The sequence below is a fragment of the Hakea prostrata genome, chromosome 3 (assembly GCF_041222555.1).
Source record: "Hakea prostrata isolate BN-2017 chromosome 3, UWA_Hpros_2, whole genome shotgun sequence".
NCBI classification, from domain to species: domain Eukaryota; kingdom Viridiplantae; phylum Streptophyta; class Magnoliopsida; order Proteales; family Proteaceae; genus Hakea; species Hakea prostrata.
Window position 1 is genome coordinate 31686814 of NC_142602.1, and position 144179 is coordinate 31830992.

At 38.8% G+C, this 144179-nt stretch overlaps 5 protein-coding genes across 8 annotated transcripts in view; 3 read left to right on the forward strand and 2 right to left on the reverse strand.

Moving 5' to 3' along the window:
• The window catches only part of OEP37 (chloroplast outer envelope protein 37), an 11815-nt gene extending 10602 nt beyond the window's left edge, over nucleotides 1-1213 (reverse strand). The window contains exon 1 of the mRNA XM_089150260.1: nucleotides 595-1213. Within this exon, the coding sequence (XP_089006386.1) occupies nucleotides 595-1011 (417 nt within the window). The 5' untranslated portion in view covers nucleotides 1012-1213. The remainder of the gene's footprint in view (nucleotides 1-594) is intronic.
• Nucleotides 1214-25136: 23923 nt separating this feature from the next.
• Nucleotides 25137-65819, forward strand: DEG10 (DegP protease 10). The gene is made up of 8 exons (XM_089150263.1): nucleotides 25137-25615; nucleotides 31386-31631; nucleotides 37729-37924; nucleotides 41467-41726; nucleotides 50521-50648; nucleotides 63537-63740; nucleotides 64488-64538; nucleotides 64877-65819. Exons 1-8 carry the CDS (start codon nucleotides 25198-25200, stop codon nucleotides 65120-65122), a joined length of 1749 nt encoding a protein of 582 aa, XP_089006389.1. The 5' UTR covers nucleotides 25137-25197; the 3' UTR covers nucleotides 65123-65819.
• Nucleotides 65820-65879: 60 nt separating this feature from the next.
• LOC149022086 (GPI-anchored adhesin-like protein) lies at nucleotides 65880-73264 on the reverse strand. The gene is made up of 2 exons (XM_089150262.1): nucleotides 71143-73264; nucleotides 65880-66574 (listed from the first exon to the last, which is right to left on the reverse strand). The coding sequence occupies exons 1-2, from the start codon at nucleotides 73210-73212 to the stop codon at nucleotides 66569-66571; spliced, it is 2076 nt and encodes a 691-aa protein (XP_089006388.1). The 5' UTR covers nucleotides 73213-73264; the 3' UTR covers nucleotides 65880-66568.
• A 275-nt stretch (nucleotides 73265-73539) lies between these two features.
• LOC149022087 (uncharacterized) lies at nucleotides 73540-81393 on the forward strand. Of its 3 annotated transcripts, XR_016172399.1 has the most exons (5): nucleotides 73540-74426; nucleotides 74556-74675; nucleotides 75854-76186; nucleotides 76325-79081; nucleotides 79215-81392. XR_016172399.1 is itself a non-coding variant. In XM_089150264.1 (4 exons), exons 3-4 carry the CDS (start codon nucleotides 75854-75856, stop codon nucleotides 77027-77029), a joined length of 1038 nt encoding a protein of 345 aa, XP_089006390.1. In that variant the 5' UTR covers nucleotides 73540-74426; nucleotides 74556-74675; the 3' UTR covers nucleotides 77030-81393. The 3 variants fall into 3 exon arrangements, 2 of the variants coding, with proteins under 2 accessions (XP_089006390.1, XP_089006391.1); XM_089150264.1 differs by having other exon boundaries at nucleotides 76325-81393; XM_089150265.1 differs by lacking the exon at nucleotides 74556-74675 and having other exon boundaries at nucleotides 76325-81393.
• Nucleotides 81394-139363: 57970 nt separating this feature from the next.
• Nucleotides 139364-143982, forward strand: LOC149022088 (basic helix-loop-helix (bHLH) DNA-binding superfamily protein). 2 transcript variants are annotated; one of them, XM_089150266.1, is made up of 6 exons: nucleotides 139364-140018; nucleotides 141396-141518; nucleotides 141995-142060; nucleotides 142355-142420; nucleotides 143111-143161; nucleotides 143288-143982. In XM_089150266.1, exons 2-6 carry the CDS (start codon nucleotides 141420-141422, stop codon nucleotides 143420-143422), a joined length of 417 nt encoding a protein of 138 aa, XP_089006392.1. In that variant the 5' UTR covers nucleotides 139364-140018; nucleotides 141396-141419; the 3' UTR covers nucleotides 143423-143982. The 2 variants fall into 2 exon arrangements, with proteins under 2 accessions (XP_089006392.1, XP_089006393.1); XM_089150267.1 differs by having other exon boundaries at nucleotides 143294-143982.
• The last annotated feature ends 197 nt before the right edge of the window (nucleotides 143983-144179 follow it).

Genomic DNA, 144179 nt, shown 5'->3' on the forward strand with positions numbered 1-144179 from the left:
TTTGGCTCCACAAGCTAAAACTCTGTAACATGACATTATCTTTATGTACTGACTTCACATGTTAACTATCCCACAATTGGAAAGATGCAAAAACTAAGAAATCTTATGACCTACCCAGAAAGACAAGATGGAAAGGAAGATACCGATAAAATAAGAAACATGGACTATCTTTCAACATTGAGGGTAGCTTTGCACTTCCCCTTTCTACATGTAAAAGGTAGGTATATTACTTATAATTATATGCTGATAAATATGTTAAAATATTTCGTATATCCAAATATTATCTTCTGCTTTTCTTTTACTAAATTATACTCCAACAGTTCAACCTTATTCATTCCAAGAAGGCAAACAGTAGATTGGTAACCACAACAAGACAACGATTCAGTCTTTATAATAAGATCATGCAATCACAAACAAATTAGAAAAATAATGTTTAAGATTGTTATATTGTCCATTATACAGTTCTAACTTCTAAGTAGACATCACACCACCACACCAACATCCAGAATAAAGAGCAGCCCTTCAAGAAAACAAACAAATAAATATACGAAGTCGATAGAAACCAATGATATGGTCTTGGGGCAGAGGCAAAACCTTGACATCATGAACAGCTTTAAACTGCATTCTGCCACCGGCACTGAAAGAACCCTTGACCAGTGCATTGTGCTCTTCAAGATCGTAATCAACAGAGAGGTACTTGGTTACCAAATGCAGCTGAGGATCGGACACTTCACCCTTGTGGTTATTCTGGAAGGAAAGCTTGAGCTTGGCGAGATTATCGAAGAGCTTGCATGTCACCTTGTGAAGGAAGATGGAACTATCACTGTCGAACTCAGAAGTCAGTCTTAAGGCCGGCCGTGGGAAAGAGAATCGAGGGCTTGAGCTTTGGGGTTGTGGTGGAGGTGGTACTAAGGGTGGTGTTGATGATGGTGATGGTAAACCTGCTGGTGCTTCTGGTTGTACCAATGGTTGTTGTAAGGAATTAGGGTTTGGAGCTGAAGATTCCACCATTTGTCTCTGCTATTCAGGCTCAGTGGAGATGAAAGAGACAAAAAAAAAAATTTGAGATGAGCCTTCCTGGATGGGAGATTTGAAATTTGGGGCCGAAATTTTTTGAAATGGTCTGCAAATATACGGTAGAGGAAGGATTACGATATGTTACCACAAAACAAAGGAGGATTACGATATATAACAGACGGAACAGAAAATTTAATCAGAGTTGAAAGTGTGAAACAGAGGAACTTTTTAAATACCAAAAATAGACAAAGTAATTGTTAGATTTATTTCAAAATAAAATTTAATTTATATTAAGTCTCAAAATTATTTTTTTTTTTTTAATTGAATTGCTTGTGTTCAAGCCTTCAAGGCCAACAAATTAAGGAGCATAATTACATATACCGAAAAAAAGAAGAAAAAAAATGGCATAATTGGATCCCTCGTGACCTTGATTATGGGTTGTAAGATGACTATGAATGTCAATTGAAATTGATATGGGAATACTAAAAACATTGTCATGGTGCTGTGATGGCTTATTTATTAGATAGAATTTATTCAAATTCAAGTATTGTTACTAATGACCCTAAATTTTTATTGGCACATTTATGACTATTCATAATCATTATCACGAGTGGAGTTAAAGCAATTGAATGGATTAACTTCAATTCATAACCATGGGGTGAGTACAACAACAACAACAACAACAACAACAATAAGCATTGTCCCAACTAAATGGGGTCGGCTACATGGATTCTTGCCCTCCAATCAGTTCTGTTAGAGGACATGCTAGATACAAGGCATAAGCTATACATATCCTTTCTCACCACTTTTCCTAAGGTTATCTTAGGTTTACCCCTAGCTCTTCTAGTTCCTTCAATATAGATTATATCACTTCTCCGTACAGGAGCATTTATAGGTCTCCGTTAAACATGGCCGTGCCACCTCAAACGACTTTCTCTAAGTTTTATCACTTATGGGAGCAACTCCCTAACCAACTCTAATATGATCTTTTCTTATCTTATCCATCTTAGTTTTGCCACTCATCCATCTTAGCATCATCATTTCTTCTTCACTGAGTTTATCTATATGATTCTTTTTAACAACTCAACACTCTGCACCGTACATCATAGCTGGTTGAACAACGGTTCTATAAAATTTTCCTTTAAGCTTTAATGGAATACGCCGAATCACATAAGACCCCGGACGCACCTCTCCACTTCATCCACCCTATTTTAATTATTTGGGAAACCTCATCTTCTAAATCACCTCTTTTACTTATGATTGAGAACTACTATCATGAATATTAGGTTAGAAAAGACACAACGAGAGAGCACTTCCTGCAAACCCTCCTTCTTCCCTAATTATACCTAGGGTTCGCTCTATCTTTATCGTCTCTATTATTTTTTCCTCCTTCCTCTTATTCAATTATTGACTTGGGTTGTGCATTGGTTTGTTGATCTCGAGTGATTAGTTTATTCATCTCTCAAGTTTCAAATCATCACTATAGCATGTATGGAATCTTATAGCTTTTGCTCTTTATGGTAGAAACGATGTCTTGTGCATACTATCTAGACTAGGCTAGGGTTTCCGGCTCTAGTTTATAAGTACCTTTTGGTTTTCCCGTATTGGCTCTTAAGGTTGCATTTGTTTGCAAAAGTGAGGTGGAAAAAAAAAACATGTGGGCCCCATGTGTAATGGGATGAAGGAGAATGAAGGGATTTTGTAGAAAAATGTTAATTGTTTGTCTCATATTTAATTTTTTTTCACACTTTTTCACAAAGTCACACATTTTATGGAGTTTTGAAAAAAAAAAAAAATTTTGGTAAACATCACTTCATTCAGATAACTAAAAAAATACAAACACACCCCACGGGAACTGCATGAGTACACAAGGTTCGAAACGAACCAAAGAGGGAAAAAGACCAAAATGTCGTACATACAGAGAGAAGCGGAGAGGGGAGGCGGGGTCAGAGACCGGGGAGGCGAGGTGGAGATGGGAGAAGGGTTGGGTCAAGCCCAAAATGGATCACGTCCACAAAACCCTTAGAACAAAGGTAAGGGGTTCTTCTTATCTCTCTCATGGTTTGACTTCTTTATAAATCTATATGAGGTCTATTGTCTAGCTTCACAAGTTGTATTGGTCTATAGGAGTAGAGTTCACTATGGTTCATCCCAGATTCACTACGTTATGTGATGTCGCGGCTCGTGTCCATGGCTATATACCCATCCTCTGCTCGTCAATCTTCTTCTTCAAACCACCCTCCTTGCAGATGAACCTCTTTCTAAGGAATTTGCATCCAAACTTGATCTTCTTGTGTGCCCGGCAAAAACTATTGTCATATCTAATGGTAAACTTAAAGACCTCTGAGATAGCATCAAATATTCTCTTTTAGGTTGGGTTCCTAATCGGGTGGCAATTAATCAATCTGAGCTTTAAACGAAGGGGTGCAAGTTTGGCCCTCGACTCTGACCCCCAAGCCTGAACAGGGCATGGGCTCAAGATTTCGTCTCTGAAACAGGTTAGGGCTAAAATATTTTGGCCCTGAACCAAGGCCAAGGGTGGGCCTAAGATTACTATTCGTCCTACATAGGCATTCCAACTCATTCCTGATTTTTTGCGCTTTATCCTGATCTTGACCCTAATTTTGGCTATATATTTGGTCTTGATCCTAACCTAATTTTGATGTTGATTTTGGCCTTGATCCTGATCCTGATTTTGTCCTTAATTTTGGCCATAATCTTGACGCTAATCTTTACCATAATTTTGTCCTTAATCTTAACCCTGGTCTTCATATTAACCTTGATATAAGCTTTGATTTGAATCATTTTGGCCATATTAGACTATGAGCCCACTTTTTATACTATTTCTAGAGTAATTTCATTTTTAGTTCCCAAAAATGCTGATGTCTTTCATTTGCCTCCTATGTAGTATCCCAAAAAACTTGTGAAGGTAAGATAGTTTTGTTTGTAACTAAAATACCTATTTTTTTCTATTAAATACCTTTTTTTTTTTTTTTTTTTTTTTCCCCCCCCCCCCCGCCCGCGCCCCTCCCCCCCCCAACCCGCCGCCCCCCCCGGGCGGGGGGCGGCCGCCGCGGGCCGCGCTTCTTCCCCCCGCCCCCGACTGGCGCCCCCCCCCCCGCCCCCACCCCCCCCCCCCCCCCCCCCACCCCCCCCCCCCTTTTTTTTTGTTGTAATTAAATACCCTTTTATTAGAAGACCAAAATACTTTTGATTTACTTTTTAACATTATTTTCAATAGGGATTTTAACTTATCGGATTATCCAACAATTGTGAATGAAATACTGAAACATACTTATATATGGCTTAACTTTTGAGTATAAAGTTTTTATTTTATCAAATCCTTTCTAATTTTTTTGAATTTATGAAAAGAGCTATCGGGTGACCATCACTTGGATTTCCAAATCTATCCAAATTTAATTTCAATTCTACTCTCTACCTATTCTCTTTCATGAACGACCTCAACTCTTCACTCGAGAAGATCAAAGAAGTGAGACAGAAGATAGAGAGGGAGAGAGAACATTTGAAATTGAGAATCGAGAACATTTTTTCCCCTCTCGAAACTTACATATAATAACCTTAATTTTCGTCAAATAGCAAATTAGAAAACCCTAGATAAGAGGGATTTCACTATTTCGGAGAAGATGATGAACCAGAGACAGCCGAAGAAATGAGAACGCACAAGAACTTCAAACAGAGCTTAATAGCCAATACCAGAGCTGCCATTGAAAATAGAAGCAGGGTTAGTTTTTATTCACAAGTCACAACGAATAGCAAAGAAAGGGGTTGGGTTTTGGAGTTAGAATAGGAGGGGTTTAAAGAATCATTGCCCTAGCAACATCAAATGGTATGACAAATTTGAAATATTTTGCCCAAATCTCTGTCTTATTTTTTTTTTTCTTTTCTCCTTGTTTTTGAATATCTCTAGGTTCATTTGTTCTAGTTTTGAGGTGATTTCAGTTTCTACATGTTTCAGAAAACCCAAACTGGAGCCAAAACAATTAATTTTCATAATTGGTTTTTTTTAGCTGTTTTGCTGTTTTGGCTAAAAGGAAGTTGGAAGACCATGTCAAGTAAAAGCATCTATTGGTAAGTATTCTCATTTGATATGTGTTGTCTCTCTCTCTCTTCTTTGATATCTCTCTGGCGAAGGATTGCAATTGTTCATGAGTAAACTTGAAAATTGAAGAGTTGGAATGAAATTTGGATAGATTGGAAAATCAAGTCTATTACTGAAAATGTCGCACAAGGAGTTCATTTTGTAAATTTGAAAACATCAAGAGGGGTTTGACAAAATAATCCTAGTAACTACATGACAAAATTAAAATCTCTATTCTTTTTTTTTCCCCCTTTTTTTTGTCAAAAGCAAACTCCTAAAGTTTCCATTTACTATGTTGGATTAGTTTTTCTATACCTCACATAATCTTGGTGAATACATAACAAAATTAAAATCCCTAATCAAAATCTTCTAAAAAAGAATCAAGTGTATTTTAATCATAAAAATAATTACATGTTCTTAATTGTTATAAATAATATTGATTGTGGGTATCCATCACCTGCAAAGAGATGATACCAAAATATGTAACTTCAAATAAAGATCTAAGCCACCTTAGCATGCAATCTTGGGATCTACATTCTCGTATTAACTGAAGATCACTACAATTTATCATTTCATATCAAGAACATTTTATTGTATCCAATAATCATATACTGTATTTTATAGTAAACTTTGATATTTTCATATCAGGTATTAGAGAAGATGTTACTTTTACTATAAATATATAATGCATTCAACTCAATGAGATAGTTCAATTCATCTTGTCCTAATTTTCTTCATTGTCTCTAATATATTTTATCTATTTTATAACACATTATTAGCACCACTCCGCTTGAAGTAATTGTGTTTTTAGATAAATCTTCTCTCCTAATTCATATTAGATTTTATGTTAAAATGTTCTTCAATATTATAACATGCATGTATTACTTAATGTTTACATGAAAATATATTTCAATTTTTTATTCTTATTTTATATTAGTTTACATCATGTCAAATCTTACTAAATTGGAATTTGCAACCGTCAATATAACGGGCAAAAATTATTTGTCATGGATCCTTTATGCTAAAGGTCTTGAAAATATAATTATGAAAAAAAAAGAGAAAGAAAAAAGTCATCCAATCAAGATAAACCAAAGACTATGATTTTCCTTTGCCTTCATCTCCATAAAGGATTAAAAATAGAATATCTGATTGTGAAAGATCCACTTGAATTATGGATTAATTTAAAAGAAATGTATGACCATCAAATGATGATAATCATACATAAAGCTTGGTATGAATGGATGCGTCTGAGGTTGAAGGATTTTAAAACTATAAGCAAGTACAATTTTGCAGTTTTTTAAATTTAGTTTTTGATTGAAATGATATGGATAAAATATTATTGATGATGACTTATTGGAAAAAAAAAAAAAACATTTTCAACTTTTCATACTTTAAATGTGCTATTACAACAACAACATCGTGAAAAAGGTTTTACGAAGTACTCTAAATTGATCTCATGTCTTTTTGTGGCTGAGCAAAATAATGAATTATTAATGGAAAATTATGAAGCTAGCTCATTCTGTTGGTTCTGCTCTATTCCCTGAAGTGAATGCAGCAATTCATGATAAGTATGAAATAAGACAAAATTTTAATCGTGGCCGTGGATGTGGACTTAGAAGTGGAAACAAATGTGGACAAGGAAAAAAATAGACTAATTGTCGTTCTCATTATGGAATAAACAAGAAAAAAAAAAGATTCTCAATGTAACTTTTCAAATAATAAAGATAATGTTTGTTATTGATATGAAATGAAAGCTTATTGGTTATGTATCTACAATACTTCAAAACATTTTGTTAAGCTTTATCAAGCTTCAATCGAAAAAAAGAAAAATAATGTGGAGACAAATTTGACTTTCTAGGACTGTTTGGTTACATGAGTCTAAAGATTTCAAATATCTAGAAATTTCAAATCTATGGAGTCATAATTCATAAAATTAACTGTTTGGTTAACTGAACATGAGGATGAAATATGTTGATTCATTTGTAATTTTTGTGAATACAAAAATATTTAGCATTTTTATAGTAGGGATGAGATCTCTGGATTCATGTAACCAAATAGGCCCTAAAATAATGGTATTGAATAAAACTTTGCCTATAAAGAGAATGATTTTAATGGCTTTACAAACATTTTATATCTAGATGCTATTGATTTTTTTAAAGATAATATTTGATGATTTGATTATGTTATTTGGATTCTTTTTGTAATTTGAGTTTAAATAAAACTGATATTATGTTTTCAATTAGTTTGTTTGTTTGTTTGTTTGTTTGTTTGTTTGTTTGTTTTTTTGGGTAGTTTTATTTATTTCTCACTATATAAACACAAAATTATGGCAATATTATTTTTTAAGGAAGTATAGCGTCATTTGTAATAAATGTCATCTGTGGCGCTGAAATGATAGTATAGATATGATAGTTTTATTTATTTCTCACTATATAAACACAAAATTATGACAATATTATTTTTTATGGAAGTATAGCGTCATTTGTAATAAATGTCATCTTTGATGTACATGTAACGACATTTAACAAAAATGATGGTATAGATATGATAATTGGAGGTATTTATACGGAAGAGCCTCCATAAGTGGCATAAAGTTCTAATAATTGATCATAAAATGTCATGCTAATCAGGAACAACATTTTATCAATCAATTAGTTAAACTCTTCAAATGTAATTAATTAATGCTTTGTAAAAAAAAAAACTTGTATAATAAGATGTCCTCATAAAAGTCAATCTCATGCATGTCGGTTATGTATTACAAATTTTTTTTTTCTTTACCAAACACTAGGTTGGTTCTAATTGACTTTGGTATCTAGCATATATAGATCCCTAGATGTATTAATAAGGAAGATTATGGTTAGGATTCTTATTGTATGTTATAATTGTCTTGGAAAGTGATTTGTTTAGCACTATTGTGTGTAGAAGTAAAAAACGAGACAAAATAATCAAGTAGTTGTTCACTGTAACTCATTTGGGTGTTGATTTTTTAAAATAAAAAATAGTCCACTTTAAAATTTGAAAATTGTTGTTTAATAAGTAGTTAATTATTTGGTTTTTTTTTTAAAGCAAATAACTATAAAATATAAAATTTATATATGCATATATAAATATAAATGTTAATTTTTTTTAATATCACACCCACACACATATTAATTTGATTCAATCTAGCAATCTAAGGTTTTTATTTATGTATTTATTTTTTAATAATGATCTAAGGGCCTATTTGGTTACATGAGTCTGGAGATTTCAAATTTATGGAGTTACAATTTATAAAATTAGATGTTTGTTTGTGGAATGAAATTTGTGGATTCATCCTAAAAAAACTATTTGATCTACGTGATTTTTGTGAATGTGAAAATGTATAGCTTTTTTGAAATCTCTGGATTTCACCCCTTATCCATAAATCTAGAGATTCACCTTTTTACAATAAATCTACAGATTCACGTTTTTAGGTAAAAATGTGAATCTCTAGGTTTTTACAACCAAACGGTGAAACGGGTATAATTCTTAGATTCATGAAGATTTGAAATCTCTGGATTCATATAACCAAACAGGCCATAAGTTAACGTCAAGAGTGTGGAGTCTGTGGACCTTATTAATATGATTATAAGGAGTACATTTGTGGAGTCTGTGGACCTTATCAATATGATTATAAGGAGTACGTGCTTTTTTAATACTGGAAATTTAATGTTGTTTGTAAGGGTCGAATCCATGACCTCTCTACTAAGAAGTATGGATCTTTACCACTCAACTAACCCTGAATTGACAACTAATATTGATTTATTATGTCTAAGTATTTATGTAAGCAATAATTGTTCTCATATGATCCTTTAATTATTGGTTGATGTGCCGCTCTCAATCTTGCGACATGTGCCATTTTTTCAAAGCTACCAGATTATAGTGGTTAAATCTAGCGCACATCGCAATTGGAGAGCTGAATTTATAGAAGATGCCATGTGGCAGAAAACATAAAATCCCATATTAAGTTTGAAAAATCTTTTACCAAAAATAAAAAAAAATAAAAAACCGTACACCTTTTATGTTTTGTAAAGAGTTCAAATCCTTGTACCAAAAAAAAAAAAAAATCAAAATCCATAAGGTAGATTTATGAAAATTTTAAGTATATCTCTTGCTTTCCTTAATTTAAAAAAATGGAAAAAAGAAGAATTATATCGTTTGCATTGATTTGATAAAATTCCCTGCATATCAACGAGGTTAGAAACCTATAATTGAGTTCGTGAAAGAAGGAGAAATAGTCACAGAGACTTACTTGACTAAAGAGTTGGTGAACTCTTCGTCAGGGGTAGCATCAAGGGTCTTTCGCTCTGCAAGCATCTGAGCATTGACATCCCAATCGATTGCCTTGTTTAGGTTCGTGAAGACACGATCATACACCGAAAGCCTCCAAGAAGGTACATAAGCATCCTCAACTCTCCTCTTCTTGGAGACAACATCGTCGAGGAGATCATGCTTCCTCTTTGTTAATACAACGTCATCGTGAGTGAACTCTGCGACGTCAATCATGGCTTTCCTTTTTTTGGTGGGGGTGTGGTGAACCTTTAGTACCGCCTTCAGGGTTGAGAGAGGAGCTTTCAGGGATGGTTGGGTAGGTTCGACATCTTTTCTCTTGGCATGAACAGCCCTATCTTCAGCTGCTTTAAGACCCTCATAGACCTTGGCTTTAACCACTTTTGGGTTGTGTCGAGGAGGCACTACAAAAAACAATGAGACAAAAGTTAGAACAATGATTAGAAGAAAAAGAAGATTTGAAAACATCAAACAAAAAGAAGTTTGAGGTATGATTAAGAATCTCACCAGGGGCTAAACCCCACATTTGGAGTACGGCCTCGTATTCCGCAGCGAGTCCGTGGATCTCTTGACATGCCCAAATTGACTTACCTCACCAACACTGATTCTAGGGTTTTCTCTCCTGGAGACTTTGGTTCTCCCCTGACACACTCCTTCCTTGCTATTTCCTCTTACCCTTGAATCTGGCGCGCACGTGAATAGCATATGGATCTTGGCAACCCACCTTTGGGTGGGGGTCTCTCTCTCTCTTCTTACATGTCGGCACCACATCAACTTCTCTTAGGGTTAAGGGTTGCAGAGCTCGATTTTTTCATTTTTAGTTCTCATACGGTTTCTACCCTTCACCTATCCAACAGCTTTAGTCCACGTCAACCTTCTTCTTCTCATTTTCAGCACCTTCGAATATGGGTTTTCTGGTTGTTGCTTCCTCACCGTCGATGGTTCTTCTCCCACCTTTTATGCACTACTAGTAAATCAAGCGGTGCCTTGGTTACCCAACGACACGCATCTAATTCTCGGACAACTGGTTCTTCATCCTCTTTACAAGCAAGGCGAGTTTCAGTATGCATGCTAGTCGGTTATAAGCTCCCTAGACCTAGACCTATAGCTTGGGTTATTCATCTCTGGTTTCTCTTGGATTCTGGTACACGTCGAGCGGGTTGCTATGTGTGTCGCCGAGATTATGCACAGCCTACTTGGAGCCATGCTCACTCCTTCGGTTCCTCTTTATATACGGCCTTCCTCCTTTCTGCTAAGGCCTTCACAACAACTGGTTTGGTTTGGTGGAATAGAACTCTGCGTGTTCTCAGAGTGTCCTGGTCCAGAGTCCTCTAATCACAGCTTGGTGCAAACCTTAGCATGGCTTCTTCTCAACTACCTTTAGCTTCTCCTCGCATGGTTCCTCCGGCAGATAATCTGGCTTCTGAGCTTGCACAAAAGTTGAAGCTTCCTATTTGATCTCCATCAACTCTTGATATAACACCCAACAAACTTGCTGACCTTCACCTTGCTTTTCGGTATTCTATTATTGGATGGATCCCTGATGTCTCAACTATCAACACCTCTGACCTGCAGCAGATGGCAAGAATATGGAAAACTGAAGCCATCAAAGTTGAAGGCTATTTCATCATAGAAGGAGCTCCTGATAGATTCATCTTGAAGCTGAATTCCGCAAGAGATGTGCACTGCCTTCTGTTCTCTCAGCCGTGGTACTACAAGAGTCAATTCATTATTTTCATGCAACCATGGGATCCAACTTATCCGGCAGCCACATTCCCATTTCCATACGGTATTATGTGGGTGCAGATTATGAACCTGAACTGGATGTTTTTTGATCATGAGATCTTGCAGTCTATATTCTCTCAGGTGGGGTACGTGCTCAAAGTTGAATGCCCTACTGGTACACTAATTGGTTATTCCCCTGCGGCTCGATTGGCGGTGGATCTCCGCTTGGACCTCCCTACCTCAATTCAGATTGTAGCGGCTCCTAATCCACCGGTTATCATCCATTATGCCTATGAATTCCGCCCAGCCACTATATGCCCCTACTGTTTCGTATTGGGCACCGGGGGATGCATTGCCCCTTACAGGAGACTTCTAATTATGCATAGGTCATTGCTGCTATGGCTTACCATGAAGCAGCCGATCCTTCATATCTTCCCAAGCTTGCTATGCCAGCCCAAAGGAAAGGCGCTTTACATGATGTTACTCGTTTGTATAAAGATGTTTTCTTTAAAGGCCTCACTCCTGAACATATCGCCTCTTCTTCCACATCATCACAGCAGAGGGACATGGAACTTATCAAAAGTTTCTTTTAGCTCGCTCATCTGTTCCAGCTTCACATTCCGAGAGAATTGGAAGAGCATTACCTCCCTTAGGCCAGCATGATGAAACACAATAGCTCAAGTATGGGGGAGGACGATCATTTGGATAGAAAGAGCACCTTCGGGATGGCTGGCGTGGATATGCAAGAAGATTCCAATTCATATCATCCCTCCCCACATGCTACCTCTCAATTAGTACCATCCAACAATGACTCTCAGCTGGTGGAGCCACTTCCACCTTTATCCCGCCCTCCATCCGTCTCCTCCGCCCAGATGGTTATTGAAAGGTATCAAGAGCTCTTACTTTCGTCCATTGCTATACACCTTGCACACACTATTGATCCTGTTCAAGAGCCTCTCTCTCCGCCATCAATGCTGCCGAACCTTCATAATATTCTTCCTTGCAAGCGCAAATTGATCCTCACGGAAACTGGACAATGTGGAGCTTAGATGTATTGAATCATTGCATGACATCGCATTTAAAAAGCAAAGGGTGGACGCACAGGATGTGTCGGGACTGCCTTCTGAGGCTGAGATGGCTGGCCAATTTCAGCCATCACACACACCATGATTCAGTTCAGCCTTAATTGTCGAGGACTTGGTCATCCCTTGACTCAAATAGAGCTTCAACGTTTTATTCACAAATTTCGACCATCGTTGTTGTTTTTGTGTGAAGTCAAGTCATCCAGAGTCCAACCCCAACTTTTGTGTAAAAAATGGGGTTTTTCTAGCTTTTTGTTCTCCCCCCCTCAGGGTCGAGCAAGTGGTTTGCTTTTGTTGTGGGACTCATCAGTGTCTATTGATGTTGTATGGCAGTCTGGTTGGTGTTTGCATGTCATTGTAACTAGATCATCAAAGCAATGGCAACAAACTTTTGTCTATTTGAACTCCTCCCAAGCACAGCAACGCCACCAGTGGGACACGCTACATCAATTAGGGTCTTTTGCAAACATGTCTTGGCTACTCACAGGGGATTGGAATTGTTACTCCTCAATCATTGATAGGCAAGGAGGCCTCCCGCTAACGAGGAAAGCTGTGGAACCCTTTTCTAACTTCATTTCTTCTTTCAACCTTCACAAGCTCCCTACACAAGGACTGAAACTTACATGGTCAAATAAATAAAGCGGTCAACAATGAGTTGAAGGAATCCTAGACCAAATGATTTCAATAAACGATTGGTTAGGTATGTACCCGGAAGCAAGTGTTGTTCATATCCCTTTTGCGCAATCGGATCATGCTCTTCTAGTTCTCCACTCCGACCCTCCACTACATACAGGGCAGCGGCCCTTTCATTTTGAGAATTTTTGGCTTTAGGAACAATCATATCCAAATTTGATTGATATGCATTGGCATTCAACTATGGATCCCAGAGCGGCTCATCAAGTAATCACCAACCTTTCTACTTTAAAGCCTGTCCTTATTCGTTGGAACAAACAGGTGGTTCAACACTTAGAATCTCGCAAACAACATTTGCACCTCGCTTTACAGAGACACTACAACATACCGATTTTAGCAAGACCGCTTGCTTGGTACTCTACAAAGACACAGTTCCTTGATTCACTCAACCAAGTTTCATATCAAATCTTTTTGAAGTGGGCCCAAAAGTCTCGTATTCAGTGGAACATGAGTGGCGACCAAAATACTCATTTCTTCCATCTCTCTACCTTAAAGTGGCGAGCACGAAACCGAGTAAGAACCCTGGATCATCAAGGTTTACATTTGACTGATCCTCAGCTTATTGCCCAGGCTTTCCAGCAACACTACCAACATCTATATTCTTCAAGCCACTCGACGTGTCTGGCCAACTATTTTTTGTCGGTAAAAGGCCGTGTTACCTCAGAGGATTAGAAGTTCTTGCTTCATCCAGTCACTGATGCAAAAATTAAGGAGGCAATTTTTGGAGCTAAAGGGCTTAAATCCCTTGGTCCAAGATGGCTTTCCGGCATATTCTATCAACATTCGTGGGAGGCTATATCACCAGAGATCTGCAAAATGGTAAAGGAATTTTTTTCTACTGGGTACCTTCATTCTGACATGAATCCTACTTTTCTTGTGTTGATTCCGAAAGTGGATACCCCAGCTAATTTGAGTGACTTTCGCCCAATCAGTCTGTGCAATATAATGTACAAAATCATCTAAAAAATTCTAGTAAATAGACTGAAACATGTGATGCCTAGGCTTATTTCCTTTCAACAGAATGGGTTTGTCAAAGGTAGACACATCCAAGATAATGTTCTTATAGCTCATGAGATGATGCACAAAATTCAGTCCCACAAGAATCGAAAGAAAGGGAGAATCGGAAGAAAGGGATTATGGTTGTGAAGCTTGATATGAGCAAAGCCTATGACCGACTTGAATGGAGTTTTCTGGAACAAGCTCTTGTCAGCTACGGCTTCCCCCCCGGATGGATAGAATGGATCATGCAGTGCATTTCCACCACTCAGCTCTCAGTGCTTGTTAATGGGTCTCCCCAGTCACCCTTTCACTCGTCAAGAGGACTACGCCAAGGAGACCCTCTATCTTCTTATTTATTTGTTCTCTGCGGAACTCTTAACATCTCACCTTGATAGAGCCATGCAAACCAAGAAGCTTAAAGGCCTCCAGCTCTCTGTCACATCCCGCCCAAAATCCACCGAGGGGGTACCCTATCTGGGTTATTCGGGAGTGATCCACAGCCCAACAGATCCAGTTTAGGAATGATCATATCCACTTAGCTTAATAATATAATCAAAAGCAAGAAAAAATTATGGTATTCAAGTAATCTAATAATAAAAGTTAAGAAATAATCATAAATAACATCAGAGTGCGGGATAACACATACCAAATCAAAAGACAACTATAGAGTATAGCGGAAATATACTCTACAAACGTGTGCAGAAGGTAGATCGAAATAAGGTAAAGGTTACAACCAGATCTCCAAAGAAGGGAAATAAAAAGGTAAGCAACTAAGTTACAGTTTCTTCTAACTTATACAATGTCTCCTCAATAACATAATCATAAGAAACTGAGCCAGGCCGGATCAACTCCTGACAAATATGAGTCTTGAACTGATAGCCTTCACCGATGTAGTCACCGTAGCCAAAGTGGTATGAGTCACCAACTTTGTCCTCAAAGTGTTGACCGTCACCGTCAACAGTAGTAGTACCTGCAGAAAAGTCTAACAAAATATGTTGCAAAAAGGAGTGAGTTCAAAAGAACTTAGCAAGGAAACTTATTCCATAATAACATAAATCATATGATGCACAACATAGCGTGATGCAATATGATATGAGAGATATGATGCAAACATGAATCTAACTCTAAGTATGCTGGTCTCTATGGTAGACATGCTTTAAGTCATAGCACCATACTTCTTTAGGTAGTCTCAATCACTCATCCCCGGGGGGAATTGGGTCCTGCATCCCTCGGGACAATCCATGGCTGGGGTTTCGGTCACCGCTCTCTCACATCACCATTTGGTCTAAGTATTGGCGCATGCCAAGGTAAAACCTAGCCTAATGCAAGTCATCTACTTAGTCATATTATTTCAGATCCGGATACGTCCATTCCTCGTCCCTGATGATCATTTCCGGTATCCTTCACACTAGAGTCCTAATAGTCCCTGACTATGGACTCATCAACCCTATTGGTCATCCACATATAGTAAACGGGAAGCTCATATTTCCTCTCACGGGTCATTTCACCGGTCTTGAGTGACCATGAGCCCAAGTCTTTCCATATGCAACCCTACCAATAAATGGCCCCTTTCGGGTATCCGTAGTATGGTTTATGTCCTCTCACGGAGTGGCTACCGGTCTTGAGCGCCCATCAACCATACCCTACCATGGGTCGTTCGGTCTCAATGCCCTTCCGATTCGGGTCTGATATGACGGGGACATCCTAGCCAAACACCACTAGACAAGTCCTATGTATGTCATTCAATGATCTAGGAAATCGTCGATGGGCATCTTCGGAGAACATCCCATACTATTCCCTCCGATGTCCAAGGACAGAAGTACCAGTAGGGCACTCCCCAATCCCAAATCATACCTAAGCAATCACATGCTTATTTCCATCAATTACACATCAACAATACATTATCATATTGAAAACATGTCATAACATCTCATAATACAGTGTATAAATAAATGACAAGAATAAATAAACATGATAAACCAAGTAATTAAGCATGGTGCTACTGTCATAAGGTAACTACAGTAGTCATATGATGTCTAAAATCAACTAATAAGTTAATTCTACTAAGTTACCAACAACAGTGTAAAAGTCATACAGTCTATGTTATATGGCAATAACCGTCCTTACCTCAAATTGTGAAGAAGATGATCCGAAGTCACAAGAGAATGGTCCAATTATAGTCTTAAAGCCCTAAACAAACATACATGAAGGATTAGAGAAGAAATCAAAACAATCGGAGATCGAATGGATCAAAACTGGGCAAAAGTTGCTGACAGCAACCTTGTTGGTCGATACATTGGGTCGATGGTATCGACCAAGAGGTATCGACCCAAAGTGTCTCGGACAGCAAGTTGGATTTTTGGGTTTTGGCTCAAATCGGTCTTCCGGGTCTCGGATCGATATGAAACTTGGGGAATAGTTCAAACACAATATAGTGACATTAATTATCAAGGAATTAACATGATCCAATGGTCAATTTAGAAAACCCCAAATTGACATATCAAGTTGAAGAGTTGGAATTCATGGTCTTCGATGGAATCAATTGCAAATGCAAGAGGGCTTAGGAATTTAGTCAATAGAATGATGAACAGTAGAATATAGACAATTACTAACATATAATCAGACCTCATTGCTAAAGAAAATCAGATTAAGAAAATGAACTCATGTTGCCATGAAGAGGAATCAAAGTAAGAGAGCAAGAACATCAAGTTTCATAATGAAATCAATGCAATTGCAAGGGAGATTAGGGATTCAATCAAGAGAATGATAAGCAATAGATTAGGAATGATTATTAACATATAATCAGACTTAGCATACTATAGGGATCAGTTTAGGAGATGAAATCATGTTGCTATGGAGGAATTTCATAAAAAAGACAAGGTTAAGAATCGATATGAGATACATAGCATTGATAGAATGAATGGGGGTTTATAGAAATCACAAGAGACATTAGAAGAGGTGGTTGCAAGGTTGCAACACCTCCTTCATAGCCCCAACAACAAGAATAAGGTGAGGTAGAAGTAGATTAGAGAGAGAGTGAGAGATTACATACCTTGTAGAAGAGATTAGAGAAGAGAGACAAAGGATTCTTGAAGAAGATCAACACCCAAGCCAAGGAGGAGGCTTAAAGGAGCTTTCCCACGTTCTTAGATGTTGAAATGAGTGAAATAATGTTTTAGGTTCGAGGTTTCACTTAAAAGGAGGAAGGAATATCCAAAAAGCACCTTTTTATTCGAATCTAGGCTTGTTGGGTCGATGCTCTTGGTTGATGGTATCGACCAACAATATCGACCCAAGGTAGTTTCAACAGAATTTTCAGAAATAGTTCAGCAACTTCGGATGTGGATTCGGAGGGCTATACAAGGTCAAATTGAGTGCGATTTTCTCCTACAAGTCAATAAAGAAGTCTAGTTTCAGAAAATATCTTCGGATTGGGCATGGGAGTTCATTAGGTCCACAAAATAAGCTTACCTTCATCGCTGCGCAGATTCTCACAGCACATTGACAATGCTTCCAAGTATGGAGCACCATCATCAAAATCCATGGGTTTCGGGTCAAACACCATGTCTTCCATAAAGAGGGCCCAGAAGGACTTCTCCCACCACTTTGGGTCATTGGATCTACCGACAATACAAATTCCGGGCCGGGTCAGGGTAAGGATAAGGCCGGATTTCACAGGATCTACCCTAAGGAAAAGGTCGGACATGGCCTCCTAAGGCTTTAAAGGATAACAACATTGAAATCAAGGTCCGACTTCAAGGTCTAACATTAAACAAGTCTTTCTTTATCCCAAAACAAATAGGGTGCTCTGGCTAGGTTTGGGCCGGATTTCACACTCTCACAGGGCGTGGAGCGCATCTCACATCTAGCTTTTGCAGATGATTTAATCTTGTTTGGCCAAGCTACCAAGGCAGAAGCCATAATTTTTCATCATATCATTCAGGAATATTGTTCTCACTCCGGACAACAATTGAATTTTCAAAAGACTAGAGCTCATTATAGCCCAAGCACCTCATCGTCGCTAAAGAGGTCTCTTTCATCACACTTTCACATCACCCCTACGTCAGAGCTAGACATTTATTTAGGGATACCCCTAATTCCAGGCAAACTCAAAAAGAAACATTGTGAAAGTCTTCTCAATCGTGTACACACAAGACTTCAACATTGGCGGGCCAAGCATCTATCTTACGCTAGGAAGAAGGTACTTATTCAATCCACACTTGCCGCAATGCCTACTCATTTCATGTCATGCTTCCTACTTCCAATCGTAGTCACAAACTCGCTAGATAAACTAGCTCGAGACTTCCTCCGAGGTAATGGTAGCCAGCGGCATATCCACACTGTTTCATGGGACACAATCTGTAGCTCTACACGCACAGGCGGTCTTAACCTCCAAAAAACCGCGGTTTTTAACCTCGCCCTTCTGACTAGGAAGGCATGGCAACTCCTCAGCCCAACGACTTCTCTATGGGGACGCTTAATGAAATAGAAATACTTCAAAAACTGTTCCTTTTTGGATTCCCAACCACCAATCGGATATTGGTTGTTACCAGCAGCACACTCTACCATGAACATGTCTGAATTCATCCACTCAGAGACAGCTTCGTGGGACCGGGATAAAGTGTTTGCCTGGTGGCCTATGGAAGTAGCACTCGAGATCATTGGTATTCCCCTCCCTCTCCGACCGACAGCTGATCGTTGCATTTGGACATATCATTCCTCAGGTATGTTCACTGTGAGTTCAGCTTACCGTATGGCATCCACCCCCCTTAACCCTGTTCCCACTTTCAATTGGTTATGTTTATGGCATACTCCCCTTCCACCTCGGGTATTGTTTTTCATCTGAAAGGCCATCCATGGCAAGTTGCCCATTGCCGATCTGTTGATAGAGTGGGTGTGTAGTGTACCCCCTCAGTGTCACATGTGTGGTTATGCCACTACATCGGCACAACACCTCTTTCTCTCTTGCCCTTTTACTCTTCACCTCTGGCATACTCTGCAATTGATCTAGGGGGATACATCCCAATCTTTCAGTTCCCATCTGCAATCATTGGTCGCTCAGTCCACATCTACCTCCTCTTCCAATCAGCACGCCCATCACACCCTGTTAGCATGCTGGAGTTTGTGGGGCTATTATAATCATATCACCCATTCCTCTCTTGAACCAGCAATTCCGGCAGCCATACAACGACTCCAACATGCTATGGTCCTTCTCTCCCCCACATTCCCTTCCACACAAGCCCACAAAACCCCACGATTAATTAGGTGGGAACCCCCGGCACCAGGACATTTCAAACTGAATGTGGACGGTTCCTTTTTCGCTGACAAACATAGATCTAGCATCGGCGGGATAATCCGGAATAGTAACCACCAAATGGTTTTAGCTTTTAGCCATGGTACTGGTTGTCAAGACTCTCTTATATCGGAAGCTCTTGCCATTCGCTGTGGTCTTACTATTGCACGCGATTTCAACTTATCTCAAGTATGTGTGGAAAGCGACAACCAAGCGCTTGTACTTTCTTTACAACGCCCGACGCCCCACAACAGCTAGAAACTCTATCATCTACTCTCTGACATCCGGCAGTTAGCTTCTTCTTTCATAGAGTGCACCTTCTCGTATATTCCCAGAGAAGCTAACTTCATGGCCGACACATTGGCGAAGAATGCAACAATCTCTCAAGATCGATGTGTATATATACATTCCCTACCCCCCTTTTTATCCTAGGTCCTTCTCTTTGACTCTCTTATGTGTAAACTTTCTAGAGGTTTTCTGTTAAATCAATAAACTTTCTTTATTACCAAAAAAAAAGAAAAAGGAAAGACCTCACCTTTTGACTCGTTACTTCGATAAAAAAAAAAAGACTTTATCTTTCGAATGGCGTTGTCTTCGTCGGGAGGTAGGGCCAAGGGGTGATTCTCCCAAGTGTATGAATCTTGATGATTCCAAACGATTGGGAAATTCAAATCCTTGGGGGATGCTTGGCAAATCGGAAACCGATGGGTTAGAAGGAAAGGTGCCTTCGGCAAGAACACTACCCGACCACCCTAACCCCTGCTTAGGGCGCTTGGAAAATAAAACCCAACTGGGAGGTTGGATTTTCTCAAATAGAAAAAATGGGAGAACAAAGGGAGAGGAGTAATTCTAACTCAAAGCAAAGGCCTAGAAGGCCAATGATGAGGCACCAACTATTTGCCTTAGCATATCTCTCAGTGATTGAGAATCTTAGAGAATAGAGGAGAGAAAAAAGGAAACTGAACCCCCACTCTTTAAGGTATCAATATAAATGGAGAATTCATCAGGAGGGTCAGAGTTAACCCTCCCATTCGAATTCAGGACTTGAAGCATGTAGGAGAAAGGAATTACAAACTGGACGGAGAGGGGTTCTATCTCCTCAAGATGAACATGCGAAACAAAAAAGCTAGGGTCATGAGAAGGCCTTTTTGATGGTCGGGAGCCTCCTACCACAGCCTGTGGTGAGGCCTTTTGCTTTTCGGTAAATTGGTGGAGAGACCATTTTCCTACTCACCATCACATTCCATGTAGGCTCCCTTGGGACAGAAGGAATGGAGGCCAACCAGCGGTCAATAATCCTCTCATTCCTATCACTCGACAGTTCAATTGAAACTGGAGGGTTGGCCTAGTTTGCAGAATCTTCTCCATCGATCATACGATCGATAGAATCATCATCTGAAGTCCTACCACTAATCATTGGGAGATGAAGGACTAACTAAGGAAGAATTTTATGGAAATGGAGAAATTGGGCCCTACGTGAGCTACAGGAGGAATCTCGGACGCTAATAGAAGAGAGAAAGAGAAAAAGAATGGAAAAGAGAGAGAGAGAGAGAGAGAGGAGAATAGGAAGATTAGCTAAGGAGAGGACACTTACTTGTGATGGAACAAAGGAAGAATCTCTTTAGCACTTGGAGCTTGAAGAAGTAAGGTCTTGCGGGCGAAGGCAAAACTCACGAAGGTAGCAATAGTTTGCAGAAATAGTAAAGTGAAGAAGTGAAATGAGGAAGGAAGGTTTAAATAAACCCCATAGAAGATTTGGACGAACGAGATTGATTTGATCAATGCACGAGGACGAGTGACGATTCATGTTTCGCATCTGACGAACAAGACCTGTTCAGAATCAATAGCCAGGGATTCAAGACGGTTCGTGCATAAGATTGTAATGATAACACTTGCGCATTCGTGCCACATGGCTTTGGCAGCGCGAGTCACGAAAAGCTGAGGCAGCTCGATCAACGTACCATTACGCAATAAAGCAATCAATGCGACGTTTTAGGAACGAAGGAACATTTAGCCTTCTGACCATTATATCCAGTGATTGTGTTGGGGTAATTGTATTACAAATTCTACAAAATACAAAAAATGAAATTGCAACACAATTGAGAGATGAAGATCTTTAGCAAATCCGTAGAGCTTGAAGTTGCAACCGAACGAACCACCGATCGATGAGGTTGAGTCACACCTTGAGTGCTATCTTTAAGGTAATTGATGCATCCTACTACCAAGGGTTCTTCGCACCACCACCTCCAAGATAAAGCAACCTCCAACTAGAAGATGAGGTAGTTCTTCTAGTCCCTTCAAGGAGCCAAAACCTAGAGCACAACACTTAGACAAATTCAAAGAAAGAAATTAACTTTGTAACACAAATTATGCAAGTGTGAGGAATGTCTCAATTGCACCCTACATGCAAGGAAGGGTTGGATTTATATAGGCCCAAACCTCAACTCCACTTATGGTAATGGCCATGAATGGTCATGAAGTTGAAATGAGAATTGTTGGTCAAGAGTTAGAATTTAAGTAAATTCCTACCCTTTAAGTAACCCCACCACACCACCATGATCAAGACCTTTAAGACCCAAGACCAATGTTATGAAGAGCCCCATGACCAAGGTCATGAAAGGCCTCCTTTACTCATGATGCCTCATTACCACCCTTACCTCATGGGTCCCACACACTAACAAAATAATTAAATAAAAGAAATGCAAAAACTAATTTTTGAAACTTAATATATAAATAATATAGATTTTAATAAAAAACCTAACATTGTGATCTGGAAAAACAAGCCAAGCCATCGGTTGGGGGCTTCTCTTGATCGCTTGGCCGGGGGGCTCAAGATACAAATAAAATAATCATGAATTGGGTTTGACCACGATTTGGATTGGCACGGTGACTGAACCATCGTGAGGTAGAAGAAACATGAACATTTATAGAAGGAGACGTGATCACTTGAAATTCGGGATAGACAATCGTGTCGAGTATGGAAACAATAACTAACTCCGAAAGAAGGGCAAAACCCTACAATCAGGCGGCTACAAAGGGAAGTTACAAGTTGATCCAATGATGGAGAATAACTGGTAAATCCTATATAAGCTAAGCCTTACATCCAACAAAGGTATCTAAATCGTTTTCCCGTCATTAACTTTATTCAATTAAGCCCCCCAATTCAGCGCACTGGTGATCTATTGACTTAACCTTCGTAGGTGGCTTCCTGACCGCACGGTCGGTCCATGTCTAAACTTATTTTGCAAGTAAGCTTTAAGAAGTCCAAGGGTTAAGCAGTTTTCTGATGCATCACACCGGATTCCGAGTTCAGACGAGATAAATATGCCCAAAATACTCAAGGTGGAGAGGATTTGTGAGCAAGTAGGGGTGGGGTGGCCTAAGAGACCTTCATCATTGAAAGTTGAATCCATTTTATCAAGTTTTTGTTCCCTCGATAATACGTGTTCTGCAAAAGCCATTTATTCATACCATATTTCTCACTGATTTGCCTTTTTAAGAACAAAAGAATGATCTATTTCAACAAAAGCCTACGACCTATTCTATTCTCTAATAACAAAAGAACACCATATGTATTGATTATTTTACCCTCATCTTCCCCGCCAGTTCATAAAACGTGCTTAACCTTGGGGGGTCGAGGTACGTCTTCGACGAGCAAGTCAGTACTAAGGAGATATGGTCTCAATTACTTAATAAGAAACTCAAGTAACTGATCACATAGAATATGAATACCTACTTTCTTATGTCTGCTTGTGGTGTTTATATAGTTTAAGATGATAGAGTTAGACTCGGACTCCAATCATCGGAAGAGTTATTTACCTGTCTCCTTCTTCTAGATAGTTGATAAACAACATAAGACTACATTGATTGACATTTGGGATGGTTGGACCTACCCTTGATCAGATGGTCGAATCGGTCAAGAGATAATGATCATTCCGGTCATTAACAGTAACCAAATGCATAACATCATCAACTGTGATTCTTAATTTTGTGAAAACTTGACTATTTACTATATACCCTTATGCCCCATCCAACAAGATGACATGTGCACAATACCATCACAAATCTCTTGGATAAATGTTATTTTTCTTCATCAATGGTGGGCTAGGGTTTAGAAAATTTGAAGATGTTAACCTTGCTTTGCTACTTAACCAGAGGTGGAGACTTCCGACTCAACCTTCGTCCATTTGAGACCAAACTCTTAAAGCAAAATACTTCCCTAATTCTTCTATCTTTAATATTAAGGTGTTCAAGAAAAAGGGGTCTTGGACATGGAATAACTTATGTGAAATTTTACCTACACTTGCAAGATTGGTGTTCCGAATAGTGGGAAATGGTGCCGAGACTTCTTTCTGCCTTGACCCTTGCAACAGATTATCTCTAATCATGAAATTGGCGAGGTTGATTATAATTTTCGGCCATGGGGTGGCAGTGCTGTAGATGTGGTGGGAGATGGATCTAATTTGGCCTTAGAGACTTGCCCACCTCTTTTCCTAGTCATGTCTCTTAGTTTATTTTGTCTTTTAATCTTCAGCCCTCTCTTGATACTTGGGAATCTAGAATTTCTAGTACTTGGTTTCTTAAGACAAAACTAATTGGAAAGGCTTTGTTCAAAATGACTTATTTTCAGCAGTCTCTGTTAGTGCTTTTTCTCTAGATTTTTCACCTTTTTTCTGCTCTTCCTTCAGATTCTTGGTTGGAGTAAGTAAGTTTGCATATCTTAATAATGAATTTTTTTTGGGAAGTTACATCTTCATCCTAAATTCAAGTTTTTTTTTTGGGGGGGGTGTGTGCCTTCGATTCATGTAGGACTTTCGTTAATGCCATCTTATCTTAGTGGACTTCAATTCAATCTTCTTATGTTTCTTGTGGTGATTTTGTAGTGCCCATGGAACTTTTTTTCGTCGATATTTCGGCGAAATTCGCTAAAATTCAGTGATTTCGCCCCCTAGCGAACCGAAACCAAGGGGCGAAACGATATTCTATTATAATCGTCGGAAAATCGTCGATTTTCCGGCGAATCCAAGGAAAATAGCCGGAAAAGAAGAGGAAGAAAGAAAGAATAGCCGGAGAAGAAGAGGAAGAAAGAAAGAGAAAGAAACAGAAGAGAGAATGGAAGAAAGGTTCCGGTGACTAATACTTTGTCCTGCTCCGGCGAGTTGGCGAGAAACAATCGGCGACACTTGCAAGAAATCACCTGCAAAAAATACCGACGAAGATGAAGTGAGAACTGAGAAGATGAAGTTTTAAGTTTTAAATCTTTTTGATATTTGCAAATCAGTCACACGTGGTTCAAGGAGAACCATGGGATTATTAAAACAAAATATATATTTTATAAAGATAAAGCTGAATACTACTTGAGTGTGATATTTTCCTCCTTTTGCAGGTATTTCAAATCATCCTTATATTTATTTATGAATAGCAATGGTAGAACTGACCGATTGATGTTGACATTTATGATTTTTATTTTTTAAAATTTGAAATTTAAATGGCAACTTCGGCTCGGCCTTTCGCCCGGTTCGCTGAATCGTTCCATGGTAGCGCCCGTATAACACTTTCTTATTTCTCGTGATGGACTAAGGCTCTTTTTGGTATCAATTTTCATTTTCTATTATGCCTATTTAAAATAAATAAGTACAAAAATTCAGTCAAGAATGAAAAGACGAATTTTTTTTTTTTGGTTGGCAACTCCGGTTTCCAAGGGCTTTAATCCGATGTTCGACCCGGGTCGCACACGGGATTTTTTGCATCCAAAAGGTTTCGATACCGGAACCTTGCTTAAGCAAATCAAGCTGCTTACCACTTTGGACCAACCCCGTTGGTAATGAAGAACTTCTAAAAAAAAAAAAAAATAAAATTGCATGGAGCCCCATTTAAAAACCCAAATTTCATCTGCATCTCTCTGCTCCTTTCCCCTCCACTTCCCCTCCACGCACACAAGCACGACGAGCAGAGGCAAAGGCAAGGCCCAAAAAATCAAAATGCTTACGACCTCTGCCCGAACAGCCCGCAGGCTCTCTTGTATGCGCTCACTCATCTGCCATCTCCCCCACCCTTTCTCAAGCAAAGCTACCTCTAAGTCGTCCTCTCTATCTAGAGCTCTTCTTTGTTCTCGTTCCGCTACTGTTGCTGTTACTGTTTCTTCTTGTTCCTATTCCACTTCTTCTGTAATCAGTCCCTTGGTCCATGACAGCAAGAATGACAGCAAGAATAACAGCAAAAGGAGCATTACGTATTCAGTTTCTGATGGGGAAGAATTGGAAAGTCCTCGGTATACTGACGCGAATGCCGCAATAGAACTTGCGCTCGATTCTGTAGTGAAGGTCTTCACTGTGACGAGCTCCCCCAGCTACTTCCTTCCATGGCAGAACAAATCACAACGAGAAACTATGGGTTCCGGTAATGCTCTTGCCTTCATTGGTCTTTGCTTTTCGTATGTATTCTGTTTGTTGTGTGGTTTAAAGAATTCAGTTGGGTCAAAGGGAAAGAGTGAACCAAGATATAATAGGGACATGACTTTCAGTTCTCCAATTACATGTTGGTTTATTTTGGACTGTTGAAATACTACTACCATCAAATTTCGAAGGAGTCATGTACTCATTTGCTTCAAATCTGTTCGATATATAATACAAAGAAAGAATTTTTCCCCCACATTTCTACCGTGCCAAGAATTTTTTTTTCCCCACATTTCTGCCGTGTCCATTACATGTGCCTTTGGATTTGGAAGGATTAAGATGACGGAACTACACCCTTTTTTTTTGGGGTACATTACATGATGGACTATCTATTGGCTCAATTTTCGATAATTAATGTTCTTCCGTTGCTTTGATATTAGTAAGATAACAAGCTTCTGCATTTGCTTATCATGCTAGCATCTTTATGGGGTCCACGGTTCATTATCTTTCACTGTGATCATTTAAAGCTTTGACCTTGAACCTTTTTGGTTACGTAGTCTCTAAGTCTTTGTTTCTTCCTCCAATGTGCCTATGAAAGATGTCTAGCTACCTGCACTATTAAAACTAAATATTAGTAAATGAATGATGCACAAGTGACTATGTTGTTGTATGTAAGTGAAAGATGTTTATACCACACTGTTATGATTGTTATTTCTAGTTAGACGTGTTGATTTGTCTGATCACAGTATATAACTGGGTACAGGATCAAGATGATTTGATACATAGATTTGTGAGTGTATTACGTGGAATAATAAGTGCACTAATGCATAGGTGAATGTAGAACAAGGAACTTTGGAGCATGCTCCATAAGTTTCAGATTGGCACTAAACTCTTTCAGCTTTCCATGATCAAAGTCATGAGGCATAAGACCAAGGATTAATAAAGTATTATCTATAATGATTTTTTGAAATTTGGCAAAGATTCTATTTGCCATTGGCAGGGAGTTACCATCCCAATTTTTTTTCAAGCCAAACAAGAAGGGCTCATGTGGGATGACAATTTTACGCAAAGGATTCTTTATGGAGTGGGGAACCACCCAAGAATAAGACCTTACGGATTAGAGGCTATTTGGTGGTTTTTAAATGGATCAAGCTAAAACAACATTCACTTCAGAGTCTAATCATGCTCTCCTTTTATATTGCTGGACCAAAATTATAGGTAGATGACGAGTAGGGCTAGCAGTCTTTAAAAGAAAAATCATTTTACTTGGATATTGCCTTGCACAGGTTTTTTATGATTGATGAGTTTAAAGAAAGCACTTTTAGGTTGGCCAGATTGTGTATTGTAAGGAGGAAGATGAAACTTCAGCTTACTTAATTCAAAGCTGTGTAGCAGCTGAGATCATGCGGAAGTTCTGTTGGAGCACTTTGGGGATCACAAGAGAGATGGCTAGGTGGTTTTCCCTTGAAACAATGTTTTTTCTGGATCTAATGAAAGAAGGGTAAATGAAATGTACCCACTGATGTAACCCCAAATCAGGGGCCAGTCTTTAGAATCCTCTTGTGGAGAATCAGCAGTAAACTATGGTTTAGACCCTGCTGTTCTAGGCCAAATTACAGGTGGAGAGCAGCTAATGACGCCCAAATATGCCCTGTGGGCTGTGGCTAAGGTTTTAAAGGTTTTAGGATTCTTTGGGGAATGATGGAGTAAGGAAGTAGGGTTCGGTTAGGGTTGGGAAGTGAGGGAAAATAATTCTGGTTTAACAGAATTTACTTCAGAAGTAATTCCCAAAGCTTAGGTTTCCAAAATTAGGGTTTTATAATTTCTAGGGTTTTGAGGATACGGTTAGGGTTAGGGCTAGGGACGAGTGTAGGGTAGGGGGTAGGTGTGTGGAATCCAAAAGGGAATGGTTAAAGAGACGTGGATGTCTGCATGTTTTGGGTTACGGTTTGAGCTTTGAATGTGGAAAATAGGGCAGTGAAGGAACTAGGGCCAGAATAGGGTTTAGGATGGTCCAATTGGGGTGAAATTGGGAGAGAAGGTCACTAGGCTTAGGGGAATTATGTTCCTAAAGTTTGGGAAAGATCTAATGGTTAGATTGCTTTAGATCTGACGTTGAGAGTTGGACTCCTGAAATTAAGATGAAGCTAAAAGACCAAAACATGACTTAAGGGGGTTGTAAAATGACCAAATTGCACCTGGTCACATTCTGCCTTCCTGGAAGGCTGCAGGAGAAAAGGGCAGGGTCCTCCCTGAAACATTACCTCCCCTCTTAGTAGGCATAATGACACATCCCTCCCTTAATATGCAAATGACGCCAACCTCCTTGTTATTCAAAAAGCATGATTAATATTACCCATTTTCTTACATTGGGACATCAAGTGATTCAAAAGGCGTTTATATTTAAATGTAGACCCCAAAATTCACTCACTCATGACAATATTTAAACCCCAAAATGCGCTTTTGATATGTTATCCTCATTATTTTCCTAAAAATGACCTCCAGACCACCACATTATATTTTGTGGTTGCTGAAAGTCAAAAAGCTTATTACATGGAACCCCGTTTTCTTGAGCAAGTTAGGGGGTGGGCATTATTGGTGGAGAAGAAGCAATAAATTGGGGTATATGAGGACAAATGCTATGAGATTTTGGAATCCAATGGGATTTTTTGTAAGGTTGGTCATTAAGAATGTTATGATGAATGATCCACTAGCACAGCCCAAGCCACTGCCTCCCAAAGCTTCATACCATAAACATTAAAAAAAAAAAAAAAAACTGAACTCATACCATAAAAAGAACCAGCATTCCAGACCATAAAACAATTACATAAAACAATTGCATAAAACAATTGCAGAGTCCATGCATAAAAGAACTCCAAAACAGCAGATAAGTGTGAAATCTGAGACTAAATCCAAAAAATTCTCATCTTAGGGAAAGTTTAATGGTTCAAGTTCATACCTGATCTTTGTCTAATATCACCACTCAGAGAAACTTTTCATCTGGTAGAGAAATGTTCATGGCCTGATTCATATTGTGTACTAGAAGGGGTTAGGGTTAGTGTTAGGGTTCAGTTCTTTTTAGACAATGAGCTACCAACAGGCGGGGAGATGGATTACGATGCAAATGACTCCCAAGAATACTACGCAGACAGCAACTGGCCAACCCTATTTCCTCCTCCCTCAATCTCCGTTTCTCCACGCAAGCAAGTTTTGCTTGCCACAAGCACATGCCACAGCCTTGACCTGACATAACTACTGCCTACAGGGTATTGGAGTCTGAAATCTGGAAAATCAAGTTAGTGTAAAAAACTAAGTTTGTCCAATATCTTCTGTAGTTGTAGAGATTATTATGGGAAAGAAATGAAGAAGCCACCAGGAGATCAACTCATCCTGGTGTACTACCACGATCTGTTTGATTGTAAGGAATTGAGGATTATAAAGGATAACTGCTTTTTGGTCTGTTGTCCATAAATGCCCTGTTTCTTCAATATTTAATCTGGAATTCGAGATCCAAGAAGAGTGATGCAGATCATCCATGGCTTTGCTTCTAGGCTCTTTTGGCATGCCTAAAAGAGAGAACTTTGGATGCTTTTATAGTGTCATTGTACAGATTTTTATTTTATACCATAGGAGAGGAATAATGGATGAGGACTCACTTATGCTAACTTCCAGACCACAAAAGCAGATTGGCAGGGATTTGCTTATGGTTCATCACGTTTCCTCATGGCCTGATCATTTCGTTTTCCAACAGGGGTGAGGGTTCAGTTGTTCTCAGACAATGAGCCACCAACTGACGGGGACTGGGAAGGCAGATTATGATGCAGCCAGGGATGGGAACAGAAATGCAGGAAGAAAAATGAGGTGGATTTGCAGCTGCAGTGGAGCTTTAGTTAAGATAGAAGAAGAAGAGACAGAAGAGACAGTTTCTATTTTCTTGGGGCTAACAAATAGAAGGAATCTCATCTGATTAGTTTATTTGCAAAGGAGGTGGTGGTGGGGTTCTGGAAATTGATTTGGGGAAGATGGTGAGGTGTAAACAGTATTATTGTCTATTTAAAAAAGTGTAAGGGTACTATTGCCTTTTAGAAAAGGTTAATAATGAATTATTGAATCATTTATTGTCCCAATGTAACGAGTGGGTATAATTGTCATGTTTTTAAAAAAGGGGGAAGGCTAGTGTCATATGCACATTAAGAATAGGGGTGTGTCGTTATGCCTATTTGAGGGGAGGCACATATTATATAAATACCCTATAAAAAGGATGTTCTCATGGAAGCTGTTAATCCATCATTTCTTGGTTTGTCTGCTATACAATTTTTTGTAGTTTTCCTTTGGTAGACAATTGAAGGTTCTTAGATACCAATTCTTAGATTGGTATCTGTTACAAAGACAGTTTCTGTCCATTGTGTGTTAATTAGTGTACAATCCATTTCTCATATTTACCTGAGCCGATGGAGGAATAGGGAGTGAACAGCAGTCAATTACTGTCTAAGATATCTGGCAAGGATAAATGCTCGGGAGTGGGTTGATACACTGGTCCAGGGACCACACATAGCCTAGTAAGACAAGAGGCCTGCTATTTGCAAGACAGGGCCCAAGGTAGAGGTGTGTAAACTGGGCTGGGCTGTGTCAGGCAATGGAAGAATGCCATAAAAATGTTGATGTACCTTTTGGTTAACATTGGCTAGACAAGGCAAGACTCAGCTAGAAAATCCCTGGTGAGCTTACTGGTGCTTAGGGACATCTTTAATAGTTTAATATCATGTACAGGAAAATTCTTTCACAGTTTTTTGCATCTCATCATGTACCCCATTTAGTTGGGATAGGCTTTTGTTGTTGTTGTTGTTGTTGTTGTTGTTGTTGTTATAGTTTCTTGCATGTCATTGAAGTAGAGACTAGCATGGGTAGGAGGGAAACGAAGTCGGCAACAGATTGGAGAATTGACTTTATCATTGATTTTCTCCTCCTTGATAGGCTGCCCTTTGTATGTGATTTACTGTTTTTCATCTCTTGTGAATGGGATTTAACATCTTCTATTATGATGGTGCTTAGGGATCCCATATTCTCATTATAAGAGGAAGGATATGATCCACTCTATGCCTAATACAGCTTTGCAGGTTGCAGTTTTTAAGGCATCAAAAAAGGGTGTCACCTAGTGCACTAACTCCTGCCCTGGTGGTGTTTGGGGAGGATTATAAGTTGTTTTTTCACAAATCTAAGGCCACCACTCTGTTCATAACTCATAATTTATGCAGCTTTGCTCCTGCTTTTGCAACAAGGTGGTCTCCATACCTGAACCTGTGACCACTTGATCACAATGGAGCAACTTTACTATTGCAAAAGGCCCATACTCACAATTCTTTAAGCATCAACCATCCAAAATCAACTCTTGTTAGTTTTACATGTGACCTGCAGACAGACTTAAAATATGCAGGAGTCTAATTTTGCATAGTACAGATCTTTTTTTGTTTGTGATTCGAAATGTTATTTGTAATTTAAGTGTAGCATGTAACTTTGCAAATTTACACTTAATTTGGAAAGAATGGGAGAGCAATAGTAATGCAGAAGAAGTAAGTGTAAAGAGAGTGAAAGAGATCATTTGTTGATGGCTTCTTTCCTTTGCCCATTCATGATAATCATTTCCCATCCCTATAATCTGCTTGTACCACTTGACAATTACTCAATGCTTTTGCGGATTCAATCAAATATAGAAATATGGCGAATTTTTTTATTCCACTTTGAATAACTTCATTGTGGTTACGTTGTAATTGCAGGATTTGTTATCTCTGGAAGGAGAATTCTTACAAATGCTCATGTAGTAGCTGATCAAACCTTTGTACTTGTGAGAAAGCATGGATCCCCGACCAAATACAGGGCAGAGGTTCATGCTGTTGGACATGAATGTGATTTGGCTATCCTTGTTGTTGAAAATGAGGAATTCTGGGAGGGCATGAATCATTTGGAGCTTGGAGACATTCCATTTCTGCAAGAAGCAGTAGCTGTTGTTGGATATCCTCAAGGTTTGGCATTATGGACTCAAACAGTTATTGAATCACAATAATTTTAGATTGGCAGTAAGTCTGCTTAGGGGTGATGTAAACTCTAATTCTAGGGTTACTCCTTAGGATCAATTCAAGTGAATCAGCTGTAATTCTAGGGTTTTGTAACCCTATGGTTCTAGTATATTGCTGTCTTGAGGGGTTTTAGGGTTTAAAAATAGGGCCTATGGGGGTTGGGTAAGCTTAGGGTCCAGGGTTTATTGATTTCCGGATTTGAAGTTTGAACCTTGCTGTGAATTAAAATCCAGAACTGAATCTTACGTTTAAGGTTTAGGAAAATTAGGGTTTGATAAGCATTAGAAATGTAACCCCGAAATTTAGGGTTAGATTTTTAGGATCTTCTGAAGTAGGTCCTGCAGTCAGTTAGGGTTTCCAAGTGTCAAACTCAATTTAGTCTTCCTTCTTTACAAGCTAGTGGCTATATTTATAGCCTTACATGAGTGTACTTACATGAAGGCTCAACATTAGAAGGTGATTCAAACTAGGACTCTTACTGGACTTGGGACTCTTATCCTAACAAGGACTTTGACTTAGCTCATTCCTAGGCAAGGTAATTAGACCCATTTTAACTTTGTTATACCAAATTCATAAAAACAAAGGAGACATTTAGAACTGTAATAGCCTTAGAGTTATAAAGCTAATGAGTCATACGACGAGGTTACGGGAGGGTTATTGAAGGTTGCTAGACAAAGGAGACTATTAATTCACAAAACCAACTAGAATTTATGCGGGCAAAACTCAAAGTTTGGAAGATGCATTTTCACAAATGTAAATATGGATTTTATGCCAGACAACATTAAGATTTTCATTAAAATGCAACAACAAATATAAGTAGAATACAATATAGAAGTTATCCATATAGTCCATCACTAGCCTTCTATAGGTAGCATCATCAACATTAAGTAGATATCTTACCCTAGGGAATGTGTTGTATGACCCTAGGTTGTAACCTGGTCACATAATTGGCATAACTAGCTATGCTGGACTTACTGGATATCCAAAGATGGAGTCCACAAATGATACACTTGATCCATCTCCATACCTATATGCAGACATGCTATTGGAATCAGTAGATGAACCACCATATCCATTTCCATAGCCATAATTCTTGTATAGTACAATCCCTGGGAATTTTCAAAATTTCACCAATTATTTTTTGAGAATTCGGTGAAATTCCTAAATTTCGGCAAGATTTTGCCGAGATATTGAACTTTTTCATTTTGGGGGCCTGTTTTGTTTTGGTAATTACCAAGATGGCGAAATTTCATACTATGGTCCTAAGTAGGTTTCTTTATTTGTTGAGTCCTATGTAGGTTTCTTTATTTGTTGAGTTCTAGTTTGATTTCCTTCAATTTTCAAGGCTATAAATATAGCCACCACACAACATATAAAAACATTTTATGAATAATTGAATGAAAAGAGAATTGAAGGAAGACTTTGGAATTTATGCACTCCTAGGAGGAAGCCCACGGCCTTAGGGTTTCAATTTTCATCAATTCCAACCTTCTCTTGATGTAAACCCAGGTTTAGGGTTTGTTAACCAGGACCGTCTTTAATAAGAACCAGCATGGACTAGGGTCTCTAGGTGTTTAGGTTAGGGTTTTTATAAGTTCTGTGGGTTAACTCTGCTCAGGTATGCTGGGATTGAGGTCCAGATCTGAATTTATATGAGAGTTCGGGTTGAGACTTGAAGATCAGATCCTAGACCAAGTAGGACTTAGGTTTAGGGTTTCGGTTAGGTTAGGGTTGGCTAATACTTTGCTGTTCTGCTGCCCAGATTGGTCCTCAATGGAAGTCCTTTCAGTGAGGATGAATTCCCAATTGGTCAGACGTAACAAAATCTAAATTCTGGAAATTTAAATTTTCTGCAAATCTCAAGTTAGAAGATGACTTGCAGAATTTTCAAACTCACCAAAATACTTTGATTTGCAGAAACTAAAGGTAGGACTAGACTCACAAGCTTCCTGTGATTCTAATGAGGGGAAAGGGTGGGTGGAATGGGGCTGGGATTGATGATCTCCTAGAAGGAATTGGGCCTGCTGCCGCTGGAAGAAGAAGATGATGGGGAAGAACTAAGAGGGTCAGAGGAGGTGCGGGAATGGGCTGAAACTAAAGGGAAGGGGTGGGGAATGACTTGCGATTGGATTAGGGGGCAATTCTAGGTCTTAAAATGATGGGAGAGGAGCTAGGATGAAGGAGTCCTAGTTGGGGTGGGAGCTGAAAACGTGGGAAGAAGTAGGAGATGGGGAATGTGATGTAGGAGAAACCCTAGAAACTAGGGGACCTACAAAGTGGGCTACTAGACTCTTAGAATTAAACACCTATTCTTGACAGATAGTAAAGAAAGGAATTTGCAGCACTTGAATTTTGATTAATCATGCATGTAAGGCAGCTAAAGTAGAGAAATAAACACAATAAGTCCTACTGGTAAGCACAACTAAACAAGAATCAATAGGGAAACAAGGGGATGGGGATCTTGACACCATAACACTAAATTGAATGCAAGGGTATTAAGAAACTTAAAGAAAATAGAGCTGTCCTAATCAATATCAGATTTCTAACAAGGAAATCAACAATTAACAATGTAAAGGGAGTCTTAGGAAGTTTTTGTTTTAAACAAAACTACTGCCAAAGAATAAATGAAAGCCAGACGTCTATAGACGTCATGCCCTTTTGAATACAGCCCTGGTTGGAGACCACCCTGTAGTTTTCTTCGCTTGCTTTCCTTCTGTTCAGTAAGACTTCCAATCGCCTAGTGCATGTTGGAGGTGCAAAATCAATAGGATCGATCCGGAGCAGGAACTATTGCATCAGCTGGAGCGGCATTAGGCATTGGAAAGGTGCTGAGAAATATTTAGAGAGAGATAATGTTACTTGCTGATCCTAGCTGTAAAACTGGGGTTAGAAAGAATTTAAGAATAGAAATAAGAAAAAAAAAAAATAGTTTGAAGTAGTGGTGAATCCTAGGAAAGGAGAAAAAATATTTTGAAGTAATGGTGTATCCTAGGAAGGAGAGTAGGGTTAGAATGGAGAACCACAGCAAGACTGCTGTACTAGAGGTGATAAAAGAGAGGGAGAGAAAAAAAGAAATAAAAAGAAGGGAAGGGAGACTAACGAAAGAAAGAACAGAGACTGCCGTAGGGTAGGGAAATAAAAGGAAATAAGGGAAAGAGGGAAGAAAAAAAGAACAAAGATTTTTCTGCAAGAAAATAGAACAACTGTGGGGTTTGGGGAAGAAGAAGAAGATTTCCAGGAAAGAAACTAGGTCTTTTTCGAGAAAAAAAGAGTAGATCTTTTGTAGAGGAGAGCAAGGGGAATTTTTCTAGTGGGAAACAAGGGTGAATGGAAGAAAGAGAGGTTACTTGGAGAGAGAGAAGTGTTGGTTCCGCCAGGAGGGAGGGGAGAGAGAGAGAGAGAGAGAGAGAGAGAGAGAGAGAGAGAGAGAGAGAGAGAGAGAGAGAGAGAGAGAGAGTAGTGTGAGTTCTTCTTTTCTAATTTTCTAATTCTTTCATTCATTCATTGATTGCCAAAAACGAATTCAATACAAGGTTTAAATAAAAAAATTGATCCCTCACAACCTTACATGTTTAATTCCCAAAATAACCCCAACTTAAGTTGTAAATATAACCCAAACCCAAAATAATTCAAAATTGGGCCAAAATAGACTCTAGGCCCAGCCCATAAAGACTCAAACATGAAATTAAAATATTTCAATAGTAAACTACTACCCAACCCACTAAGATTAAGGAAAATAACATGACAAACTGCCTATGAGCAGTGTTTTCCATCGAACCATAGGATCTTGACAATCCGATAACCTCCAAACTCATCATCCATACACATAGATGCTGTCGTGGGATGATCTCTACGTCGGCGTCGCCGGTAAACTCGGAACTGCTCACTAATGTCTTCATTAGAATGGCTTCTAGGGTTTGGGATAGGGGCTGTAACTTACTTGTATGTTGAGAAAGGGAAGGCTGTGAATGTTGCTTGATTGCTGGAAGTAGAAGAAGAACTTAAAATTTCAGAAACAAGGCTCAAACCCAGCCGCAGGTCACCCTCCCAGAGATCCCACAATTATACCAGTCTTTCTCAAGACTCAATTCATTCAATCAATCAAATCTGAAAATAACTTACAATAGAAAGGCTATCTATAGCCTGAAACAAAGGACTCTGACTCATACTGGGATATCCTGACCATTAGGGTCCCATTACAGCTTAACTTGGACTCTGAGACACTTATCAAAAGGGAATCTAATTACTATGCGATCTCAGCCCTTGGATCTGAAATCTTACTTTAACCCTTTTAAGTCATCTTAAACACATGCTAATTAGATAACTTTAGATCTAAGCAAGCAATTTACAAACAAACTAGACTCTTCCAACATGACTTGACTCACAAGACTTTTAAATAAACAAACTAATTTACTGGATTTTGGTCTTCATATAGCTCAATCTTGGGGTAGGAATTTATCATTCTACCCCTGGGATGAATTTGGTCTCCCTGACTCACGGTTGGGTTTGGGCCCATTTTTGGGGGATCCAACCCAGGATACATCATCTCTCTTCCTCTACAAGCTTGCGGCAGCCATTGAAGACCTTCTATTTTGTGAATGACCACAACAGCCCCTTCCTTGTAAAAGTAAGTCCATCCCCAACCTCCACACAATTCTCTCCCCTCCCCTAACCATAGTTCTTCCCCCAAAGCCTTAATCTCCACATCCCTTTTATTTTTCTGGAATTTTTCGGACTTCACTACTGCAATCTGACTGTTAGATCTGTCCCAATCTTTATGGACCTCATCCCCTCAACCCTTGTGACCTTCCTTCCCAATTTCAGCCCAATTGGACCACCTAAATCGTAGTCTAAACCCGAGTTCCTTTGCTGCCCTAATTTCCCACATTGAAACCCTAACCCTAAACCTTTAGACATCCACACCTCTTCAACCCTTCATCTGAATCCAATTCCCTTTTGGATTCCACACCCCTATCCCCTACTCTACACTCAACCCTAACCCCAACCCTAACCCTAACCCTCTCCCTCTCCCCAAAACCCTTGAAATTTTAAAACACTAACTTTAGGAACTCTAACCTCGGTAAATAATTCTGAAATTTTAATTCTGTAAAATCAGAATTATTCCTTGCCAATCCTGATCTTTTTCCAGCCTGGCTGAACCCTAATTCCATACCCCTTAACCCTAGAAGACCTTCCACTTGTCTTCTACACTAAGTCCTAAACCTACGACTGAAATTGAATTAAAAATACTCAAAACAAATTCTGCAGTCTAGAACCATTACAGCCCTTTGGCTGAACATAATTCCCATATTCCCAGCCGTGAACACAGCCCAGACCCCAAACCCTAGCACCAAGGTTGGGTAGTCAAATACTCAACTGCAGGTCATAAATTGTCATGTACAACTGCTGCCCATTAAGAATTGACTGAGATTTGACATAGAACAGCGAGGTTAAAACCCTAATTACTGCTGGTTCTCTAAAAGAGGGACTGAAGACTGGCACCTAACCTGGGGTTATATCACCTTAAGGGAATTAAACTCCCTATCTTATGATTCTGCATATTGAGGACATATCCATGAACATTAATTTGTGTTGTGACAAAGTCACTATTCTCCTTGTGTGACTTTACAGTCCTTACATGGGCATCTATTGGACCTTCTAATTAGGAAGATATCTATTTGGCTTCCCGTGATTTCCACTTCTGTAGGTAACTGAGTGCTCCTTTCTTGTACAAACACAGGATAAATCATATGCCACATCAAAATCTGAAACTGAGATCCCCTCGTCTAAAACCATTAACTCAATGTACCCTTCATAAACTCTAAACTCTCTCACAAGTTCCAACATGTCTACTGAGATGAACCCCTATAATAATCTCTTAGTCTTGTCTAAAACTTTACACTAAACCATTCAGGAGTTCCAAAATTGTTACTATTTCCATCCATGGAACGGATTCTAGGTTGGAACTGCATGTCTGTTTGATCTCTATGGTACAATACGTGGTGGTGTTGCAAAATTATTTAGCTTCCTTCCTTGGCTGCAGGTGGGGACAACATCTCTGTTACCAAAGGCGTTGTATCTAGAGTTGAGCCAACACAATATGTCCATGGTGCAACCCAGCTGATTGCCATACAGATTGATGCAGCCATCAACCCAGGGAACAGTGGAGGCCCTGCGATCATGGGTGACAAGGTTGCTGGGGTTGCTTTTCAAAACCTTTCAGGTGCGGAAAACATTGGGTGAGTTTTAAGATGAGTAGATGTTGAGCCTGTATCTCTATGCTTTCTGTTTGTTGAGTTTATTACTTCATACTTACTAGATTCCCTGTATTGTTTTTTGTAGAAACATTATGTTTTTCTAAACTTTTTATGGATATGATTTCTCAATAAAGTTCTTCCTGTTCAATTTTTTTAGTATTTATTTTTCAAGAGATGTGCCAAATGCCTTTGTTTCATTGAGATGAATGATTAAACTGCTTGTGAGACAACGCAACTTTATTTATAGAAAGTGACATACAGACAAAATACATTAATGTCCCTATGTACAGTTTTACCTTTATACCCATATTACAGCACTCTCCCTCAAGTTGGTGCATAGATGTCAGACATGCTGAACTTGCACCCTATAGGATGAAACAACTTGCCAATTCACCCCTTGTAAAAGCATATGCAGATTGATCTCCAGATTTTATGACTCAGTCCTTATCTAACTTTTCTTTGATGAAACGGTGATCTATCACCACATGCTTTGTGTTACTCTGCCATACTGGATTATGAGCAATAGTGTCACTATAAAGCATCATAGGAATGGAAACGGATGATACAGAACTAGAGACCTTGAAGCTACATCAACTCACAGATGCCTTGAGACATGGCCCAGAATTCACCGTCAGTGATGGATCAAGCAATAACTCTCTAATTCTTGTTTCTTCAAGGGAACAAGGTTGCTGCTCAGGTGCCCATAAAAGTACCATAACCGGTGGTATATTGCTGATCATTGAGAGGGCTGGCCAATCAGCATTAGTAAAAGCCTCACTCGTAAATGACCTGAGAAGAGTAGAGGATTTCTTTTTCTATTGGAAACTTAAGGTATCACGAGGTCCAGAATGCAGCTTCTAGGTTTGACATATATATGGCTTACCATACTGAAAACAAAGGCAGTGTTAGGACAAGTGTGGGATTGGTAAATCAGTTTCGAACCAATCACTGATGCTGATACTGCCCCTTATCCACTGGATCACCACTCTTACTAGTCTGAGCATTTATTTCTAGAGGATTATCTGAAGGTCTACAAACCAACATTTCTGCTGCAGCTAAAAGATCCAGAATGTATTTCATTTGGGACAGGAAAATACCCTTGGTAGAGCAAGAAATCTCAATATCAAGAAAATAACACAAGTTACATGGCTCATCAATCTCAAATGCTCAAGGTAAACCTCCAGGTGAGAAATATACTATATGTCGCTCGACTCACTCCTACCAACAACATTGTCATCAATGCATACAATGAGAATTGCAATCCTGGAAGCAATTCACTTAATGAATAGTGTGCTTGTTGCTTTGAGTGTAGCCTCTAGACAACATCGGTTTGTGGGATTGCCCAAACCAGACATGAGGATACAGCTCACAGCCTCAAACCCATTCAGAGCATTGAGCTTGCAAACCTTCCCTTTGGTTTTTATACTGTAGAAATTAGGAGTGATTTCCATTCAAACTTCTTTTAGTTCTCTATAAAGAAATGCATTCTTGATGTCTAGTGGTTACAACTTACAAGGCCCACCCCGGATGCACAGTACAATAAAGAATCACATGGTTGGTATTAATTGTTGTAAGTGGTGCAAATTTCTCCTGGTAATCTAGATCATAAGTCTGAGTAGGTCCTTTTCCAAACATCCTGGCCTTGTACCGCTCCACTGCCCCATCTATATTTTTCTTTACAATGAAAAACCATGTGTAACATATCCTAGGTAGCATTCTTTTCCAGGGCTTACATTCTTAAATCTTGGCTTCGTTCCACTTTGATCCTGTGACAGCTTCCCACCAATGATGGGAATGGAAATAGATGACAAGGAAGACGCAAAGGCATTATATGAAGGAGAAGAGAGTTGTATCAAACTAACTTAGCAATGTGGTGATGATTTCATGATTTTTTTGTTCCCTTTTTAAACGGGTAATTGGTAAATCAAGAAATGGGTCTGAAATTATAGGAGAATCAGAGTGAGGATTTCCTGATGAAGTATTAAGCCTAGGATCAGGAGATGATAGCTGGCTAGGTGCTGTCTGTGTGCTACTCATGATGATGATGACATATACTTTCACGGGCAGACACACCTTGGACTAAAATGATCTTGAGATTGAGAATTGGACTAGTCAGAGGAACGTCTTCATCAGAGAGAGAAGTATCCCACATGAAGAGGTGCCAGAGAGTAGTAGGCAGCAGACTTATAGAACAGTGCGCATAAAACAAGGACCCATGAGAAGGGGATGGGAGGGTGTTGTGTAACAACATTTGGCTTATTATTACTCTCTGAACTGTAGGACCCAAATTTGGCCAGAGCAATACAAAAGTTGGCAAGATTTCAGTGATTTTTTGTTCATTTCGGTAGGACTGAAACACCTAAATGAAATGAAATTTTATTGTTGGTTCCCGGAAGATGCATACAAGCACTTGATTTTAGGCTGGAGACTTCTTGACCTTCAAACAACCAATAACGTATGCAAATAGGAACCTGTACCAAAATAATCTAAACTAGTATGTGTGGCTCTGCATTTAACTGAACAGAACAAGAAAGTAACGGTGATGCAGAATTGAAGGCATATACAAGAAAGAAAAAGCCCAATGGGTTAGGCCCATCAAAGGCCTAAGGATATGACCCAAATTACCATGACTTTCATGGGATGGGACTGTTTTAGTGGGTTAAAGTCAACCTACATGTTATGACTTTCATGGGCTAGACCTAAGCCCAAATCTAGTCCTTGAGATTTTCATCAAAGTCAATGAAGGGCTGTAGTTTGAAAATAAGGAACTCTTGTCAAAAAAAGTTTTCCTTTGTCAAGAGTTAGGTAGTGGTTGAGTCATTAATAGGTATGTGTTAGCTAGTGGTTAGATGTTGCACTTAATGTTTATGTCTCTTTAGAAAGGTTATATAAAGGGCTTATGTAAAAGTGTGGTATACACATTACACACTCATCATTTGAAATCAAAATAGCTTTCTTCCCTATTCTTCTCTGAGGAGAAACCTTGTGTTTGATTAAGGTAGGTTGGTGTTTGATCCAATCGATTCTTGTTGCGGTGTGAAGCCCAGGTGTTATTTTGCTGTCTTTGTTCTTACATTTCTACTATATCATTCCCCCATGTCTCCATCTAGCAATAAACTCATCTAGTTCATAATCTTCTATTTTGGTTACTACCCTTATGTTGAAGGACAAATCTGTCCATATTGTTCTGAAGTATCCAAGAGTTATCATTGTGATAGCACTCTAGATTTCATCTTTTCTTGACATCTGAGTTCTGTCCATCCTTAAGTCTGTTCAATCTGAATTTCCTTCCTGTGAAAAGATCCTATTTGGCTACTATTTTGATCAATTAAAGACAATACTACATTAAATGGATTCTAAAAGAAACATCCAATTGATGGAAGCCACATGTTTAGGGGCTATGGCTGCAACTAGGGATCAGGAAATGCTGAAGTACGTAATGCTTTGTATGTGTGCACATAATGTAATCACCTATACACCATGACTCTTAAGTTTTTGAGTTATTCATAGATTTGTTTTTACAGGTATATAATTCCAGTCCCTGTTATAAAACATTTCATTTCTGGTGTGGAGGAACGTGGAAGATATGTTGGATTTTGCTCTCTGGGTTTGTCATGCCAGCCTACTGAAAATGTACAATTGAGAGAGCACTTTCGTATGTGTCCTGAGATGACTGGGGTGCTCATCAGCAAAATTAATCCTCTCTCTGATGCATATAGGGTGCTGAAGAAAGATGACATTGTCCTTGCATTTGATGGTGTACCCATAGCAAATGATGGAACAGGTAAATAAATCATTATCTTAATGGGTGTGGGTTTTTGTTATTGTTTTTGACTTCTTTAAGAGAACACAAGGAGAAAAAGTTGAAATTCATTTGGCTTTATAGATGTTAAACAATCTGTCATTTATGAAAGCAGGATCACACAATAAAAGAATTAATGCTGAAGTAAGCACTAGAGATGCATAGAAAGCCTAAACCCTTGTTTGGGGTCCCTTCTGTATCTTGTTCCTCCTTACTGATGAACTTATTGTGGAGCCATTCAGGGAAACAAGGAAGTATCATGATAAATTGTCTACTCCATAAATGCCTGTAGGCAAAAGATCCTTTCTGAATCCTGAGGCAGAAAGAGTTTTTAGGGAAAGTGGGGAATTTTAGACATTACAATGTAGTTGTTGGAGCAATAACTAAGACATGGCTACAAGTAAGTATCATGATAAATTGTCTACTCCATAAATGCCTGTAGGCAAAAGATCCTTTCTGAATCCTGAGGCAGAAAGAGTTTTTAGGGAATTTTTTTCTTCTTATAAATGATTTTTCGTATTCAAGAGGGAAAGTATGGACAAGGCATTCTCCTAGGACCCCTTTGTAAAAGGGATCAGGAGAATCTAGACAAGGAAGGCATTTCCTCCTTACCAGTATCCGACATAGGAAATAATGAAAAAGAAAAGAAGAAGCCCCATTACAGTCTGTAATATGCATGTGCTTCTGCATCCTTCTGAGTCAAATCATCCAGGTCTTTAGGAAACTCTATAGGTTCCATCACACTTGTTGCGTTGGCTGAACACCTGTCATGTAATCTGCTGGCTGGTTCTGTTCTCCCCACGCATGCCTCAACTCCTTCACTTTAGCAAAGTTACCTCTTGCAAGATTCCTCCTACTGTATCTTGACACTTCCAAGGCCTGGATAGTCCTGTTAAGAATATCTACTCCCAGTTTAGATTTAGATCTGATGGAGACCTCAAATACCTTTCTTGAGTGCAAATTTGGTCCTTTTAAGTATCCACTCCGAGATTAGATTTAGATCTGATGGAGACCTCAAATACGCTTCTTAAGTGCAAATTTGGGTCCTTTTGAGTATGGCTTGCAATGCCATTGCCAAGACTGATAGTTCTTCCCCTCTACCTATGTATGCCATGGTTGAACTGCCTGGATTATTCCTTATCCCCCCATATGTAGCAATTGAATTAATTAGTGTTCCATCACAGTGCAATGAGATCTTTTTTATAGGTGGCCTTAACTAGGAACATGCTTGGCTATTCTATTTTTCCGAACTACTTGGATACTCCACTTCTTGGCTATATAAATAGCATGGGCAGTCTGCTCATTAGTAATGCACATTGCAGCACATTTTACCTTCACATTATCCATAATGGCTGCTACTAACTGCTCTTTTGTTCTGGTTTTGTCCTTGAAGACCCAATAATTTCTTTCAATGCAGAGGTGCTGAAGAGTTGCACCAAAGTGCCAACTCTGCGATTGCTCCTATTGATGGAACCTGGGTCTAGGTTTAGGGGTAATTTGGTAATTTCCCTAGACTTAGGGTTGGTGAAGGAACATCCAGCAAAAGGGGAAAGCAGAAACAGGTGGTTATGGGCTGTTCTGAGGCTCAAAACACTGCTGTAATTGGCAGTTTAGGTCTGAAAATTATTCAAACTTAGGGTTTATAAAATTCTGCAGAAATCTCAAAAGAAGATGACTTGCAGGATTTTCCAGGTTAGGGTAAATAGGGCTGATTGGACAACTAACTGTAGAAATAGGTTGTACAGCTTGGGGTGATCCTAAGGGAGTTGAAAGGGGGGGGGGGATAAGGGCTGGGAATCAAGGCAAACAAGGGGAGGGGTAGAAATTGGCTGAAACTGAAGGGGCAGGGGCAGGGGGTGTTTGCGATGGGGTTGGGATGGCTTTCTAGGTTGAGGCGATAGGGGGAGGGGCTGTACTTGTAAACTAACAAAGCTTGCTGGAACTATTGTTTGAATGCTTGAAGTAGAGGATGAAAAACTTAGGATCGAGAATCAATAGCACAAACCCAGCCGCAGGTCACCCCTAGGGATCCCACGATTCTCAGAGTCAATTCTTCAGTCAAATTTTATTCATCAAATCAAGCCAACTGATTACATTGATTCTAGGCTTTTTATAGCTTTAAAAAACCAAACTGACTCAAGTTAGGATTCCTTAACTGATGGGGATCCAACTACCTTGAGACTTATATTCTAAGTAAATAAAAGACTTATTAAATAAGGACTGAAATAACTAACTCCCAAATAGGAAACAACTAAAGATAAGATCCCGTTTGGATAAGGAATCTTGTCTTATCGCAACTAACTTCCTTCTAAGGACTTGGACACTTCAAGATTCAAAATTGACTAACTCAAATAAAAAAACACAAGTAGATCCATGACCCTTGGATTGAGGGAATTCTATCAATACCCACATTGAGCCCCAAAAGGGGTCTGGAAAATGACCAAAATGCCCCTGGTGTAATTCGGCAAGCTTTAGAAAGCTTCTTTGGGTCTGGTATTTGGGCCCAATTTTGGGGGGCCCACCCTTGTTACATCACCTATTCTCTCCTTTGCTTCCAAATTATGGTTCACCCAAACAGCAGTTACATTTATCCTTGTCATTGCTTTCCTTTCATTTGTTAACATTTTGAATATACATCTCCACACCAAAGAGCTAAGATTACACTGAAAGAAAAGCGGAACAGGTGGGCTCTACTTTCAACACCTTGCCAGCAAAAGCAGTGTTGCATCGAGGTACTTCTTTTCATCAAATTTTCTCTACTTTCTGGTCAGTAAGGCATCTTAAAACATTTCCAAGCTGTAAATGAGTGCCTAGAGATATTATCAAACAACACTACCTTCCACCGATCAACCTCTTGTGCTTTCTGAACTACCATGTCTGCCTTAATATGATCAAACCTTTCCATTGGTTTAAGGTCTCTCCATACTGCCATCAAATTCGTTGATCACCCTATGCAGGTTCTCCAACTTCCATCAATGAGAAACTTGTCCACCAACTCCATAAAGACCTTACATTTAGCTTGAATGTGTTTCCATATCTTTTGATCAAAACACCAGTCTGGTGTGAATTATCCAGAGTACCCTTTCCATCTCTAATCACATGTTTTTATAAGTGGTTTTGCCTTATCGTGCTTTAGAGCCTTTCCTGAGAAATCTCAACCTGTTTGAGACAAAACTTAATTGCGAAACCAAAATGACACAAAACTTGACCGAAATTTCATGATACCGAAATTTCAGTTGAAACCTCAAGAATTTTGGAAATTAAGTGTGGCTCCCACTCAAAGGGATGTACTGAATTGTTTTTTGTGAACGACATCTCCTACCCAACCCACAAGCTATGCATGCTTCCAGCAGCATGATATGACTAATCACAATGGATCAAGGGGTTCACCAAATTCAAGGGGTTCATGCACAATTTGGTGATCCACATCCTATAATAAGTTGTCCAGCAGCAATGCATATTAGTTCCATCAAATTTCCACGAAGTACTAAAAATTGTATTAAGACTTTAGGAGAGTATGATGTGATGATGTCCTTAAAAATTGTATACTTAATTATTATGAATATTTAACGATATATAATAAAGATTCACTTTATTACTTGTTTAAAATTCTAAATTCCTATCTGTTATGCTCTAGAGTACTTAACCAATGTATAAATGTGTAACTATATGTGAGGATTCATCAGCACACTGCCAATCAAGGCTTAATACGAAACTCCTATTGGGTAACTGATTTTGTAATACGATAATTTAAATGTATTAATACAGGCTAAAATAGGGTTCACATGAATGTGAATTTATACTTCAAGAATGTGGAGATGTGTGAAAATATTTGAGATTTGGCTGCATAGACACAAACAAGAGTGAGAATCCAAAAGACCTTGGTGGTTCCTTTTTAACCATAATAACCATGCATATGTGTTTATAGGCCCTAAAATAGGTTGTCCAAGAAGACCCAGACTAGGAAATGCATAAAACCCACCAAATATACCATTGAAACCTGGCGCAATTGGTACCAGGTTTCGGTGGGATTTGGCCAAAATCTTGGTATATCGGTGGTCTCTACCCCTCTGAGATAGCGAGACTAATCAAGATTTCAAACTATGGTTGGAAGTGCTCAACTATTTTCTGCTGTGGGTTTGATACTACTTGATGTAATCCTAGATGAATAGGAAATGAGCTAGTTCAATGAACATGCATGTTCAGACAAGCCAAAATGGGTTCTGGTTCTCCCTTTTATTTATTTATTTATTTTTGGGGTGGGGTGGTCAAATGGGGTTGGGGTTTAAGTTTTAACAATTGGATTACGTCAGTTGCATGAGGGGTAGGTGGATGAAGAATTGGTGCTGGAATTAAAGTATTAGCAACTTCGGGTTAGTTTTTGGGTTTTAAAGAAGTGACAAAGTTGGAAGTTCTAGGTTTTGGCTGATCAGAATTCAACCAAACTTAAACAGTTTTGTTAGGAGGGTAGTCAGCTAGGTTTATTGATAATTCTTGATGGTTGGTTTGGTTTGGTTTGGATGAAGTTTAGGGTTTTCCAGATACAACTGAGACGGAGTTTTCTGGTTTTTTTGGGATGAACGAACAATCTTTTTTGTGTTGAATCGAAAATATAAATAAAAACCACGAAGGGGATAGAAAGAGAAGATACAAACAAAAGGATGAAGGGAAAAGGGGGGGGGGGACACCAGAACTAAGCTATGCCTAAAAGGAATTAAAAGAAAATTACCCAAACCCTAGGCAACAGTAAATCAATAATGTTCTTGTTCCTTGGGGAGCCTACAAGAGATCCATGAGGGATTAGAGATTGCTTGGAGCTAACATCCTTGCAAATGGCCTTCCAAATCTGGTCTAATGAAATGGATTCAGTGTCCATCTGCAAAATTAGGTTCCATCTGAATATGTGAGGTACAAGCATTGAACATCAGCTTCTTAGTAGTATCAACAATTGAGGAACCCTTAAAGGATGAGGATAACTAAAGGCATTCAATGGCGAAGGGCTGGTTGTGTCTAGAAATGGCCCAAATGGAGGCAAGGGTAAGAAGCCGGATTGGCTTAGTGAATGGGTAGGCAAAGAAGAGGGGAGGGATATTTTCAACCTTAGGACAGAAGATACAAGAAGGGTGGGGGGGGGGGGGGAAGGGTTTTCAGATGGTTATCTAGCTAATGTGAAATGGGGAGGGGTGATCTATGATCCAAAGATTATGAAGGAAAGCGAGAAGAGAGTGGTAATCCAAGGTGAATCATGCTTGAGAAGTTAAGAATAGATCTTGTTGGCCTATATGGAATTTTCTTTGGAGGGGCTTCTCCAAATGAATTTGAGGAGTCTAATGATGGTTCTATAGATTCCTAGGCCTCCTTCCAATTTTCTGTAGGTCTTTTATTTTGCTTTTGTAGGAAATTTTCTTTAATTAATTGATGGAATTGCTCAATCCTAATTTTCTTGGCATCGTAGGAAATGAAGTACTATATTGAAGAAAGAAAGGCCATGAGAAATGGGAAGTAGACAGGGAACAAATTTTCAGAGTTTGTTGTAGAAATGTTGCAACAGTGCTATAGGATAATTTCCTAGATTTAGCTGACAAAGCATATGTGGCACACATCAAATGAGATCAGCAAAAGTGGCCAGCTGACTGTACACACCGTATGGGTCACTACCTAAAGGATCTCAGCATTGATTTAATAGGAAGATGTTCTAATCCTGTAGTTGACTTTTACCCTAGCACTTAAGGAAAGAAAAGAGGGCATCTTAGAGAAAGGGAGAGCACCAGAGGGGCAAAGTAGGTAGAACGTATAGAAGAAGACTGAGCCAGTAGGAGGAAGTGGTGGTTGGAGATGGTTGGATTATTGTGGAAACATCATCTAACTCTCCATTTGGTTTTATTTTCTGATTTTTATCTTTGCTATTTGTACTCCAAGTCTCCAACAATGGTTGGAATAATCTCTTTGTTATTGAAGTTGAGTAATGATTTCATTTTTATGTTGGGATCATAGAATACCTAATGAGTTTGAATGTTCAGTTTGCTGTAACTTTGCTGTAGTAAGGTTCGTTATCAGAGTGTTCAATATGTATGTTCTCGCTTATTTTCATTTATTGATTAGTCATCTTTGAACGATTATTGTGGTTTTAATTTGCTGAGAGGTTGATTGAAACTCGACTGATGTTGAACAATGCGTGTTGCCTAAATTCTCATGAGGATTGAGTTAATTAGCAAGTAGGATAGAAATGTCTACTTGCCTCACAAAACCTCCATTGGTTAACATGACATCCTTAGTTTAATTCTCCAAAGGAATATGGTTGATTTAAAGTGTGATGGATGCATAAGCACATTGGAAGACTCTTGTGCATGATTTTTTTCTTCTAAGTTCTCTAATTTGTGTTGCTGTATAGTGTTGCTGTGATCCGTAGCCCAAATTTAAGAGAAAGAAAATTGAAGTTCTTCTTATCGCGTGCCTTTAATTTTAGGATTGCTTGTTTATTTCAATTGTCTTTCCTTCAATTAGTTTAATCCAATCACTTTCATTAACTTTGATGTTACTAATATCCTCTTTTACATCGGTAATCAAAGATAGTTTTCTCTTGGGGAATGATACTCTTACTCACACTTTACTACTTGTCTACAACACTTGCACTTGAGTAGCGTCATAAATACCAACAAACTAGTTTTTGGCGTTACTTTATTAATGCTACACAAGTGCATGTGTCACAATCAAGTAACAAAGTGTGTGTAAGAGTATCACTTCCATGGAGAAAATTATCTTTGATTCTCACTGTAGAAGGGGTACTAATTATAGCACAATCTGACAAAATTATTATGAGGTTAACAAACTAATTAAGAAATGACAAATAAAGTAAACTAAAGATCTTAACTACTGAACTAGGGACTAAAATAGGCATTTTGATTATGAGATTTCAAGAGTGTCCTATGGGGAAAGATGCTGTACAAAGAAAGAAGAATGGTTGTTGTAGAAAAGAGGGAGATAGAAGATGATGCAAATCATGACACGGTGTCAAAGGATCCAATTCAGGCGCTAGTTGGGCCGGTTACAAGAGGTGGAGCAAAGAAATTTGATGGAGCACTTAATGGACTGATTCAAGCTAGTTGGGCTCAAGCCAGCTCGTGGAGGCCCATCTAAGGCGTTAACCATGTTTCTTAAGGATGGAATTCCATAATTCAAGCTTTGGAATAATTTATGGAATAATTTATGTGATATTCCCAGCAATATTTTTGTATATCACACAAATTATTCCAAGGCTTGAATTATGAAATTCCATCCTTGAGAAACATGGTCAACACCTTCGATGGCTTGAGCCCAAGCAGCTTGAATTAGTCCATTAAGTGCTTCTTTGAATTTCTTTGCTTGACCTCATATAACCGGCTCAACTGGCGCTTGAATTGGATCCTTTGACACTGTGTCATGATTTACATGAGAAGAGAGATTAGATTTGTTGAAGGGAGAGGCCTCTACCACACAGACACACTCTCGATTCAAATTTCTATGCCATAATTACAAGTAGGAGTTTGGTCCCACATTTATGGGGGAGGGGAAAAAACGAAAAAAAGTCTCTTGAAACCTATAACTCGTAGGCAGCTAGAGTTACCTTGATCATCAAGGAATTTAAAATATTTAACTAATTAGAATTTTTTAAGTGTAAATCTTCCAGATAAGTTTATTCTACTACTTAATAGACCACTCTACTACTTAAATATCTATCCTTTGAACATGCCTTTAGACCCCCTCTCTTGACAGAAAACCCTCCCCCCAACCCCCCCCCCACAACCCCAAAAGAAAAATAAAAAAATAAAAAAATTTGGGTCTTACAATTCAGTCATATGAATGAAATCTAAAGAATGAATTATTTGTTTTCAAATTATGTTAGAATGTGACTGATTCCTGGATGAGACCCGCGTTCAAATCATTGACCAGGATACTATTGTAGAGAGCCTAATTTGATTAACATTCTTATTTGCTTTTTGTGTAAATTATTTTATTATTATTATTATTATTATTTTGGGGTGGGGTTAGGGAGGAAAGGTGATCAAGAAGGGGGTTAGTTGCTCAAGGGAGTTGCTATTACAGTTTCAATCATATTAGTAACTCTTCAAAAGAGTTAAACAAAAAAAGAAAGGGGGGGGGGTCAATATCTGGTAGTGATTTAAGGATCTGTGGTTATCATGTAGAGCATTGTATACTGCATATTTTTTGGTGGAAGGTTTAGCTTTTGAACATGGTCAAGGAAATGATATGATGGTTAACTCCAACCTTCGATTTGTGATGAAGAACTCTGTATCTCTTTATCTTTCTTTTTAATCTATTTATAGTCTGTTCAGTCCATTACCAGTAGGTGAGATATCTGCCTGCATCATGACCCTTCATTGGTTGTCTATTCTTTGTTTCTGGTTTGTTTTGTCTTTTCTTTCAGCAGTTCTATTATTAGGTTTTATCATAAAGCCAACAGCAACGGACGCAAATCTACTAAATGCCCGGTGAAAATTAGTAAATACTAGATGGACCAGATGAAAAAAATTGCCATTTCACTATAGCATTATGCTAACAGGATCCAACTTTTGTAATTCAATAACTTCTTTATTGAAGTTTTCCCTTCTTGCAGTGTAATGCTCTTTGCCATAAAATAAAACTATACTTTCAATTAGCAACTTAGAGATGCAAATGAGGTTAAGAATGGAAAGATCCCCTTTTATGGAAATTATTGAATACTTCACTGTATCCCTTTTTTTTGGAGGATTTACTTATTTCCATATGATGTCTGCAGTTCCTTTCAGAAACAGGGAAAGAATAACCTTCGATCACCTAGTCTCTATGAAGAAACCTAATGAAACAGCAGAAGTTAGAGTACTAAGGGACGGTGTTGGGAAGGAATTCAGCATCACTCTTCGTCCTGTAAGCTTTTTCCTTCATTCCATTTAATTTGTATTCTGCGATACCAACTTTCTGCTGTCATTGTGAGGCTTTGTATCTTCTCCTATAGCTGGAATTGAAAATTCTCATTAGTGTAGGTCTCTCTCTCTCTCTCTCTCTCTGGAATTGGAATTTCTCATTAAGATAGGTCTCATTTAATTATTATTATAATTTATTTGTTAAATAATTTTTTTGGGGGTGGATGATATGCATCTGGGACTTATTGCCGCAAATGAGAGGAGTCTGCTGGTGCTGCCACTCAGATGTTCAACTCAACAAAAAATCTGTCAGATATACTAATAGAGTTTAGGCATAACAACTAACACTTAGTTGATAAAACAGTAAGTATTGTGTGGTACTTCTTTTTCAAAGATAACAAAGTGTGTCTCAACAAGGGTGAGGTATTGTGTATGACAGTTGTTTGGCTAGCGCAATACATTCTATTCTACAGGGAGAAATGACAGAAACTGTGTTCGTTATTTCAACATAATCTCAAACATATGATTGTAAGTCCCATTATGAGGCCAAGGTGGAAGAAATTTCTCAATCTCTTGCATTGCTGTTTGGCATGGAAAGAGGTTCAAGGCAGAATAAGAAATGAATCAAACACAGCCACACAGGGAATACCAATAGTTTTGAAAAAAATTCAAATATGAAAGAAACAATAAATACAGGAAGAAAGATGAATAGCAGATTAAGAAATGGGAATCCAAGGATGTTGAAAGGTTGTGCACAGGACTTATTATCTGATTATTAGTTGTTGACATTGATGAATAATGACCAAACTGATGGGTCATTTTGAAAGAGAACAAAAAATTTCTACTAATCGAGCAATATGACCTTGATTGTGAAGGAAGAATTACAAGAACACATGTGATGGCAATAGCAGTGGTAGAATCATGCATAACAGGAAGCAATCCATTTTGTTTTTCAAAGGTCCTGTAAGTTCACCAAGTCTAATGTTGAGAGATTCATGTAAGGGCTTCTATTTACTTCCCAAAAAGATAGAATAAGGAAAAGCAAATAATGCTCAATCTGCAGGCCACCTGGCCCACTCCAGAGCGCTTCTTGGCTTTATGAACCAGCTTATTGTATTAAAACACATTCAATAAAGTTTCCAAACCCAGTAAACACAACTGGGACCTGGCCAGATTGATCTTATTTTCCTTTGAGGGGTGGCCAGAAGAGCATTTTATTGTGTAACTGTGGAAACCTTGTTGTTGCTGGGTCCTGGAAGTGTGCGGAAAACAGTAATGTATTCTTTCATACGTAGGAACATAGCGTCATATGGCTTTCTCCAGTCAAATAACCAGTCATGCATGACCTCACAGAACCTCATGTTTCCTTTTTCTGGTTATTCTCACATAACTTATGCATCCTGATTGATTATTCTGTTCTTTCTGGATGATGAACCAGACAAGGACTCAATATGTATGATTCATTATTCTTTTGTTGGTAGGGAACCCCTTCTTTCTGATTCAGAAGGCAATGGTGCATATTTTTCTTCTTTTATGGGTAGGTAAACTCTCGACTCTGTTTTAAAAGGCAATGGTGCATATTTTTCATGCACACAGCCTTCAATTCTGAACTACCTAATGGTTTAGCACTACTTTCTCCTAATGTTGATCATTAGACCTTACCATATCTTGCATTAGTGGGAGCCTTATGCACCGGGTAGCTTTTCTTTTCCTCCTAATGTTGATGAGCATGGAGAATTTATTAATAGATTTTATCCCAGTTGTCTATAATTATGGGATTATGCTGTTAGAGAAGAAAGTTTACTCCTAGCAAAATAATTTGTTTGGCAGATCTCTTTTCAAGTCCCCTCCACTTATGATCTATACAAATACTAGGGGACGTATAACCCTTTCCCATTCAATAAATGATTGTGCATCAGGTCCTACAGACAACAGCCAGCATTGCCTTAGAATTTTCTACAAAAGTACCGTCTTCAGTTAGGGAATTAATGACAGTGAAGGTCTACCCATCCATCAAAGATTCCGTTTTCTCATTGTTTTTGAGATTGGAAATTTCTGCCAGTTCTCAACCGAAGCCCTGTTTGCTTTTCTATCTTTGTGTGAAAATTATTTTGTGACATTCAGTCTAGGTTTAAAGTATTGATATCTGGTATTGTAGCAGTTGGGTGATTTTAAGACTTATATCATATGAGATATGTATTAGGGTGTGCAAAAACACATGGAAATACAGTCTGGAACAAAAAACAACATAAACAAACCACTTATAACAGGTATCATGCCTAAACACTAAGATGAAGAATAATGTACAACCAAGCAAGTGCATTAAGTTGGTATTGTTATAAAAGATTAGGTTTCTTACATGTTGTGACATCTTATTTCCATGAAGAATATTGGATGATGTAAAGGAGGATGCTGTAATGTGTCTTGAAAACCCAAGGTTAAACGCAAGATTTTAGACTCTTGGTTGAAAGTTTATTTACCCATTAGTAAGAGCTGTAGTGAGTCAGTCAGTGCAACTATGTTCATTTTTTTATTTTTTATTTTTTTTTTTTTAATGGAATATATCTGCATGTATTGCTATGTATTGAGCCGTATCAACTGATGGTTATGGATGTGTATTACTAAGCCTACAGAACTCTGTACTGAATGTTCTAATAGATATCGGTCGTACCATGTTGTATCTCTTGGTATGTACCAGTTCATAGTGCTCCCATAAAACACTATACTAAATGTGTCAATGGTATAGAGATGTGTAAGGCACATTGTATCATATTGGTCAAAAAATTTTGATACGATATGATTCATGCCATTATTTTTTGGGTTAAAAAAGAGAAATTGATATGTATCATATGGGTAGCGGTATGTATAGGCCATGGTTGTCAAGGCGGCAAGGCAACTAAAGCGATTGGGTCAAAATTTTTCAATACAACTACTTTCTATAATAAGTTAAACAAACATTCAATAGTCACATTTGTGCAAAAAAAAAAAAAAAAAAAAAAGCATTCAAGAATCATAATTATGAAAAATTATCCAAAAAAGAACAAAAATATAAGTTCATCTCATATATTATATTCATATATGGTTTAGTGGAATTTTTAACCTGACTTTTTTTAAATAAACGAATAATTTTCGAATCAGAATCAGAATTGGATGTCCCTTTTTTCCACTTTTTTTCACTTTTTTTTACCCAACACGATAAATGAATAGATCACATTATTTCGATTTCCAAGTCATTGTCCATTTAATGATTCATTGATTCTCGATTCCGAAATGACTAATTATTAAATTTATATATGGCTTTGTAGAATAAATTTTGATTTAAAAAAATAAATTCAAGAAAAATATTATGTTCAAAATGTCAAAAAAGTGGTTGCTTTAGTATCTAGGTGGCAATAAGATGCACAATGTGACAAAGCAATAGTGCCTAGGTGAAAAGCGGTTAAAAAACTGCACGTCAACTAAGCAGTTCAAAATAAGGCAGTTTCTCTTGCCTCCTAGCCAGACGCTTTGGCAACCATGGTATAGGCCAAATACGATTTGATACTGATGGGGATACTTTAAACCCAAAAGCAATGTTCTAAATCTTGGTTTTGACCAGCCAGAATTTGAGTTTGTCTTGGTTACGACCATGTCTCAGTGGAAACTTGGGATTTCCTCTAGGCTAACGTGAACCTTGGTTTTGAGGCCTCAAATTTTTTTTTTGGTTGAATCTTGTTGTGGTAACTGATTTTGACATTTTGAAGCCAAACCATGCATTAGTTTCTCATAGAGATTGCTCAAATTAATACTTGTGGTTTTGACCTAAGTTTATATTGTTTTTGGACATGGTACCAGATAAGGTCTGACCCAAACATGACTTTCAGGATTTAGATCAGATTTAAGCAATTTTGGATTTTTTTTTGAAAGCCTTTCGGATTGTTATCCAACAAATCCAAGATCACTTAAATCTGATTTAAATGGAGGAGTTATGTTCTGATTTTAGTTTGGTACTTTGGTGTATGCGAATGCTATCAAAATCACTCTAAAAGAAATATTGTTTAGAACCTCGGGTTTAAATATTCCATCATATTAAAATTTATGCATTTTTTAGATTTGTTAAACTAGTATTAGAAAATTGAAAATAGCACCTACCGTCAAGAATCTGGTTTTTGTTCTTAAACTTGGGGTTGAGTTACTTTTCCTTTTAGAAGTTGTTTACTTAACTATTTTTATAGATTGATTTTTTTTTCGGGGGGGGGGGGGCGATACGTCAAACAAAATCATTTACTTAAATGATGTCAGGCATAAAGAAGTGTCTATGACTTAGGGGGACAACTGACACTTCTAGCCAAGTGTCCACCAGTTTCTATAGGGCTAGTCAAACATATATAGGTTTATATTGTTGAAACAATTGAATTCTGGTTGAAAGGATGTGGTTTTAAGGTACGCCCTAACTGGTTGCATGCATGCCCAAATTCATCTGTACCTTGAGTTCTTTTCTGAACAGTCAAATCCAATGAAATTCCTGCTAAAGCAGTTGCGTGAATGTCTCTCATGGAATGCTGTCTATACTTCTACTTCTGGATTATTGTTCTCTTTGAGACAAGTTGTAGGAAGGATCGAATGAGGACTTTAATGAAAATTAATTGTACATTGGCCTCACCATGCTCATCATTTTGGTACTTTCCATAGCTTGGTAGGTCCTACTATCAAAGAATTTAGTAACAATATTTTATATACTCTTGACTTATCTTTTTAGTTTAACAGGATTTTTAAAGAAGAAATTCCTCTAAAACTTTGGAATAAAACCCTTGTAATGCTACCACACACGCAGAAAGGGAATGTTTTTTCCATTATATCTTCAAGATGCAAGTTGATGATGATGATGATGATGATGATGATGATGATGATGATGATGTTGATGTTAAGTCTTCAGATTCCTTTGATATAGATGCAACAACTGATTAAACATGTTGAAGTATATACACTTGGGCTATTTACTGTTCACGACACTTTTCATGTGAACAGTAAAAAAATCTGTTTTACTGTTCATGGTACTGTTCACGTGAACAGTAAAATCTGTGTTACAGTTCACGTGAACCGTATATGGTAGTGATGCTACTCTACTTTCTATTTCTAAATGTTGGAGTCTTGCTACATAAGTTTTGGGAGTTTTTAGAAAGCATAGTTTCTATTTTGGTGGTAGTTTCTATTTTCAGAATTTTCTATTTTAGGAGCTAGGAAGTTACTAAAGTTGTAACTTTTTGTTTCCTTTTTCTAGAGGACAATTACTTGTCTCTCAAGTTGTATTAGATTCATTAGAAGCTATAAATAAAAGGGCTCTGTGATTCTAGACTCTTAAGCAAGAATCACATGCCTCTTCTACTTGTTCTTCATCTCTCTTCTCTTCTTCTTCTTCTTCTCTCTTTTCTTTGTTCTAGTTCAGCTGTTGTTTTAATTATTTAATGCTTGTTTTCTAACAAAACATTATCAGCGTTCCATCTGAAGATGTTAACAATATGTTCATTAATTTGATGAACATCAGTTTTGTTGGTGGACTTATAATGGATCTAGTGTCCAACTCTGGTTTGAAGGGCACATGGAAAATAAAGTCGTCCTTTTTGGCTCCACAATTGTTATGTTCTCTTCTTTCTGGTGCTATCCTCCACCTTGCACGTTCCTCCCTCCCTAGCTCTATTCCTTTAACATTCCCACTGCTCCTGATTATACCCTCCCATCTTCCCTCCCTAATCCCCATGCTAGAGTGGCTTGGGGTTTTCTTTTTGCTCCAGCAAGTGTGCCTTAGTGAAGGTATCTGTCTGCTTGGGCAAAAAAGAAAAAAAGAAAAAAGTTATCTGTTTGCACTACCGTATCTCATTTCCTTCTTGGGAACACTTAAGGATGCCCTCTCCCACCTTCTTTCTGGAAACGGAAGCAAGGAAATGACATAATGTTGTCGTTGGTCACTTCATTAAGAGTAGGCCTGCTTTCAACATTGTCAAAATCTCTCTCTATTCAAACAATGGAAGATGCTTGGATCAGTTGAAACCATGGTGCAAAATTTAGTTGAACCTAGGGATTTCACTCCTTGGCAAAACCACTGAAACCCCAAAATTTCTCCGAAATATCGGCAAAATTTGGGAATGTTTCGGTGGACGTTTCGCTCCCCAGTTTCAGGGGGTATTTGAGGTCATTTTGGGCTGGATTTTTGTTTCTAGCCTAATTTAAGGTCAATAAACACATTGGGAGTGTCATTTGGGCTTAAACCTACTCTAAAGTGGTGTTCTTGATCAGCACATGCTTGGCTGAATGCAGCAAAACTGAAAGTCTGGAACATGAATTTAACTAGTGTAAATATGCACATGATGCAAGAGAAGTGGAGAACCCAGGGATATTCATAAAATTGCAAGAAAAAAGACAACTGAGATTCATTATACAACTAACTATAGAATTAGTCAAATATATATCATGGACAACAAGCACAATTATATAGGGATACGATATGAATGAAGAATAACCTAAGCTATGCTGCTACCTGATGTGCTATGGTGGCTCCACCTCCATCATCTCAATACCAAGGATTGTGTTTTGTTGGATCCATACCCTCTTTGGGGACCAAGTGTGTCGAATTCATCCAATCAGTTTACATAGTCATCCCATGACATGTTTTGTTGATGGTTGTTGAGTTAGTGACAAATTGCACCCTTGTTGCCTACATCATCCATAAGTGCAAGAAAAGTTTAATTTTGAGGGAAATGAGAATAGGGATATGGAAGAGGCTCTGCTAGGTGTGGTGGTGGTAGATCCCATTTGAAGGAAGGACTCCACAACTTAGGATCTCCCCAAGGCCGAGCCCGACCCATAATCACTGAAACTGCCACCAAAAGTGATAGTCGCACCATAATGTCCATAACTGGGAGGGACACCATTAGGCCTATAGCCATAAGCCCTATAAGTAGATGTGGAACCTTTAGAGTCATCCAAGCTCATGGATCCATCATTGTGCCCATAGTGTGAACTCCTGGAAGACATACTTGTACCATCATGTCCATGAGCTGGAGGGGCACATGGGTAGCACTTCAAAAACACATACATAGATATTCCATAATTTTCAAAACCTTTTTACCTATTTTTCCATAATTATTTATATTTTTTTATAAAATATTTTAATAATTTTTGAAAAATAAAATAAAAATTTATTCCGTGGAAAAATATTTCTACTCTGTGAAATTGTAAATCGGCCCATGAAGTTTCATATATGTTTATTCCATTGCCATACAAGACACATCATGGAAAATTTGTGGCATTTCTAGTGTAGGAAAAAAAATTTTTTACACCCAAAAATAAATAAATAAATTACTTTGTGAAAAAAATTCCGACACTGTGAGTTCGTAAATTGGCCCATAGTGTTCAACATTAAATTCATACTCATCTGTTGAAGTATACGTAAATTTGGAGTTTACTGTTCACGTGAACAGTAAAAACAGATTATACTGTTCACGTGAACAGTAAAAACAGCTTTTACTGTTCACGTGAACAGTATTTTGCTGTTATTTTGATTATATTTTCTATTTCTAATGTGAAAATTTTGCTACATAAGTTTTGGGAGTTTTTTAGAAAGCATAGTTTCTATTTTGGTGGTAGTTTCTATTTTCAGAACTTTCTATTTTAGGAGTTAGGTTACTAAAGCTGTAATATTTTGTTTCCTTCTTCTAGAGGACAATTACTTGTCTCTCAAGTTGTATTAGATTCATTAGAAGCTATAAATAAAAGTGCTATGTGATTCTAGACTCTTTAGGTAAGAATCACAGGTCTTTTCTACTAGTTCTTCATCTCTCTTCTCTTCTTCTTCTTCTCTATTTTCTTTGTTCAAGTTCAACTGCTATTTTGATTGTTTAAAGCTTGTTTTCTAACACCATCCAACACCTTTATAACATTCATTTTGTGAAAACAACTTTGGAGAACAGTGGTTACCTGTGAGATGAAGTTATCCAAGAATCAAGCAAAGTGCCACTTGATCGACGTGATGCATGCAATTGCGGGCAAGAATGAAACAAGACCACCCGCACATGTCAAAGATCGATGGAAAGACAACAAGAATCAAAAAACCCAGGAGAGAGAATCTTTGGAAGCAACTCTTGAATTTTCGGCGAAATGAACCAAAAGTTCGCTGAAAACAGTCATATATAGGTGATAAATCGCCAATAAAATGAAGAATTCTCAAATTATCGTCCAACGGTCTGAATGTCAGCGATTTAGCAGCGACATTTGAGAGTGTCAGTTTCACCCCCTAGTTCCTGTCGCTACTTATTGAAACACCAAAATATCACCGAGTTTCGGTGATTTTTCTTACCATGGTTGAAACATACTCTCTTGATAATGTGGTCTTCAGTTTTAGTTTACTACAATGAAGAAGATAAAGCTTGTGCTCTTGAAGGAGGCCCCTGGTATGTTGGGCAGTAAAGCTATTGTTCCCCGTCAGTGGGATAAATTCCTACAACGTGATTGAGTTAGCCTTCGCTTCGTTACCCTTTGGATTTCCCCCTACAGCCACTGCTGCACTTTTGGTTTAAAGAATGCCTTAGCATCATTAGGTTATTTATTCGGAAGCCCCTCTTGTGACAAAATCAGCAAGATTGTGGACATATTTGCCTTTTGCTTGTATTTGTTTGAAGTTCCTGCAGATTCTTCATTCCTTTCCTCCATAACCGTGCTCAACTATGAAGGTTACTCTTTCAAACAGAAAAAATGCTATGATGGCTTCCTTTCCATTGTCTAACCTGTGAGATCCTTGGCATGCTTCCAATCTTCTTAGAAGGGCAACTTAAAGATATGCATAAACACCCCCCCCACACATGTGCCGGCCTTCTTAGTCATTGCATGTGACAGATACGGCTGCCTACACATGATGACGAGGTACAGTAATTGGGAAAATTCCATTCTGTACTCCATAGGAGTCAAACATTGGACCTTTTTGCTCTGATACTTTGTTAGCTACTATTTCACCTAAAAACTTGATTTGTCAGAGAAGAGTAGCTTAAAGGTATACATCAACACCTTGCCTACTCTTTCGGTCCTCAGTTGAAGTCAAACAAGTTTGCACTGTTTAGGATTTGGGCCTATTGCTGTGTAAAAATTCTCTCTTCAAACTTTTATCCATGATTGAAACCTACTGCCTTGTGTATCTCTGAGGTTTCCTAACAGGGGATAAGAGCACATTGTCAGAGAAATGTTGATCGCTTCCTTAAGCGTCTAATTGGTTCTCACTGAAGTCATGAGATAGTTGCTCCTTCTCTATCACTAGTCCATAGCCTTTCTTGGACTGTAGGTCACTACAGTTCTGCTGGCTTACTTGCAGATGAGGTTGCAGTCAATTCTCTTCTCCAAATGCATGGTGCTCTTGCCATCTCCTCAGAAGCTCCACATAGACTTCGATTAGGTGTTATCATCCCTTTCTTCATGTCCCTTCCCAACAACTCCTCTTTCCTCTGTTCCTCTGCACCTCTCACGTTGCCTTTTTCCTTCCTCTGAGGTTCACCTCTCACGTGAATTATCCTACTAAATTGTGTGCTCACCCTGCAGTCCAACTCATCCCCTTTTGTCTCTTTAGGTGGGCCATGCTATCTGTGCTGAATTATCTTTCTGCCTTACATAGATTGCCTTGGTAATGGCCCAACCCGTCTTACTAGTCATGTTGGTTCTTCCCCTTTTGGGGACCCAGTCTTCCTGATTACCCTTGCTCCATTCCAACTATTCACTCCACTTCTGGCCTCTAGCCTTCTGGCCCTTCTTTTGTTGGTGCAGTATTTGACAACAATTCAACCATCCTGTCATTGACCCAAACACCATATGAACTCAATCTTACTGGGCATTCCTGATGTAACCCCAGGGTCTGGGCGAGTCTTCAAGACCCTCTCTAATAGAACCAGCACTACAACTAGGGTTCAGTTCCTTGCTGTTAGATCTGAATCTCAATTAACAATAATTGAATCACACTCAAAAACACCCTGCAATACTTTGTGGCTAGGGCTGGGTTTGATTTCCAAGCCTTAGGTACTGATAGGAGAGGTCTAGGGTTAATTCTAGGATACGGTTATGTTAGAACTAGGTCTGAATTAAACGAAAATATTCTGTTTAAGATGAACTGTAATTTCAGACTTAATCCTACTAGCTTTGGGTTTATTTTGAGGCTCTTGGTTAGGGTTAGGGTCAGGGTTTGGAGAGGAGGTAGAGAAGGTGCAGAAGAAAAGGTAATTCTGAAAGGGTTTGGGGTTTGGTTGAGGGGTTAGGGAGATATTGGAGTTCAAGTGAAATTAGAGTTTAGGGTCCTGGAGGAAGAAGATGAAGTGCAGGGAATTTTCAGACCTAGGGAAAGAAGGTTTAATTGAGAAACTAATAGTAAAACTAGGGCCTTGGGATCATTGTCTGACATGTCGCCTGGTGTCGCCGTGTCGGTGCCTGGTGACACGGGCGACATGTCGCCCGACTTTTCAAGAGCAGTTAAATGGCTAAATCTTCTTCTACAGTGCAGATCATGGGAATTGCCGGCGATGGTGCTCACATCAAAACCCTAGTTCTTCCATTCCCATCGCACCCTTCTACACCACCCGGTGTTGAGAACGCTAAAGAACTTCCCAGTTCTGCCTTCAAAGCTATGATGTCCACCTTGCGTCAGCTTCACGATCCTCTCCTCAACTGGTTCCATTCCCAACCTTCGCTGCCCTCTGCCATTATTTCCGATGCGTTCCTCGGCTAGACTCACAAACTCGCGTCCCAGCTTAACATCCCTCGAATTGTCTTCTCTCCTTCCGCCGCCGCGTTTGTGTCCATCACCAACACCAACTACTTCTGGCAAGAAACACTGTAGAGAGATGATCCAAACTATCCTGATTTCCCCGTCTCATTCCCCGAAATTCCTGGTTCTCTGGTCGACTTTTTGACCATTGGCGATATAATCGGCGATATATCGCTGATTTAATGCTAAAGTCGTGTCACTGGGGGGTTTCGTGTCACCCCCCAGCGACACGTTGAAGTTCGCCGTGTGTCGGCGATATATCGTGACCCACGGTACCATGCTTGGGATAGGTGCAATCCTATAGGAAGACAAAGGCATTGGTTGGATTGGGGATTGTGGAGATTAGAGGGTTGGGGTTTGCCGCTACCGCAAAGAAGAAAGGGGAGCGGAAGGTTTGCATTCCCGGGGGAGGGGGGGGGAGGGGTTGTAAAAGGATGGGATGAGCTGGTGCTGTACTTACTTGAAGGAGGAATCTTACAATCACAGATGGCTGAAGGTGGGATGCTGCTGCAAGCTTGGCGGAATTGAAGAAGAATTGAAACTTGCAGAATTTTGAGAAAGCTCATAACCCTCAAAAACCCAAGTCGTGGGCTTTCTTCCCGATGACTCCAAGTCTGAAATTTTATTCAAATATCCAAAGCTGATTGCTTTCACAGCGGTGGGGGCTTTAAATAGCCTTACACTTGAGGGATTTTAGGACACTAAAAAGAAAGAATTCAACTTGGAGAATCTGATTTGGATTGGTTCTCCCTTTACAACTCAATAACTTAAACAATTAGACTCCTAATCAAAAGCAACTTGCAAAAATAAGCAACCAACTTCCAAAAGGATTCCTACTTGAAAATTGGATTCCAATTGGGGGACTTACTTTAGTCATGGACTCTCACTCCAACAAGGTCTCTATCATAACTCATCAAGGAATGATACAAATTATTATAAGATAAAAGTAGATCTGGGATCCTTGAAAGGATTGGATTTTAACTAGGGAATTCCTCTCTACTTGGGAATCCTATCTGGACTGAGACTCTTCAATAACTTGATCAAAACAAAACCAAACTTAACAAAGTAGATATGGACTCCTGACAGCAGTCTGCAGTTGACTACCTCTACAACGGCTCCAAAAAGAGGAGTAAAACTACCAAAATACCCCTGCACAGAATTTGGCCAGCCCTTTGTGTACCTTTTGGTGTCTGATTTAGGGTTCAAATCTTGATGGATTTTATGTGGGCTGACCTGGTTACATCACTTCCCTTCTTGGTCCAGTTCCTACCAACCATCCTACCAACCATCGGGCTAATACCCTCGTAGCTCTTCTGTTGCCCTTCTTTTTCTTTCAGGCTCTCCTCCCTCCTGTTCAACCCCTTCCCCCCAGTAGCCCTCTGTTGTCCCTTAGGCCTTAAACTCGTTTCATCTCCATTGCTGGTCAGACATAAGCTCACCTCCTTACCTCAGAGGCGGTCTTGCTCACTCAGATTATCCCCTCCCCAGTAATGATAAGATGCTGCATTATGGATACCTGTGTGATGGATTTACCTGCACTTATTGCGGCTTCTCCATTTCTTGGTTTGTCCGCTTTTCTGAAGTATGAAATGACAATTGTAGGTATATCAATGTCATGCTCGGGGTCAACGATTTAGAAGATTAGTATAGATGGAATTTCATTTATGGTCTGTGTAGTTCTCACCCCTCACCTGATGGTGTGTTTATGGCTTAACATTGACTGTTTGCATGCAAAGTGTCATACTGCGTTGAAGGTGTAAAGAGAGGGGTAAGGCACATATTGCATAACGTGAAGATGGGGAAGCCATCCCTGGTCTAGGCGACAACAGTCCAGAGACTTCATCAGTAGACTGTAGAAGAACACTACTTCCTGTAGCGGGGATTAGGTTGTTGAAAATCTTTGCAGTCTTGTCTTTGTTTTGATGTTGGTTGTAGTAGCTGTGGTCTATATGCTTTGTCTTCTCCTTTGATAAAATTTTTGTTGTTACTTGCTAAAGTAGAAAAGCTTTAAATTGCTAGTGACTCAACTAAGCTACTGTATGTAATGGATTTGATCTGTCCCGTCTATTCCGTTCGATTGTTCTTGGTTATTAACATAAAAAGTCTATAATTTTGCAGTTGCAGCCATTGGTTCCTGTTCATCAGTTTGATCAGCTGCCTAGTTATTTCATTTTTGCTGGATTGGTTTTCATTCCATTGACACAGCCTTACCTTCACGAGTATGGAGAAGACTGGTATAATACTTCCCCCCGTCGATTGTGTGAACGTGCATTGAGGGAACTTCCCAAAATGGCTGGTGAACAACTAGTAATCCTTTCTCAGGTACTCTTTTATGCTTATAATTTATTTGTTTAGCAAGCAATGGTTTTCTGCATAGCTCTCCAAGGAAGGTTTCTTGTGCTGCTTAGATATCTATTACGTGGCTTTGGATGGATGCAAATATTGTGAGCAAGTTTGCACTAAGGTCCTTTTTGCTCACATCTCAAATTTTGGCCTGAACAGAGTTAGTCGCATGGCAAAATATAGCTTTGAAAGTCCATGACTGTCAAGTGGGTGCATGCCATTTAAAGGAACAAATGACCAAGGATGCCAATATAGTAAAAGATATTTAATTGAATTAGGTTCTAAGATTTGGCTTGTTACTGATCCCTGACAATGTCCTCTAATTAAGTTGCCATGTCATCCTTCCATGTGGCATGATAAGAAGGGCAGAGGTATGGTGTGCCTTAGTGGGTTGTGCAAAGGTCTTTTTGCCTTGTTTATTTATTTTTTTTTTTTGGGGGGGGGGGTTGTTCATCATAACAACAACGAAAGCAAACAGATCCTTAACCAGCTTAATTGGGCTGGCTACATTAATCCAAATGGAACAAAGGCCGTAAAAATAGTGGTCTAACCAGAAAGACCTTTGTGCTTTGGATTATGTTTGGGTGAGGATTCCTTTGAGCTCAAATCAATAAAATAATTTAAATAAGCAAAGAAAAAAAAGACTTGTTGCTAGCCATTGAGTTTGATAATTATAATTCTTATGTTATCTTGCTATTGATTGTTTATCTTATGATTTATAAACAGCTGCTGATGGATGAAATCAATGCGGGTTATGAACGTCTTGCGGAACTGCAGGTATTACGGTATTTCAGTGTTGCTAGTAGCATATTTTTCAATGGTTGAATTAGTTGAGATGGTATAAATTGAACAAAATAGGATATCATGGAAACAAGCATTAACGTGCAGGGAGATTTGACTTGTCCTATGGGTCTTCTCATTCAAATCTCAACTAGCTAAGACTATTGTGTCATCTAGAATTGGTCGGTCAATTTTGTGCTGCCTTCTTGGTACAATTATTATCATAAAGAGTTGATTCTTGATGAGTTTTTAGTGGCCAACAAAATTAGAATTTTAGTTTGGAGATGGAGATCTTTCTTAAAGATCCAGTTAACATGAACATTTTTGGTGCCCAGGTGAAGAAAGTTAATGGTGTGGAAGTCAAGAATCTGAAACATCTACGACAACTGGTGGACGGTTGTAGTGAAGAGAACTTGAGGATCGATTTGGATGATGAGAGAGTAATTGTTTTGAACCATCAGTTGGCAAAAGTTGCCACTTCCCGGATACTTAAGCGTCACCGAATACCTTCTGCCATGTCAAGTGATCTGATTGACGAACAGAAATTAGAGGTGGAAGCTGATATGGCTAGTGCTAGCTGAGGCTTTTTATCCTTGCCAGTTATGTATTCTTTGGTCTAAATTCTCCTGCAACAAATGCTACATAAGCATTAGCCAATTCTTTCATGGTCATTGATTTAGTTCATGCTAAAAGTTCAGGATGAATGCATTTGGAGGACTTTACCCACCCCTGATAGAGCTCAAAATAGTGGATTTGTCCACATTATATATACTATCAGAACACCAGAAGATGATTCTGATATACTTGCATGCTTGCTGAGGCACAAGGACGTCTTTGAAAATGAGAAAGATGTATTTGTTAAGTTTTTAAGTGTCAAAGAAAATGTTGGCATCCACGTCTTTCCCATTTGATAATAATCTTCCTGGGACGTATCAGATCTTGTTTTTTTGCCTTCGGTTTTTTGTTTTCTGGGATGAGAAGAGGTAGAAAAGATTTGGCATAAGCCAAACTGTTAGTACTGATGGATGAAGAGATTTCAATGCCATTACAACGGGGCTAGAGGTTGCGTTATCTAATGAACTGACATCGCCTATCAAGAATGACTTTAGAAAAGTGGCAAAAATTGTAGATTCCTACCAGTTGTTCGAGTCTTACGGGTTCTCTTGAAAGCTGATGCTCCTTTAGTTTTCATGTCAGCGTCTTTGTAAGTGTCAAGAAACATAAAGGTAATTCAACCAAAAGAAAGGAAAAAATTACTTTCAGGAGTTCAGAAAAAAAAAAGTTTTCTTTTGGTCACAAGGGGAATTCACATAAAGGCTTCCGTGGAAACAAATAGAAAGAGTTGTCTCCAACGAAAGCTAGCAGAGACAGTCACCAAGCCTTAGAGGACTTGAGCTTGAGCTTGAGCTTGCCTATCCCAGCCCAGTCTATAGGGTGTTGGAGCTCAATCAGTTAAGAGAACTTGAGTTTGCTTGTGCCGGCCCAGTCTATAGGGTGCTAGTCCAATGAGAGCTTGAATGGGAGGAAGGCAATCGGAGAAGACAGTGATTCTGTCAATCTGAAGTGATGTAGCCAATTGGATACCATCTCTGATTGTCTTCAATTCCACGGCAGATGCTGAAAAATCAAACCCTGAAACATATTTTGCCATAACGTGGTCTTCATCGACATCTAAGTACATGGAATCCATTCTAAGAAATGATAACCAATCCAGAGTGGGTTCTCACCAGCAAGTGCAAGATGAGGAACCATTATCCAATCTATTGGGGTCTCTGCTAGCTCCATTCATCTGCCTTCTCCTCCATTTGATGATAATGCATTTGGGCACCCCAAAAAATCTGGTTCTTTCTCTGTTTAATCAACATGCCAATCCCTCAGAAGTTTGCAGCTTCACATTGCTTGGTATGATATGGTTTGGAACCCAAACTTGCTCTCAAGCTAATTATGTTTTCACCGGAAAAGCAAAACAATCGTTCTCCAACAGATAAATATGTGAATCATTCTTGAGGCATTGCAAATCGAAGTCTTCAAATCTGAAGGATATGTGGAAAAGGGAGTCTTTATTTAATATTTAGTTCCCCACCATATATAACATAAAAGAAACAAAAGAATTATAAGATAATTCTGGTAAGCCAGTTGTTATCTTGATTTATCAGTGTTCAAAGTATACAATCTATAGAGCCATTGGAACTAAGTCCATAGACTGGGTTCTCTTATCACCTAGTTGGTTCAAAAGGCTTGTTCATTCCACTAGATTGGGAGCAATTTTAGCTTTAATAAGGTAGTTTTCCCCAAGGACCTTAATGTCACCTGTATTGCTAAATGTAATATTTTCTGGGGAGAGAATCAAGCACGCAGTACACGTGAGGATACCAATGAATTTTGGCATTGTATATTTGGAGGCAGCAGAACTGTATCATAAGAGAAGAGAGACAGAGAGAGAGACAAAGGTTGATTGCATACCTTACAGCAATGGCTTAAAGCACCTTTTGCTTATCCTTTAGTTCCCTTTCATTGAAACACCTATCATGTGTAGCTACAACAGTTAGTTATTTATTCCAGAATCAAGAAACATGTGGTTTTAACCAAGCTTCACATGGTATTGGAACCTGATGAAGCCTGATTTTGAGCATCTCTACCTTCAATGTTTCCTGTTCCAGTCATGTTGTTCCCAAGATCATCCTTCTATCGCCCATGTCAACCTCCCATTCTGCTCTGTTCCTAGCGCCCTGGTTTCCACAGTTTCTATCCTACTAGAGGTTTACTGATGATCGGTGACCCGATCCCCAAGGATTCTCCTTTACTCAGTCCTCTGCCCAGCTTCTGCTAATTGAATTGCAAAGAATTGTGGTCTTTTCAGACCACTAAATTAACATTAGGAAGTTTTGCTTCCACAGAATAAGCCTCCATCAATATTGAGTGTATTTTCAAGCAGCATTATAAGCCACGTGTTCTCTATTGACAACCTACACAACAGTGTATACAGCAGCAACATATTCTGATGGCCCAGAAAAAAAAATTGACACAAACATATCACAAAGTTTAACATCCTTAAGCACTGTCTCATTCACATTGTGCAGCAATGCTACTGCATTGGTGGGAGAGAAGATTCAAATAATTGGCTTTCTTTATTACTGTCTGATGTCAATTTCTTTACTAGCAGCTGTGAGAGGTTCCAGAGTGGATGACATATTGTGTTTCAATTCATCAAAAGAGCAAGACAATGCTCTGCCATCAAAAGTAGAGGATTGATAAAGTTTGATATCAAAAGCTGACTCATTTTTAGCCCAAGTAACTTTGTAATGTTCTCTGTCAATCTAGAACAAGAGTTATCTGTGAGATAACACAGGCATGTATCTCCTTCCATTTTAAAACAATTTCAATCCAGTTGACACCATTATTCTGGTCCTAAATATGCGTGGTTGATCTTTTTTGCAAATCCAATATATTGTTCATCATACTCATAGCCAACTTTGCTCATACTCCCTTGCTAGGCTACCAACTCAGTTACGAATCTCAAGCCGAGATCCCGAAAACTCAAGAGACTCAAGCTTGTCAAGATGAGATTTAGATTGAAATATCAAAGATGTACTCATAAATCCAACCAAAATTCAGCACAATTATGGTGGTTTTGGAGCATCTCACCAAAATGATCCATAGTGCCTTAAAAAAGACATACAAAAAAGGAGGGGGAGATTTTTGGTTTATTTTTGCCACATCAATACATAGTACTACAGGGGGACTATCACATCAGTGCAGAAAGATCAATTGCTGCTTCCTCTGGAAGATTTGGCGACATTAAACTATTTCAAGTAAAGTTACTGTTCCCAGAATATGAGAATCACTTGATGTATGGGAGTAAAATCTTCATATGTTAGACATAGCCTTCGATTCCATATCATCTCCCTTCATTCGATCCATCCTTTCATCCCATCCATCACTTGAATCCTCCATAAACATAAACTTTCTAATTTTAATACAATCATTAAGTTCCATCCATTGAAATTGTCTCAAATTCGCAACATCACTTTAGCTCCGGTAGATGGCAATTTGATCCAATTTGAGTCCTTTCCATCAGGTAGTTTGAACCATTGCCATCCCAGGATTGAAATCTCAGTTTCAAGGCTGGTTTCGACCAGCCTCAAAACCAGATGAGGTAGAAATTTCGACTATCTCAGTCGAAACCTGGGAATTTCCCAGGACAACTGGATGGATATACTTTTGGCCCTATTTTCATGGTTTTTTGACTGGGTTTTTGCGTACAACCTATTTAAAGCATAAAGAACACAATAGCACAAATACTTGGCTAAAAAAAGTGTGGTAGTATACTTGCCAGGTTTTGACAAATACAAAGACTAGTAAAAACTGAACAAGTTACATAAGTACTTTAATGTTTCATACAAATACAATAGCCACAAAGTGAATAACCAAAAAGAAACTTCTGCTGACATCTTCACTCAATTCCAAGTTGAGTTCCTTGGTGGATCCATGCCATGAGATGCGTGGTACTGTTAAGATCTGATCTTGCTCCGAATGCTGGACAAAAGACTCCCATGTCATGGTCTTGGTATGGTGTTGGAATATTTATTCAGGAAGTCCAATACTGTGAATCAATAGGTGTCATCGTCAGCATAAGCTAGGTATCCCAACTTAGGGAATTTATTGTTAGGAAATGTATTGTCAGGGAATGGACTACAAGAGGATGATGGCTGAACTCACCCAACTTGATGTGATGGATATCCAAAGATGGAGTCCATAAATGATGCACTTGGTCCCAATTCATCTCCTTGCCGATATGTAGACAAACTACTAGCATCAGCAGATGACCCCCCATATCCAACAACTTGCCCATATACTCCACAAGCACTTCAGCGATGGAGCAAGCAACAAACAAGGTGAACAAAGACAAAGGAGTGATGATTCTTGAGTGAAAAAGAGGTTGAAAGAGGCAAAAATGTGGGAGATCCTTGAAATTTTGACCATTGGCAATTTTGCAAAACTCAACTAAGATTTGGGACTTTTAAATAGGGCTTCGCAGAACTCAGTCAAAACCAAGGGAAATTTTTTTTGCCCCTTGGTTTCATCTTAACTGGGCAAAAACCAGAAATTTCAGTGGTTTCGACTGAAATTTGGACTATGTGGCATCTACTTTTACTAATTTGGTGTTTTGGATCAAAACTCCCAAACCACTCTTCACAATTGGGTCAAATTTTTAACAGTGTTTTGCTATTTCCTTCCATCATTCAGTGGAAGTTTGGTTCAAGTTCTAAAGCCAGTTCAACTAGAATCTGGACATGCTCTTTCTATGCTTAATTTCTAACCTGCACTATTGTGGGTTTTTGGGATAAGTCATTTCTAATTTTAGCTCTGCGTTACACTAGTCATTTGGACAATGTTTTCTTTGGGTAATATAATTTTATTCATCCAAAGAAAAGGTTTTTATTTTTCTTCATGTTTTGTCCTACATTAGTACTGTATTATCCGTCATCCACAGATTCTTCCTAGTCCACCAGTTTAGATGTATCCGTGTAAAACTTGTGAGCATGGCTCAATGACTGGTGATTCACATAGTGAGAGGTCTCCTAGTATATGAGACCATTTATAACGCAGTTGTGGAGGACTACTTTTGTCTCTTCCCGAACACTATTAGTGAGATTCATATGCCATGCAGATAAAGGATATACAAGTCGTCTCCTTCAGACCATCGGTTGATCGAACTATAAAAATAGACCATCAGTGGACTCGACCCAGCACGGCATACTTCATATCCGTAGGCAGTCACATACCATTAGTTATTGTAATGGTGTTGTTGGAAGCTGGCATTTGGGCAACTGTGGTTGTAGGGTGTCTATGACTCTCAAGTATGTTTCACTGTACTTGGGTTGGGTGTAAAAAATATACCTTGTTCACAATTCGTTGCACTTTGTACCTTTTAGTAAAAACTTAAGTCTTCAACTATGTTAAATTATTATTCAATATTATGTGTCTTCATCAATAATTGCATAATTTACTTGTTTTACTTGCCAATTATGTCTCATAGAACTCAAAACAAGAAGTAGAATAGGCAATTTTATGTTGAGAGTTTGAGGCTAACCTGATCTGGACAAATTGAATGGCTAATGATGGACCCTTGAACTATTGACCACCAACCCACACACACAAACACACAAACACAAGAACACTTCCTGAGTGGTGAGCAAAAGTTGTAATTCAAATTCAATTAAGTGCAGTGGTAAAATTAAATAATTGAAGATAAAAATAGACTAGTCTTTCAACAGTGACTTAAATTGCCCAAAAAAAAAAAAAAAGAATCCTTTCTAGCTTAGGTTAGACAGAATGATACGAATCAGATAAAATCATAAAGACGCATTCCAAAAGAATTCCACTTCTCCTGACTCCTGAGAGTAAGGAGTGAAAATACAAAAGATAAATAACAGACATTCCACACAATTCCCCTTCACTTGTTTATAAATGATAAAATATCATACCTCAAATATAACTGTTTGGGGAGACAATTTCTTGATCACCAATCCAAGAACTCTATCTATCCTATTTCAGACAGAACCATAGACAAGAGATTAAAATATGATAAATATCATACCTCAAATAACTTGTTTTTGAAACAAAACCAATCTGAGTCATTTGATGTAATCAGTCCACCTCCGTCGGTGCTTATGGACTCTGCACATGCACTGGATCTTTCAGGAAGGATCTTTACTTTGTCTTCCCTATTAATAGCATTTTCCTCATATGAGGATTCAAGAGGCTTAAGACAATCAATTAATGGTAGGTTTTCTCTAGATGGCTCACTAACTTCATGATTAAGATCAGATTTCATCTGATCATTATCATAACAATTGACAGCTGCTTCTTGTTCTTCATAGGAGAAACCACAGGAGCAATTTGATTCTTCCATCTCAAAGACACGACTGACTAATCCATCTCTCCATGATATCCGCATCTGTGACTGTGAGGCATTCTCAAAGCTGGAACACGAATGGTCCGCAGTCAAGTCATTCAACGGCTTCTGAATTTGGGACCAATCAACAGAATTTAAAGGTGTAACTGGGTGTAAAAAGTGGGCACTCAAAGCAGGCAGTGATGGAACATCAGAAACACCCCACATTGATATTTGGCTTTGGGGAGACAAATGTGTGTTGTGCAAAATATCCACCATCGAATCAAGTTCAGGTTGATGCTCTTGATGATTGTCCCCATCCATCCAAGACAATCCAAACCGTATAATATCTGGGCTAGAGTCTGACTCTGGTGTACACATCGCATTTCCACTCCCCAAAGAGTCCCAGGAGAATGGAGAACTCTTTCTTCCCCTATCATATCGATATTCTTTAACTTCTTGTGATAAACCATCCTTGTGATTAGAAGTAGTAGACCAAGGCACAGGCGTAGATGATGAAGAACAACCATTGGCATGATCAGATGAATGCCTTTTCTGGGAGACAGTTGACATAGGTCCTACAAAGTTTCCATATTTAGGAAACTCAATAGGAGAAACCAAGTGATTCCTCTTCTCTCTACCATAGCCTGTTGTAGCTGTAGCAGTATTCTCACTGTTACTGATGCTACAAGCATCCGAAGAAAATCCATGACGTGACAAAGATGGTGAAGGGGAACTGATTCCCAGCAAGCTCCCAGATTCAGGTGAGCTTTTTATAGAACTAGGCTTGTAATCCTCTCCCTCCTCAACACAGGAGGGAAACAACCACTGCACTGAAGCTTCAGTAGGTACAGGAACCAAAGAAACCCTAGAAATATTGAGATGTCCCGCAACATCACTATGACCAATGCCATCTAAAGCACCATCTTTACAAAGGACAGGCTCCTCTCGGACAGTAAGAAACCCTCTTGGCTTGCATTTCCTCTTGTCAGTCACCCCAGAAAGAACATGACCAGCTCCAAAACAAGTAGGTGTTGAAACCACTGATGACTCATATTGGATTTCCGGAGATATTGAAGCCTGGACCGGAGGTGTTCTATTGGCTGTTCTTGTGTTTTCTTCATCTATAAACTTACCAGGCGTAGAATCCAAACCAGAACCTTGTGCCAACTTATTCACTGGTGTACCTTCTTCCTTCAAATCTACTACAGCTCTCAACAATCTCGAGTCAGAATACTCAGATGTATTAACTCGCTTTTTGTCTTTTAAAGCTTCTTCCTTTAAACATACCCCAGGTATCAATTCAGTGGCACCAGACCTATGGCCCTCCAAATCTGGTGCAGGATTTGGATGTCGACTTGCTCGGAAACAACATTTTTTATTGTTTTGCCACTGATAGAGACAAGAGGATCTCTTGGGTTTTTCTACATTTCCTGAAATGGCTCCACCGCCTCTTGGTCGTTGTTTAACTACGGGTTTGGATCTAAACTGTGAATGACCAGGATTTGGGGCTGATTTAGGGGTTTGGGGGAGATTTTTGTATCTATAAAGAGGGGATTTGGAAGAAGAGTTTGAAAGGACGAAGCTTAAACAACCTCTTGGAGCCTCAATCGGCAGAGAGGAAGTGCTGCTGTTGCTGCTGCTGATGCTATTTAGGTCCTTCAATGGATTCCTAGAACTCGGTTTCTTCTGACGCTCACTCTTCAAATCGAACATTTCCGATCCATGAGAGCTCTTCTTCACGAAATTTGACACTTTACTGACTCTACTCATTTCTTTCTGTCTCTCGCCCCGTGTTCTCTCTGCAAGTGCAATGCCTCCGAGATCTACAAGAACGGGTTTTTGAATGAGAAAGGACAAAATGGACAAATGAGAGATTTGAAACTACTATGAATTGGCCCCTGTCATAGCTTCTTATTACGAAAAATGCCATCTCCTTCACCGTGTTAGCACCGTTAAGGCAACGGCTTTTTTGGCCTTTAATACAAAGTTCACTAACTTGCGCCTAGAGTGACAATAACGCATTTTGGGTTTATTTTCCTGGGTTTTCAAGTTTAGAGCTTTGTGATTTGTTGTTGAATCTACCAAAAAAAAATTTGTTGTTGAAGAGATCATAGCAGCTGCACTAGAATTGAAATTTGAAGGTTGAGCTTGGAACTGTATCACCTTTGCCAATGGAATCAGCGAGAAGAGAGTTTGTTCCTTGTGTAAGCTGTAATGGAGATGGGCAAGCACATCTTGGTTGGAATAGTGACTGAGCTTTGTCCATTGATTTCCCGTAAAGGAAAATTGGGGTTCTGTTCTCTGATTGTTTTTGTTAGTCTTTAGTCCTTCCATTGATTTTGCTATTCTATAAAGAAATCTTCTTTATGGAGATCTCTGTAATTTCGACGCTGCAGAAACTATCGTCGCATCTAAAACCAATTGGGGTCAGTAAAGGCTTATCCTAGGTGGCGTTTGGTTCCGTGTTTTCCTGGAATCATGATTCCCTTGAATCAGATTCCAGGGAATCATGATTCCAATAAAAAACATCCGTTTGGTTCATACTTGAGTCGGGATCACGGCTTTTCGATAGAATCATCCAAAATGAACCCAAGTATAAATATGGGTGATTCCGTAGAATCACCTATTATCCTAAATTGTATCTCTAGGGTTAGTCTCGAAGAGTCCTCTTCCGTTCCGTCGCCGACCTCCATTGCTTGTGCTCGTTGAGCTCCGTCGCCTTGTTGAGTTACGATTTGGCTTCCATTCAGTGTTATCTTTTTTCCATTTCTGCAAAATGAAGTTTTGGTTGCCTCTGTTTTGGTGAAGTTTTTTGGTTCAGCTCCATCGTTGAGCTCTTGCTACCGTATCGCAAGTTCACTTTCAGGTTGGTTGAGCTTCTTCTTCTTCAAAATCAACATCTGTCACGCGAACCTCATCCTTGAGCTCCATCGTTGAGGTGAATCGCAAGTTCAGTGTCGAGCTTCTTCTTCTGCAACATCTAGGTGAGTCTGACTCTACCGTTGCCTCTGTCTCGCGAACTCTGTTGTTGAGCTTCATCGTTGAGCTCTATTTATTATTATCGGTTTTACATTCTAACATTTTTTAATAAAAATATTCTTTTGTAAATCCAGGTGAATCAACAGCTGCAGATTCTTCTTGTTCGGCGCTGGTCCTGCATCTTCTTGTGGTTCGGGCTTCTACCAAATCACAGGCACATATTTACTAGATTTTGTTTCAGATTTCTCTGTTAGGTGATTTCTCTGTTATTTTGATTATATGTTCTAGTTGCATCTGGGTTAGGAATCTGCATGTCAAGTTTTGCCATCGATTGATTGCATTTCATTATCTCATATGTCTCTGTTTTGGGGGTTTTTTGAGTATTATTAAGTGTTGGTTAATCAAGGGGATAGTTTGATTACTAGTTGGTTGCTGGCTGATAGTTGGTATAGTGTTATTTCTATTATTTGTTTAGCTTCTCCAATCTCTAATATTTTGATGAATGATAATCATGTACTAGGTGTTTGTTCTATTCCAATTGTGATACCATGAAGTCCATACAGGATGATGCTTTAATGGATGTTGAATAGACCAGCAATAACCATATAAAATTTTGTTCCATCGGCACCTAGAGAAATGTAACCTAGAAGTTTTATGTTAGAAATCCTGAGGGTGGAATTATACTTTTTCAGGTGGGAAATCCTTTTCTGAGAAGATTCTTATGAAAGTTTTAGTGATATTGAACTCGAAAATTTGCGCTACCTAGTGTGAGTTTTGAGTATTATTCTTGTCTTTCTCTGATTTTTGCATTAGTTAAGATCTTACTGTAAGTGCTTGAGAGGGACAAGCTGAGGCAGTAGCTTATCAGTAATATTGGATAGTTGTTCAACTACAGTAACAGTAATGTCATGCATTAGTCAACATTCTCTCCTATTGATATCTTATTTCTTTCTTCCACTCTCTCTCTCTCTCTCTGATATCTTATTTCCTTCTTCCACTCTCTCTCTCTGAAGAGGAGGAATGGCTCTTTTGATCTGTTGATATGCTCTGTTTGTACCAAACAAAACCAACCGAACTTGTCTCTCTTACAGTCATTTCTTGAGGCTTAGGATAAAAACAGCTTTGAAGGGAGAGGGGGAAAGAGAGAGACTAGGAAAGAAGACAAAACAAAAGAAATGCAGAGATTATTTCTCATTTCACTGGATTAGTCTATTAATATGTTCTTGTTGGTGGGTCATCTGTTTCAGGTTTACTTTCATTTTATAGAACTCAAGTTATGATTGCTTCAAATGTTAGAATTGCAGCTGATCATGAATACTAGTGTCATTATATGATTGCTTCAATTATGTTTGTACTATATGCAAGTATTGATCATAACTAGCAGTGCATCACATATGTATTTACTTTTGTCACTCAATTATGATTTTACCAGATGGACTCTGAAAATGCATCACAGTCAAGACGAAGAGACGTAGCCTCATGGCCTACAGAGGTGTCTCTCTTTCTATTAGAGTTTTTCCTACAAATCCATGCTATCGGGAGTGCAGGAGACGACGGACTAAAAAGAGAGCATTGGTTGAGAGTTAGTAAACAAATCTACGAAAGATTTGGGTCCAATTATGATTGGGAACAATGCCGCAATCATTTTAGGATTTGGAAAAGTAGGTTGCGTGCGTTATCAGACTTGCAAAAACAAAGTGAACTTGGATGGAATCCAAGTGAAAAGAGGTTTGATGCTGCCCCCTGCTTTTGGACTGAAGTAAAGGTAACAACTAATCTTCATAAACCATCATTTTATAGTTTTTAATACTTTCCTCGCTGCTGCACATTAGCAGAAAAGAGTGAGTGAATAGCCAGCCCCTATAGTTGCTTACAAGTTATAAATTTATATTTGAAATTGTAGAAGAAGGAGCAAAAATATTGGAAGGACCATTCGGTGCGTCCCGTTCACTTAAAGGTTGCTGCAGCTTTAGGTAATGAGATTGCAACAGGCACTGAAGCTGAAACTGCTGGAGATTACTTGAATGACTCACAACTGAATTCTCCTGAAGCCTATGAGTTCAACATCCAATTGGATGAGAATGAGATTGGCAACTCGAGTTGCAACCTGAGACTAATACACCTGACATGTCGTGTACCCAATCTATACCCACATGGAAGTAGTCGATCTCGAGGTAGGCCAAGAGGTGATGACCAGTCTGAAAATTCTAACAAGAAGAAGAAAGGAGTTGATAAAGTAGTGGCTTCCTTGGAGAATCTCTCTGTTGCTTTGATAGACATGGTGAAGCATTGTCATGAGAAGGCTACTGAGAAAGCTGCTACTGAGAAGGCTGCTGCTGAGAAGGCTAAGGACAAGGATGAACTTGCTGCTGCTGAGAAGGCTAAGGACAAGGATAAACTTGCTGCTGCTGAGAAGGCTAAGGACAAGGATGAACTTCTATGTGATGCAATTAATGCAGTCACAGAGCTTGACTTGGGGACTCGGTTGCGTGCAAAAGACCTCTTTGGAAATCACAACCGGCTTGCGAATGCACTACTTTCGGAGAAAGAGGAGGATAGGGCGACCGTCATCAAGTTCTTCTTAGATAAATATGGCACTGTTGAATGACTTTAATATTTTGGGCTGATGTTGTAGACTGGGTTTCCTGAATACACTTGCTACTTTTAATATTTGTTTGGGTAGCTTAGTAGCTACTTTTAATATTAATTTCAATATTTTTGGCTGATGTTGTTCTCTTGGTGGTTTTTTGTTGTTTTCTGCACTTCATATAAAGATGCCTAAACTGTTGTTGGTAAGTGGAATGTTGTTTTAATGTGCCAATATATGTTGGTCAATAGCAGTAGACATGTATGGGAAGACATCAATTATTGGTTCTTTAGTAACAGTATCATTCTAGAAATTTTTGATGTGCACTTCACTTATTTTCTTGAATCAGCTTGCCTTGCTTTGGGAGTGTGATGCAAGCTTTATCTTTTAGGTTCACATTCTATTTCAATATTCAGGGACTGCTTGAGCTTCATTATGGTTTAAATTATCTGGTTCTATATTAGAACGTCTGGTCCATGTGTCACATTCTATTTTTCAGTTTAAATTTATGAATTTTTATGGTTCTAATTGGGTTGTTTCCTTTAAGGGGTTGTAGTTTGTGGGCTGAATTCATCTGTAGCTAAAGTCAAGGATGGCTGCCAATGGATATGTTGATGCCATACCAGCAGTTACAAGTGCAGCAGTCTATTCACTTCTGATCCATTCTTGAGTACTTGATAGAGGTTCTTCAACTAGTTGGAAATGCAATGGCTGTAACATTGAGGCCCAAGTAGAACGTTGGATTGAGAAGAGACGGGATTGTTCCAAGTTTTAGGGAATAAAAGATTACCCATGTAGCTTTTTTTTCCCAAGCAGGTCGTGCAAGAGAAGAGAAGGAATATGGATTGTTCTTTTTCATCTTCTATTCATTAGAAACTCCAAATCAGGTACGAGCATGAGTATTTGATATGCCGTCTTCTTCAATGGACGGATTAGTTTTGATGCGTTTGAAATGAGTAGCGCTTACAACATACTGCGAAGATTATTATGCCTTCACCCATTTCTTAAAATCTTAAAATCATATGAGTGAGTATTGATAATTTATCGTCAAGCAGTAATAGTATACTATTTAGGATAGTTTAGGACCTGTTTGGTTACATGAATCCAGAGATTTGAAATCTCTGGATTCACAAATGAGAGATTTATACCCGTTTGGTTGTGTGAATCTCTGGAGTCATGAAATCTAGAGATTCACCTTTTTAAACTTAAACTATGAATCTGTAGATTTATGGGTATGATGTGAACATAAAAGCGTTAAACATTTGAACAATTGACTATCAACTCTACTATAAAAGCGTTAAACATTTGAACAATTGACTCCATAAATGTTTTTCAAGATGAATCTACAAATTTCATTCCAAAGATTCAGTATAACCAAACAGTTAATTTTATGAACCATGACTCCATATGTTTGAAATCTCTAGATTTTTGAAATCTTCGGAGTCAAGTAACCAAACAGCCAGTACAGAGTTCAGACCACCCTAGCTTTAAGCAAGTTTTATCTGTGAAACAACACTAAAACAAAAGAGAGTTCTAGGCCCTGTCAGAAAGTTAGGAACTGTTCTGTAGTCTCTGTTTTGAAGACAGATAAAGTAGTTGCTATAGCATCAAAATAACAATTCTTTGGGTTTTGTTTGGTTTGTTCAAAGAACACGGTGATTAGAGCATTCTTGTTGAAATAATTATCAGCTTTTGTAAATTTCCCAATGAAATAGTAGTTCATGAAGCCATCCTTACCCAGAACATAATAAGGAGCTGTTATTGAGCAGATCCTACTACCAGGCAATAAAACTTTTCCTTGCAAGCTCTGTGTTCCAATTTTATTTTGTATCAATTTGAGCCACACTAAAAGCACTGTCCATTACACAGTCCTTACCATAACACCCTTGAAAGTGCCGACTGTTGGAATGTCGAAATAACCATAAAAGCTTGTGTTTCTGTTGATGTTATATATTGATTTTGTACCCATCTCTTTGTTTTGCTTGAACTCAGCTACATTTGCTGCAGCATTCTGAGATATAACTGGAAGATCAATTGAAAAGCCCTGCCTATAGCACTACCATCAATAAATAAGTGAGACTCCTTGAATCCTCTTATGGTACTCAGATTTTAATTAGATGAGCAGGAGTACTACTTGCACTATTATTTGTTTCCATGTCAATGCTTAATCCAATGCATTTCTCTGATATACTTGAAATTGATGCAGCTATCGCATTTGCAGCTGCTAAGAATGTGTCAGCAAATTCATTGGGAAGGAGCAGATCATTTAACATCACCAGAAACCTCAGTATTGCTTCTGTCTGTGCTTGCTGCTGATTCAAGACCAAAGTCAAGGAACACACTCTTCATTGACTGTGATTCTAATGATAATCAATTGGAATCTTCAGGGTTCCAGTACTGATCGATCACCCACTTTCATTAGTTCATCATCCACATCGTTCTTTCTCGCAAACTCAGCTTTTGTATTGCCCGTTATTTTCCGATCCATTCATCTCTTTGCTCTTCTTAGCCAACTCAGCCTTTACATTGTCCAGTTCATTTATCAATTCACTTATCTCTTCCGTATTCTTGGTCAATCCGTCTTAGTGATGTCCAGATGGCTTTGCAATTCACTAATTGCATCGCTTTTCTTTGGCAATTCAGCCTTGGTGTTGTCAAGAGGTTTTGCAGATGGCTTTTAATGTTTAATCTGCCCAAGTAACCACCAACAATATGGGGGTTACTTACTGTAAGCATGTTGCAATGGGTGATTCTCTTCATTTGTTTGAAAGAATCCATTGCTGATCTTGTTTCTTGGAACACAAGAATATCTGGTTACAACTAGAGCTCAAAATTTGAGGAAACATGGAAAAATTTTGGAGAAGACATTCATCTGGGTCCACTCAGGTATAGATCTCTTGCCAAAAGTTCTTACTTGAGGATGATCTGAGTTTATTTTTAGGATGCCTACATGGGAATGTGGTCTGCTAGACTGCTATTATTGCTACTAAGGTAGATGTATGGAAAATTTTCTCCTAGATACCTTTTAACGATGTTAGGTGGGGTTTGATTCCTGATAGTTATACATTTTTCAAATGTCAACTTCTTGTTCCGCAGTAGGAGACCAGGAGTTGGATTGAGGGGGTCACAGATGATAGGTGATGCCTTTGTGGGAATTGCTATTAATGACCTCTATGCTGAAATTGGTGATATTGATGAAGCTATGAAGGAATTCTTGTCGATGCCAATCCACTATTTTCTTTCATGATCTGCGATAATTTCTGGTGTTTTTTGCTATTCCAGAAAGAGGATTACATTTCTGCTCTCTACTACAAACAAATGAGAGGAATGATAGACAATTATTTTTATAGATGATGCTGAGTCCAACCGATGCTTGCGCTGAACCAGAAATAATGAGAGAGGGAATTCAAGTCCGTTCATGGTTCTGAAAATTGGTGGGTATTAACTTCTAACACTAGAGACTCTTTGAACAATATGTACTCCAAACAACGAGCAGTGACTTGTCTGAAATGTTGTTAGATGAACAGAGACATGTGCATACTTGGGGAACTATGTAACCTGCTCTTTGTTTTTATCAAAATCGGTCTTCTGAAAGGGCAATTGAGTTCTTAGTATGACACTTCGGGAAGCTCTGAGCCTTGATGCAGCGTATTGCTCTTCATTTGAGTATCATTTTCAGTTTACAGTGGGGGAGAGACACTGCCACAACAACATTTTTATAGCTTGGTTGGTCTTTGATTTCTCTGTAGCTTGTGCTCTATATAGGAAGTACCCCAAATCTGGGAACTTAGAGGAAATCTTGTGATATTTTGAACAAATAAATAAGCAGGATGAAGTGTCATGGACCTCAGTGGTTTCTGTTTTTTCAGAGCATGGTTATACAGATTCGAGTTTTCAATTGTCCAAAAAGATTAGACCCCATTATAGTTTGGAAAGAATTGAGTGATATTTCCAATTGTGATATGCTTCCAACTTTATGTATTTGGAACTCTGGAAACTTGAAATTAGATATGAAATAAGTAGCAAATGTTGCAGCTCGTATGATGCTTATATCTTTGGAGTCAGTTGTATAATGCATCAAGGCGAACACCCATATATGATGGCTACAATGAGGAAGTGCATAACACACTTAGCAATGGATTTTTCCCTGTGTTCTCTGTAGAATTTTCTCAAATCTGTTTCAATTTGGTGCTAGTTTCCTTTATGGTCCTCTTTATGTAATAGTTTCAGTTTCTTTCGAGATGACCTTGTACCCAAAAAAAAAAAGAAAAAAAATGGAGAGCATTACCCTGTTGAGGCTTCAAAGTTTGGTCATTTATTTCAAGGTCAACTATCTTTCTACACTACAACCCCCCTCCCCCATTTTCCTTTCTTCCCATCTCCTAGGCTTGTGGGTCCCCAGTCCTTGTGACCGATTCGATGGCCAAAAAAAAAAAAAAAAAGACCAAGAAAGAAAAGAAGAAGAAGAAGGGCCATTTGTATGGTTTCTAATGTAAATTGACTAAAGAGTACATTACTGAGGAAAATAAAGAGGATGGAGGCTGGAATGAAGAGAAAACGCTGGTTTGGGGTTGCGATTTGGGGTTGAGGATTAGCAGATGAACATTTAATGTGCCTCTCAGCTACAGTGATAGATTTCTTCCATATTCTTGCGTACCAACCAAATTCAATTTCTCTTGACTCTGCTGAAGGTTTCAAACACCTCCCTTGTTTTCTGTCTGCTATACGGACTGCACCTCCCGTTGAGACATGACAACAATTTATTGCAAAATTAACTTTTACCTACTCTTCCAAACACCTAAATCATGCTCTGTTTTCTTTCTTTTTTACTCTGTTCTATTACTGTGATTGTGCTGGGTATTCTTTTCTTTTGCGGAGTTTCAAGTGCGATCTCCTTAAGGCTCTTTCGTTTTCACCTCTCTTCGCCGTGCTTGTTAGTCGGCGGCCGACCGTGTTCACGGTGCAATGAAGAGAAACCGAGTTCAGCGGCTCTCGTCGGGACTCAGACAACATCTTGCTCCGCTTACTCCAGTAGATCATTGAGTAATGACTCAAAGGCACTCCTCCGGGGACTCTCATAGAGGCTTTTCTTCTTCAACCACCGTGGGGTGGAAGGAATCTGGTTCTACAACCAAGCAATCCAACGCTTCTGCAAGATGTTTGGATGCAACAACTCTGTTTGGTATGGTGATTGAAGAAAATGAAGAACAAATTTCTGACGTATGCTGAAGATTGGTTGATCTTTGGGTACCGCTGGGGGCTATTGACATCTCGTTCATCGGGAAGGCTGGTTTTTGTGCAACGTTTGTGTTGGAAATCAATAGGAATGAAGTCTTATCCATGGCACCGTGGTGGGCGGAGAAGAAACTTCTGCATCTGGCTCTACATCCTATCTCGGATTACAACAGCAACCAAGTGAAGCCTTTGTTACCTGTTTGGATCCAGCTGCATGATATCCGGTTTGATTGCTTCGAGTACGGTATGATACTGAAGGCTGCAAATGAAATTGGGAAGGTGGTAGAACTATAGCTTGAAGTGGCAGGAATGGGGTTACCTAAAGGCTCAGCCAGGGCGAAGATCATGCTGAATATCAACATTCCAGTGAAGCTGTATGCTCTTATTATCAACAAAAATGATGAATGGGTCCATGTGAAGTTGCAGATGAACCGTTTATTTGTGAGGAATGTGGAAGAATTACTCACCCACGGCTCGATGTCCTTTGGCTGAAGAAAGGAGGAAGGGAAAACTAAAAAAAAAGAAGAAAAGGGAAAAGAACGGGAAAAAAAAAAGGGGAAAGAATCAGAAAGAAAAGGAAGGGGAGGAAAGCAGGGGAGAAGAAAGGGGAAGAAAGGGAAAGAAGGATAAAAGTGGGAAGAGAGAAAAACAAAATAAAAAAAAAAGGGATGAAGGGAGAAGGGGAAGAAAGGATGGGAAGATGGGAAGGAGGGAGCGAGATCAAGGAAAAATGGAAAGGAATGAAAAAGAAAAAGAAAAAGAAAAAGAAGGAAAAAGAAAAGAGAGCGAACAAAAGAAGGAGGAAGAAAGAAGGAAGGGAAGGAGAAAAAGGGAAGAGAGGAAGACTGGACAGCTCAGAGCAGGTGAAGGAAAACATGGGAAACAGACAAAGGAAGATGTAAGAAGAAAAAATAGATGATTAAAGGGGAAGGAAAAAGGTTTCTAGAAGGGAAAGAGGAAGTGGAGAAGAGAAAGGAGACAAAGGGACGGGGGAAAATTTTAAAGGAGATGGAGAAAAAGGGAAAGGGAAAAGAAAAAATACCAAAAACAATAAAGATACAAAAGGGGAAAGGAGGGGAAAGAGGGTCGAAAGCAAAGCGGTAATGCAGTACACAAAATGAGGATGTGTTGGATGGGGAAAAAGGAGGAACGAGAGGAAAAAGAGAAGAAAGCAACCCCACCAGAGAGATTGGATAGAGAGAAGACCCAACTACGGAGGGGGGAAAGTGAGGAGGATCAAAGGACCAAGATACCAAACAAAGGAAAAAAAGAAGGGGGGAAGGGAGAAAGAGGAGGAAAAAAGAAGAGAGGAAAGAAAGAAAGGGCAAAAAAAACCAAAAAAAGAAAAGAGAAGAGAGAAAGAGAAAGGGGGCCAAATCCAGTGGGAAAGGAAAAAAGACAACCAGAAAGTAAATAGCCATAAGTGGGTGTGGAGTGTGATTGGGGAGGAGTTGGGGTATATGTCAGAACAAAGAAATCTGTCTGGAAGGGAGGATTAATGGATAACAAGCATCAAAAAAGGGAAAAAAAGGAGGGTTTGTGAAAAATGTAGGGATAGATGAATTTCAAAGAAGGGAATATTTTAAAGAAGATGGGAGCATATGGAAGTAGTGGATCAAAAGGGTGAAGGGTGGAAGAGTGGAAAGAAAGATAAATGAACTAAAGACAGAGGGATGAAGAAGATGGCTATTAGCCCTAAGAGGATGGAAGACTGGGAGGAATGAACCAGTAAAACTGAACTTATAATCATGGGGGACAAGAAGTGGAGGCTAAAGATAAGGTTGGGGGATGTAGGCAGGGGTTTGTGGGAAAACTCTCAAAATGATGAGAGTCTAAGTGAAATGCAGGATGGATACTTGGACAAAAGACAATGACCCCCTAAGGTTAAAGAAAAATTAGATCGGGTTTTTCTCACAAAATGAATAAGGTTCCCAAAAGGATGAAAAGACTTAGTGGGAACAACCCCTAATGCCCTGATGGGGATTCAAAAGGAAATGGTTCCAATTCAAAATGTTGGATATCCCAAGAGATGGATCTAAGGGTTAAAAATTCACCCTCTCCTTCAGAAATAGAATGAGACTAAAAGGAACAAGGGTTGGGGGGACAATATTGGATTAAGGAAACAAGCCGAACAAGGGCCTAATGATGGGAGGGAATTAGGGAAAAAAACAAGGATTGGGCCATGGAGGCGGAGGAGATGTGGTCAAAAGTCGGGGCAGTACATCTCGATGGGGAAGGAATACAGATTTTATACGTGAGTAAAGTTAACCTCCAAAGAGAAAAACTGAGAGGTTGAGGCAAATGGGAAAATTTACGAAACTAGTGAGATAGGAGGTGAAGAAAAAGTCAACTAATAAACTTGGACCTAGTGGAATGTCTCTTCCTCCCACAAGATGGGGAATTGTCTATCACAAGGACAATCAAGAGATTAAGAGTGTGTTTCTCATGGGTCCTCATAAAGACTAGGAATGGAGGCAATGCTTATGAAAGGAATGTCATTGTGAGGAGTCAAGTGAAGTCTTTCTGAAGAGATTTCCCAGGATGGAGTTAACCACACTCTACTGATCCCGAAAAAAAAATGCAAAATAGTAGGATTCGTCCCAGGTGGAATGTGTCTAAAAATTATGCAAAAATTTGAAAATGAGAAACTTTCGAAATCATTCACCAAACAAGGGGGGGACAAAGGAAATAGGATAATATCATAGTGGACATGAGATCTTCATTCATGAAAAAACCGATGCAAAAAGGTTATGCTTAAAACTAGATATGTCAAAAGCATGATAAGGGATGGGGCATATAGAAGGTTATTCTGGGTTTGATGAAAAATGGTGTAGATTAATTGACATTTAATCTCATCCCCCACACTGATAAAAGAGGGATCCCACTCATGGTTTCGGGATCAAGAGGTCTAGAAGGGAGCCCCGAGTCCAATTCTTTAATCATGGAAGTCTGGACTCCGATGAATATAAATCCCAATCTAATCGGTGGTGTCAAAATAGGGAGAGGGGCACCAGATATCACTCACTTATTTTTTGCAGATGACATGTTTTGTTGCAAAGCAAATGAAGAAGTGATGGCTGAAGGGTCCTAGAACTTTCTCATTTAACGGACAAGAGATCAACTTTGAGAAAAGTGGAGTTCATTTCAGCGGAATGTGCCGAGAGAGGAGAAATGTGATACTTTCTATCTTAGGGTACAGAACTAAGAGGAGACAACATATTTGGGAACAAAATTATTGGTGGGAAAGGAAAAACAAAAATCGCAATCGGCTCGAGCGAATGACCAAGAAGATGGCGGTTGGAAGGCAACAAATCTCTCTTTAGGGAAGAGGAGTTTTGATGCAAGCTTCATGCAATCTATGGCGCTATACCAAATGCAATGTTTGAAATTCCCAAAGATTATATGCACCAAAATAGATGCGATTTGTCAAAGGTTTTGGAATGGCCAGCCAAACAAGAAAAAACAGTTGAACTTAATTGCTTGGGGTAGACTCGCAAGCCAAAAGCGATGGGAGGTATGGGTTTTAAGAGGATGAAAGATTACAACGCGTGCTCGAAACAAGGATGGAGGATACTAACCCAACCGATGCTTTATGGGTCCGTATCCTAAAAGCAAAATATTTCAGAAATCAATCTTTTTTGACCCTAAAGTTGGTGCAAAGAAAGGATCATGGATTTGGAATAGTCTCACGACTATAATTCCGCAATTAAGAACAATGGTGACACGAAAAATGGAGCTGGAACACAAACTTCTTCTGGTTTGATCCCGGTTACCAACACAAATGCGATCCAACACCAAAAATGATCTCTCAATTGGGCCACGTCAAGCAACGGTTCGAGGTGTCAACAATATCAACCAGCACCAATTAACTCGTGGACCATGACGACTCATGGTCCTCTCCTCGCTTTCTCCAAATGGAGAATCCAGATTAAAAAGCTTTTCCGAGATAATCAAGAGGCGTTTCTCTTCGTTAGGGAAACCCTCTTCTGGGTGGTGGAAATTCTATTGGGAATTACCTATACACCCAAAATTCAAGGTGTTTTTCTGGCGATTACTACATGACGGTCTACCAATCAGATCAAAACTAGCTCAGTGGTCTAATTGTTCATCTGAATGCACTCTCTGCGAAGAAGCAAGCGAAACAAGTTGGCATGTTTTTATATCATGTGAATGAGCCAAAAGAATACATGCTGCTGGACCACTGGGCTTACGAACTGAAAATTGGAGAGACTCGTCAATTCTAAGTTGGTGTCAAAACCTTGAAACCCATTTGGATATATCCAAATCCAAATGGTTTCTTTCGTCTTTATCAATCTGTTGTTATTTCATTTGGCAGGAAAGAAATCTTAAAGTTCAACAAAAAAATTCTAACCCTCTGAAGGTGTTAAAAAGCTTGAATAATTGGATTGCAAATCTTAAACTATAGAAAAATGAAATTACAATTCATAATTCTCCAATCCCAAATGTAGGAAACCTAACCAATGAGAACTTAAATTGTGCAACATCATCCCAAAAACTAATAAATTGTATTAATATGCAGGAGTACTAACCAGACCTAGGGATGGCAGGATGGAGCATGGATGCACAGAATGGACATATAGAGCAATCAAGGAACCAGAGAACGGACAAGTTAGAAGCAGCGAAACAAATGGGATGGATAAGGCAGCAACACAAGGGATTGGGAACAGAAATTGGTGCAATATAGAAGAGCAAACACCAAAACCAAATGGAACAGTCTACATCACATAGATATGTTAATTAAGGTCTAAGACAACCAAATATGTAATATTTAACAAATCCCACCCAAAGCTCCAAGGTTTGTTTGAAAAGTTAGCACTATCTGATTCCGAACTAATAGGAACAGGTAATGCAACTAAAAATTATGGGTGTAAGTGTTTTTAATTTAATGAAATTTTTTTTCTTATCAAAAAAAAAAAAAAAAAGCAATTCCCTAGTCCCACAGGGCCAGCCATGTAGTTCAATTGAACCCAGAGTAAAAAAGGTCACTTGCAACTACAATCAGAACTTTAAGCTTAGTTTATATATGAACTATACCATCCTAATCTGATGATCTATTACTATTATTATCAAACAGATGGCCATAAACTTACTGGTGCAAATCCAATACTTCTCTCAGATAATCATGAAGTGTTGCCCTACTTCTTGTTACCTGGTGAATTGTTCATGCAAGAAATTGATCTCAACCGGCCGTGTGTGCAGTTAACTAAGGAAGTGCTGATGGTCTGAGAGAGAATGGAGGAGAAACATACGACAACCGCCGCCCCCGCGCAAACGAGCCGACCGGGGGCGCCAAAAAGATCAACACCAAAGAAACAAGAGATCACAGATGAAACACACAAAAGCCGCCCGAGGTAAGCTTAGAATCGAGTTAGACTCAATAACCAAGAAGAGTGTGTTAGGAGAACCTAGAAAGAGTCTTTACCCGACTTATCCTTCTAGGAAGTGGTAGAGATGAAGTTATCCCGATCGGGTACTCTTGACACGATGGTTGGACCGTCCTTAACACTTGGTGAGACAATGTTCGAACCCATTGGTCGGACCGGTCAGGGTAGGATGACTATTTTAGTCATTAACACATACCATCCTCGATGAAAAATGGAGGAACTAGCAGTTATTAAAAGGATCTTGACTTGTAGTCAGGAGAGAAGTTTTAGATTTGTGCCATGAAGTTTCTGGGTATCTATTTGATGATGATAGTTGCATATTTGAATAGGATAGTATGCTTCATAACCTAATCTGAAAGTTATGATTCTAGCTTCAAGGGGAGATATAAGGAGGAAGTCGTAGTTTATCAAAGGAAATCCTGATGGTTTTATCCAGTTTGAGGGAAAGTGGAAACTGACTTCAATTAGGATATGTATGTTTAATGATGAAAAAAAATAAAAAATATTCGTACAGTACTGGTGGAAGTGCAATGGTCTCATATTTGTATTATGTAACAATTTGAATTATTATCATATTTATTTTTTGGGTGAACCATATGTGGAGTGTAAAAGTATTTTCATTCTGAAGGGCATGACAAGTATATGGTCATACCTTGTACTTATTTAGATGATAAATATCATTTTTATAAGGGACAATTACTATTATCCTCCAATACTTCGGTTTTATTACTAATTAAACCTCCTTTATGAAATTATTATTGTCCCCCTCACTTCTAGCAGTGTTAAGTGGTTATTAACATTGAATATGTAATGTTTATTTCTCCCTTAATTAAAATTAAGAAGTCAAAAATATGACATTACCCTCATCTATAGAAATTATATTTAATGCCAATTATATCCTTAAAATCTTATATTTTAAAATCAATTTTGGGATTTGAAAGAATATCAGTCGTCTCCATTTAAAATGTGATGAAGACACAAATCAAGAAAGTTTGTGAATAAATTGCCTCTTGAGATCTTGTTTCTTCGTCCATAATTCCATCCAAATGTGCATAACAAATTGTTTTGCAATATAAATTTAAGTTCTAACAGTAGGAGCGGTGATTTGGGAAAGAAAGAAATGAATCTCTGTGTGTGTGTTGTAATTGTTGGAATTTACACAAATGAACAAAACAACAATGATCTTTGTTGTAGCGTGATCTTGTTAATGAGAGTCTTTCTATTCCACTAAAAATATAAATCATATAGACTTTCAAGTAAGGTTCATCTTCAATGGAAGTGTTGTCATGCAATTAATTTTCCTTTTGTTCTTTTCTAAGAATTTAATTTGGGGATTTGTGGGACCACACACTTATGTTTGTTGATGCTCTCATGCTCCAGTTAAAATTTCCACAATCACAATGATAGAAGTTTTACAAATAAATTAGCATATAATATGTTAATTGATAGGAAATTTGGTAACATGTACAATGGTTAGCATATATTAGGTGATTTTCAATTTCCAATTTTGAATTAAATGTGATATTTCCTCATATTTAGTTTTTAATTTGAGTTTTATTTAATCACATATTTCCTAGGCCCAATGCAAAGTCATACGGTCTCATATTACATATGGTCCAGATACTTCCCCTATGGCACCAACCAACTTGGTTAAGTATCTTTTTCTACCTATGAATGGAATCATCAATGGGAGGCATCTGTTGGATATCGTTCCTTAACCTAGTGGTCATCCACATATAATGGACATGATGCTCTCCATGTCCTCTCATGTGTTGGTTACCGGTCTTGAGCACCCAGGAGCCCTTATCTATTATATGCAACCCTACCTCTCTATGATTATAGTGGGCTTGTTTGACACACATGACCCAGCCACTAACATCACGGGTTAACCAGCTTCAATACCCCGTGCCAAAATTGTAGTAGTACTCATGAGGTCACATAACCAAATATTTTTAGACTTGCCCTAGGTATGTCAATCAGTAATCAGGGAAAGTGCCAAAGGCACCATAAGAATGCGTCCCATACCACATCCACTAGTGTCCAATGATAGAAACGCCAAAAGGACATTTCTCATTCCCCAATCACAACCTAAGCAATCATATACGATCACTTAGGCAATGGGTGAACCCACAGCCCTAGTTTGCAACATAAAATAAAAGGACAAATTTAATTCAATATCAAACATATATTTTCATATCAATAATTTAAGTAAAAGAAAAACTTAGTGCATTCAATCTCATCCATCTCATACATTCTCATATCACCATGCAAAGACTATTAAAGATTAGAAGCAAACTTATTTTCTTACCTTTCAATAGTCACTTACATAACCATAAGATAATACTAAAGCAATGCAAGATATCATTAATGAAAATTATCTAACATCATTATACATGTAATATAAGGTTTAAGTATATTCCTCACCTTTTACTTGATTATTTTCTCCAAAGTCTAAGAATTCACTCCCACAAGTTGGTGACTAAAATATAAATAAACCTATTCATGCAAGAGGATTAATAATAACAAATTAGAGTCTATTTGGGTTTCAAAAGATCTTTCAAGATCTTCCACGAAAACAAAATCTGAAAACTAGGTTAACAAAAGGTAGTTCTCAACTTCACTAGTGAATGGTCTCTATTTCATCACCGATTCAAAGTCGAATCGAAACAAAACTTTGGGAAAGTCTAATTGGCAGTAAGAGAATTCTAAGTGTGTCCTCAATTTGATCCAATTTGATCAAGATCAAAAGGCCCCAAATTGGCTCTCCTAAATCACCCGTGGGTGACCCGGGGAGTCAAAATGCAAAATCTTTTGCAATGAGACAAACCATTACTCTCATACTCAAGGAAACATTAATACAAGAAAAGATGAACATCCAAGATACCTAACACTCTTCCTTTTCAAGCTCTCACAAAAGAAGAGAAGAGACAATACTCACAGAACTGTGTCTAAGAGAAGGATTAAAGAAAACTAACATTTCCTAATGTTTTTGCGAAGATTCGAATCACAAAACACCTTTGGAAGAATGGGTGTGAAACCCGACCCTAACCTTAACCCAAAAACTTTGTTGTTTGTAGGTCTGAAGACCTCAAGTAGAAGTGAAAGTCAACTATGGACCATATCAGTGGAAGACATAGTGTTTGATTCGGAACCCATGGGAGATTGATAATGATGTCCCATATTTGGAGACTTTGATGGGATTAGAAAAGAGACTACACCTTGATGAAGAGAAACATGGTTGATGAACTTGGAGCTTGGTTGGACATGATTTGAAGGCATTCCTCCATGCTAGGTGAGTTATAGGTTATGTTGTGAGAAGCTCATTTGATTTTGATAAGAGTTGGACCTTCATTTCCCTGACTTAGGCTTTACTGACAGCCTGGGTTGACTGCTTGGGTCGACTGGGCCAATTGACCTAACCAATCGATCTGTAGTGACAGAATTTGTTTAAGATCCTCTATTTAGGTTTATGATGCTCTATATAATAGAACTTCATGTTTCTTACCCTAGAGAACGTGGATAACTCCTCTCAAAGCCTCTCATTGGTGTTGGTGAAGAACTCTTGCAAATTCTCAAGTTCCTCATCTCTTGTTCACTATCAAAGGTTAGTAATCTCTTACTTGATATTGATTTACTCTTTCTATGATCTATCCTCTGTATTGAGATTATGAAGAAAGTACTGCATCCTTGCAATTATCTCTTCTACAATCTCCATTCATTCTTATGGTGCTATGATCTTCATACTTGATCTTAACCATGGTTCTTATAATTTCTTCATGAAGCTATGATCTTTGAATATGATTTGATTTCTCTAGCATGATAGATACATCTTCATGATTATTCTTATCCCTGATCTATTGTGTTAATCTACTAGTAATCTCTAGTTCTTCTCTTGAGTTCATAGCTTGTCTTCATTGAGAACTATGATTTTTATCAAATTAGAAAATCATGTTTCCAAATTAGTAAGTATTGGTTTTGATCATTGTTTGATGTCTAATATATGCTAGTTAGTCTTAGATTACTGTTTTAGAGATTCTCTCTAAGTTTCGTAGCATTTCAAATCTTGTAGAATGAGTTTCGGATAAAAAAATCAGATTTTGGTTGCGTACTATTCATTGGGTCGACTGGACCAATCGACCCAGCCAGGCTTCCCAAGATGACAGCAATGGATTTCTTCGTCCGTCTTGATCTGTTTGATGTCTATACTTTTAGGATTGTTCTCTAATGATCGTGTAATGCTTGTTTAGGGTTTGTTTGCTAATTTTGGATCCATTCTCTTGTTCATCCGGAATATCTTCGAATCTAATTAAGGTAAGGATAGTTTGTTTCCATATTAACATAGATTGCGTGAATCTTAGTTTCTAATTATGATATGACTGCTGTAAGTATAGTAGGACCTTACTTTTGTATTTCCTTTATGTACTTGATCATGTATGGGTACTTACTCATATATGTTGCTTATTCAATTGATCTTGTCTCTATGTACTTTTCTATATAATGAGATATCAGTTGTGTATGTTATGATTGAATTGGGATTGTGATTGATTAGGTATGATTTTGGATTAGGAAATGTCCTTTTGACATTTTTGTCCTTGGACATTAGTGGCAATAGTATGGGATATTTCTGATGGTGCCCTTTGATGCTTTCCCGGATTATTGGATGTTATACCTAGGGTTTGTCTAGCAGTGTTTGGCTAGGATGTCCCTGTTATATCAAACCCGATTCGAAAGGATATTGAAACCGAATAACCCGTGGTAGCAATGGGGATTTATGGGCGCTTAAGACTGGTGAGTTATATCTGTGAGAGGACATTAATCACATTGTGGGGGTCATTCATTGGTAGGGTTGCAAATAGTAGACTTGGGCTCATGGGCGCTCGAGACCAGTGAGTTATATTCGTGAGGGGACATGAGAGCTTCCCGTTTATTATTTGTGGATGACCAATAGGGTTAATAAGTCCGTAGCCGAGAGGGATACGCTGACTCTAGTGAGAAGGATACCATAAAGGATCTCGAGAGGGGATGAATGGACTTATCTGGACCTAAGTTAATGTAACCAAGTAGATGACTTGCATTTGGCTAGGCTTCACCCTGACATGCACCAATACTTAGACCAAACGATGATGTGAGAAAGTGGTGACCTAAACCCCAACCATGGAATGTCTGAGAGGGATGCATGACCCATTACCAACCAATATTGAGTGATTTGAGACCTTCCCAAAGAAGTATGTTGCTATGACTTAAAGCATGTTTGCCAATAGAGACCAGTATACATAGAGTTAGACTCATACATGCATTGCCTGTCTCATATCATGTTGCATCATGCTATGTTTCTACTATCATGTTATTTATGTTGTTATGTAATAACTTACCTTGCTGAGTTCTCTTGAACTCACTCCTTTCGTGCAAACATCTTTTGTTAGATTATTCTACAGGTATTGATGACTATGATGGCCAGTATGATGAAGCATAAACCGATGAAGCATACTACTCTCAAGGTGATAGCAATTAAGAAGATTACAGTGAAGATCCCTCGTGTGATCATGTTGCATACCAAGATTAGACCTACCTTGGAGTGGAAGCGGTCGTGTTTAGTTTCTTTATTTTATGTATATGAAGACACTTTATAAGATAGAAGAGACCCTAGTTTAGTTTGATTACTTCTTTTATTTCTCTATTTTTGGAATCAATTGTAATATTTTCTTTTTAGTTTCGAGCTACATTTCCACTGTGATATGTGGAGTGATATTCCGCCTCACTCTACTTTTTAATTTATTATATTGGTATCATTTCTGCACTCTGATGTTATTTCGTTATATTGTTTTGATCTTCTAATTAATATTGTTAACCTTGATTTAGTCTTGTTCTTGATTATAATATTGTGAATGTGAGAGGTTGATTTCCTTGATACTGATCTTCGGGGCTATGGATCACAGACTCGGGTACGCCAGATAGGGTACCGGCTGAGTGGATGTGACAAAGGGAACCTTTCTTTGTCTTGGTTTCTCTTCTTCCCGCAGCCTCAAACTTGTTCTTGCATAAAGAAATGCAGTTATGAGTGAGTTAAAACATAAAATAGGGCTTAAAAACCTGGAATTCCATTTTTGCCCCTAAACAAAAAATGGGGTGGGGGGTTGGTTCACCCAACCGGCCCAACCAACCGGTCCATGGTTGGACCTCCAAACGGACTCCAAATTCTATGACTTTTGGCTTGTTGGAAAGCTCTTTTAACGATCTTCGATTTCATACCTTATTTGCATCAATTGGATTCTCCATCGCCAATCTACAAACATTCCAAAATTACCCTTTTTACACCATCATGATTAATCTTCTCTCTTCACTTAAACTCTAGGAGAGTTGTTGAGTCATCACAAGGGTCATCCACCAACATTAGTTCCATTTCCAATTGTTTGGGCTTGACTTGAATGGCCCACAGTTGTCATCGACTTGAGGCCCAGGTTCTCGGTCTTGAAACCACGGGTTAAAGGGGTAGAAATTCAGGGGATTTCATAGTTTGGGTCCGGTAGGAGTTGCAGTTATGAGACGATCCTACAAATTGTCCTTTTCTTTGATCAAGTTCTCGACCTTTTCCTTTGAGGTAGAAAGAGAAGATTGGAGCTCATTCCCTCTCCGCTCGAGCACCTCAATCTGGTCCCTCGCTGCTTTAAGCTCATCCCCAGCTCGTAGGAGTTTGGAGTTTTCCTCTTGCAACAAGACATCTCCTTCTCCTTTTTCTTTGTCTGTCCTTCATGCCTCCGCAATTGAACACTGAGGTGACCAACTCAAAATACCGCCTCCATCTGCCAACGGAAGGCTTGGTAAGGACCCTACAACAATCGAGAGTTGGAAGTTAATATTAAAGACTTGGTAACAATTTTTAGGTTAAGAAAGAAAGCTTGCTTGATCGAGGAACTAACAAACTCCTTGTCGGGAGTGGCATTAGGTACTTCCCGATAGAAAGGCATTCAGGCGTTGGTTGCCCACTCGAGCACCAGATTGGGATCCCTCAATATGTGATCCTTAACAATTAATTTCCAAGGAGGAACGTAGAAGTCACTATGTTGCACATGAACCCTCTTCAAATATGCATCATCGAGAAGATTATGCCTTTTCTTCGCCAAGTTGACATCATCTTGAGTGGACAAGGCAACATCAATTGGTGCCTTCCTCTTCTTTGCTAGGTTGTGGTGGATCTTTAGAACACCCTTGGGGGCTTGGGAGGAGGTCTTCAAGATCTGCCATTTAGCCTCATGCTCTTTTCTCTTTGATCTAGGCACCTTCCAAATGCTTAGTGGCCGCAACTTTGACGGCTCAAGGGTTGTATTTGGGAGGCACTGTCAACAGAATGGAAACAATGGTTAGAAACAAACAAAATTTTAAAATGTTCAGATAAAAATGAATGCTCAAGAGCTCACCAAGGGTGAGACCCCACCATCCAAGCACATCGTCGTACTCCATGGCGTGTCCATGAATCTCCCGGTGCGCAAGAATGGACTCTATGGCACGAAGAACATCTTGCACGTCGGATGTTAGGCAAGAGGGTGATTGACCTGAGTATAAGAATCCTGATGGTTCCAAGCAATCGAAAAAATTTAGATCTTCGGGAGGTGCTTGACATAATAGGAACCGATGGCACCATCCTTTGGGGTTAAAATGGTAGGTGCCATTAGCAACAATGTTTCCGGACCAACCCAAATCACCCTTCGAGAGCTTATAAAAGAAAACCCACCCAAGCAGGTTAGACTTGCTTAAGTAATAAAAATGGGAAAAAAGAGGTAGGGATGGAGGAGTTCCCAACTTGAAACATAGACCAAGAAAGCCAATTTTATGGAGCCAACTATTCGGCAGAAGCATGTCGGGACATAACTCCCAATGATTAAGAATGTCAGCAAAAAGGGGGGGGGGGGGAAAATGAAACCTGATCCCACTCTTGAAGGTATCAGTATAGATGAAAAATTCTTCTGGAGGATCTAAGTTAACCCTTTCATGGTGTTCAGGAACCCGAAGGGGAGGGGATTGAGTATCGGTTAAAAATGTGGTCAAGTTCCATAGGACAAACATGAGAAACAAAGTGACTCGGGCTAGTCGAGAGTCTTTAGATGGTCAGGGACCACCAACTTTAGAGGAAGCATTATGCCTACGGGAATCAAAAGGCAAGGCAACACCACCAACCTTTGCTTGATTTCCTAGTGGCTCTTAAGGGGTGGAATCATCGGAGGGACCAAACCAACGGTCGGTGACACTTATGTTCCTATTGCCCGACAACTCAACAGAAATAGAATGACTGGATTGGTGGGCGAACTCTTCACCCTCAACCATTCGATCGATGGATCATCCTTGGAAGTTCTTCCACTACCCATTATCTAAGGAAGGAAGCTTATTAAGACAAGACACCCTTAAATGGACGAGATAGAAAGCGTATTGAACTGTGAGAAGCCTTAGGTCTGGGCGTGTCACGGTTTAGTCTCGATCCGGTCCATCTAGGCCTGGGCTTTATCTTATGAAACCATGCGGTTTGCTCGGTCCTACTCTTTACCCACCACTAACAAAGGCAAAATAAAAATTACTCAACCTTAATAGCTTCTTAACACCTTTAGAAATTTAGTGGGGGCAATAGTAATTTCATATTTCATATTTCATAAGGAGCAAGGTTTGTTTAGTAATTGAGCTTAAAAAATATGGACAATAGTAAATATCCTAAACCCTAAATATGGAAAAAAGAAAAGATAAAGGAAAAGGAAAAAAAGAAATGAATGCAACAACATAGTGACGTCATCGTGAAATTGGTTTGAACCATTCAACCATGGATGTTAACCTAGTTTACTTTAGGCACCATTTATTTGCTGAATCTGAAGTGGGTGAGAAAAACTTTGAAAAAATAATTTTTTTCATGAAATCTTGATTTGTTTGATGATTCAATAGAATACGAAAATATGCAAACTAAGGAAATTTGTCTGCTGATGTGATAATATTATTTTTTTCGCCTCATCTTTTTCCAAAATTCTATTATTAGATGAGACTTTGTGAAAAAATATAGAATAATAACAAAAATGGAATTCACATTTGAATATTTTTTACAATTTTTTTATATCTTCTTTTCTTATTTTCTCACCCCATACATATGAGTACTATACACCTCTACAAACTAACCGCGCCTTAAGTATTTAAGCTTGACAATAAACCAAGATGCCAGGAGCCAAGCTGTCGGCTCTACTTTGACGCCAAGCCACGCCGACATCTTCAATGGTGAAAGCGCAAGCTTTACTAATTTAATCTTAATTTGTGTGTTACTTCTTTCTGCCGGAAAAAAAAAAAGGTGGATTACTATTTTTTCTATTATTTTAGTGCTAACCTTTTTATTTAATTTTTTTATTCTATTTGGCGGGAGATCGCTGTCGGGTAGCTTTCTTCTGTTCGGGATTTGCGAAAGTCGGTTTCTAGGAAGAGCCTGTAGGGCCCACACCCAGACAACATGGCCTGCTCCCGAGGACCAGGGTTGGCCCCGCTGCTTTCTGATTCTCCTCCTTTAAAATTTTTGTCTTGATTAAGTGGGGTCCACGGGTACCTCCTTTCCTTTTCTCGTCGGTTGCTTTCCTCAAAGTCCAAGAATCAGAAGGGATTTGGTATTTCTTTGGGACCCACACGCTTTGCCCTGTTAGCTTACGTACTGATAGTGGGACCCACATGGTACGTACTTTCTCACAGGCACTACTGCAAAAGCTTTTAAAATTTTCAGGCTTGTAGCAGTAAACTAAAACGACCCTCGAAGATTGAGACAGCTTTGACTTCCCAATCTGATATGTAGTGGGAAAGGGAAGAAAGTTGGAATCTCTCTAGTCTGGTTTTTTGGGACCTTGCTTTTTTTTTTTTTTTTTTGGTACAGTTTTTTGGGACCTTGCTACGACCGTCGTACCAACGGTTGAGATCGAAACTTAATAAAAATTTTGATCTTTCACCGTTCATGCACGATTGCTCGTTGCACTTAAGTGGTTTAAAGGAAGGAGCGATCAAGATCAAAATTTATCTTAGATTTTAATCTTGACCGTTGGCAAGACGGCCCCCCGCACTGGAGCAGCTCCCAATTTTTTTTTTTTTTTTTTTCTTTTTTTTTAAAAATTTTTTTTTCTTTGGGGGAGAGAATATCCCCCCCAGAAACCCACCCCCCCCCCCCCGGGGGCGGGGCGTCTGTTTCGGCCCCTCCCCCCCCCTTTTTTTTTGGGACTTAGCGTGGATGACAAGGAAACTAATAAAAAAAGGAATCATGATAACGAGATATTCGGGAATAACTAGGGGTAATAGAATCCATGAAATCTTCATTGCCGTGTATCTTGCTAGCCCTAGGTTCGGATGAGCTCAAGGAAAGCCTATCCTTTGGATCCAATGATGAGGAACAACTGAAGGTATCTACATAAACTTAGGCACTTCCCCACGAAGGTATGAATAATCTTGAGTAACTATTCTTGATGGAACCTATGCTCTGCAACTGTTGAAAGCATACTGAGTGGTGCACGAACTGACTTAACTGTCGGAGGTGGCTTTTCGACCAAAAAGTTAGCCCGCATTTGATTAGTTCTTTTGTAGGAAAGAGAGTTGCGGTCAAGCCAGATTCAGATGCATCATTTTTGGCTTCGTTCTATGGGAAACGATTCAAGAAGTCATGGTGAAAACGAGATCAGCACTTCTAAGAAGAAAGAATGCACGAGAGCATAATCATAATCTGCTTCACCCACCTCCCTATCCACTTTCTTGATGTTCATTATGTGATATGTGTTTCACTTTATTTGTGGTAATTTATGTAGATACAGAGTTTATTTTACATCATTGTTTCATATACTAGTTCATAGTTGTACCTATTATTCACTTCTAGTGTTGCGGGTCACTTATGGATTTATGATCCGGATTGCTTAGGTATTATGCATATTATTTTATACTAAATTGTATAATATTGTGCTCTAATACCACCTCTGTCATACCCCACTCGAAGGTATCTGATCCGCCCCAACAATCCGTGAGTGTGATCCACAATCACAAGATCTCAGTTACACTTTTAATACTAAGTAAGGCATACAATTCAATAATCAAGAGCAAGAAAAGACAGTTCATTAATTAATAAAGGCATAAAGGTTACAAAACTCCAAAATGATGGTAAATGGTATCTCAAAATAAAAATGTATAAGCAGAAGAAAAATAAAAAAAAAGTCTCATTATTGTTTACAGTTCTCTTTCATCATTTTAAGGATTTTCTCTTCAAAATTTTCTATGAAAGGAGTTATAAGACCCTCCACCTCTCTATCGCAACGGCGAACAACTAGAGCTCCGTTTTCACTAAGGGGTACCGTAAGAGCACTCCATGCATCCACAATAAGCTTCATTCTCATCGTAATGAGTTCCCATTGGTGTCTCCAGTATCTCTTCAGTAGAGTTCTCCCATAGTTACGGGGCTTCTTTTGTTCCTACATAACCATCTGAGAAAGGAAACAAGAAATCACACGGATGAATTCTAATAAACTTTGTAAGGCAACAATCACTACATACCAAGCTAATATGATAATAATGTAAGAGTGATGAAATGATATGTGATAACTCTATGAAAGAGAGTTAAGATTGATAACTTTTATACTTGAGATGGCTTGATTTAGGAGTATTTTGTCTTTGTTTTAGTGATAGTATTCATTAGGTGTTGTCTTATTTAGTCTTAACATGTTGCATTTTGTTTAGTTCATTATTGTCACCATTACATGAATTTTCCTTCTTTTTATGGATGAATTTGACTGTTTCTCTTTCTCTTGAAAATGTAGGTGAAGATTCATAATAGAAGAACCTGTCCTCTAACTTTGTTGTAGAGTTGTTGCTGCATTGCTACAACAACGGAGCAGAATATTCTCAGATCCAATTCAAATGGAATTGACAAAAAATGGCTAACTTAAGTGGACAAAATTCTTGTAAATACGTGATGGTTTTCAGCCCTTGATCTCAGGAGGAAAGTTCTAATCCTATGGTCAGAATCTAACCTAATGATTGAAGACATTTATGGAAGAAAGAGAAGAGAGGCAAAGAGAAAAGAGGAGACACATTCGGCTAAGGTTGGGAATAGAGACTCGGCTGAGAGGAGGGAAGATAGAACCAAAGCTAGAGCTCTTGTGGAAGCAAGGAGCTGCTGGAGTTGCTGATTTGCTGGAGAAGAAAGCTGGAGCTCATGTGGAAGCATTGAAGCCTTAGTTTCTTCTTGTTTTTATAACTCTATCTTCTTACTTTCTAGTCTCATGTCAACCATACTTGGTTTTATGCATTTGAATTCTGTTATTGGCTAAATCTTAGCTGTGTTGGGATGATAGTGGTACCTAAACTTGAGTTTTGATATGTAACTAATCATGTGTTCTTTAGTTTTATTGCAATCCACTTTATTGTTAATGAATTCAGCATGTTATATTGACTAAATTCAGTTCTTGAATGATCTTTCTTGAATGAATGTTATGATTTCATTAATTAGAAACTTAATGGAGTCTAGGTGTTTGTTGAATTGTGTGAGTTAGCATAATCTTTAATTAGGTTGTGTTAATTAGTAGGTTGGGTAGGAATACCCAATTACCTCACATTACCATTGATTGGTTTGGGTTTAAATTGCATCCTTAATTCAAGTTTTCATAGGAATATGCAGATGTTGATTTAGGATGCTAGCTTATGTGTATTGGAAAATACCATATTGCCATTCATTCCAAGTTCTTGATTTATGTTGGGGTTGTAGTATTGCTTAGTATTTGTGTTATAAAATTCAGGGGAAGGGAAACTTGATTCCTAACACACTTGTCACTCATTAAGTTTCTTCCATTGCTTAATCTACATTTTAGTTCCTTAGTTTTCTTTACTTGTCATTTGGTTATTTAGTTAGTTAATCACCAATCAACCTTGTTAATTTCATTTAAATCAATTTTACTTTTACATTGAAAGTTAATGATATAATTCTCCGTGGGATCGATACTTTACTTATCATTTATTACTTGATTGCGATACGTATACTTGCGTAATATCTTGAGATACAAGCAACAATATGCTAGATATGCATCTAAGTCGTCTAACTATGCCAGTCTGTATCTAGAATCCTAACCTGAAAGTTTGTGTTGTAGCTCTAAGAACCCATAGTGCTAGTAGAAGGCAACTATGGGCTATCTAGATAGAGACCATTGGGTTGGAATTTGAACCAATGGAAGTGGATAGTAGTGACGTGGGATTTGGAGTGTTGTTGGAATTTGGAAGGAGATTTGACTTGAAAGTTGATGGATTTTGAAGTTGTATCAGGAGTCTATTGACCGCATGTTTGGAAGGTTCCAAGATCAGGTAAGACCCTACTGAAATGAGGATTAGGAGCTAGAGCAAAGCCAAGGGGCTAAACCCCCTCGAAACTACTTCGAGAATAAAGTTTCTAAGGGTGGGTCGATTGGCCTAGTCGCCCCAATGGAGCAGACCAAGCGACCCACCTGGCGCCTTGAAAAAAAGGGCATTTTTTTTGTATATTGATTTTCAGACTTCTTTAAATATGTATTTCGACCCTAAATGTGTCATTATGCTTTGTAGCCGTTAGAGGACGTCAGTATGAGTCAGGGAGTGCGTTGCGAAGGTGAAGGACAACGTGGAGATTATTCGTGAGGCTTTCCGTATAGTGTTTGCGTTATTCTAAGGTTAGTACTCTTCTCCATTGACCTAATCATTCTCATGTTTTCTTTGCTATTGTTAGACCTAGTAGAGGGTTTCCTAGTACTGAAAAACCTTATTCCATTTTTCCTTGTATTTTTGAGTGAATCCCCAGTCACTCTGTTTCATTCATATTCTTTCCAGATTGATTTTGGAAAAGTCCTTTTGTCGATTTATTAGGTTTCTTGTTCCTCTTGAGTTTTTGAATGCCTTGTAATGTTAGGTCACGTTCTCTATTGATTTTAGAATTTTCTATATGCTTTAAAAGTATTTTAGAACCCAATCCCATGGCTGTCTAATGATCGAAAGTGATTATGTCCATACTCGAGCATGGGTTGATTGGCCTAGTCTCTTGGGGAGACCCATGCTTGTTACTGTTCAACTGACCACTCCCCTGGTTGATTGGATTGGTCTCCCAACCTACCCATTTAGTTACTGTTTAATCAACCCATCTCCGATAGGGTTATTTCTAACTTTTGCCAACATGTAAATATGACTATTTTAAAAAGTGTGAAATCGTGCTACAACTCTCTTTGGAAGGTGCGGACTTAATTATAAGATAAGGATGTTCACATGTATATAATTGTCGTTAAATTCTTGAATAATGTAGACCTTGCATATGGATTTGTATGTTGCTGATTAAGAACTTTATCTTTATCATAATGCTCTGAAATTACAGAATGTTATTGTTTGATTATGATACATGTGAGTTGGATAGTCTTATGTGAATTTGGGTTTGATTTGGGGTTGTGGTTCTACCATTACCCTAGGAGCCTTAGAATTGAACATATAACTTTATTTGCATGGTTAGGATTACCCCCAACATGTTATGACCCTAACAGCATGGGAATTCAAGCCGTGTGACCTATGACAACGGTATATGGTTGGTAGGTGCCCAAGATTGAGAGAAGCGTGAGGGGACACACAAAGTTTCCATGGGGGCCATTCATATAATAGGCTTGAGCTCATGGGCACTCAAGAATGCGAGAGGCATGAGGGGACACAAGAGCTTCCTGCCCATTATATGTGGATGACCAATAGGATTACGGGAGCGTAGTCCGAGTTGGTTGGTGCCATAGGATACGATTTCCCTATACTTGGGAGGATATTGAACCAAGAAGATGAGAGGCATGAGGGGAAGTATCTGGACCTTGGGTAATATGTTAAAGTAGATGACTATGCATTGCGTTAGGTAATACCCTAACACACACCAATACTTAGACCAATATACTCAGACCAATGGTGTGGTGAGAGAGTGGTGACCTAAACCCTGACCATGATGATGATCCGAGAGGGATGACCGTATCCCTTACCCGAGGTCTCAAGACTAGTAACCATCTCGTGAGAGATCAGAGTGACAAGACCTACCTAAAAGAGGTTGGTGTGTTATCTTAATGCGTGTCCACTTTATAGAGACTTGTAAGTTAGAGTATAGGAGAATCCTTGCATTGCATTTCATACTATATTATGATAAACTTATATGGATTGTGAATTGAATGATAGATAAATGTATGTGGACTACTTGGTTGAGTTCTTTTGAACTCATTCCTCATGGATGTTATTTTCTGTAGATTTTGTTAGAGATCTCGATGTCGCTTATCAAGGTCATGAAGCATAGGCATTCGATCCATACGATGTACATGATTACGGGGATATCGACTAACATGGTGACGAGTGTGCATGTCACGACTATGCGTACCAAAATTAGTCTGACACATGAGAAGATTGAAATCTTTTGGGACACAGAGACCTTTGAAATACTCATTTATCATTTGATTAACGATACCTACCTGATGTAACCTTAAGGAGTTTTGACTTAACCTTCTTTCCAATTTGATTATTACGATTTAACTTCGCTCCTACATTGGTTTTGGTTTTGAGATCCTTTTGAGATATGTTATTTTATGATATCTTTCTTTAACAAATATTTGACTTTGATTTATTCTTTCTCACGATTAGACTGTTGTGTGGAATGGTGTGTCGATTCGCCTAAAACCTGATCATTGGGCTGTGGATCATTCGGGTAGATGGATACTAGTTGGGTGGATGTGACAGCCTGATAAACAATGGGCCACTGTGTCTCCTCACAACACACAAACTATCTTTTGGACTTCCATGTAGGACCATGTCACTGCCATCATGGGTCACTCGGCTTCAATACCCTTGCCGAAAGGGTAGTATCATGTATGAGTAACCTAACCATGCATCTTAACATCCTAGTCAATGAAGGACAACAACTATGAGAAGTGCTGGGAACACCAAGGACAATGTCCCATCTCATAGCCCCTGATGTCCCAAGCTAAGAATACTAGACCATGTATTTCCCAAGTCATAGCCACACCAATCAACATCATTCCACAATATGAAAAAAAAGTAAAGTATAATGAGCATCATCCATGATTCATAATTAACAAGTAGACAGACATAACAACAATTAAAACAAGATATAGAGTCATTATATGTTTAAAATAAAAAGCCAATCAACATATCAAACAATCTTAGTTCTGTTGTATTATTTTTAATATAATAAAATAATAAACATTTCATTTAAAATTGGATTTATAAGTGCGGAAACTTTCCTTTGTTTATTTTAGGAAAGTGTGTTATATAGTCCCACATTGGAAACCGAGATGTCGGAATCCAAGTTAATTAATAGGTACTGCCTATTAACTTTGATTTAATATCAAAAGACATGCCAATGCGTGTGCAGTGTACGAGCGAGGACGGTGTACCGTCCGAGCGCGGCACGCGCGGCGTGGGCCGTGGGCTGTTTAGGCGTTTTTGGCGCACGCACTTAGCATGCTTCGAGCGAGATCAGATCTGAACCGTCTATTTTGATCAACGGCAGATCTAGGGCGATGGAAGTAGATCCATAAATGTCATCTTGATGGTTCAATTTGGACCGTTAGATCGTGCGGCCGAACGATCCAACGGCTCAGATCTGAACGTTGGCATTTGTATCCCTACAGGGAGGTGCACCCATACGAACAGAGTCATGAACTGTTCAGTAGAGGCACCTCAATGTCTATAAATCCTCTCTTGCTTCTCAACAGCAGAATATAAGAAAAATCCGAAGTTTTCTCTGTTCTGAGTTTTGTCTGTGCTTTGCAAAACTCGGGAAACAACCTTGAGTTTGGGCTTCTTTGTATCCTGGGAGACGATTCGCTGGTACCTCATAGCACCTTCCGTGAGGGGCGAATTACGTCTTAAGGACAGCGACATAGTAACGTGCCTAGAAGCTTCAGCTGTCATACTGTTATCTCGTGCTCCTGATTACACCAGGTTTTACTTTTTCTAACAAGTTCTGTATGCAACTACGTCCTTATTTGACTTAGCGGAAAAATACAAATAAACATGCTAAGTCCTCACAACCAAATACTCGAGTAGATCCCAGAAAATCCATAAATTATGATCATAGAGTTACATTAGAGTTCATGAATTAAATTGAGCAGAAACAACCACAAATAGGCTTTGGAAACCACCGGTTGCTTGAGCTTTGGGCGGTTGGTTCAATCAATTGCCTTCAACGACCTCCTTAAGCAACTGCCAACTTTTCTGGTAGTTTTTCAAGTTCGATATTTAGACATTTGATCATCCATCTTCTATAGATTTTGGGATGATCTCAAGCCTAAATCACGTTCTTAGATCATCACAGAAGCCTCTCCAATCACAAGAAACAAAAACACAAAACTTGACATGGATCTGAGAATTAACAACTCTCTTTTGGATGTAACCTCCATTAAAATAGCTATGAGGTCTATTCTCCCGACAATCTGATTGAAAATGAAAGAAATAAATAGTTTTCATCTCCAATCATCTTCCAGCAAGGATTCGAAAGAAAATCTACTCTCTAAAGTGAAGAAGTTAATAAAATAAGAGAGTAGTCTAACTAACCTTCTCTAGAGTTCATCGATCAACCAAGTCTCCGTGAAACTCTCTACAAATCGATGTATTCTTCTTCTCCATGTGCCTTCTAATGTTGCAGCAGTCCCAATAGTCTAAAGCATTACAATAATGCAAAATTAGGTTCTAGAGACCTTAAATAGGGTGTTGGAGGAAAAACAAGCAATTTTGGCTGAATTTCCAATCAACTTCCCACAGTGATAATTTTGGCCGAATTTTCAATCAACTGCCCAGGGTGGCAGTTGCTTGGCCAATCAACTGCCTTAAGCAACCACCCCTTAGTACTTTTCAGTACTTGGTACTTGGGTGCTTTGCACTCTCGGTTAATCCCTAACTTTTCTACAAGCATAAACAACATGTAGAGGGCTCTTACCTTGCTTAATAACACCTTCCAAATTGGTCTTTTCCGGATTGGATATCCACTTGCCCAAACCATCCGAGTTCCAACAGATTCTTCATCTAGTTCCAAATAAGGCAAGTTCTTCACCTTCTTCATCTAGATCCATGAGTTCTAGGGCCGAAACATAGGTTTCAATTTGGATGGCCCACAACTTCTCTGACTAGAGGATCGGGTACTTGAACCTACAATCCGGATTTCGGGTTAAGATTATGGGGGTTATTACACTAGTGATGAGGGAAAATATTCCCAAGTAATATGAATCGGACCCATTGGACTAGTGGCAAATTGTTTGGGTCAATACCTCAAGCTTTGTCTTCGGGATTTGGCTTGTGGACAATGAAACTAATAAAAAAAGGAATCATGATCATGAGATACTCGGGAATGACTAGGGGAAGTAGAATCCATGAAATCTTCAGTGCTGTGGATCTCGCTAACCCTAGCTTCGGATGAGCTCAAAGGAAGCCTATCCTTTGGATCCAACAGTGAGGAACAAATGAATGTATCTATATAAACTTAGGCACGCCGCGATGAATGTCTAAATAATCTTAACTGTTTTCAATGGAACCTATGCTCTGCAATTATTGAGAGCATAATTGACTTGTGCACTGACTTAACCATCGGAGGCGGCTTCCCGAATGAAGAGTTGGCCCACCTCTAATTAGTTCTTTTGAAGGAAGGAGGGTTGCAATCGAGCTAGATCGAGACACATCGCTTCTCAAAAGTTTCAATCTTGGATTTCTAAGAATGAACTCTTATTTTTGTTCTTCTCTCTTGCTATCTTAAAAGAGTTGTTTACCTCTCTTAAGTTGAGCCAAAACTTTTATTGTCTCCCCTAAGTGGCTTGAATTACGTGTAATCCAGAACAAAATTGCGTCTAATCCATAACTAATAGTCTAGTTAGTGCCAATTAAGTCCAAAAATGAAATGACCAAAATACCCTCCTAATATTAATTTACTTAACTAACCTTGTCTCTCATCCCATGCCCAATACTTAGGTGGGTGATGGGATTTCCCCTTCACCCCATCTTCTTCCTAAACCTATTTCTTCATTCCAATGCAATTGTTTCTGCTCTTGGCAATTAAGACTCAAAAGTCATAATTGAAGAACAATGACAAGAGTTCTTGAAATTCATAATTGAAGAACAAAGAAAAGAGAACTCGAAACTCATAATCGAAGAACAAAAAGAAGAGAATATAAGAAGGATTTTAGATTTACAGAAATGTTGGGGCTGGAATATGAAGGAGTGGATCTCATTCTTCTTGAATCTATTCGGAGGAATTTGTTAGAAGAATCGGACTCATCGATAGGTTGTTCAATGAATCTTCCGGCGAGGAATTTTAGTGGTGCTATGACATATTGCAAGAGTTCAAGCTTTGGTAGTCTTTTCCTTTGCTTGAATGAGAGTTGGGGAAATTTGTCATTAAAGGTCGATGATTTAGAGGATATGGTAGTGTATGTCATCCAAAATCGAAAATAGTAGTGGCAACACGTTCAACGATTTAACAACCATCATCGTTAAATCAAAGCCCTTAGGAGATGCCATCGCTGCTACAAATGATGAATCCACCAGTTAGGGCTTTGTTTAAGGAGCAACCAAAGGATACAACTTCATCTTCTCCGAAGACTACAGTGTCGACTGTATAGATTCAAAACACAATGTCTTTTGTAGTTGAAGCTCAATTGCGTTATCTCCAAAGGGGAAGCACTATAGAGGTGTCTGGCAACATCCTTGGGGTAAATGCATGGTAGAAATCAGGGTCCAACAAAGATCAGTGCCAGAGTTTGGCTAGTTCAACCTTCAACTATGTATTGTTATCTATTCAACCTTTTCAAGTTTTCTCTTCTTCCAAGTAAGAGCCATGATTTGTCATTGAACCTCTTTCTAAGACTAGAGCAATGGATCAACAAATTTAATGAAGGGTGAGCTATAACTCTCCCAAGTTAGGGGAGAAATCGTTTTGATCTTGTTGGGGATAATTGTATTACAAATTCTACAAAACACAATAATGATGTAAAGGATAAGTCTTTGAATTCAAAGACTTATCCTTTACAAATGAAATTGCAATACAATTGAAAGATCAAGATCCTTAGCCAATCTAGAGAGCTTGATGTTGCAATCAAACGGACCACCGATGAATGAGGTTGAGCCACACCTTGAATGCTATCTTTAAGGTAATTGATGCACCCTACTACAAAGGGTTCTTCGCACCACCATCTCCAAGATAAAGTAACCTCCAACTAGAAGATGAGGTAGTTCTTCTAGTCACTTCAAGGAGCCAAAAGCTAGAGCACAACACTTAGACAATATCAAAGGAAGAAACTTTTAAAATAAGTAACAAATAATTCAAGTGTGAGGAGTGTCTCTATTCCACACCACATGCAAGGAAGGGTTGGGGTTATATAGGCCCAAACCACACCTCACACCCCTTGATATTCTCAAGGCAATGGATTGGGTCATTGAATCACAATGACTCACCTCCTCACAAGGGGGAGAATAAATTCCCTACTAATGGAGAATCAATGGGCTTATCCCTTCTCCACTAAAGAGAATAAACCACCTTGACCTAACCTCCCCACTACTTGGAGAATTAACTCTCATATTCACCTCTTTTGTATGGATTGGATTGGATTTAATCCATTCAATAACTTTAACCCCACTCATGTAATGGCCATGAATGGTCATGAAGTTGAAATGAGAATATTGAAGGTCAAGAGTTAGAATTTGAGTGAATTCCACCCTACAAGTAAGCCCTCCTCATCACCATGATCAAGACCTTTAAGACCCATGACCAATGTCATGAAGAACCTCCTAACCAAGGTCATGAAGGGCCTCCTTTACTCATGGGTGTCTCATAACCACCCTTACCTCATGGGTCCCACACACTAACAAAATAATTAATAAAAGAAATGCAAAAACTAATTTTAAAACTTAATATAGATTTTAATAAAAAACCTAACAGATCTGTTTAGGGTTTTGGGTGGCTAATTTCCGATGGGAGAAGGCAGGGGTTGTGGTGGCAGACAAGGGAGGGTGTGTGGTGGTTTTTGGCCATGGTGGGTGTTTTACAATAAGGTGTCAGAAGAAGATGGGTGAACTTCTCCCTCTTAAGGGTTGGGTATGGGATGAAAAACAAGGGTAATTTAGTAAACTAATAGTAGGAGGGTATTATGGTCAACTCATTTAGAATTAACTAGGCATTAACTGGATTGTTAGTCGTGGGATAGATGTCTTGGGTTATACGTAATTTAAGCCACTTAAGGGAGCCAACAAGAGATTTGGCCCAACTTAAGTGGAGTAATGTAAGAAACTTATTTTAAAATGTTCTACTTATCCTTAACATAACCAATTAAATATAAAGGTGAAAAAAGAGAGGATAACCATTTTAAAATATCAAGGGAGAAGGAGAATTAATAGTTCATTTTCTAGACGAATCAGAGGTGAAACTTTTGAGAGGAGAGTAAGAATAAATAGAGAATATACATGGGAGTTATAGAAAATTTTCCCATATGTAGGACAGAGTTCGCCTAAGTACGTTTTTAGAAATGGACTCACTTCCTAAATGTGTTTTGAGGGGTGTGAAGAAAATACAATCCTTTACCCCTCCCAGTAGAGGATCTATACTTGATGGAGGAAGAGTGTTAGGTGGACATATGGATTGTTACCAAGAAAAGAAAATGTATAGAGAGAGAGAGAGAGAGAGAGAGAGAGAGAGAGAGAGAGAGAGAGAGAGAGAGAGAGAGAGAGAGAGAGAGAGAGAGAGAGAGGAGTAGTGTGTCATGTCGAAATTCTACCAAAGCGTGAGGGATTTCTACCATTTCAAATCGTAAGGGATCAACACTCAAACAGTATTTATGTAAAGCATACGATAAAATGGAAGGGCTTTCAAAGAGGAAATAATGAGACATCCAAGCTTTTTTGAAAAATGGATTCAATGAACTATGCAATGCATCACTACAATAGAGTACCAAGTTAAAGGTTAATGGGCAATTGACTGATAGAATCACCCCCCAAAGGGATTTGAGACACAATTGTTCTCTAAAGCCCTTAAATTTTTATTTTATTCCAGGAAACCTTGTCTCAAAGACTTCCAATGTTGGAATCTCTCAACTCCCAAGGTTTAAAATTTCAAGATTTGATCTTGACATTAACCATTTATTTTTTACAGATGATTGTATGGTGTTTCACCCTAACCTGTCAAACAAATGCTAATCATGTTATCCGAGTCTTCATTAAATATGGAAATGCTTCAGGTTGGCATTTTAACCCTCCAAATTGTCAATCATATTGAGCCCTCGCACTCGGATTCACATAAGGAGAAGCATCACCTTTGCCTTATCCATTATAGAGGCACCTTCACACGGCACATGCTTGGGCCTACCTTCTACTTTTGGTAAGCCCAAGTGTCATCTTTCTCTTGTATTTTTGAGAAGTTTAAGTTATAAATTGACACATTAGGAGGAAAAGTTCTTATCTCAAGTAGGTAAAGAAATCAACTGTCAATGCCCTCCCATCATATGATGTCAAATTCTCTTCTTCCAAAAGACATGTGATCAAACGTCAATAAGAAAATTAGAAACTTTTGGTGGAAGAATACAGAGGAAAGAAGCATTAATTGGATTAGATGGGAGAATTTGTGTTGGAGTAAGAAAATGGGTGGTATGGGTCTTAGAGACTTGCATGTGTTTAACAAAGCTTTGCTGGCAAAGCAATGTTGGAGACTCTTATAACACCCTATTTTATGGGCAAACTACCATGAAAGTCAAAATACTTCCCTTCCACTAACTTACTTCATGCTTCTCTTCCAAAGAGGCTTCTTGGGGTTGGAAGTGTATTCATGTGGGTGGGACCTCCTTCAACCAGGTCTAGTATGGAATAAAGGCACGGTATGGACACTCACATATACAATTTCACATTACCCTCTTATTGTATAAACATTTGTACATGAATAAAGGTTGATGAACACTTCTTACCTGGCTGGTGTTGTCCTTCGCGAGGATGGATAAAGGTTAATACTGATGCTGCTTTTTTTGATGGTCAAGCAGTGGGAGGTTTTGGTTTCATTGGTAGGGATCACAAATGTTCTTTTCTTTTTGTTGTTTCTGATTTTGGCCAGATGTTTTCTGCTCTTGAGGGGGAGCTTATTGCTATCAAGGAAGGTCTTCTTTTTGCGATGCAAGCTGGTTTTTGGTTCGTCATGCTGGAGTCAGACTGCTTGGTTGCAATCTCTGATCTGCGGAAGGGTAGATCTGATTCCTTTTCTATTTCCCCTCTTGTTGATGAGATTTTATCTGGTTGTGTTCCCCCTTCCCGGGTCTCCTTTTCATGGATTTCTAGGTCGGTGAATTTAGCTGCTGATGCTTTGGCCCATCGTGGTCTGTCCTCTAGTTCCAGGTGTGTTTGGCTTGTGAGCTCTCCCTGGCTCCTGGACTTAATGTCCCAAGAGCTACGCTTATGTAATCGCTCTTCTTCTATATAAAGTGGAGTTTACCAAAAAAAAAAAAAAAAACATTTGTACATGAATAATAAATTGGAAGCAATGATGTGGAATATGCCTCTTCTGAGACCAATCTTCTCAAGTGCTAAGATTGTTGCTATTTTGATTCTCTCCATTCTTTCCCAGATATCAGTTGATTCACGGGTTTGGTTTCCCTCTAAGAGTGGTGATTTTAGTGTTGAGTCTATTTGGGATTTATTAATTATCTTGTTAATAAATTATATGTCCAAGGGCAGATCTGGAAAATCACTTTTAGGTGGTTACAGAATATAGGGTTATATATTTGTAACCACCGTATCACTTGAGTAATCAACAATCACATTATTCGTGTGTGAGTTTTCAAGAGAAAGGCGGCTCCCATCTCTCTCCCCCTCTCTTCTAGAAATGCAGGAAGGAAAGAAGCTATTAAAGGTTTTTCTTCCTTTTGCTTTAGATCTCCATATCATCTTTTCCACATGGCATTTGAGTTGTGGAATTTATTCCCTTTCCTAGAGATTGTGGAATCACCCCGGTGAAGTTTTGGTGGTGGAACGAGAACATGGAATCTAGATTACTTCCGCTGCAGATATTCTATATTTAGGAAAGCGAATCCAGGTAAAGATCTTTCCCCATCAATTATGCAATTGATATATATGGAGTATTAACAACAAGTGTATTTATTATTGGGCTATGCCTTCAAATGTCATGCAAGTGGAGGAGGGTAACTCATCATTCACCAATTTCATTGGTGTAGAATATGGAAATTATAAACATTGCCAAAGGTTCTTCATTCGGAAAGCTACATATGATGCATTTCCATTAGGGAAATCACTTTTTGGTCGACATAAATCTCTCTCTCCTTTATGTTTGTTGTGTAGTAATGTGCTAGAAACCACTTCTCATGTATTGTTTACTTGTTCTCATGCAAGCGACTATTGGGAAGCTTCCCCTCTTAGGGTGGTCTCAATTTTGAGGAAACACAGTCTTTGATTGGATGGATATCATGCAATCTCAGTGTCAAAGCTTTTATGGGTTATTGTTAAAACAAACACTACGAAATAGTGAATTGAAATAGAAACAAGATGAAAAACATAGAGATTTAACGTGGTTCACACACCGATGTGGTATGCTACTTCCACAAGCAAAGAAGAAGAGTTTTTTTCACTATGTAGAAAAAGAACAGAAGGAGATCTCACAACCAATTGTCAAGAATGATGTTATAAGAACTCTCACTTAAAACTATTATGAAAATCCCAAATCTCTCAATAATATGGTAAGCACACACAAACCCCAATCGGGTGGACCCATTGGGTCGGGTCGTGTTGTACGGAGCCCCCGTGTAACAACCCCGTAATTCTAACACAAGATCCATATTGCAGGTCCGATGTGGTCTATCCGAATTGAACCCATGATCCATACCCTAAGCCCATGGATATGGATTCTACTGATGAAGAACTTGTCATACTGGGAACCCGAAGGAAATCCAATGGAAACCCTGATGGACTGGAAAGGTGGATCTCTAGCCTAAGACAAGTCGAGTTTGAAGATGTCCAAGATCAAGGTAAGGACCCCCCACATGTTGCCTTAAGTTAGATTGGTGTCAGGGATCAACCAGTTGAGCAAAGCACCCAAGTACTAAAAAGTACTAGGGGGCAGTTGCTTAAGGCTGTTGATTGACCCAACCAACTGCCCCAAGCGACCGGTTAGGTCTATTTGTGGGTTTTAAACCCTGTTTTGCCTCGGCTCTCTATTAATAGTCATCCACAACTTAATTTTGTATTATTTTATTCATGGAGACTACTGTGCACGGTTAGGGGGCAGAGTACACGTAGTTGGTGGTGAAGAACGCTCAAATTATGGAGAATGTTTGATTCTTGCTCGATCTTTTGAATCTTCTAGAGGTTAGTTATTTACACACACTCATCCTACATTTTCTCTTTGGTATTTGATTGTTCCTCTTCCACTTATGATTCTGTAGATAGTGAGTTGAGGTGGTTAGAATCCTTCCATCGATGATTGCGACTAGATCACGCCATATGGATTTCTATATTTGAATCAAGGGTTCATTTAGTTGAAAGAGATGAAGTGGATTCTAAATCTTTCTCCATATTTTTAGAATGAGACGAACTCTATGGAATATTAAGGAAAAAATTCAGATTTGGATCATCCCAAAATCAGATCGATGAGGGGTGATAAAAAAATGGAATTTTGGACTTGGGATTCTGTCTGAGAAGAGGGCGGTCGGTTAGAGCGGTTGATTGACCCAACCAACGCCATGAGCTACTGGCTGGGTCATAGTAGCCATGTCATCTTAATCTTTGCTCTATTTTGACTTTTGATTTTAATGAATCATCTTAACCCTAATCTAGGTGATCTCTGAGGTTTATTAGACTTGTTATTTGTGAAGTTTAATTATACTTTCAGTAGCTTTTTCATTTCTGCAGGTAAGGTTACATTTCCTTATATATGAATTGACATGTAATATAATGACTCTTCATTGCTCTGAATACATAAGCGATCTTATAACTTGCTGTTAGTTTAAATAATTCATTGATAATAATATGTTGTGAAGGATGATGAGATGTACTTGAATCATTATGTGATATTGAATGATGAGATGTTGTAACTATGATTGAGGATATCCATGTTGGGTAGTCCTAGTTTGGGATACCAGGGACTATGGTATGAGACACTGTTATCTGATGCCCTAGCACTATTATGGTTGGTGGATTACATACTTAGGAGGTATAGATTGTATGGTTAGATACCCATACATGCTACTACCCTTTCGGCAGGGGTATTGAAGCCGAATGACCTGTGATAACAGTTACGTGACTCTGTTTCATCCTACAGCGGTAACCAGTTCATGCAGAGACTCAGTGGTCCATTGTTGATCATGCATTTGTAAGGTTGCATATGTTAAGGATTAGGCTCATGGGCGTCCAATAAGTGGCTAGGGAGTTGTGAGGGGACATGAGAGCATTAGCCTCAACAATATGTGGATGACCATAGGATTAGGGAATGGAGTCCAACAAAGGTAATCAGTCTGTGAGGATTCTCATTCTTATGTGGAGAAGGATACTGAACCGAGTTGGTTGGTGCCATAGGGGAAGTATCTGGATCATGTGTAGTATGTTACTGTAGGACCTTGCATTGGGTTAGAATCCTTGACATACACTAGTACTCATGCCAATGGTTGTGGTGAGAGAGTGTGGACCTAAACCCCAACCATGGTTGATTAACGAGGACCGTACCCCTTTCCTGGGATCCCAATAGAGGTAGCCAGTTCATGAGGGATCAAAGTGACTAGAACTACTCAGAGGAGGGCTAGTGTTATAAAGCTACCTGATGCATCCATACTTATGCATATCATTTTTCCCTGATGTTATTTACCATGGTGTGATATTGACATGTTTATGAGATTTGTTGCCTTACTGAATTCGTCAAAACTCATCATTTTGTGGATTATTGTTATATTATTCAGATGACTATATTGAAATGGGAGAAGTTTTGTATGACTGGGAGAACCCCCTTGAAGAGACTTTGGAGGCATCAATGGGTGTAGCACTGCACAACATGAAGCCACCTGTGGGTATGTGCATAGAGTGCGCTTATAACACCTATTGACGGCAAAAGAATCTTGGTGGTTCACTATTTTGATAGGGCGATATGAAGGAAGGATTTATGACTCCTTTCAACGAGAAACTAGAAAAGAAGAGTGCCAGTCTTGAGAAGGAACAAATAACACTTAAACTTTGATTTTCTTTTGCTTTCGCTAAGATACCCCTTTTGGACATGTTTCTTTCATTCTTATCCTTGGATTATAATATTTTTTATTGGCATTTAGACACTTGTATATCCTTTTATTTAATTACTAAACTGTTCTTTGCTATTGATTTGTTATTACATGCATTTATTATCACAGATGGCTAAATTGTGGATCTTGTGATTGTGGATCGCACCCACGGGTTGTTGGGCGGGACCGATACCGGCAGTGAGGTTGAGACCCCGCACTCCCTCCACAGACCGAGATCAGTGAGGGCTCCGGGCTACCTCCGCTTCCACCACAGATCTCTACAAACGGTCTTTCGATTAACCCACCAAAATATGGTAGTATAGGTCCATCCTCCAAATTTGGGTAAGAACATAACAGTTGTAGCTACTGGACCTATATGGAGTCTTTTTGTTGGGTAATGTGGAAAGAGAGAAATAATGCTCTCTTTAAGGGTACACTCCTTCTCTCCTTGATGCTTTAAATGTTTTTCAGATGCTACAGAAGGATACACAGGTGATTTCATCGATTAAGAATACCAACACTCTCAAGGAGATGCTTCTACTCAAAGGGAGACTCAACATAGTGACCCCTCCCATTATAAGAATTTCACTGATGCTTGTTGGGACAGGTCTTCATTGCAGTAGACTGTGGATATCTTATCTAGGATCCAAAGGGACACTTCATTGCAGCAAAGTCATCATCTGGGCGAGAGGTTTCTCAGCAGTGCCTGTGGAGGTTGAATTGGTTAGGGATGCACTATTGCTTGCTTCCTCTCTTTAGATAGCTAGGGTCACCATTGTCTTAAACTGTCAAGCAATTGTTCGAACTCTTAATGGGGGAGCCCATGGATGATATATAATTTACTTTACCTTTAAATATTCACTTTTATGCCAGGATGCTTGAGCCATGCAAACTATTATACCATATAGCCTAAATATTCATATCTAAATTGGCATGAAGGTGGTGTTGTTTACAAAAACAAAAACCGTGACACTCATATCGTACTATACCATTTTGAATAATATGGTGTAGCATCAATATATGTGAAATAGTTGTATCGTTTAATAAGTGGTATGGCAATGGTATGGACAAGAAAATACAAATGGAAAAACAGCATTAATGTGTTATCGAATACAAAAACCGTTTTGTAGCGAATAAAAATGATACGGTAATGGTATAAGGTACTTGTACCATTTGGCATTCAATACAATAATGGTATAAAAGTAATGTATTCAATTCAATCCCATTACTGAGCCAAATATAGATTTTGTATTGAATTGACACCCTACTTATATGTTGACAATATGGGTTGTATGGTGACGTTTCATTTTCTTGTTTCTTGTGTTTTTTTCGTACTTTTAAAACAAAAGCAATCCAAATCATATATGGTAGTCCAATTTTTTTTTTTTTTCCTTTAATTTTTTAAACAAATCTTGACATTTTGAGCCCTCTTTGAGAAACACCTCATGAAAACTTCTTTGGGAAAGGGAGAAATACCCCTTCAAACGGAGCATTTTTATATTTTTGACATCAAAATGTAACATCCTTTATTTGAAACCTTAAAAGCTTAAAAAGTTCATTCAGCCATCTCATAATTTTTCTCCTAGAATGAAAGAGACTATGGATTGTACTCACTCGATGTTGCAAAGAAATTTTTAATAGGTTTTTTTTTTTTTTTTTTTTTTGGTACAAAGGGGTTTTATTAAGCCGGGGATGGGAATATTAATATGCCTCAATAGAGTCGAACCCACGACCACTTCACTAAGAGGTGTTGGTTTCAACCACTAGAACAGCTCTGCGTTGGTTATTAGGTCCATTTTTTACATGGTCTATTTCCATCGATTTATGAATGGCAAAAGACATATTCTCCATAAACTTTGTGCTCCCCCGACGGGGAGATGAACCCGATTCCATAGTAAGTAATGCTTTTGGTCCAATTCCCCATTTTGAGGTAAGAAATAAATTTTCTCCTTTGTTAGTGCTCTCTCACGACTTCCCAACTACAAAAACACAGTGAAATTTTAATTTATTTTTTATTTTTTTCAAAAAGTATTTTTCACTGCAAACCCCATTATTGTTGGTGGTCGGGAAGCGTTGGAGAGCACAAGGGTCACTGATCCCGACTCCTTACCAAGGAACGAAGTTTCGCCTGATTAGCTACCCGGCGAACTGGGCAAACTGGCGAAATATCGCCGAAATCTTGGCGATATTTCGCCCCCCAATTTAAAATTTTTTGCTCCAAATTGTTTGGGTATTTTTAGTCAATAATTTTGGTAAATTTGATGCCTATCCTAATTTGATGCAAATATGTGGTAAATTTGAATTATTTCCTAAAACTTCTTCCATTTAAATTTTCCTATCTAGCTACATTTAACATGTTACCTTTTGAGGCCTACATCATTTGGACATAATTGGAATGATTAACCGACGATTCTATTACAAAATCTCTTCATAATTTAAATTGTTTCCATAAATTATTTCATGTATATACTCTTCCCTAACCACATTTGGCATGTTGACTTTTGATGACTAGATCACTAGAATATAGTTGGTAAGATTGAGATAGAATCGCGAGAAAAATCACCTAAAAAGTGTAAGAATTAGCATAAAATTCACCCAAAATTTTTTTGAATTTTTCGATGTATTGCGATATATTACGAGAAATGGCGAGATGTTGCCGAAAAATGCCAATCTCGTTTCGATCATTGATTCCGGTTAGGCCGAAATCACCAAATTTTGACAAAATTAAGTTCCTTACTCCTTACTATGGACCATACAAACCTCCTCATAGACTCTGTGCTATCCGTCACGTGATTAGGTTGATAATGACGCGACTGCGGCAATCATTACCCTCAAAATCTTTTTGAAAAATCTGATTGAAAAATAGGACCAAATTTTGATAAAAGAGAAATATTTTCCATAGAGTTAAATGGATCATTTTTGAAATAATGTGGTCGGCTCATAGAATTTCCCATATCAAAATGACCGGAGTTTCTCTCATGCCTTAGAAATAATATTGTCGGTCACATCAAATTTGTTTTCTTTATTAGTATATACATTTATAGAATAAAAGGTTTTTTTCTTCCTAATATTAATAGAGTAGGTCACGCTTTTCAAAGTAGAGTATGAAGATGGTCAGGAAATGATTAAGACAATGGGCCTCTCCGTCCAAAGGATTTCAATTTGCCGACAGATTTTTGCTTACCAAGGTTACCTGGCTCCGTAACTTATTTGAGTAAAATGCTAGTGTTTGCAATAGTTCTTATTTGCAATAGATCTTCTCAACCACTGTAAAGATTTGGTCAATATGTTTCGCGTGACAAGATTTAAAGTATTGGTATCGAGTATCATATCGGTCAGGTGATTTAAGATTTAAGAGACGTATTGTCTTGTATCGAGTATTGTTTCACTCTAGTTGAATATATTTTAGTATAATTTAAAAAGAAATATATCAAGATGTATCGTATCGTTTGGGTCAAATATGGATACATATCGGTTAGTATTGTATGATATCGTGAAATACTTTAGACCTTGCCGCATAGTATGGACTATAAAATCACCAGGAATGAAAGAAAAGGAAATACTATTGAAACGACATACTTTAGGTGTTGGGCTGATGAGGTAAGGCAGGGTCTTAACCGATGACCTTTGAATTACTCCACCTCCACAGTCTAAACCTGTAGGATTTGACCTCTTAACAATTACTAGTACATCAATGATACTAACTGCTTCAAACTTTGTACAAATAATCTTTCCTTTCCAATCTCAAATAACTAGATTGGTGCCTCCTCTCTAGTTATTTGAAAGTACCTAGAGGGGGTTCCCAAATGAGGGAATGGTGTTTTAGGGTTTAATCTCCAGCTAAACATCTACAGGGTCAAATATGGAGTCAAGTTAGGTTCCTATTGGAAGTCATAGTAGAATATTAAGAGATTGAACCAATTTTTTGCTTTTGAGTATAAAAGCTGGCTTTGATATTATCTCCTTCACCAACCTTTTTTATACCTATAACAAAAGTTGTTAGAAAACAAGGTTGTTGAGTCATGACAAATGACATTGTCCTTAAGATGTAAATGCCCCTATGGTGCAACTGGAAAAATGCAAATCCGCCTCCATGATAAAACAATCTCAACTCCCCCAAAAGTTGGGCACTCAAATTGGACCCTTCAAGTGCTATAGAGTTGTGCTCAGCCTGTTCTAAAATGCTTATTATAATAATAGTATCAGTTTCCAAAACTCAACAAAAATACAGGTATAATCTCAAGAGAGCCTTGGTGAAGTAGAGACTTCCCTCTTGTTGCTGGATACAAAAAATTAAAAAGTTACTGAACTACTAAATGAAAATAAAAGACTTGAACATGATTAATTAAATAAATAAAAAATAAAAATAAAAATAAAAAAAACATATTTTGAATATTAATATGCTTTTAATTTTCACAGAAAACTAACGGTTCCTCATGGGTATTATAGGAGCTTGAACCATTGATGATCTCCTCTGCAACACCTGAGTCACCAGAGGGAGACCTCCGTCTTTTTACATAGTTGGATTTCTTCCAAGCAAGCAAGCTTATTCTTCTGCTTTCTCTGCATTCTTTCATATTTGTCACCAGAAACACATTTGTTTTGGTTTTAGTCATCAATATGATATCCTCACTACCCTAACCCAATAATGTATGTAGGTCAAGAACCCAAAAGGGTTTGTGCTGCTATATTGTGGGTCTTAAGCATGAACTCCACAAGCCTACATATGGATGTGGAAATGGAGGCAACCATATAGGAAGGGGACAGAAGGAAAGACTTGCATCAAGATGGGATGGGAAGGTGCATTGTTAGCTTCCTAGTGCTACACCTTTGATGATGGCTCTTACTAGGTAAAACCACCATGAACTAGCATAATGACTTAAACATAAATAGGTATAGAGATATACAAGTGATAAGTGATAGCTGTATAACAATGGCAAGGAACCCCAATATACTTACAATGTGTGGCTCATGAAGCCCAAGACCTAGATAAATAAGGCAGTAAAACCATGGAACCAATAGGTAAAGGAAGTAGAGAAGCCTGGGTCCCAGAGTAGCCATATAGCTTTGGTTAAGTGTAGGGTAAACTTTGGAAATAACCCTTTAGCTAGCCCTAGCATAATCCTGAACACATAAAATTTGATAATTCATTTTGTTTCTAGATAGAATGGAACTTGAGAGAGAAGAAAGAAGGGGAGACTAAGGCTCAAGCAGCTTTGATTAGGCAACTGGGGCTAAGGAGCTCATGGATTGCACAAAGCAGCATAGAAAGGTAAATCTGACTTCCTCTATCTCCATGTATACTTTTTGTTAAATTGGGTAAGTCTAGTCCTACCAATGGAAGAACTGATGCTAGAAATTGGGGATGACAAAGGGGTTTTCTAGATCTAAGATCAAATGCATGTTTTGTAACGCCTCGTATCTAAATTGTACTATATTAATAATACTGAATGTAGTATTGTTAGGTTCCAAAGGAGAAGTAGACTGAATAAGCCAAAGCCATGAAACTAGGTAATATGAATGAATGGAATAATACTTTGTTTATGGAATTGGTATGTAGACCTATAGCTTGTGAACAGCCATAGTTATATCAACCCAAGTCTAGTTAATTGTTAATAGTGATTGAATATGATAAAAATGAGAAATTCGAAGGGAAAAACCAAAGGGGGTAAAAAAAGGGGCCCCGGGGGAAATTTTTTGGTGGGGGTGGGGTGGGGGGGTGGGGGGTTTGTTTAAAAAAAAAAAAATATATGATTTTTTTTTTTTTTAGGGGGCCCCCTATCTTTTTAAAAAAAAAAAAAAAAAAGAAAAGGAGGGGAGAGTGGGTGGGAGGGGGGGGGTTGGGGGGGGGGGTTTTTTTTCTCCATCCCCCCCCCCCCTTGGTATAATTTGAGCCCATTCCCGTCCTAGCCCTAGTTCAGGGCCAATGATTATTGTCCCTGGCCCTAAGCCCTACAGGGCCAAGCCAAGCCCATTCCCGCCCTAATTGGCCCTAATTGGGCCGGGTCAGGATGGGTTGGCCCTGATTAGCCTAATTGGCCTTGTCCCTGGCCCTAATTGGCCCTGTCTCTGGCCCTGATTGGCCCTGTCCCTAGCCCTAATTGGCCCTGTCTCTGGCCCTGATTGGCCCGATGCGATTGCCCCCCCCCCCCCCCGCCTTGTCTCCCGCCCCCTGGGCGCCCCCCCCCCGCCCCCTGCCCCCCCCCCCCCCCCCCGGCCCCCCCCCCCCCGCCGCCGGCCCCCGCCCCCCCCCGCCCCCCGGGCCCCCCCCCCCCCTGCCCCCCCCCCCCCCTCCCCCCCCAACCCCCCCCCCCCGCCTCGGCCCCCCCCCCCCCGGGGCCCTTCCCCCGTGCGCCCCCCTGGCCTTGTCCCTAGCTTTAATTGGCCATATCTTTGGTCGTAAATATCAAATGTAAGATAGGTAGTAATTAAAATACATATTAAAATAATTAAATTCTTAAATTCCAAACTCAGTTCTGGAAAATAAAATAGAAAAGATGTCAACAAATAATCCAAAACTTATATTCAATATGTATTTAACTATTTATACCCATTTAGATTTTAGAGAAATAGAGAAATCCAAATTTCTAGGGTTTTTTAATTTGCTATTCGATGAAAATTATGGTTATTATATGTAAGCTCGAAGGGAAAAAGAAAAAGATTTATCTCAATTCTCAATTAATTTCTAACTTCTAAGACAATGGTCAAACTTCATTCCATATTTCCAATTTGTCTTTCACTCAAGTTTATCTCTCTCTTTTATTCTCTTTTTTCCCTTTGGTTTTTCCGTCAGACAGCAAAGAGTTAAAATAATTCATGAAATAGAATAAGTAGAGAGAAGAATTGTAATTAAATTTAGGCATATTTGAAAGTCAAGTAAATTATAAAGAATGTCACACAAACTCTTTTTGTAAACTTAGAAACATCAAAGATTCAGAATTCAAAAGAAATCTGATAAATGAAAATTTTATCTTCAAAGTCAAGAACTTAAGCCGTAGGTAGGTATGTTTTCATTCACAACTGTTCAATAAATTGATATATTTATTCAATACAAAGAAATTCATATTCAAAACCTTGTTAACAAGTAAATCGACGATAATTTAGTATTAAAAAAAAAAAAGTATTTTTTTCATAGTTAAAGAAAATGATGTTTTAGTTACAAACATAGCTATATGTTTTTAATAAATTTTTTTGAAATATCACAGTAGATTTGTTAGATATTCATGATGAGAAGTTGGGGTATAGATTTGTTAGATATTAATTCCTTTTGTAATAGTTTTTATTATTTATAATATATTATCTCGCCTTAGTCAAAAAACAAAATCAATATTTTATTGAACTAAAAATGACTTTGTTGGAAAAATAAAAATTACCTTAAAATAATATAAAAAGTGAATTATTAGTCTAATATGATCAAAGTGACTAAATGTCAAAATCAAGATTCATATCAATGTTACTATGAAGATCAGGGTAAAAATCTAGTACTGTAGTACATGATCATCGTCAAATTAATATTAAGATTAGAGCCAAATTTAAGGTCAGGATTAGGGCCAAAATCAAATAGATGCTTATTACATTGGTAATGAGGTTATAATTTATTTTTATTAATTTTCTACAAAACATGATCATGTTTCTAAAATTTGACACGTGTCAAGTATCCACCCATATGTATTACAATTAATTCCTCTTCATGTGGGTGGAGGGCCAGAGTCTTTAGACTCAAATCAGGGCCAGGATCAGGGTCAGGATCAGGGCTAATATCAGGGCCAAGATCAGGGCCAAAATTAGGGCTAGGATCGGGGCCAAAATCGCAGCGGCCGGTCGGGGCCAAAATCGGGGCCTGGGTTGGGGCCAAGATCAGGGCTAAGATCAGGGCCAAAATTAGGGCCAAAATCAGGGCCTGGGTCAGGGCCAAAAATCAGGGACAGGCCGGGATGGGCTGGGCGGGCCAGAGAGTAATCTCAGGCCCGCCCTTGGCCCTAGTTCAGGGCCAGAATATTTTGGCCCTAACCCACCCTTAGGGCCAAAGGGGCGGGGGGGGGGGGGGGCGGCCCGCCCCCCCCCAAGGAGGGGGGATCTTTAGCCCCCCCCCAGGGGGGCGGGGGGGGGGGGGGGGGGGCGGGGGGGCCAGGCCCGCAGGGGGGGGGGGGGAGGGGAGGGGGGGGGGGGGGGGGGGGGGGGGGGGACCCAAGCAAAGAAAAAGAAGGAGAGGAAAAAAAAAAAAAAAAAAAGGAAGGGTTTCAGCTTGGTTTGAGCATAGACCAAAGGTACGACTTGAACTGTGGCTGAGGTTAGGATTTTTAGCTTCTGGATAGATTATGAATGAATGTAGTGATTGAGTTCATTTCATGGCTCAAGATGGTTATGGCTAAACGTAAGTTTCAAAGCGAAATAAAAGGTAAGAGTTGAAACTCTGTTTTGGTAAACTGACCCCTATGTAGGATTTGGTCCAAAGCTATGTTATTGTAACTTCAAATTGTATGATCTTAATGTCTCTTTGAATAGGACTATATGGGCTACAAATGTTTTGAAATAGGAATTCTCCGGATTCGAAAAGGATTTGAGTCAAAAACCCAATGCTAGCAGGACCTAAATGCAATTTGGGGCTGTTAGGATAGCAATAAGTGGCAAGGTGCTCTTTGCTACCACTCTGCATCAGCCATTTTTTTCTTCTTCTTCTTACATTGTGTTTAGATGGTCCCAAGATGCCTTGTTTAACTCTTCTTCTTCTTTACTAAGACTAGGAACGTTAATGTACACTTAATCTTTTTAAAGTTGTAGACCTTATGGAATAAAATGAAATGTCTTGTAGGAATGGTGCAAATAAGAAAAGAGTTGACTGATACTTGATCTTGGGATTAAAGAATGGTTGAACAAGACAATGTTGGGTAAGTAATATGCATCAGCTTATGCTAGTGTCTGGAATGAGTTGTTTATGATGTTCTTTTACATTTAATGAGACTGTTGGATAGAGATTGCTAAATTTGATTATGTTTTGAAAGGTGATATTTGATGCGTCAAAATAATTGAAGTCCATGAGCAAAATTATTCAACTCGTGATTTGGAGTTGGTTGAAGTTGTTTTTGCACTGAAGATTTGGAGGCACTACTTGTATGAAGACAAATGTGAAATATGTATCGATCCTAAGAGCCTCAAGTACATCTTCACCCAAAATAATTTGATCTGAGACCGAGGTGATGCTAGGAGCCATTGAAGGAATATGATTGTATTTATTAATTACCATCTCCGTAAGGCGAGTGTGGTGGTTGAAAGCATTAAGTGTGAAACCTAAGGGATATCCTACAGCTTTAATAATTGGTCAACCCCAACTTATTGAAGATGCAAGAAAGATAGGCGTAGAGTTTGTGATTGGAAGTGAAGCTACATCTAATTTTGTTAGGGTAACTATGAAACCTTCTACTCTTGATAGGAGTAAGGAGTAACAAAAGGATGACTTTTTTAAATAAAAAAAATTTAAAAATAATAAAGAAAGGTGCATGAAGGAAAATAAAAAGATCTTGATTTTGATCTAGTAGGAGTAATCAGATATAAATCAAGATTGTGTGTTCTTCGAGAAGAGAAGTTGAAACAAGAACCGGTGAATGAACAACATAGCGGCCCATACTCAATACATCTTGCTAGTACTAAGATGTACGAGGATTTAAAGACTTCTAGTGGAATTATATGAAGAGAGAAATATGGGATTATGTCTTGGTCAAGGCAGAACATCAATGAATGTAGGGGTTGTTGCAATCTCTTGATGTGCCTGAATGGACATGAGAAGATATCACCATGGACTTTGTAATTGTTTTACCAAAGACTTAAAGATATGGTGTCATTTGAGTGACTTAGGATCCACTGCCAAATCTTCAAACTTTCTCTCTATTCAAACTGATTATTTAATGGATAAATTGGCAAGACTGTATGTGAAGGAAATTGTAAGATTACATGGTGTATTTGTTTCTATAATCTTTGATCTTGATTTGAGGTTCACTCCCATATTTTGGAAGAGTTTGTAGAAGTCTTCTGGCAATAAATTAAATGTTAGTGTAACTTTTCATCCCCAAATAGATAGACAAACTAAGAGGACAATTCAGATTCTAGAAGATATGTTAAAGGCGTATGCAATTCATTTTAAAGATAGCTGGCATGATCATTTATATTTGATTGAGTTTGCATATAATAATAGCTATCAGTCTACTATAGGAATGACACTTAAGCCTTATATGGAAGAAAGTGTAACTATCCAATTTATTGGGTTGAAGTTCGTGAAAGGCAATAGGCCAGACTTGGTGCAACAAACTTATGAAATGTTGAATTGATAAGAGAGAGAATGAGAAATGTACAAAGAAAATAGAAAAGTTATGCAGATGTTAGAAGGAAACCTTTGGAATTTGATGTTGCTAGAAAAGTTTTTTGAAAGGTGGCCCAATGAAGGGTGTTATAAGGTTTGGTAAGAAGGGGAAATTGTGTTCTCGATATATAGGACATTTTGAAATCTTGAAAAGTGCTAGAAATGTGGTTATAGACTTTTCTTTGCCACTAGAAATTTCCTGTGTACATGATGTGTTTTATGTTCCTGATCCATCACATTTGTTGCATTATAAGCCTTTGCAAGTAAATTTAGATTTAACATATGAAGAGAAGCCTCTAAATTCTTGCCTAGAAGGAAAAGAAGTTGAGGAACACATAGAACCTTTAGTTAAGGGAGACCTCCGTCTTTTTACTTAGATGGATTTTTCCAAGCAAGCAAGCTTTATTCTTCTGCTTTCTCTGCATTCTTTCATATTTGTTTTGTTTTTAGCCATCAATATGATATCCTCACTATCCTAACCCAGTAATGTATTGTAGGTCTAGAACCCAAAAGGGCTAGTGCTGCTATATTGTGGGTCTTAAGCATGAACTCCACAAGCCTACATATGGATGTGGAAATGGAGGCAACCATATAGGAAGGGGACAGAAGGAAAGACTTGCATCAAGATGGGTTGGGAAGGTGCATTGTTAGCTTCCTAGTGCTACACCTTTGATGATGGCTCTTACTAGGTAAAACCACCATGAACTAGCATAATGACTTAAACATAAATAGGTATAGAGATATACAAGTGATAAGTGATAGCTGTATAACAATGGCAAGGAACCCCAATATACTTACAATGCGTGGCTAATGAAGCCCAAGACCTAGATAAATAAGGGAGTAAAACCATGGAATCAATAGATAAAGGAAGTAGAGAAGCCTGGGTCCCAGAGTAGCCATATAGCTTTGGTTAAGTGTAGGGTAAACTTTGGAAATAACCCTTTAGCTAGCCCTAGCATAATCCTGAACACATAAAATTTGATAATTCATTTTGTTTCTAGATAGAATGGAACTTGAGAGAGAAGAAAGAAGGGGAGACTAAGGCTCAAGCAGCTTTGATTAGGCAACTGGGGCTAAGGAGCTCATGGATTGCACAAAGCAGCATAGAAAGGTAAATCTGACTTCCTCTATCTCCATGTATACTTTTTGTTAAATTGGGTAAGTCTAGTCCTACCAATGGAAGAACTGATGCTAGAAATTGGGGATGACAAAGGGGTTTTCTAGACCTAAGATCAAATGCATGTTTTGTAACGCCTCGTATCTAAATAATACCGAACGTAGTATTGTTAGGATGGTTCCTCGCTCGAGCAATTCAAATTTTGGTTGAGGTCCAATGGGTTGGTTTGTGTCATGATTGAAACAAACTATATAAGTTGAATTTGTCTTTTAGATGAGCCCTAAAGCTTACTCCATTAGCAAAGAAAAAAGAAAAGGGAGAACACTTGAGAGCTAGTGGAAGAGAGTATAGGAGCAGGAGGAGGCAACCGTAGTTGGACCCAAGCATGCAAGCTGAAACAAAAGGATTTAGAATTATACACACTTGAAGGGATTTTCAGCTTGGTTTGAGCATAGACCAAAGGTACGACTTGAACTGTGGCTGAGGTTAGGATTTTTAGCTACTAGATAGCTTATGAATGAATGTAGTGATTGAGTTCATTTCATGGCTTAAGGTGGTTATGGCTAAACATAAGTTTCAAAGCGAAATGAAAGGTAATAGTTGAAACAATGTTTTGGTAGACTCACCCCCATGTAATATTTGGACCAAAGCTATGTTATTGTAACTCCAAATTGTATGATCTTAATATCTCTTTAAAGAGGACTATATGAGCTACAAATGTTGTGAATGGGAATTCTTCATATTCGAAAAGGATTTGAGTCAAAAAACCCCATGCTAGCAGGACCTAAATGCAATTTGGTGCAGTCAGGAAAGCAATAAGTGGCAAGGTGCTCTTTGCTGCCACTCTACATCAGCCATTTTTTTGTTACCTTGGGTTTAGATGGTCCCAAGATGCCTCGTTTGACTCTTAATGTATACTTACTCTTTTTAAAGTTGTAGACCTTATGAAATAAAATGAAGTGTCTTGTAGAGGAATGGTGCAAATAAGAAAAGAGTGGACTGATACTTGGTCTTGCATTGGGATTAGAGAATGGTTGAACAAGACAAGGTTGGATAAGTAATATGCATCAACTTATGTTAGTGTCTGGAATGAGTTGTTTATGATGTTCTTTACAATTAATGAGCCTGTTGGATAGAGATTGCTAAATCTGGTTATGTTTTGAAAGGTGATATTTGATGTGTCAAGACAATTGAAATCCATGAGCAAAACTATCCAATTAATGATTTGGAGTTGGTCGCAGTTGTTTTTGCACTGAAGATTTGGAGGCACTACTTGTATGAAGAGAAATGTTAAATATGTATCGATCCTAAGAGCCTCAAGTACATCTTCACCCAAAATAATTTGATCTGAGACCGAGGTGATGCTAGGAGCCATTGAAGGATTTTGATTGAATTATTAATTACCATCTCCATAAGGCAAGTGTGGTGGTTGAAAGCACTAAGTGTGAAACCTCAGGGATATCCTACAGCATTAATAATTGGTCAACCCCAACTTATTGAAGATGCAAGAAAGATAGTCGTAGAGTTTGTGATTGGAAGTGAAGCTACAACTAATTTTGTTAGGTTAAATGTGAAATCTTCTACTCTTGATAGGAGAGGGGTAACAAAAGGATGATTTTTTTTTTCCAAATAATTTTTTTTTAAATAATAAAGAAAGGCGCATGAAGGAAAATAAAAAGATCCTGATTTTGATCTAGCAAAAGTACTAATCAGATATAAATCAAGATTGTGTGTTCTTTGAGAAGAGAAGTTGAAACAAGAATTGGTGAATGAAGAACATAGCGGCCCATACTCAATACATCTTGCTAGTACTAAGATGTACCAGGATTTAAAGACTTCTAGTGGAATTATATGAAGAGAGAAATATGGGATTATGTCATGTATGACTTGCCAGTTGGTCAAGGCAGAACATCAATGAATGTAGGGGTTGTTGCAATCTCTTGATGTGCCTGAATGGACATGAGAAGATATCACCATAGACTTTGTAAATTGTTTTACCAAAGACTTAAAGATATGGTGTCATTTGAGTGACTTAGGATCCACTGCCAAATCTTCAAACTTTCTCTCTATTCAAACTGATTATTTAATGGATAAATTGGCAAGACTGTATGTGAAGGAAATTGTAAGATTACATGGTGTATTTGTTTCTATAATCTTTGATCTTGTTTTGAGGTTCACTCCCATATTTTGGAAGAGTTTGTAGAAGTCTTCTGGCAATAAATTAAATGTTAGTGTAACTTTTCATCCCCAAATAGATAGACAAACTAAGAGGACAATTCAGATTCTAGAAGATATGTTAAAGGCGTATGCAATTCATTTTAAAGATAGTTGGCATGATCATTTATATTTGATTGAGTTTGCATATAATAATAGCTATCAATCTACTATAGGAATGAGACTGAAGCCTTATATGGAAGAAAGTGTAAGTATCCAATTTATTGGGTTGAAGTTCGTGAAAGGCAATAGGCCAGACTTGGTGCAACAAACTTATGAAAATGTTAAATTGATAAGAGAAAGAACGAGAAATGTACAAAGAAAATAGAAAAGTTTTGCAGATGTTAGAAGGAAACCTTTGGAATTTGATGTTGCTAGAAAAGTTTTTTGAAAGGTGGCCCAATGAAGGGTGTTATAAGGTTTGGTAAGAAGGGGAAATTGTGTTCTCGATATATAGGACATTTTGAAATCTTGAAAAGTGCTAGAAATGTGGTTATAGACTTTGCTTTGCCACTAGAAATTTCCTGTGTACATGATGTGTTTCATGTGTCTGCATTGAAGAAGTATGTTCCTGATCCATCACATTTGTTGCATTATAAGCCTTTGCAAGTAAATTTAGATTTAACATATGAAGAGAAGCCTCTAAAAATTCTTGCCTAGAAGGAAAAGAAGTTGAGGAACACATAGTACCTTAATTTAAGTGATTGTGGAGTAATCACTTGGGTTAAAAGCTTTATGGGAGTTAGAGAGAGATATGTAGAACTGATATCCATTTGTTCCAATGAGAAAGTAAAATTTTGAGGAGAATTTTTTTAAGGAGGGAAGGATGTAATTCTTCATATTTAAATTGTACTATTTCAATAATATTGAATGTGGTATTATTAGGTTCCAAAGGAGAAGTAGACTAGATAAGCCAAAGCTATGGAACTAGGTAATATGAATGAATGGAATAGAATTTTGTTTAATGGAGTTGGTATGTAGACCCGTAGCTTGTGAACCAACCTTAGTTATATTGACCGAAGTCTAGTTAATTGTTAATAGTGATTGGATGTGATAAAAATGGAAAATTGGAATGTAATAATCGACAAGAAGTGAACCTGGATGAGGCAATCGTAGACTAATATGAGCAAATTTAGACTTGGAAAATAGAGATTGAACCCAAGCATGCAAGCTAAAACTAAGTGATTTAGAATTGCACACACTTGAAGGGATTATCAGCTTGATTTGAGCTTAGACTTAAGGTATGACTTGAACTATGTATGAGATTAGAATTTTGAGCCCCTAGATAGACTATGAATGAATGCAATGACTGAGGTTTCCTAAATTGGATGAAAATGGGTTGGACACTAAGACCAGGAACCTTAATGTACACTTACTCTTGTTAAAGTTGTAGACCTTATGGAATAAAATGAAATGTCTTGTAGGAATGGTGCAAATAAGAGAAATAGAGGATTGACACTTGATCTTGGGATTAAAGAATGGTTGAACAAGACAAGGTTGGGTAAGTAATATGCAGCAGCTTATGTTAGTGTTTGGAATAAGTTGTTTGTGTTGTTCTTGTACATTTAATGAACTTGTTGAATAGAGATTGCTAAATTTGATCATGTTCTGAGATGGGAGTGGTTGTTAGATATAAATGGCCCTTGATATTGAACAAAATGTTAGGATGTCATGATGTTAATTAGGATCATTTCTCCATGTTTAATTACTTGTTTATGAACTATGTTAAGTGATCCATGAGGGTTTGCATATAAAAGAGGAGAGTTGGTAAACAACACTGAATTTGGGAATGTTAAAAGATGAAAACTGAAAATGAATAAAAGTTATTGTGCTAACAAACACAACTTCAATGAGTCTTGCTACCTAATGTACCAAAATGGGAGGGCATGAAGCAAGACTGAAAAGTGGAAGGACAAGGATACTAAGCCTTGTGCCAAGGAACTGAAATTGGAAATCCAATGTAGGAACCCTCAAGACTGAGACTGAGGCAAATGCCACTTGTGTGAATTAGACTAAGGTATCTTTTGAAATCCCTTAGGCTCCTAGCCTGAAACCCACTTGTAGGTCCGAGAACCCACTAACCTACCGCTGGTGTTGACAAGATGAGACACACTGACCTACCACTGTATCAGCCTCTAGCAATGCGCTTGTTCTGTTGCCATTGAGAACCCGTGCCTAGTAGGGCCTATCACGTTAGACTACCACTACGACCTACCAAAGTTTGACATGTTTGGTTGGTCACTATCAACATCCGATATGTTGGCTAGAGAGGAAATTGGGCTAGCTGGAGGATCCAATAACCCTTACCCCTTAGGTTGTACTTTAAATTCCCCTCACCTACCTCACTGAATGGTATGCTCAACCACCCTAGTTGGCTTGCTTTGACATTTTCTTTCTGTGAACAGGGTCTACCCTAATTAGCAAGGGTTCGTCGCAACACCACCATTGCATAATTTTTGTAGGTAACATATGGTGATAGTTCCAAAATCATTATTCTCACAATGTGCAAGGCCAAGTGAATGATGAATTGGTCATGAATGGTAATTTAGGTACTTATCACCTAGGAGTGTCAATTGTGGACCCAAGCTAATAATCGAACCAAGTCCGAATCAACAAGAACTTGAATTGGACCTAGACCATCCAATAGCTTATTGGTCCAATCTAGTCCTAGTAATTTCATATTGGTCCAAACTAGTTTTGGGGCACTTCTTATAATAGATGTAGAATACTAGCCCATTAAAGACTTGATAGGCCAAGAATTAGCGGAACTAGTTGGTATGTACACAAATTCAATGGTATGTGTTTCTTCTTAAATATAACTACTTGAAATGATGAAAGACAATGATTTTACTCCAAGGAAGGGGGAAAAAAAAAGGAAATGTTGTGGGTCTCCTTAGTCTTCGAGTGAAATTGAAGACTTAACATGATTTTTATAGCTTGTATAGTTCAGAATACAAGGGGTTGTATGGTGACGTTCATGTTTCTTGTTTCATTTGAGTGTGAGTGTGTTTTTTTTTTTAACAAAAACAACCCAAATCATGTATATGTAATCCGGTCTATTTCTTATATTATCTTTTTCTTTTTCATTTTTGAAACAGATTGGGTGGTTTGGCACAATTTTGAGAAATACCAAATTAGTGTTTCTCGGGGGGGGGGGGGGGGAATGCTTCTCTTGAAAAGTTGGAGAAACACCATATTTGAATGGGAACATTCTCATCGTTTTGATATCAAAACATGACCTCCTATTTTGAAACCTAAAACTCAATGTTTCTTCCTTGTTTCAATCTTTTATTTTAATGTTTTTTTTCCTATATAACCATACGTGATTTCAACACCCAGAAATAGTGAGAAACAATGAAAATGCATAGAAACTGGAAAAACTGCATCTTTTTTTAAAAACAGGGTTACCAAACAAAAACATTACCATACAAACCCTAAAAGAATGCCATTTCATCATCATACTTAGAAGAAGAAAAAAAAATATTGTTTGTTGTGCACATTTTGCACTAAGTATCTCGACTTGGGTGGATTCGGTTCAACCACATGTTGGACCACCTCTGGTCAACACCAATATCGAGTTGCCCCTTGCTGAAAAGGCTAGTTGGACCGGGCTACTGAGGACGACTCCTTGAGAAAATCCATGAAGAGATGGAACGTTAACCCTTGTCATATCTAGCAATACGTGTGCTCATGCATTAAATTCAACATTTAATGCTCCGTACGTGTACATGAAATGCAACGTACGTATAAGGAGATACGAAAACCTCGAGGATATCTGCCCGGGGGCTTTGTTGAAAGTTCAGGGGAAGACTTGTCACATGAAGAGTTAGCTTTCCCAGCATCAGGAATGAATGTCATCAAAGTGAAGAGGGGCACTGCTGGCTTATCAACCATACCGAAACACCATGATTAGCTGTCACACAAATTTGATGGTCCACGACAATCAGACAACACTACAAATACCACCCCAACCACCAAGGGGTGTGGATTATCAGACAACACTAAAAATACCCCCCCAACCACCTTGGGGTCTGATAATGCTCATTAACTTCCAAAACCAACCCAACAACTTTGTTTGCTTGAGTATTTACTCCTCTTAGCAAGGATTTGTGTTTTCCTAATTTGACTTGACCTTCGGAGGTGCCAACCGACCCTTGAGTCTGACTGCAGTCACTTGCTTTTGTTGTGCAAAAAACTAGGTAAGCTATTAACAAACTCATCAGTAGGTGATCTAACCCAAGACGTCAGATTTTGGAACAATATTTGGCATTGTCTTTGGGAAAGGGCATCATACAAGCCATGGTCATACTCCAATCACTATGATGGCTAGAGATACCTCAAAAAACTATGGTTCAAAATGTAAAGGACTTGAAGGTAGAGCTAAAGGGAAAATGACTACCACCCGCAAGGAAGATGCACCTAGAGCTCTTCCTCATCTTCTGCCGCGTGAAAGACATGTGCAAGAACAAGGGACCATCTTAGATGCTAGTTTTTACCTTCAAGGAAAGTCGTCTGTGTAGGAGTTGGACTTTATGTGACTACCAACCATGGAGAGTCAAATGCTCGAGATGGGTAACACCTTATAGAGCCTTATCAAGCGACTCAACCCACTATTCCCCCCAGGGGCTCAACGGTGGCACTTTAGAAATTTCCATTCCCTCCCTTGCTAATCAGCAAGGCTAGGCTTGGGTGTGATGGAGATGTCTTACTACCCAACAATTTTGCAAGAGCTTGTGAAGAGGAGGCCAAAAGGTAACTTCCACTGCATGGAGGTGAGTGGGACCACCTTTCGGTCATCAAGAGGCTTGGCCCTCCCGAAGTATGTTGCTTGATCCCAAGAGCTTTGGCAAGCAACCCTCATATTCCAAGAGACCATGGGAAGAAGGATCAAAGGTATTACAAAGAAGAGTCAAATGGCTCCATGCCCAAAAATGCAGCGATATCGGCGAGGAAGCAAGATGATCATTGGGATGACCACTTCTATCGATGGATATAGGTTATGGACAAGAGGTTGTGCCACCTTGACAGCAATGTTCCCAATGAGACGCATGGTGTTCTCACTCAAGACCCTTTCATCCTAGAGATCATGGAGGCCCCACCATTGCTAGGATTCAGGAAACTAACTTTCTCCCTGTATAATGGGACAACCAATCCTTTGGTACACCTCAGCCCTTTCAATTTGATCATGAATATGAATGGTGGTTGAGACACCATAAAGTGTTGAGCCTTCCTAGCCTCATTGACAGGACTGACGACCACATCATGCCGTCATCTGCCCAATTTCAAGGAGCTCGAGTATGCCTTTGTTGCTCAATTCTAGAGTGGGATTAAGAAGAACAAAACCAAGGATAACCTGTTGGCCTTACAACAAGGTCGTTGAGAGTCTATATGGGACTTAATCATCCAATTCAATAAGATTTCGATATAGATAAAGGACTAGGTGGCAAGAAACTAGGGAGCCTCATAGCTAGCATATCAACCGGCATGTAGACAAGAATGAACTGCATTCATGGTCGGTCCTGCCTAGGAGGAATAAACAAGGATAGAGGAAAGTCTCCTTTGGTCCCAAATGATAAAGATCTCCCAACAATATTGATGGTCCTCGAGAAGCCGACACTAGAGTTGGTACCATAACAAGTAAAGAGGAATGCCTGATTCATGGGGACAGTAAAAGCTTCCAAGACTTCCAGGTTCACTCAGTGTGAAACTATTACTTTTTTGGGAAAGGAGCTGGTGTACATGCAAACCTACCATGACGATGCCATGATTATCAGGGTTCAATTAGCCAATCCCATGATGTGTTAGGTTCTGGAACACTGACTCCTCAGCAGATATCACATCTTTGGAAGCTTTCTGTCATTTCAAGATTGGAGAAGAGGCCTTAACCCAAAGTGGAACTTACCTACATGGTTTTGCTAGAACATCCACTCCCATTCTAAACAAGATGAGAATTTCAAGCAAAGGTGGCCTAGTTTGTCAGGGAGAACTCTAACGTGTTCGCCCGGCTTGCAGAGTACATGTTTGGGATTGATCGCCCGATCGTGGAGTATAATCTTTGATCCAAAAAGATGCTAAACTAGTCATTCAAAGGAGGAGGAACTTCTCAATTGGAAAACATGAAGCAATCCAAGTGGAAATTGAGAAGATAGAGAAGTCAAGCTTCGTTCAACCCATCAAATGTCCAAACCCGTTGACACAATTAGCAGTACGAACATTTGAGCAACATTAGGAAAGGCACTAGAAAAGGCGTTATGCCAAGGCATGGTTGCCACTCAATTCTAGATTCTTCCACGAGCATTTTGAATCGTCAAGCAAGCTAGGAAAGCACTAGTCAGGGAGGATTTAACCCTACATTAACAACCATTTAAAGTCTTACTATATGATTGACCCTTCGAAGCTCTATTTGACCTAGAGCTTCTAGACGATCCATGGTGATTCTCTAGTGGCCAATCGGCTCTTGTACACCTTGAGTTGATGCCGGTACGCTCATCCCTCACTCCTTGTTATGGTGTTACTGCCCTTATTATGCCTCATTGGAACCAATTTTGGCTTGAGCACCAATGCTTAGCACATGACATCATACTCAAATGGCCCGACTTGTTGTGTTCACGTCTTAGGGAATGTGTTCACTATATACCAATTTTTCCTAAACAAGTAACTTTCCTTTTTCTTCTTGGCACTTATTTATAGCCTCCTCCTTCGATGGTAGTGATCCTCTCCACCTCATCTCTTTTCTTCTTGAGTATCCTTGTAAGGTCGATGATCAAGTCAAGAATTGCGACCATGCTTTTGTTCGCTTCAATATTACAGCAGACATACTCTCTAAAGGCTGGGTAGAACTCCCTAGATATGTTGCATAAGGCAACAACTATTAAAGTTTGACTGTCATACTGAAGAACAAAGATTGTGTTGAAGTACTTACATGTTGCAGTGTTGACAAAAATCTAAAGCATACATTTTCTCAAGCACCTCCTGGTGTTGAGATGGAGCCATATGAGTAGACCCTTAGAGACCTTTGAGGACACATTGACCATAGCAATAGAAGGAGCTATGAATGGAATCAAAGGAGCAACACATGGTGTGAACGATGCAACTTCTAAGCCGACTGGGATGGCCAACCATAATGTTGACTTCCAGCATTCCATCTCTTGGTTAAGGGAGGGAGACTTGGATCGATGTAGTCATGGTCAAAGATGAATCCCTCCCAGACTTGCCGGATTAGGTCTGCAATTAGAGGTATAATGGTTGTATCTCCATATTTCTTACTTTTGCCTTTGTTCTGCGCCTAGGGTTCTTTAGCCTTGCGCTTACCTTTTTTATTCCCCAACCTACAATCGTGTGCCAAGAATGTTGTTCCTCCCACACAACCAATGCTCACACAATTCCTCCTTAGCGAGCCTCAGAGGTGCCCCAAGCGAAAGATGAAGAATTAGAAGGAAAAAAAAAAAGTCAAAAGCATAGCTCATTGGGACATTGAGACTGGGGGGCTCACCCTTGACAATCCCCCAGTACTGCAGGCATGCCAAGGATTCCGGACCAAATCCGTGCTTTAGTACACCACAACCTTGTGTAAAGTTCCTCAAGGTGATTTCATCAATTTGGAAAGTTAAGATTTCATGTTCCTCCCTTTTACAGCATCAACACTCTTGTTCCATAAGGTCGAAAAGGCACAAGTTTGAGGTTAGTATATGATGAACCTCTCACACCACCTTGTTGAAGTACTCGGGAGCAAACCCTTGACTAACAATTCAAGCCTAAAAGGGTACCCCCTTGTTTTTCCTTTTGTAGCTCGAAAACCCAGAGGAACAAGTTTAGAGTGGGCATGATTTCCAAGCTTTTGCGACATAAAGGAAATCATGAGACACTAGCTGTTCAGGGCAACCATTGATGGACAAATATCGAAGTGCCTTAGAAGGGAAGTCAAGAAGGATGCAAAGAGAGCCTGAAATTGCTCTCTAAGTGATCTTCGTACAACGCGAACTCCCCCTCTAAAGTGGTAGCGGACTAGTTATTAGGTATGGGGGATTGAAGGACTAAGTTAGAAGGAATAGCATGCGAGTCTCTAAGCGTCAAAACATTGGTTGTGGTTAGGTTGGACACGCAATTGTTTGATCCAGATGTTCCAGTGATGCATTGGTTATCTATATTTCTCTCGAGATTCCTGTGATTCTCCACGGTCTCAACAAGTGCGTCCCCTTGAACAATATTGCAGTCTTTGGACCCAGTAAACAAGAAGGAAAGAAGGAACTTTTTTATCCAAGGATTGTCTGTGTCATGGCAGAGAACCTCAAAGGGCGTGAAATCATGGTTGTCCCAATTAGAAACCTAGTTCATAAGATATAGAACATCCTTTGCCTGTCTCCTCTCTCCCATGGTGAAAATGGGAATGCAGAATAAAGTGGGAAGGGAAGAAGATGAGAGACATTGATGAGTGACCACTTACGGAGTATCCGACACCAAAAAGGATTTGAATTGACTAGAAGCAGGAGTGGTAGAGCTCCTTGTGCCTCTCAGAATGGGTCTCTGAAGAGGGTTTGGCTGCGTTTGAAGGTGAAGCTATAAAGGTGAATATTTATGGACACGAAGGGCGTTTACAAATGATGAAGACCATAAAAGATTGACGGGTTTGCCATTTGAGCATCCCGTGACCTTTCCATGCATGGAACTGTTAAGCGAAATCGTAGCTCAAAAATCTCAAAGATAAAGATTTTCACTCACCATGGCCCAATCAAGGAAATCATTGAGGTGTTTCCCTTAGCTTGTAGTGAGATGACACTCGCTAGACTGCTAGTGACCTTGGTGGGAAGGAGACTCCTTGTACATGCGATCACTTTCCCAAGTGAGGCAATACAGCGACCCCCTGTGTGCTCGGTGTAAGCCACCTGATATCTTGTCTATGGAAATTCATCCCATAATAGATGGCACTATTGCTAGAATGGGCTAATGTTGTACTAACTCTACACCAGGCCCCTTGATTCAGTTTCAGACCACTTAGGCCAGCTGACCAAATCTTGTCATCAAATACAACTCTTAGTATCCTCAACGATGTTTCGAACCAAGTGATGATCGAAAATGACTTTTAATGCATCCTAGCAACCACCTCACCTACTTGAAGAATCCACTCCATGGTCACAGCCTAAAAAAGGTGACCCTGCGGCATTAGGGGCTCATGCTGTGCACATGTTGCACCAAGTACTTTGGCTTGAGTAGATTTAGTTCGACCACACGCTTGACAACCTCTAGTCGATGCAATATCAAGCTATCCCTTAATGGAAAGGCTAGTTGAGATAGGCTACTAAGGACGACTCCTCGAGAAAATCCATGAAGAGATGGAACCCTAGTCTTATCTAGAAGTACGCAGGCTCCTACATTAAATTCAGCATTTAATGCTTTGTACATGTGCATTAAATGCATTGTATATATCAGGAGATATGAAGACCTCGAGGACATCCGCCTTGGGCTTGCTTCTTTTCGACTTATCAAAAGTTTACGAGAAGACCTGTCACATCAAGAGTCAGATTTCCCAGCATCAGGTACGGACGTCACCAAAGTGAAGAGGGGCACCGCTGACGTGTCAACCTCATTGAAATATCAAGAATAGCCCTCACGCATTTGATGGTCCAAGACAGTCAGGCAACGCTATAAATACCCCCGCCAACCACCAAGGGGTCTGGTAATGTTCATTAACTCCCAAAACCAACCTAGCAACGCTATTTGCTCAGGTTTTACTCCTCTCAGCAAAGATTTGTGTTTTCCTAATCTCATTTGACCTTCGAAGGTGGCTAACCGACCCTTGATTCAACCCACACTCACTTGGTTACATTGTGCAGATAATCAAAATAAGAAATCAACAAACTCATCATAGACGATCCAACCGAAGACGTCAGATTTTGGAACAACACTGTCTAAAAAGCTTTTGAGGTGTATCGCCTAGGATTAGTTGTAACCATTAAAGAATTGGAATCATTAATCAATTATTCGGAGTCTTAGAGCTAGACCAAGTAACTGTAATGGTCCAAATCTAGTTTTGTCATTTTGGAACTAGAGTTATTGAGGATTGAGACCAATATCCTAGAAACAAACCAATTGACACCACCAACTATGGCCACTTTGATGACTTTATTCACTTGTCTTTTCTCTCGAATTTCAAATTTGATTGACATGCTTAGAAGGTAACAAATATCCAACAGTATTGCTAGCTTAGTGACTGGCCCAACCATATAAATGATCAAACCAATTTCAAAAAAGTGAACTTTTCTTTGGTCATGTCCCTAAGTTCATCAACACTACAATGATCTCCTAGCTTGGAAGGTCAATTGTTCTAGCACGACCTCATGGCCTATTTTCACTCCTTAGTTACAATTACTTGTAAATTTGATTCCTTGGCATCTGCTGCTTAAAAAATTTTTGTCTTTTTATACCTAGGGAATTTTTTTTTGATGATAGGTAATTTCTTCCTTGGAAACCCTAAGTCAGCTCAGAAGTCTGGAGCCAAGCCAAGCCAAGCTGATGATGGAAACAATTCAGGGAAAGGCAAGAAAATGATGTTCTGCTTCTGCGGTTTTTAATCTCTTTTTATTTAATTATTTATTTTTGGTTCGTTTAACCATAGTTGCTGAAAAGGTTACTTTATCTTTGGTTAAATTAACCCAACCTGCTTGGTTGTAGATGAGCTGTCATTTAAAAAAAATTAAACAATTTATTTCCATCTTTTCATTAATAAAAGCGACACATTCAAAAACCCTTTCCCCCTTTGTCATTCTCACACACAATCTCGCGCGTCGCACCTTCTCGCCTTCTCGCCTCTCTCTCTCTTTCACACTTCCAGAAAACTCAACTCTCCTCCTCACGTTTGAGATCTTCAACTCCATTCCATATTCATCCAATATTTTATCTTTATATGTCACATTTGTTACTCATTTTTGTCTCTGATATATAATCCGTACTGAATTTTCTGCAATTTCCCTGGATTTTCGTTGTCCACTTTGTGGAAACTCGGTTCTGTTCTGTTGTCGATCAATAGTAACTGTGTTTCCTTTTTCAAGTACTTGTTTAATTTCCCGATCAATTTTAAGAAGTTTCAGGATCAAAGCTTCGATATCGACTGAATTTTCGGTTTCGGTGTAAAAGCTGCCATTCTTTTAGAGTCAGTTCGAAGTCAGATTTCTGGTTTTTGGGCTTGTGTGATGTTTTCACTTCTGGAGAGTCATCTGCTAGGTTTTGTGACATTACCTTAAAAATCCACTCTTGGAGGTTGTTTTAAAGCATATTATCGAACATTTTGCAGCTTTTCTAGCTAGTTAATCGTCAAATTCAGTAGCTTTTGAAATTTTTTGTGGGATTTTGCTGGTGAATTCGGAAGATTCTGATCAGAGCTCGGGGCTTCAGCTTAGCTCTCTGCAATGCAGAGTGACGTTTTCAGGTGAATTCTACTTGGCTTATGAGGCGATTCTTTCTTCTTTGTTTTTCTTTTAACTTGTTCGGGAATGGAAGCTTTTAGAATAATTTGCAGTAGAAGCCATGAGATGAAATGCTTTGAATTGGATTATTTTTGGCAAATAGTCTTGATTATTCTCTTTCTATGGTTGGTTTTTTTTTTTTTTTCTTTTCTTTGGGGGTAACACTCTTTCTGTAGCTTTCAATCAGTTTTATTGCGAACTAATTAAGCTAAGGTAACATTAACTGGAAGAGAACCATTTAGACTGTCTGTACGTTCGCTCACCGCCAGACACCTAAGCTGCATGTACCGTGTACTTACACGCTTCAAATCTGGACCCACTTCGTTAAATAATATTATTATTAATAGGGGATGGTTGGATCTCAAGCTTGTAAATCTTTCTTGCTTTTAATCTCTGAGAGTCACTGACCACCTAAACCAGTGAATTTTCATGTTTTACATGTGGTGTTGCTGCGTTTAACGGTCTTTGTTCATATCAGAGTAAGCACTGTAATCAAGCCCCTAAACCCCCTTTATTATAAAAAATTAGTTCTGAACCACCCCCACCCAGGCAAATCAAATCATATGCATAATTAATAACCCTTTCAGTTGGTTCTTGTCTTGTTGTTTGAGCTGCCTATGGACAAGTGTCTCTGTGTTTCGTATTCATATCTGATGTCCGTTGTCAAGTGATTCTAGATTTCCAGAGAACAAGCATCAATAGGGGTAGATGATGGAAGATCATTATGGAGGGGGAAATGGGCATTTTTGAAGGGAGAAAAAGAGGGGTAAACACAGTGGGTACCAGCTGATTATGGGTATCGGTTGGTGTGCGAGTCTTTTCATTGGAAGTTATAAATAGTTTTTGTTTTAGAGAATAAACCTTCTACTATTTGTTGGGTTCTGTGCAGCTTACCTTTCACAATTAGACAGGTATATGTAGTCAACCAGTTCACATGAGGCAACGTATATTATGTAAAGAACTAGGGTAGGTTACAGAAGGTCTTAAATAATGGTGAAATGTGTTACAATTGCGAAGGAATGTAATATCCTTTTTCAAGTTGTTTGACTTTATTTTTCTTAATTGTCTAACCAAACTCCGAAGGCTCCAAAGGAATGTGATAATATATTGGGTAATTGCAGTCATCTGATCCTAATCACTAGTATTAGATGTTATCCCCCATCAGATGATGATGTCTTGACAGCCTGCTTGTGTTTTATCTTCTTATTTTATTTCTCTAACGAGTTATTGTTTATTAATTTGTTTTGTTGTGTCTGGTCATGTTTATCTGGGTGCATGAAACTTGCATTGTTTTACTAAATCATGTTTCTGGATTTAATTTTGGCTACTTCTTTACCTAGGGTGAAGGAGAGGTAGAGGTAAGCATGACTGAACACAAAAAGAGGCACGGATCTGTTGAACAAGGAAACCTCATTTGTGGTGCAGTGAAGAGGCACAAAACTGATTTTTCAATCTCAAGCAAGGTCAATTTTGCATTTCTTGGCCAAAGTTGATTTAAGATCCATTACACCATCCCTCTCAGGGGGGACTAAGTTGAATGTATCCTTCCTAAAGATTGATCAATACCTCCCCTTCAGTTTCTTTTTGGAGATTCGTGTATTTGGCTGGTTTGTTTGAAGGACCAATCTGATGGCCTAGATTGATCAAACTGAATGATGAATGCATCTTTTACTCGACTGAGATATGAAGAAACATTTGTCTTAGCTTGACAATATGTCCCAAGGCTTACCAAAAAAAAAAAAAAAAGACAATGTGTCCCACGGTGTTCAGTATGCACGTTTGATATACTGATACTAACTGTGCAACACATCCTATTGAGAAGCTGTTTTTGTTTGTGTGGTATCAGGATACTGTAAAAGAAAATCTGAAAAATCTTGAAACTGTAAAAAGCAGACATTGCTAATTTATTCTATTCTGAAATTTTCTTTTTTGAGTGCAGGAAAAGAAAGAGAAGTTGGGAGAACGGATAACCGCTTTGCAGCAGCTTGTCTCACCATTTGGGAAGGTATGGTTGACACTTTAAACTTTCTGAGAACAATTAAAAGGAGAGATGTTGTCCCAAGGTACAACAACAAATTTTTAATTGTGTTTGGTTGTCTAGTTTATGTCAACAAATTAATTAATCAGTTGTATAGGAAAGCTCAGTGACACCACAACCTTGTTGATGACCTTAAAAAGTAGATGGAAGAACCATCATGTCCTGGGTTAATCACTTGAATAGCTGAACTGGAGAATTTATGTTCCTCTTGTGTTGATCCATAACTTCGATGTAACTCTAATGCAAGTTACCTGAATGCAGACAGATACGGCTTCTGTTCTTCTGGAGGTGATGGAGTATATAAAATTTCTCCATGAGCAAGTCAAGGTTTGTTAATTTTTCACTGTTTTTTTCTTGGAAATTCTTGTATACTGGAGTTATTAGCCAACTTAAAATCTGCTGTCAGCTATCAATTTCCTGGTCCATATCTGTTTTCTTTCCCAGTCTAGGGTGCTTATAATCAAAGAATCCTGCTAAGTTATCTGGTGAAAGGCCTTAAAGCCATGATGTGTCTCCATTATTGGTAACTTGAGTAAAAGAACGAGTATAACCATCCTTTATTACACTGGACTTGATGATGCCTTATTAATCATCCAAAATAATCTAGGCAAGTGACTGGTGTTCTATAATCTGATTCAAGTTTGGAATATAGTCCAACTGTTTTGAACTGCTGTACGTGACTTGTACCAGGTCCCTACTTCTCTATATCAGGAAAATTATGGCACGAGATATAATTTGTAATTGTGTCTTTACTCCTGTATTTTGTAATAAAATTGTTCTAACTCATACTATAAAAGCAAATGTGAAACTGTATCTACCAATCTGTTATTGAGATGGATCATCTCATACTCTGCTTATAGCCAGAATTTCTATAGTAACTTAGCTACTCCGGCTGATCTGATCCAATGCAACCTCTACGGTGGCTTCTGGTTTCTCTGGTTAATTCCAATACAGTACCAATAACTTTTTTGCTTCCTGTGACTTATGGACCTCTTTTATCTGTATTGCTGGAAACAGGTGTTGAGCTCGCCATACCTCAACAGTTCACCACCAACTGGGAAAAGTCAGGTAAGCTAACAGTGGAAGCCAAGGGAAACCCCACTAAAGGGCATTTTCATTGAATGTTTAAACCAGGGGTGATTGTCTTCGTATTCATAGTTCTCTTGGTCATGAATTATATCTAAGATGATTTAGTTTCAGGAATCAGAACGATACAGCCTTAGAAGCAGAGGCCTATGCCTGATGCCAATCTCGTGCACGCATGGGATAGCACGGACTAATGGTGCTGATATCTGGGCTCCCATCAAGGTCAGCTCTCCAAAGTTCTAATATTACCAGTTGTATATCTACTCTCTCCATGGTGATTCAAAGCAATCTTTGTAGTACAAAATGCTCATCTATTTTCAGTCAGGAGAGGGCAAATTGTAACCAAGGTTGCCAGTGGGCTAATCTGAGCGTCTCCCATGCTCTTAGCTGTATGATTGTATGTATTTTCTTATTACACAAATGTATACCTTAGTTATCTAATGTAAAATTTATAAAAATCTAATCGAAGTGCACCAAATGAAAATTTGGATGTTCTGTGGTGCCTCCTTATTTTAAATTCGAACACCCCCTCCATTTTTGCAAATCTTACAAAAAGGCCCCCAAACTTAACAGTCTCTCTACTGTAAGCCTGTAAACGACTGAGGGAAGATTACCATGTCACCCTCAAATAAAACTATAAAGCTATAAAAGGATGAAATGGTAAAATTACTGTTCTACCCTTACCCCTTCAACCTCGATCGCTGGCATCCAACCACCCACCCCCACCATCGTTTAAAGATCATTTCCTTCCACCCTATCCCCTATTGAAGGTCATCTTCAACTCTTACAAACTAAAACGCATACCCACTGGGCACTCAACACCGTGGGCCATTTGTGGCCACCTATTACAGCGTCCTTGCACTACGCCTACCATCCCATCCCCAAGGTGCTCGACAAAATGTGTGTGAAAGCATCCTGCTCCAATCACTCATTCACCCAACCTACCTAGCACACACGCAGACAGGCACCCACGAACACACGCTACCACCTCCTGGGGGCA

What these genes read in the sequence shown, in the direction of transcription:
- LOC149022087 (XM_089150264.1), top strand. Translation starts at nt 75,854, where the DNA reads ATGGACTCTGAAAATGCATCACAGTCAAGACGAAGAGACGTAGCCTCA. An exon ending in GCTTTTGGACTGAAGTAAAG is followed by an intron (nt 76,187 to 76,324) that starts GTAACAACTAAT and finishes TTGAAATTGTAG; the next exon opens with AAGAAGGAGCAAAAATATTG.
- LOC149022088 (XM_089150266.1), top strand. Translation starts at nt 141,420, where the DNA reads ATGACTGAACACAAAAAGAGGCACGGATCTGTTGAACAAGGAAACCTC. An exon ending in ATTTTTCAATCTCAAGCAAG is followed by an intron (nt 141,519 to 141,994) that starts GTCAATTTTGCA and finishes TTTTGAGTGCAG; the next exon opens with GAAAAGAAAGAGAAGTTGGG. An exon ending in TTGTCTCACCATTTGGGAAG is followed by an intron (nt 142,061 to 142,354) that starts GTATGGTTGACA and finishes ACCTGAATGCAG; the next exon opens with ACAGATACGGCTTCTGTTCT.
- LOC149022086 (XM_089150262.1), bottom strand. Translation starts at nt 73,212, where the DNA reads ATGAGTAGAGTCAGTAAAGTGTCAAATTTCGTGAAGAAGAGCTCTCAT.
- DEG10 (XM_089150263.1), top strand. Translation starts at nt 25,198, where the DNA reads ATGCTTACGACCTCTGCCCGAACAGCCCGCAGGCTCTCTTGTATGCGC. An exon ending in ACGAGAAACTATGGGTTCCG is followed by an intron (nt 25,616 to 31,385) that starts GTAATGCTCTTG and finishes TTGTAATTGCAG; the next exon opens with GATTTGTTATCTCTGGAAGG. An exon ending in CATAGCAAATGATGGAACAG is followed by an intron (nt 41,727 to 50,520) that starts GTAAATAAATCA and finishes TGATGTCTGCAG; the next exon opens with TTCCTTTCAGAAACAGGGAA.